Below are 140,771 nucleotides of genomic sequence, written 5' to 3' on the forward strand. Positions count from 1 at the left end.
TCTATATCTTCAGGGTACAAGGCCCCAACTCTCCCTACTCCCTTAAGACCTGCGTCAGGGTGATGGAGACAGTAGGAAGACGAGCCAATGGCTACCAAGTAGAATCTATGGATGGGCAAGTCAGTCTTCCGCTGCCAACTTTCATCAAGTGTAATGAGATCCTGAACAACCGATCTGAGATCCCAACTCCAGAGGCAGCACTCTACCATGCTCACCTGAAGCCCCTTACTCACCTCATCCCAGAACTCGAACCCAAGGCTCCCATCATGCTCCGATAATGTCCATAAGGTGCTCAAGCAAGTTAATGGGCCCAATGACTCATCATATGCCCAGAAGCTTGACCTCAGATGGGTCATAATAGGCAATGTCTGCCTGGGGAGCGTTCACAAGCCTCTCTCAGTGAGTACTTTTTACACAAACACTTTGGAGAAAGGACGCCCTACTCTCTTCGAGCCATGTCTCAACCTCTTCTTGGAGAAAGAAAGTTTCCAGAATGCCCAAGCTCCCGATCAACATGCATTGTGCTGCTACAAAAGTCTTCCTTGCGACAAAGAGGAAATTCACTTGGGCTGCAATGTGTTCCAGCAAATAAGAGGCAACAATAAAGTGGCCTTCTCTGTTGAAGACAGCTCTTTTCTGAAAATAATGAAGGAAGGACGACAGCAACAGCTAGGTGGCACCATCGAGAATGGTCATGCTGAAGTGACTCCGCCCATGAAAGAAGAAGAAGAAGGGTGGTACCTACCTACATTTGATGTCTATCACCCAAAGAAGCCTGGTCAAATCCGAGTGGTTTTTGACTCTAGTGTCAAATACGATGGAGTATCCCTCAGTGATGTTCTCATGACTGGGCCCGACCTCAACAACACACGCCTTGGGGTGCTTTCTCGTTTCAGTAAGTCAATCTGTCGCTGTGACAGCAGATATCCAACAACTGTTCCACTGTTTTCTGGTGAAGGAAGAAGACAGTAACTTCCTGAGATTCCTGTGGTTCCAGGACAACGACTTGTCCAAAGACATCATCGACTACCACATGAAGGTCCATGTCTTTGGCAACAGTCCCTCTCTAGCAGTGGCCATCTACAGCCTCAGACAGTCTGTTCAACAAGGACAAACAAACTACGATCCTGATGTCAGACAGTTTGTGGAACATGACTTCTCTGTCGACGATGGCTTAAAGTTATTTTCTGCAGTCCAAGATGCAGTCACCCTGCTCAAGAGAACACAAGAGATTATTGCTAACTCTAATCTGAGGTTACACAAGATTGCCTCGAACAAGTAGGAGGTAATGGAAGTATTTCCATCTCAAGATCATGCAAACGACCTCAAAGATCTCAACATAGGGTCAGACACTCTGCCTATGCAGCACAGCTTGGGTCTCAACTGGGACCTCAGGACTGACACTTTCAGCTTCAAAATAGCTGAAGATGAGAAGCCCTTCACATGCCGAGGAGTGCTATCAACTGTGAACAGTCTGTATGACCCACTGGGATTTGTGGCCCCTGTCACCATTCAAGGCAAGTCTATTCTCAGGGTGATCACAATGGCCAACGGAGAATGCAGAAATGGAGGAGCCATGGAGAGAGTCTTTGAAAGAGCTATGTAACCTCCATATCCCTAGGGCCTACACTAAGGTCTCACTAAGGACGAAGAGAACTATGCATATTCCCAGATGCATCCACAAAGGCAATAGCCGCAGTTGCCTACCTCAAAGTGATAGACATCAAAGGATTGAGTCACATGGGCTGAGTTATGGGTAAAGCAAAACTGACGCCATGCCCAGAACACACGATTCCAAGGTTCGAACTCTGCACAGCAGTCTTGGTAGTCAAGTTCGCCAAGCTCATCACCTCAGAAATAGACATCGAGCTTGATTATACAACCTTCCACACAGACAGCAAGGGGGTGTTAGACTACATATACAACGAGATCCGACGTTTCTACGTCTATGTCAGCAATCGAGTCCATCGGATAAGGAGATCTCCTCATCCAGAACAGTGGAGCTATGTACCTACAGATCAGAACCCTGCAGATCATGTGACGACATTCATCCCTGCTGCTTACCTCTCAGACACAATCTGGCTCTCTGGCCCAGAGTTTCTGACACGCCAGTCTCTCAGTCTTGAAAGGGATGCTTTTGAGCTCATCAACCCCTCCTCAGATGCTGACATTCGCCACCAAGTGTCCACACTGAAGACAACAACTTCACCCAAGCAGCTTGGATCCTTAAGCTTTTCAAGGTTCTCCACGTGGAAGTCGCTGACTTGTGCCATCACTCACCTCGTTCAGATTGCTCATCTCTTCAACAACACTACAGTGACAAAAAAACAGCAACTGTAAGGGCTGGCACTACTGTCAGACATGACGAGAAGAACCCCCTGATCATCCCAGGGAAGCATCACGTTGCAACTTTACTGGTGAGGCATTACCACAAATGGATCCAATACCAGGGATGCCTTTTCACAGAGGGAGCCATCCGTACAGCCGGTCTTTGGATAGTTGATGGTAAAAGGTGTGTGTACAGCATCATCCACCAGTGTGTCACCTGTCTGAGACTTTGCGGTCCTCCCCAGGCACAGAAGATGGCCAGCCTTCCTGCTGATCCTCTCTCCACCGAACCTCCATTCACCCCTGTTGGCCTGGATGTATTTGGTCCATGGACCGTCGCCTCTCACCGGACAAGAGGAGGCCTCACTCACAGTAAGCGGTGGGCCGTCATATTCCCCTGTATTTAAAAAAATAAAAAAATACTTCACCTTTATTTAACCAGGTAGGCAAGTTGAAAACAAGTTCTCATTTACAATTGCGACCTGGCCAAGATAAAGCAAAGCAGTTCGACACATACAACAACAGATTTACTCATGGAGTAAAACAAACATACAGTCAATAATACAATGGAAAAATAAGTCTATATACAATGTGAGCAAATGAGGTGAGATAAGGGAGGTAAAGGCAAAAAAAGGCCATGGTGGCGAAGTAAATACAATATAGCAAGTAAAACACTGGAATGGTAGATTTGAAGTGGAAGAATGTGCAAAATAGAAATAAAAATAATGGGGTGCAAAGGAGCAAAATAAATAAATAAATACAGTAGGGGATGAAGTAGTTGTTTGGGCTAAATTATAGATGGGCTATGTACAGGTGCAGTAATCTGTGAGCTGCTCTGACAGCTTGTGCTTAAAGCTAGTGAGGGAGATAAGTGTTTCCAGTTTCAGAGATTTTTGTAGTTCGTTCCAGTCATTGGCAGCAGAGAACTGGAAGGAGAGGCGGCCAAAGGAGGAATTGGTTTTGGGGGTGACCAGAGAGATATACCTGCTGGAGCGCATGCTACAGGTGGGTGCTGCTATGGTGACCAGCGAGCTGAGATAAGGGGGGACTTTACCTCGCAGGGTCTTGTAGATGACCTGTAGCCAGTGGGTTTGGCGACGAGTATGAAGCGAGGGCCAGCCAACGAGAGCGTACTATCTTCATCCATCCTTTATGTTGTATGACTTAGGAAGCTTTGTCATTTCATGCTGTTTCAAACAATGTGCATAAAAATCCTGGTAGTGCGGCCATTTCTGAGATACTGGATCCGTTGCGCCTGGAACTGATGATCATACCATGCACAAAGTTGCTTAGGTCACTCATTTGGCCATTCTAACTTTCAATCGAACAGTAGCCTAATGCCTCATTGCCTGTCTGCCTGCTTAATATAACAAGCATTGGCCATGTGCTTCACTGTCTGCATGAGCAATCCATTTTAGTGAAGTGGGTAATTTACCTAATACACTGGTCGGTGAATGTATATCCCAAATAATGTCCGTTTTTTGTTCTCTCAATCTGATTGGGTGGGCACGCGCCCACCCGTGCCTACATCCCTGTTGTAGAGCGTAGTTTTGCAGCTGTATATCTGACACTACATTGAGTCTCATATGGAGAGTACATTAATGTATCTACTACAATATCAGTAGTATGTAGATAGTGTAGTAACTCTAATGGTTTGTAAGCATGTCATACATGTACATCAGTTTAGGTGCATGTGTGCATATATTTTTCAGTTTTGTTTTCTCACTTTTTCCCAACAGATCTGGATATCAATCCTACATAATCAGTAGCAACGTAGGAAATGTAGTTACTCTTTGAATGTTATGTAACATGTCAGTTTGCATATTCGTTTAGATACATTTGGTCTTATTTTTTCATGTCTCACTTTTATTTTCAACGGATGCCCACATGGAAGTTCAGGGCTTTTTGAAGATGCATGGAGGAAGCTGGTCCTCGTTGGGGGAGGGGCAGTAGCTCTAACCCCCATCACATCTCTCTGTCTTTCTTTCTTTGTCTCTCTCTCTCTCTCTCTCTCTCACTCACTCACTCACTCACACACAGACAGAAACACACACACACAGCGGGGTTAGGTTGAATTGGTCACACCACACAGGATGTAGAATTTGAGTTTGAGTGACAGGAAGTAGAATTGAATTCAGTGCAATTCAAATAAATTCCACTCAGTCATAGAACATGAGAGTTTCACTGTGTCTGACAGTTCACACTTCCAGATACCAAAGAATATATCACTTTTCTCTGGAAACAATGTGCATATCCTCTTTTAACCTTAGTGCTTAGAATAGCCAATTGCTGTACTTTATATTCCCAATAACCACATAATTTCTTTGGCTTCTTTTTGAAGGACTAAGGGTCAATTTGAGGGTTAAGCTAATGCATTCTGGGAAAAGTAGTATTTTACCCATATTGAACAAAATGTAAGTGATTAACATTAAACAACATGATCATGCTGTTTAATCAGCTTCTTGATATGCCACACCTGTCAGGTGGATGGATTATCTTGGCAAAGGAGAAATGCTTACTAACATGGATGTAAGCAAATTTGTGCACAACATTGAAGATAAATAAGCTTTTTGTGCATATGGAACATTTCTGGGATGTTTTATTTCAGCTGATGAAAAATGAGACCAACACATTACATATTTTTGTTCAAGTTAATATAGAATAGAAGAGGCATTTGAATTTCATTGAATTTCACTGAATTCAATTCTATTTCTTTTCATTCCACTTCGATTTGCAATCCTGTATCCTGTTTGCTATTCCAATTCAAATTCCTGAATGTAATGAAAATGTATGAGGCATTCTCAATTCAATTCTAACTGAGACCAACCTTGACGCACACATGCCTGGAATCGGGGCACAATATGTAATCAACCAAACTTGATCTGTTGCTCCTCTCCAACAGAAGCCCCTTATCGCCCAACCAGATGCATTTCCCTGGAAGGTAGTTTTGTGAGAACAAGAAAGATTGCATGGATGCAGAACAGTGTTCTTTAGGGATAATCTTTCATTGGCAAATCTCTTTGGAAAATTTTGAAAAAAGGGACCATGGGGGAAGTGATCATCACTCAAAAGAGTAATATGTCCTCATGTTTATTTAATTATCTCCTCTGACTTTCCTAGCCTGAGGACTTGTCACAATACATTTACATTTTTTACATTTTAGTCATTCAGCACACAATCTTATCCAGAGCGACTTAAAGTTAGTGCATTCCTCTTAAGATATCTAAAAAAAAAAATAATTTCCATGTTGAAATTTCAGACTTGATTGTTATAACAAAAAAAGTATTGCCTATAAAAATGTCTATTAATTATAATCCACATAATAATTCACATTTCCTGTCATTGCAGGACTCTTTTCCTCCTGTAGCAAACTGGCTCAAATTAAGATCTACAGATTAACATCTGTACTTACTTTTTACTAATGAATCAGTGTTTATACACTGAATGTACAAAACATTAGGAACACCTTCATAGTATTGAGTAGCACTCCCTAATGCCCTCAGAACAGCCTCAATTTGCCAGGACAGGACTCTACAACGTGTTCCACAGGAATGCTGGCCCATGTTGACTCCAATGCTTCCCACTGTTGTGTCATATTGGCTGGATGTCCTTTGGGTGGTGGACCATACTTGATACACATAGGAAACTGTTGAGATCGGAAAACCTTGCAGCGTTTCAGTTCTTGACACACTCAAACCGGTGTGTCTGGCACCTACTACCATACCTCATTCGAAGACACTTAAATATTTTGTCTTGCCCATTCACCCTCTGAATGGCACACATACACAATACATGTCTCTATTGTCTCAATGTCTCAAGGCTTAAAAATCCTTATTTAATCTGTCCCTTCCCCTTCATCTACACTGATTGAAGTGGATTTAACAAGTGACATCAATATGGGATCGTAGCTTTCACCTGGATTCACCCGGTCAGTCTATGTCATGGAAAGAGCAGGTGTCACAAATATTTTTTACAGTGTTATAAAGTACTTTGAGATTGTTGGCTGTTTGTTGACCAGAAGCTATAACCCATGCACTAGCCGGTTGAACTATATACTGGCTGGCTTATCTGCTCATAACATTAGAAAAATATTGTATTAGGGAGTTCACACTATTACAGACACACACTGGCTTTATTTATTCAAAGATCATCTGGGTGATTGTGACCCAGATCTCTGTTCTGCTAGTATCAAAGTTAAAACTCTGAAGAAGTGAGTGTCATATTTCTCAGTTCACTTTAGTTTTTTAGACAACAACCATATCAAGAGTAAAATACTCTATCATTTAGTTCTAACATTATTCATTCTGAAATGGAAATGTCTAATTGCAAAATTATACTTTTGTTTCCTTATCCTTTAAGCAGTCTATGGACAGGATATGACAGCAGTCAATTCTTTATGAAGGTTCAATTAAAAAATGTAAAAAACATTTGGTGATATTTATCTGGCATTGTTTTCAAAAGATAATGTTTTAGCATTTGTGGCAAAAATCCCATTAAAGTCCTGGTACTGATATTAGCATTTTTCACGCATCATGTCCAAAAGGTATTTAAAATTGATTGTGAAGCTCAACAAAATCATTCTAGATTATTTTAACATGGATGCATGAAAAATAATAATATTGATAACAGGACTTGAATAGGATTTGTGCCATAAAATCCTAAAACTTTAACATTTGGAAAGTGACAGGGAAACTAAACCAAAGCATGGATTGATGTCATACCTTCTCCATAGCTTACGTGGCAAGGAAACCAATATGTTATTTTGTCATTTGGGTGAACTATCCATTTAAAGAGAGAGTTCACCCAAAATACAAAATTACATATTGGTTTCCTTACCCTGTAAGCAATCTATGGACAAGATGTGATTGACAGCAAGCCATGCATTGGTTTAGTTTCCTAGCACTGTTTTCAAATGCTATCGTCTTTATTCGTATTTTTCGCACATCGTGTCCAAACAATTACCTTTTTTGAATCTAAGAGTGAATAGAGCCGAATATATTCATAAAAGTCACCTTGTCTGAGAGAGTTTACATGGTCACGCCGGGGTAAAACTACACGAAACACAGCCCTTCTTTTAAGTGTTTCTAAAATTCCCTATGGGAAAAATGAATGGTGGAAAAACAATTAGAACCATTTCCCTGTTTGACCGCTAGGTTTTATGGGTATTATAACACATCCACTGTGGGGCTCTATACAGATCTCACACCTAGTGCAAAATGCAGATCCATCACTTTTGAATGCCAAGTAGAGAAGAAAGTCTTGCCCCATAACTGGTTGATCACCACTGCAAGAGCTGTAACCTGGACAACAATGGAAAACTCTGTGGGTGGTGGGTGGGAAAGGTCCTAGTAGAGTTCACTTTGACTTCACATTGAAGGGGAATACCTCAAAATTCTCCTTAACTCCATTTAGAATTGGCACTTTGTTGCCTCAGTTTCTTGTTAAAGGGAAATTCCACCCTTTTCAAAATCAAATTCATCTTTTCCAGCACTAACCCAACAGGTTTCTATGTTTTCTACTCAAGAAGATAGATGTAGAGAAGTGTTTCTGATGACATCATGCAGAGACACTGATGAGGTGCTTCTGCTGCTGATACAATCATCCAGCTTCCAGCTCAGCCTCCACTCTGAGGGGAAGCCCTTGTTGGTCATGAGAGTGGCCTTCCCCTGCTGCAGCTCCGAACTGTAGGGTGACAGGGCTGTCAAGGTGGGACATTATCTCACCTAAAATACAGGTGGGAAGTTAGAGCGAGGGGAGTTGACTGATAAGACAATAATGATGCAGCAGTTTTACATCTTAACTGTAAATGAAGGGTTTATTCCATCAGTAAGTTTCTGTTCCTCAAACAGTTTATCTTTGTTTCACCTGAAATCTTTCAGTTTTACCTCTCTTTGAGTAGTTACTGAAGCATAACGACATAATTCACCTTTAGATGACTGAACATACAGTGGTTTGCAAAAGTATTCACACACCCTGGCATTTTTCCTATTTTGTTGCCTTACAACCTAGAATTAAAAATGATTTTTGGGGGGTTTGTATAATTTGATTTACACAACATTTGAAGATCCAAATATTTTTTATTGTGAAACAAACAACAAATAAGACAAAAAAAAAAACTTGAGTGTGCACAACTATTCACCCCCCCAAAGTCAATACTTTGTAGAGCCACCTCTTGCAGCAATTACAGCTGCAAGTCTCTTGGGGTATGTCTCTATAAGCTTGGCGCATCTAGCCAATGGGATTTTTGCCCATTCTTCAAGGCAAAACTGCTCCAGATCCTTCAAGTTGGATGGGTTCCGCTGGTGTACAGCAATCTTTAAGTCATACCACAGATTCTCAATTGGATTGAGATCTGGGCTTTAACGAGGCCATTCCAAGACATTTAAATGTTTCCCGTTAAACCACTTGAGTGTTGCTTTAGCAGTATGCTTAGGGTCATTGTCCTGCTGGAAGGTGAACCTCTGTCCCAGTCTCAAACCTCTGGAAGACTGGTTTCCCTCAAGAATTGCCCTGTATTGAGCGCCATTCATCATTCCTTCAATTCTGACCAGTTTCCCAGCCCCTGCCGATGAAAAACATCTGTGATGGGGTGATGAGAGGTGTTGGGTTTGCGCCAGACATAGCATTTTCCTTGATGGCCGAAAAGCTCAATTTTAGTCTCATCTGACCAGAGTACCTTCTTCCATATGTTTGGGGAGTCTCCCACATGCATTTTGGCAAACACCAAACGTGCTTGCAATTTTTGTTTGCTTATTTTCTTCTTTAAGAAATGGCTTTTTTTCTGGCCACTCTTCCGTAAAGCCCAGCTCTGTGAAGTGTACTGCTTAAAGTGGTCCTATGGACAGATACAGATACACAGATCTTAGCTGTGGGGCTTTGCAGCTCCTTCAGGGTTATCTTTGGTCTCTTTGTTGCCTCTCTGATTAATCCTCACCTTGCATGGTCTGTGAGTTTTGGTTGGTGGCCCTCTCTTGGCAGGTTTGTTGTGGTGTCATATTCTTTTCATTTTTAAATAATGGATTTAATGGTGCTCCGTGGGACATTCAAAGTTTCTGATATTTTTTATAAACCTGATCTGTACTTCTCCACAACTTTTCCCTGACCTGTTTGGAGAGTTCCTTGGTCTTCATAGTGCTGCTTGCTTAGTGGTGCACCTTGCTTAGTGGTGTTGCAGAATCTGGGGCCTTTCAGAGCAGGTGTATATATACTGAGATCATGTGACAGATAATGTGACACTTCGATTGCACACAGGTGGACTTTATTCAACTAATTATGTGACTTCTGAAGGTAATTGGTTGCACCAGATCTAATTTAGGGGCTTCATAGCAAAGGGGGTGAATACATATGCACGCACCACTTTTCCGTTAAAATTTTTTTTTATGTAATGTTTTTCTTATCACTTCACCAATTTGGACTATTTTGTGTCCATTACATGACATCCAAATAGAAATACATTTACATTACAGGTTGTAATGAAATAGAATAGGAAAAACGCCAAGGGGGTGAATACTTTTGCAAGGCACTGTACATTCAACTGCCATCAAAACTGAATTACATTTTATTTCTCCCCTTTTGGAATGGGATTTAAATCAGAATTCAACTTTTAATTATTAGTTATATATAACTCAGCAAAAAAAGAAATGTCCTTTCACTGTTTAACTGCGTTTATTTTCAGCAAACTCAACATGTGTAGATATTGGTATGAACATAAAAAGATTAAACAACTGAGACATATACTGAACAAGTTCCACAGACATGTGACTAACAGAAATGGAATAATGCATCCCTGAACAGGGGGGGGGATCAAAATCAAAAGTAACAGTCAGTATCTGGTGTGGCCACTGCAGTGCATCTCCTCATCATGGACTGCACCAGATTTGCCAGTTCTTGCTGTGAGATGTTACCCCACTCTTCCATCAAGGCACCTGCAAGTTCCAAGACATTTCTGGGGGGAATGGCCCTAGCCCCCCCTCCGATCCAACAGGCCCCAGATGTGCTCAATGGGATTGAGATCCAGGCTCTTCGCTGACCATGGCAGAACTCTGACATTCCTGTCTTGCAGGAAATCACGCACAGAACGAGCTGTATGGCTGGTGGCATTGTCATGCTGGAGGGTCATGTCAGGATGAGCTTGCAGGAAGGGTACACGTGAGGGAGGAGGATGTCTTCCCTGTATCGCACAGCATAGAGATTGCCTGAAATGACAACAAGCTCAGTCTGATGATGCCGTGACACACCGCCCCAGACCATGACGGACCCTCCACCTCGGTGCAACGCTTATTCCTTCAAGGATAAATGCGAATCCGACCATCACCCCCGGTGAATCAAAACCACTACTCATCAGTGAAGACCACTTTTTGCCAGTTATGTCAGGTCCAGTGACGGTGGATTTGTGCCCATAGGCGATGTTGCTGCCGGTGATGTCTGGTGACATCAGGCCTGCAAGCCTTCAGTCCAGCCTCTCTCAGTCTATTGCGAACAGTAGGAGCGCTGATGGAGGGATTATGCATTCCTGGTGTAACTCTGGCAGTTGTTGTTGCCATCCTGTACCTGTCCCATAGGTGTGATGTTCGGATGTACCAATCCTGTGCAGGTGTTGTTACACGTGGTCTGCCACTGCGAGGACGATCAGCTGTCCATCCTGTCTCGCTGTAGCAATGTCTTAGTCGTCTCACAGTACGGGCATTGCAATTTATTGCCCTGGCCACATCTGCAGTCCTCATGCCTCCTTGCAGCATGCCTAAGGCACATTCATGCAGATGAGCAGGGACCCTGGGCATCTTTCTTTTGGTGTTTTTAGAAGTCAGTAGAAAGGCCTCTTTAGTGTCCTAAGGTTTCATAACTGTGACCTTAATTGCCTACTGTCTGTAAGCTGTTAGTGTCTTAAAGACCGTTCCACAGGTGCATGTTCATTCATTGTTCATGGTTCATTGAACAAGCATGGGAAACAGTGTTAGACCCTTTACAATGAAGATCTGTGAAGTTATTTAGATATTTACAAATTATCTGCAAGAGGGGCGTTTCTTTATTTGCTGAGTTATATATATATATATATACACACACACACACACACAGTTGAAGTCGGAAGTTTACATACACTTAGGTTGGAGTCATTAAAACTATTTTTTCAACCACTCAACAAATGTCTTGTAAACAAACTGTAGTTTTTACAAGTTGTTTAGTGCATCTACTTTGTGCTTCACACAAATCATTTTCCCAACAATTGTTATCAGACAGATTATTTCACTTATAATTCACTGTATCACAATTCCAGTGGGTCAGAAGTTTACATACACTAAGTTAACTGTGCCTTTAAACAGCTCGGAAAATTCCAGATAAAGATGTCATGGTTTTTGAAGCTTCTGATAGGTTAATTGATGTCATTTGAGTCAATTGGAGGTGTACCTGTGGATGTAATTCAAGGCCTACCTTCAAACTCAGTGCCTCTTTGCTTTTGACATCATGGAAAAAATATAAAGAAATTAGCCAATATTTCAGAAAAAAAATGTAGACCTCCACATATCTGGTTCATCTTTGGGAGCAGTTTACAAACGCCTGAAAGTACCACGTTCATCTGTACAAACAATAGTACGCAAGTATAAGCACCATGGGACCATGCAGCCATCATCCCGAGATGTGTTCTCTCTCCTAGAGATGAACGTACTTTGAAAAGTGCAAATCAATCCCGGAACAACAGCAAAGGACCTTGTGAAGATACTGGAGGAAACAGGTGTAAAGGTATCTATATCCACTGTAAATGAGACCTATATCGATATAACCTGAAAGGCATCTCAGCAAGGAAGAAGCCACTGCTCCAAATCTGCCATAAAAAAGCCAGACTACGGTTTGCAACTGCACATGGGAACAAAGATCGTACTTTTTGGAGAAATGTTCTCTGGTCTGAAGTTAAAGCTTTGGTCGCAAACGGGTCTTCCAAACGGACCCCAAGCATACTTCCAAAGTTGTGGCAACATGGCTTAAGGACAACAAAGTCAAGGTATTGGAGTGGCCATCACAAAGTCCTGCCCTCAATCCTGTAGAAAATTTGTGGGCAGAACTGAAAAAGCATTTGCGAGCAAGGGGGCCTACAAACCTGACTCAGTTACACCAGCTCTGTCAGGAGGAATGGGCCAAAATTCACCCAACTTATTATGGATGCTTTTGGAAGGCTCCCAGAAACGTTTGACCCAAATTAAACATTTTAAAAGCAATGCTACCAATTACTAATTGAGTGTATTGTAACTTCTAACCCACTGGGAATGTGATGAAAGAAATTAAAGCTGAAATCAATCATTCTCTCTACTATCATTCTGTCATTTCACATTCTTAAATCAAAGTGGTGATCCTAACTGAACTAAGACAGGGAATTTTTACAAGGATTAAATGTCAGGAATTGTGAAAAACTGAGTTTAAATGTATTTGGCTTAGGTGTATGTAAACTTCCGACTTCTACTGTATAAATATATATATACACAGTACCAGTCAAGAGTTTGGAAACACCTACTCATTCCAGAATTTTTATTTATTTGTAATGTGATCTACATTGTAGAATAATAAGGAAGACATCAAATATATGAAATATCACACATGAAATCATGTATAACCGAAAAACTGTAGAATGCATTTTCCCTTGTTTTGCGATATCATAGATTCATCTGCAAATGCAGAAAATCTTTCAATCAACAAGAAAATTAGAAAGTACACCTCCACATTCGATATTCCAAAAAGTTGAAAATATCAAAATGGTCAGAACAAATGATCTAATTAGAAATAAGATGTGGATGAACTTACTTCCAACATCCAGTCTAGTGCCTCCAAAAGTGAACCACAGTGATACAATCTCATTCAAAGGGTGCAAAACCCTCTAACACTACAGAGACACTGCTCTTGCACTTTGAAAAGCTACATTTTGCCAAACCAATCAGATCTCAACAATAGCAGCTCACCGAATGCTGCTTTATAACTGATGCCCTCTGCTGGTATGAAACTCCGGCAGACTGGCCACGTTCATGTTTGCTGTTGAACTTTCAACATTACGAAAGTGCTATGTTGATATCTGTAGCATGTTGTATTTTATAATGGAACAATATCAATTCAACGAATATCAGTTCCAACTCACTTGAGCAAATCAAATCATGAAAAGGAGCTTACATGTGATACTTCAAGGAGGTAATCCACATCCTTATGAAGTTCTCTGCATAAAGAGATACATCTTGTCTGTTTACATGTTTTTTTGTCATGATTTTTAGACAACACTTGAAAGATGGTGGTCAAAGATGTTGTCGTGGGTTTCTGTTGTCAGGAAGGACAGCTCTCAGTCATGAAGTGTTCAACTCACAAGGCTGTAAACACACCCATCTTCAAAATAGCTTTCAACACTCTACTCTGCAAACTAGATGCAGTCTATCATAGTGCCATCCATTTTGTTACCAAATCACCTTATACCACCCACCACTGCAACCTGTATGCTCTAGTCGGCTGGCTCTCGCAATATATTCGTCGCCAGACCCACTGGCTCCAGGTCATCTATAAGTCTATGCGAGGTAAAGCTCCGCCTTATCTCAGTTCACTGGTCACGATAACAACTCCCACCCGTAGCACACGTTCCAGCAGGTATATCTCACTGATCATCCCCAAAGCCAACACCTCATTTGGCCGCCTTTCCTTCCAGTTCTCTGCTGCCAGTGACTGGAACAAACTGCAAAAATCGCTGACGTTGGAGACTTTTATTTCCCTTACCAACTTTAAACATCAACTATCTGAGGAGCTAATCGATCGCTGCAGCTGTACATAGTCCATCTGTAAATAGCCCACCCAATCTACATACCTCATCCCCCATACTGTTTTTATTTTATTTACTTTTCTGCTCTTTTGCACACCAGTATCTCTACTTGCACATCATCATCTGCTCATTTATCACTCCAGTGTTAATCTGCTAAATTGTAACTATTCGCTCCTATGGCCTATTTATTGCCTACCTCCTCATGCCTTTTGCACACACTGTATATAGACTTTCTTTTTTGTACTGTGTCGTTGATTTGTTTATTGTGTTATTGGCTTGTTTATTGTTTACTCCATCTTTAACTCTGTGTTGTTGTCTGTGTCACACTGCTTTATCTTGGCCAGGTCAGAGTTGCAAATGAGAACGTGTTCTCAACTAGCCTACCCGGTTAAATAAAGGTGAAATATAAAATAAAAAAATAAAATAAGGAACGTGAACGTGTCCAATTTTCTGGAGTTCCAGAGTGTACCAGTAGGGGGCATCAGTTCCATGTCTCTCTTATCATTCCCCTCTGTGTCTGTCTGGAGGTTTTTGTACAGCCAGTCAATCAGACTCTATCACTGTGGTGGACTTTTGGTGGAGGGACCAAACTTTCGAAAGTCGAAATGTAGGCTCCATTTATTTTGGGAAAATTTGTATTGCCTTTATTTACCTTTGGAATAGTACACTTAAAAATAAAATGTATATTAAAGATGTAATATATCAAAAGGTGCTTATACAGTGCGTTCATTTCAATGGTTGTTGTTGAACTCAGAGTGGTTTGGCTAAATGAATCTTTTCAAAGAGCTAGATCTGTGTCTCTACAGTGTGAGGGGTTTTTGTATGGCCGCTGAATGACGTTGTATCACTGTGGTATACTTTTGGTGGAGGAATTAGGCTGGATCTTGGAAGTACAGTGCATTTGAATAGTATTTGGACCCCTTGACTTTTTCCACAATTTGTTGTGTTACAGCCTTATTCTAAAATGTATTAAATTGTTTTATTTTTCATCATCAATCTACGCACTATACCTCATAATGAAAAAGCAAAAACAGTTTTTGCAAATGTATAAAAAAATCTTTAAAAAACATCACATTTATGTAAGTATTCAGACACTTTACTCAGTACTTCGTTGAAGCACCTTTGGCAGCGATTACAGCCTAGAGTCTTCTTGGATAAGAAGCCACAAGCTTGGCACACCTGTATTTGGGGAGTTTCTCCCATTCTTCTCTGCAGATCCTCTCAAGCACTGTCAGGTTGGATGGGGAGCCTCGCTGCACAGCTATTTTCAGGTCTCTCCAGAGATGTCTGATCGGGTTCAAGTCGGGCTCTGTCAGGGCCACACAAGGACATTGAGACACTTGTCCCGAAGCCACTCCTGCATTTTCTTGGCTGTGTGCTAAGGGTTGTTGTCCTCTTGGAAGGTGAACCTTCGTCCCCAGTCTAAGGTCCTGAGTGGTCTGGAGCAAGTCTTTAAAATGGTGTAAAATACTTGTATGTTTGAGGAATTTTAATTATGACATTTCTGTTGTTTTGAATTTGGAGCCCTGCACTTTCACTGGCAGTTGTTGACGTGGGACGCTACCGTCCCGAATATCCCAGAGTGGTTCAATCTCTGCACCAAGACAGTATGGTCCACAGTGCCAAACGCCTTTGACAAGTGTATGAATACAAATACGCAATGCCGCTTCCTATCCAGGGCACAGTGAACATCATTCAAAACCTTCAAATTTGCTGTGACAGTGCTGTGGCCAGACCTGAATCCTGATTGCACACCACTCAAAACATTGTTTTCCTGGAGATAGGCCTTAAGCTGCTTATTGACTAGGGACTCCAATATCTTTGCCAGAATAGACAATTTAGATATGGGGCGATGGTTATTCAGTAAAGTGGGATCACATAATTTCAAAAGAAGTAGGACAAATGATGATTTCTCACAATCTGGAGATTTCATTACATTCTAGAGTGAGGTTCAAGATGCATTTTAAAAGAGGGTAGCAGCTAATTGTAGGGGGTCTAGATTATCAGGGCCAGGGGATTTTCTTTTTTTTCAATCAATTGCTTTCAGGGTTCTACGCATCTCTGAGACAGTGCTTGGGAGTGTCAGGTAATTTCACAGGGGGCTCATGTTGAGCTTTAACCCTATCAAATAATCAGCCTGCATCAAGAAAATGTTGATTAAAAGAGTTCAGAATAGAGGTTCTCTCAGTTACCACCTGTGAGTCAACCAGCAGTTGTTTAGAGAGCTATGCATTTTTTGGGGCACTCTAAACCTTTCACAACATGCCAAAATATTGAAGGATTATTCTGATTATCAGCAGTAGATTTGAGGTAGTCGTCTGCTTTCAGGTTATAGGCACACCCTGAATCTGAAGGCATTTAAAAGCCATACAATCAACTGAGTCAGACCTTCTTGCTTTAGCCTACATAGCAATCCTTATGATTTCAGCTAGTTCATCTGAGAACCAAGAGTTGTCTCTGCCCTTAATTCTGTATTGTTTGAAAGGGGCATGCTTGTTGCATACATCCTGGAAGGTTTTATGGAAGTAAAGAAAAGCTAATTCAACATCAGGGATGAATTCAACTTTATTCCAGGCAATATTAAAAATGTAATGTAACAAACCCTGTGCATCAAACTGTTTCCGTTTTCGTGGTGATGCATGGAGATAATGTAGTTTAGGAGTTTTACCATCCCTTCCACAGGCCACAGCGTAGTAATTAAAAAAATGGTTTATTTGATTTTTGACCTTTATTTAACTAGGCAAGTAATCACTTATATGATTTGCAAAAACACCAGAAGCATTAAAACGACGTGGAGTGTTCGTTAAAATAAGACCAATCAAAGAGGATTTTAGAGGACACTTTGCATTCAACCTTGTTACATTGTTTACAATCTGAGTAAGAGTGTATTAAGTTGATCAGAGTTGGTTGTCAACAAGTCTAGGTTCAGGTTACCCATAAGCACAAATTCAGATTTGACAATCTGTGATAATAATTAAAAAACACCATCCAGAGTGCCAGCAATAGCAGATGGGGGTCTATAATTACAGGATTCAAGGATGCACAGAGATTTATATTCAAAGCCAGATATTCAAATTGCTTGGGTTCGGTAACTGAAGCCAGAATGGTTGATAAAAACATGTATTTTATACATACAGCAACACCACCACCCTTAGATTTGCGATCTGACCGAAAAACATTGTAACCAATGTCTTTGTCAGTGATAGATTTTTTTGAGCTAGGTTTCAGAAAGCATAAATGCGTCCGGGGTCTGCGGTTGTTATCCAATCACTGGTCTTTCTCATGGTACTAATACTGAACCCATGTGCTCTAAACTCACTGTTCTTTATCATGGTATGAATAATGAAGCCATGTGCTCTAAACTCCCTCGTCTTTATCATGGTACTACTACTACTGAAGCCATGTGCTGTAAAATCATTGGTCATTGTGATGTTACCAGAGCCATGTATTTAGAGAGTTAGGACATTGAGGTTTCTGCTAACTCTCTAAATATATGTCTCTGGATGTTTCTAATACTGAAGACATGTGCTCGAAACTCAGTGGAACTCTCTGGGAACAGGTGAACATCTGGCCATGGTACTGCTGTATTCTGGGAGTGTTGTGGTCAACCTGCCCATGTAAATCTGAGTTTCAACCCAACCAGAGCTCACAATCACTCAGCCTCAAAACCTCTAGGACTGGGGCAGCTGTGTGTCTGACTAAAGAACTGAACATGGGCTGGGGAAGCAGACTTTACACTTATTTTTTTTTCTTCCAAAATGAATCTTCAACTGTCCCCATAGGATAACCTTTTTTGGTTCCATTTAGAACCCTCTGTGTATACAGTATACAGTATGTACACTACAATTATTTGTGATATATATGTAGAATAATGATATCAAAGTGGTACTTCTTGAATGGAATCGATATGACTGTATTCACTTTCAGAGTTGGGGGGTATAGAAGTAGGGCATGAATATTTTGGAAGATGTGTTTGGACAGGTTCAACATTCATTCTGTTGTGTGCTGAAACAGGTGCTCTTTATAATAAGAAAATACATATATTTAAAAAATATATATATACAAACCTTTTCTGAATTTTGTTCAACATGTCCTTTAAAAGAAAGCATTTTCTACAGTTCTGTATCATTACTGGTCCCAGTGTGTTTACAAAGATTTTTGCAGAATATATTGAGAGATATTGTATGGACAGTATCATAGTCTATAGGCAAGTCTCGCCAATAAGCTACATTATTGTATTGTAGAGTCATATTGTGAAGAATTGGTGTTTAGAATACCTTAGAATACGGGGGACTGTATATCTGCAGCTGTTGAGTCAGAGCAGTTCCTCTTTAGCTGAGGGAGGGTTTTGTACAACGCTCTAACACTGTGTGAATGGATAGCTGGCACCCTGCTGACAGTAGTAATCTCCTGAATCTTCAGCCTGGACTCCACTGATGGTCAGAGTGTAATGAGTTAATGAACTACCAGATCCACTGCCACTGAAACGACCTGGAATCCCAGACTGACGTTTGTACCAGAATAAACCAGGAATTTAGGAGCTTCTTCAGATTTCTGCAGGTACCACTGGAGATTATTACCAGTACTTGAACTGGCTGTACAGCTGATAGAGACAGTCTCTCCTGGACTAACAGACTGAGATTTAGGAGACTGTCATTATTATATCTGCTGATGAGTCTGAAAAATATAATATAAGTGAAGAAGGAATGATTAATAAGGTTATCACAACAAATAGACATTGCAAATATTCCACATTCTATCATGAAACATGATAAAACCAGATGATTAATTTAAACCAGATGAATTAAAACCAGATTATTTGTTTTTATTATTTTCTTCAATATTCACAAATTAAGTTTAATTCTGAAGCCAAATCAGCCAAATCATGAATCCAAGTTGGTCAAAGTGTCTCTCACCCTGAACAAGGATCCCCAGTGTCCCCAGCAGTAGAATCAGTGACATCATCATTGTGCTGCGTGTCAGTGGCTCTGAAAGAAGTGAACAGTCACTGATCAACACTGGGGTCTTAAAAGTATGTGGAGCAATGAGGCAGGACAGATATGCTATGTATTTTATGCAAATACACGCACCGCGCTGGCGCACACACACAGATAAATGAAGTCTGCGGTTTCCAAAGGTAGGTCTACTGTATATCACATTTGAGAATACAAAAATCATAAACCACATATTGTAACAGCTATATCTTAAATTATGCATAGTTTGACCCGCCTACATAGTGGTTTATGTCCCTCAACAGTGGTTGTCAGTCCCAGGAGAAGGTAAAGGAAGCTGAATAGTAGAATTGCTGCTTCTGCAGTGCTTTAACAAAGTATTCACACCCCTTGACTTTTTCCACATTTTGTTGTGTTACAAGTTGGGATTAAAATGGATTTCTAATTCTAACATGTGTTAAAAGAAATACATAAGTATTCAACCCTCTGAGTCAATACTTGTTAGAATCACCTTTGGCAGTGATTATAGATGTGAGTCTTTCTGGGTAAGTCTCTAAGAGCTTTGCACACCTGGATTGTACAATATTTGCACATTATAATGTTTTTAATTCTTCAAGCTCTGTTAAAATTATTATTGACCATTGCTAGACAGCCATTTTCAAGTCTTGCCATAGATTTTCAAGCCGATTTAAGTAGAATATTTAACTCGGACACACAGGAACATTGAATGTCGTCTTTATAAGAAACTCCAATGTATATTTGACCTTATATTTTAGGTTATTGTCCTGCTGAAAGGCGAATTTGCCTCCCAGAGTCTGGTGGAAAGCGGAGGACATGAACATTATGGGTTTTCCCTGGGTCAAACACTTTCTAACAATTAGCTTGTCATGTCTCTGTACTACAGAATGTATCAGATTGTTGGATTTATGGATTGTTACCAGACAGTGCTGAGACTATGCCATTACTAGCTATACCCCTCGGTTCTTATGAAATATTGCTGTGGACCAAAGCAGGAAGTCTTACAGACATGGAGTTTGATTGGATAGAGGACGAGGTGTTTTACATCAGAAGATTTGATTTGAATAATCCCACTTCTCTGCCCAAGCAAACCGTCACCCTGGCCTACGCTCCCTCAGGTTATTTGTGTAATATAGCAAATGGAACCGGTCTCCAGTTGCGGGAAAAGTCAATGTAAGTATAACCTTTCTGTCTACAATAACATAACCCTGCCTTTACTGTTGAGAAATGGAACATTCCACACTAACATGTCGTTGGGAATAGTTATCAACTCAAGAATCACAATGTGTATGCTTAACCTACTTCCTCGGGAAGTGGAACTACTTTAGAGCTACAACACCAGGCAAAAGTTTGCACACACCAACTCATTCAAGAGTTTTTCTTTATTTGTACTATTCTCTACATTGTAGAATAATAGTGAAGACATCAAAACTATGAAATAACACATAAGGAATAATGTAGTGACCAAAAAAAGTGTTAAACAAATCAAAATATATCTGATGCAGCACTCCATCACTCTCCTTGGTCAAATAGACCTTACACAGCCAGGAGGTGTGTTGGGTTATTGTCCTGTCGAAAAACAAATGATGGGATGCGCAAACCAGATGGGATGGCGTATCGCAGCATGTTGTTGTAGCCATGCTGGTTAAGTGTGCCTTGAATTCTAAATAAATCACAGTGTCACCAGCAAAGCACCCCCACACTATCACACCACCTCCTCCATGCTTCACGGTGGGGAACATACATGCCGAGATCATCCGTTCACCTACTCTGCATCTCACTATGGTACAGCGGTTGGAACCAATCATCTCAAATTTGGACTCATCAGACCAAAGGACAGACTTCCAACTGCTCGTCCATTGTTCGTGTTTCTTGGCCCAAGCAAGTCTCTTCTTATTATTGGTGTCCTTTAGTAGTGGTTTCTTTGCAGCAATTGGACCATGAAGGCCTGATTCACGCAGTCTCATCTGAACAGTTGATGTTGAGATGTATCTGTTGCTTGAACTCTGTGAAGCATTTATTTGGTCTGCAATTTCTGAGGCTGGTTACCCTAATGAACTTATCCTCTGCAGCAGAGGTAACTCTGGGTCTTCCTTTCCTGTGGCGGTCCTTATGATAGCCAGCTTCTTCATAGCACTTGATGGTTTTGGGGACTGCACTTGAAGAAACTTTCCATTTTCTTGAAAGTTTCTGGATTGACTGACCTTCATGTCTTAAAGTAATGATGGACTGTCATTTCTCTTAGCTTATTTGAGTTGTTCTTGCAGTAATATGGACTTGGTCTTTTACCAAAAATGGCTATCTTCTGTATTCCACCCCTACCTTGTAACAAAACATTTGATTGGCTCAAATGCATTAGGAAGGAAATTCCACAAATTAACTTTTAACAGGGCGCAACTATTAATTGAAATGCATTCCAGGTGACTACCTCATGAACCTTCCGGTTCCGGGTTGGAGCGAGCGGTCGCATCTACACTTCGGTCCGCAGGTAGTATAACTTTTCATTACATTTCCATTACATTTCATTATAGTACAACGGTTTGATTTGTCTAATCTTAGCAATTTCTTCTTAGCTAGCTACATAGCCGTCTTTGTATCAAAGATAACTGCGTAATTATCGTATTTCGTCGTCCTAACGTAGTCTACACTGCTCTCTGCCCAGCAGATAGCTAACGTCTACCGTCTACTAGCACTGTAGAAACTATTACACTCAACTGAACGACTCGATTAGTGTAGTGTTAGCTAGCTACATAGTTGTCTTTGCTGTCTTCGTATCCAAGATAATTGTGTAGTTTAGAGTGTGTAGACTTAGAGTGATTATCTTAATTTACCGAGGTTAGCTAGCCAGCTATTTGTCGTCCTTAACGTAAGAGATACTGCTAGCTAGCTAGCCAACAGCTAGCCAACGTCTACCGAATTAACTTCAACAACCCGGTCAACATTCCGCTTCGCTCCACAGGTAGTATCACATTTTCATTTCACTTCATTACAGTACAACGGTTTGATTTGTTTGATCGTAGCTAGCTAGCTACATAGCCGTCTTTGTATCTAAGACAATTGTGTAGTCTAGAGCGATTTTCTAGGTTAGCTAGCCAGCTATTGTCGTTCTTTTAACGTAACGTAACGTAATCAACACTGCTAGCTAGCCAGCTAGCCCCCGAATAGCAGCACTGTAGAAACTATTACACTCGACGGAATGACTTGATTAGTGTAGTGTCAACAACGCAGCCACTGCCAGCTAGCCTACTCCAGCAGTACTGTATCATTTCAATCATTTTAGTCAATAAGATTCTTGCTACGTAAGCTTAACTTTCTGAACATTCGAGACGTGTAGTCCACTTGTCATTCCAATCTCCTTTGCATTAGCGTAGCCTCTTCTGTAGCCTGTCAACTATGTGTCTATCTATCCCTGTTCTCTCCTCTCTGCACAGACCATACAAACGCTCCACACCGCGTGGCCGCGGCCACCCTAATCTGGTGGTCCCAGCGCGCACGACCCACGTGGAGTTCCAGGTCTCCGGTAGCCTCTGGAACTGCCGATCTGCGGCCAACAAGGCAGAGTTCATCTCAGCCTATGCCTCCCTCCAGTCCCTCGACTTCTTGGCACTGACGGAAACATGGATCACCACAGATAACACTGCTACTCCCACTGCTCTCTCTTCGTCCGCCCACGTGTTCTCGCACACCCCGAGAGCTTCTGGTCAGCGGGGTGGTGGCACCGGGATCCTCATCTCTCCCAAGTGGTCATTCTCTCTTTCTCCCCTTACCCATCTGTCTATCGCCTCCTTTGAATTCCATGCTGTCACAGTTACCAGCCCTTTCAAGCTTAACATCCTTATCATTTATCGCCCTCCAGGTTCCTCGGAGAGTTCATCAATGAGCTTGATGCCTTGATAAGCTCCTTTCCTGAGGACGGCTCACCTCTCACAGTCCTGGGCGACTTTAACCTCCCCACGTCTACCTTTGACTCATTCCTCTCTGCCTCCTTCTTTCCATTCCTCTCCTCTTTTGACCTCACCCTCTCACCTTCCCCCCTACTCACAAGGCAGGCAATACGCTCGACCTCATCTTTACTAGATGCTGTTCTTCCACTAACCTCATTGCAACTCCCCTCCAAGTCTCCGACCACTACCTTGTATCCTTTTCCCTCTCGCTCTCATCCAACACTTCCCACACTGCCCCTACTCGGATGGTATCGCGCCGTCCCAACCTTCGCTCTCTCTCCCCCGCTACTCTCTCCTCTTCCATCCTATCATCTCTTCCCTCTGCTCATACCTTCTCCAACCTATCTCCTGATTCTGCCTCCTCAACCCTCCTCTCTTGCCTTTCTGCATCCTTTGACTCTCTATGTCCCCTATCCTCCAGGCCGGCTCGGTCCTCCCCTCCCGCTCCGTGGCGCGACGACTCATTGCGAGCTCACAGAACAGTGCTCCGGGCAGCCGAGCGGAAATGGAGGAAAACTCGCCTCCCTGCGGACCTGGCATCCTTTCACTACCTCCTCTCTACATTTTCCTCCTCTGTCTCTGCTGCTAAAGCCACTTTCTACCACTCTAAATTCCAAGTATCTGCCTCTAACCCTAGGAAGCTCTTTGCCACCTTCTCCTCCCTCCTAAATCCTCCTCCCCCTCCCCCCCCTCCTCCCTCTCTGCAGATGACTTCGTCAACCATTTTGAAAAGAAGGTCGACGACATCCGATCCTCGTTTGCTAAGTCAAACGACACCGCTGGTTCTGCTCACACTGCCCTACCCTGTGCTCTGACCTCTTTCTCCCCTCTCTCTCCAGATGAAATCTCGCTTCTTGTGACGGCCGGCCGCCCAACAACCTGCCCGCTTGACCCTATCCCCTCCTCTCTTCTCCAGACCATTTCCGGAGACCTTCTCCCTTACCTCACCTCGCTCATCAACTCATCCCTGACCGCTGGCTACGTCCCTTCCGTCTTCAAGAGAGCGAGAGTTGCACCCCTTCTGAAAAAACCTACACTCGACCCCTCCGATGTCAACAACTACAGACCAGTATCCCTTCTTTCTTTTCTCTCCAAAACTCTTGAACGTGCCGTCCTTGGCCAGCTCTCCCGCTATCTCTCTCAGAATGACCTTCTTGATCCAAATCAGTCAGGTTTCAAGACTAGTCATTCAACTGAGACTGCTCTTCTCTGTATCACGGAGGCGCTCCGCACTGCTAAAGCTAACTCTCTCTCCTCTGCTCTCATCTTTCTAGACCTATCGGCTGCCTTCGATACTGTGAACCATCAGATCCTCCTCTCCACCCTCTCCGAGTTGGGCATCTCCGGCGCGGCCCACGCTTGGATTGCGTCCTACCTGACAGGTCGCTCCTACCAGGTGGCGTGGCGAGAATCTGTCTCCTCGCCACGCACTCTCACCACTGGTGTCCCCCAGGGCTCTGTTCTAGGCCCTCTCCTATTCTCGCTATACACCAAGTCACTTGGCTCTGTCATAACCTCACATGGTCTCTCCTATCATTGCTATGCAGACGACACACAATTAATCTTCTCCTTTCCCCCTTCTGATGACCAGGTGGTGAATCGCATCTCTGCATGTCTGGCAGACATATCAGTGTGGATGACGGATCACCACCTCAAGCTGAACCTCGGCAAGACGGAGCTGCTCTTCCTCCCGGGGAAGGACTGCCCGTTCCATGATCTCGCCATCACGGTTGACAACTCCATTTGGTCCTCCTCCCAGAGCGCTAAGAACCTTGGCGTGATCCTGGACAACACCCTGTCGTTCTCAACTAACATCATGGCAGTGGCCCGTTCCTGTAGGTTCATGCTCTACAACATCCGCAGAGTACGACCCTGCCTCACACAGGAAGCGGCGCAGGTCCTAATCCAGGCACTTGTCATCTCCCGTCTGGATTACTGCAACTCGCTGTTGGCTGGGCTCCCTGCCTGTGCCATTAAACCCCTACAACTCATCCAGAACGCCGCAGCCCGTCTGGTGTTCAACCTTCCCAAGTTCTCTCACGTCACCCCGCTCCTCCGCTCTCTCCACTGGCTTCCAGTTGAAGCTCGCATCCGCTACAAGACCATGGTGCTTGCCTACGGAGCTGTGAGGGGAACGGCACCGCAGTATCTCCAGGCTCTGATCAGGCCCTACACCCAAACAAGGGCACTGCGTTCATCCACCTCTGGCCTGCTCGCCTCCCTACCACTGAGGAAGTACAGTTCCCGCTCAGCCCAGTCAAAACTGTTCGCTGCTCTGGCCCCCCAATGGTGGAACAAACTCCCTCACGACGCCAGGACAGCGGAGTCAATCACCACCTTCCGGAGACACCTGAAACCCCACCTCTTCAAGGAATACCTAGGATAGGATAAAGTAATCCTTCTCACCCCCCTTAAATGATTTAGATGCACTATTGTAAAGTGGCTGTTCCACTGGATGTCAGAAGGTGAATTCACCAATTTGTAAGTCGCTCTGGATAAGAGCGTCTGCTAAATGACTTAAATGTAATGTAATGTAATGAACCTGGTTGAGAGAATACAAAGCTGTCATCAAGGCAGAGGGTGGCTACTTTGAAGAATCTCAAATATAAAATATATTTTGATTTGTTTAACACTTTTTTGGTTACTACATGATTCCGCACACTGCATACCATCTGGATAGATGGGTCTCGATCAGTGGCTGTCAGTGCCGTTTAAGACGAGGGAGGACAATTAGTTTTTCATAAGCATGGCGTTATTACCTCAAATTGGATGACTGTCAATGTAACAGCGATAGGTTTAGGATACGATATGATACTCAAATTGTCCCTATACCCATCATGAGGTTGCTACAACCTATCCTATGAATGACAGTTTACAACGTAGGTGCATACAGGTCGAGAGACAAATTTGAGGTGAGAGACAGTGACCTTCAATACCGCCTTGCACATTCTTGCCTGCATCTAGCTGATTGAGGGTGTAATCATTAGTCTAATGAGTTTCTATTGGACAAATTCAGGTAGGTTTACCCCTGTTTTGTCCCATTTGCTTCTGTTTTTAAGAAATGTTTTTCACCAGAATCGGTGGAAGGAATACATCCTGATCTCACGCCTAAACACAGTTCACTTTCATAGCAGCCATGTTGTATTCCTTCTCGCATCTATGTGCTCTCCTCCTCTCATCTCTTCCCTTCTCTTGTGGACTTCAATGCACAACACATCTGCTGTATGTGACCAGGAAAAAGAAAACGTTCTAATCCAAATCGCTACACACTGCCTACATAGTTGTCACCATATTAGCTAAAGTCACCCCATAGTCAGCATAGCTAATAGAACTAAGGCATTAGTAAACCCACTACAATCATGCAGTAATGTTAGTGTACAGTCAGTAAGCAGTTACAAATTAGTAAAACCAAAAGCTTACCTTGACTTGGTAGAGTTCCAGTGTTGTGTTGGAAAGTCATAGCCAGCTAGTTAACATAGCATCCCTCAGTTTGAGCAGGGTGTTTCAGTTGGATAAACTAGCTAACGTTCACTGCATTTGTTAGCTAAGTAAGTGACACTTACTTCTCTCTTCCTTCTCTTTCATTTTGGAAGAAATGATTTTGTTCAAAACTGTTCAACTACTGTCTTTCTCTCTCTTTGAGTCACTTACTCACCACAATTTATGCACTGCAGTGCTAGCTAGCTGTAGCTTATGCTTTCACTACTAGATTCATTCTCTGATACTTTGATTGCGTGGACAACATGTCAGTTCATGCTGCAAGAGTTCTGATAGGTTGGAGGACATCTTCTGGAAGTTGCCATAGTAGCTGTGTAAGTCTATTGAGGGGGGTGAGAACCATGAGCCTCCTATGTTTTGTAATGAAGTCAATATACCCAGAAGAGGATGGAAGATAGCTGTCCTCCGGCTACACCATGGTGCTACCCTACAGAGTGTTGTTGGGGCTACTGTAGACCTTCTTTACAAAATAGTGTGTTTTAATCAATTATTTGGTGAAGTATAGCTTTATCTTAAAAGTAACTATTTTTTTATGCTTTACAATTTTATTTTTAAGAAATTCACTGAGGTGTATGGTCCTCCCCTTCCTCCTCTGAGGAGGCTCCACTGGTCTCGATTGACCGTGACTAGTATTGACAGACCCACCCGCCCACATTGTGAATTCTGATTGGAAAGAACGGATTGGCTGTTTGAGATGGTGACAGTGACTGTAAAAGGTTAAGATTTTAACTGACAAAAGATAATACTTGGACAGTGAAACTAATTCAAACATGAAATAAAGGACAGACAAATAGAGGGATAGAAGAAGGAGAGGTCAATGAAGTGATGAAGGAGAATTCCGGTAGGCTACGTATGAGGACTCTCTAAGTGTATCTACAAATAAATGTGATTTCTACAAATTACCAGTTATTGTCAATAGCTTCCAAATGAAGATAACATCAGATAGCAGTTATCATGGTAGATTTATGCTGGAATCTGTGGCGGGGAGGAAATTAAACGTGCAAACATCCCACTGGGCACAAATGTCAAATCAACGTCTATTCCACGTTGGTTAAACATAATTTCATTGAAATTACATGTAAACAACGTTGATTCAACCAGTGAGTGCCAAGTGGCATGTTTGAAATGTTCTTCTACCCGTATCACCCTTATCTTACCACTAGATGGCAGCACCGTAGCATGTCCATACATTCACAGACATGGATTAAATGCATGAAGAATCCGTTACTCCTCCATTTATCCTTCAAAAGTTTGAATCAACTTTTTACACATAGTTAAAATCACTGAAAATTTTAGATTTTTCTATGGGGGTAAAAAGTAAAAAAATAAACTGAGAGGCTGGCCCCTAGAGACATCTGCAGTAGAAGTTTTGCCTATGTCAGTGTTTCCCAAATTCGGTCCTCGGGACCCAAAGGGTTGCACGTTTTGGTTTTTGCCCTAGCACTACACAGTTGATTCAAATAATCAACTAATCATCAAGCTTTCATAATTTGACTCAGCTGTTTAGTGTTAGTGCAAAAACTGAAACGTGCACCTCTTGGAGGGGTCTCAGTGTCGTGTGCTACATTTTGAAATATCTATTTGTGAGAATCGGGTTGGCCGTAGCCTGAATGACAAAATAGGACGCATCTAACTGTTTATGGTTAGATACCAAACAAATCTCTCCCCCTCTGTCACACACACACACACCTCATTGAAAGAAAGTTGACCAGAGGCAGTTAACACATATCATTCCTTATGGTAAGAGAAGAGAAGAAACTTGAGAGGATTTCAAGCAGTGCACAGACTGTTTTAACTGTATCTATTTTGGGGTGTCAAGCACCTTAGATGTCTAAAGTCTACTGTCTTCCAGATAGCCCTTAGATCTTTTCTCTTTTTATTTCACAGACCGTGGAGAACCATAACTCCTCTAATACTTCACTCTTGGACACCACCACCCCGGATTAGGGCCATCTGATTTTGAGCCTGGGGCTGTGCTGTGCACTGGTCCTCCCTGGTAACATAGTTGTCCTGGTTGTCATTCTGCTCTGCTCGTCCCGACGCGCCAACTTTACCGTGTGCCTCATGCCGAACCTGGTGTCCTCCGACATCCTGTGGCCTGGCCACGGTGCCCGTGTGGATCTATACTGAGTGTATAAAAAACATTAGGATCACTTTTCTAAAATTGAGTTGCACCCCCTTTTCCATCACAATCACCTCAATTCGTTGGAGCATGGACTCTACAAGGTGTTCGACAGCGTTCCACACGGATGCTGGCTCATGTTGACTCCAATACTTCACGGAGTTGTGTCAAGTCGGCTGTAATGGATCCCTAATCCGAATAGCTCGCTCCAACTCATCCCACAGAATCTCAACCTGATTGAGATCTGGTGACTGGGCAGGCCACTGCAGTAAGATGAATTCAGTGCCATGTTCATGGAGCCATTCCTGGACAATCGTAGCTTTGTGACATGGGGCATTATCCTGCTTAAAAAATAAATTTGCAGATGGATACACTTCTGCCATGAAGGGATGCACCTGAATGGCAATGATGTTCAGATATCGTGAGGCATTAAAACATTGCTCCACTTTTATCAAGGGGCCCAATGTGTGCCATGAAAACACACCCCACACCATCACACCACCACCAGCCTGTAATGTTGACAAGCGGCATGATGGATGCATGTATTCATGTGGTTTTATCCATATTCTAGTCCTCCCATCAGAGTGAAACAGCAGTTTTTCCACTTCTCCAGTGTTTTCATTCCTCAGCCCACTACTACTGCAGTTTCTTGCTATGAGCTGAAAGAAGTGGATCTCTGTAACGTCGTCGGCTGCCATACTCCATTCGTGTCATGGTACGACGAGTTGTGCCTTCTTTTATGGGTCTTTGGGCACCATTGTTGTACTGGACAGTCAGTTGAGTAGCCCGTCTGTTGCTCTGCACAATTCGTGTCAGCCTCCTTTGTCCTCTTTCATCAATTACCATATTTGACCACTGGCCTGCCGTTGGATGGATGTCCTTTGGGTGGTGGACCATTCTTGATACACACAGGAAACTGTTTAGCGTGAAAAACCCAGTACTTGACACAATCAATCTGGTGCGCCTGTTACCATACTATACCCTGTTCAAAGGCACTTAAATCTTTTGTTTTGCCCTTTCACCCTCTGAATGATACTAATATGCAATCCATGTCTCAATTGTCTCATGACTTAAAAATCCTTCTTTATCCTGTCTCCTCCCTGATTGAAGTGGATTTAACAGGTGATAAAGTATCATAGCACCTGGATTCACATGGTCAGTCTAAGTCAAAGAAAGAGCAGGTTTCTTAATGTTTTGTACACTCGGTATATACAGTGCCTTCGGAAAGTATTCAGACTCCTTGACTTTTTCCACATTTTGTTATGTTACATACTTATTCTAAAATGGATTACATATAATATTTTTCTCAGCAATCTACACATAATTAACATATATTTAATATTTGAGCATCTTCAAAGTAGCCACCCTTTGCATTGATGACAGCTTTGCACACTCTTGACATTCTCTCAAACAGCTTCATGAGGTAGTCACCTAGAATGCATTTCAATTAACAGGTGTGCCTTGTTAAAAGTTAATTTGTGGAATTTCCTTCCTTAATGTGTTTGAGCCAATCAGCTGTGTTGTGTCAAGGTAGTGGTGGTATACAGAAGATAGCCTTACTCGGTGAAAGACCATGTCCATATCATGGCAAAAACAGCTCAAATAAGCAAAGAGAAACGGCAGTCCATCATTACTTTAAGACATGAAGGTCAGTCAATGAGGAACATTTCAATAACTTTGAAAGTTTCTTCGAGTGCAGTCGCAAAAACCATCAAGCGGTATCATGAAACTGGCTCTCATGAGGACCGCCACAGGAAAGGAAGACCCAGAATTACCTCTGCTGCAGAGGATAAGTTCATTAGAAATTACAGCCCAAATAAATGCTTCACAGAGTTCAAGTAACACACATCTCAACATCAACTGTTCAGAGGAGACTGCGTGAATCAGGCCTTCATGGTCAAATTGCTGTGAAGAAACCACTACTGAAGGACACCAATAAGAAGAAGAGACTTCCTTGGGCCAAGAAACATGAGCAATGGGCATTAGACCGGTGGAAATCCTTCCTTTGGTCTGATGAGTCCAAATTTGAGATGTTTGGCTCCAACCGCCGTGTCTTTGTGAGACGCAGAGTAGGTGAACAGATGCTCTCCTCATGTGTGGTTCTCACCGTGAAGCATGGAGGAGGAGGTGTGATGGTGTGGGGGTGCTTTTCTGGTGACACTGTCTGTGATTTATTTAGAATTCAAGGCACACTTAACCAGCATGGCTACCACAGCATTCTGCAACAATACATCATCTCATCTGGTTTGCACTTAGTGGGACTATCATTTGTTTTTCAACAAGACAATAACCCAACACATCTCCTGGCTGTGTAAGGGCTATTTGACCAAGAAGGAGAGTGATGGAGTGCTGCATCAGATGACCTGGCCTCCACAATCACCCGACCTCAACCGAACTGTACAATCACCCGGCCTCAACACAACTGAAATGGTTTGCGATGAGTTGGATCGCAGAGTGAAAGAAAAGCAGCCAACAAGTGCTCAGCATATGTTGGAACTCCTTCAAGACTGTTGGAAAAGCATTCCTCATGAAGATGGTTGAGAGAATGCCATGAGTGTGCAAAGCTGTCATCAAGGCAAAGGGTGGCTACTTTGAAGAATCTCAACTATACAATATATTTTGATTTGTTTAACACTTTTTTGGTTATACATGAATTCATGTGTTATTTCATAGTTTTGATGTCTTCCTTATTATTCTACAATGTGGAAAATAGTAAAAGTAAAGAAAACCCCTTGAATGAGTAGATGTGTCCAAACCTTTGACTGGTACTGTATATAAATATGAACATAAAATAGGATTTCATTGGTACCAGACAGGATGACATTGATTCTGCCTTAAATATGTATAGTAGTAATTTTAAATATTATTTGAATTACCATCATATTTGTATTTTATTCAAACTATCGTCAAATTTAAATTAAATAAAAATATTGTAACAAAAAATGTAAGTATCATTGAATTGGAAATCAAATTACACGCATGGAAAAGCATATTTTTTACAACACATATTACATCCATAGAATGAAAGTATTAATGTATTTATCTCACAAAAACATATATCACATACACATACACAGACATCTTACAACTGTAAGTATTGTTTTTCTGGGAACTATACATAGTCATATAAATTGTACAATGAGCATATGATTCAATGAGTGGAATTATACATGTTTTCATTTGATATTCACACTATGCACATGTCTTCATTTAATTATTCCAGATGTATGTACAGTTGAAAGAAAAAAGTATGTAGGTGTAGGTTGGAATATGTATGTGAACCCCTAGGCTAATGACTTCTCCTAAAGCTAATTGAAGTCAGGAGTCAGCTAACCTGGAGTCCGATCAATGAGACGAGATTGGAGATTGTCACACCCTGAGCATAGTTTGCTTTGTATGTTTAAATGTTTTGTTTGGTCAGGGTGTGATCTGAGTGGGCATTCTATGTTGTTTATTTGTTTCTGTGTTTGGCCTGATATGGTTCTCAATCAGAGGCAGGTGTTAGTCATTGTCTCTGAATTGGAACCATATTTAGGTAACCTGTTTTGTCATTGTGGGTTATTGTCTATGTTATGTTGCTTGTTAGCACAGTTTCATTAGCGTCACGGTTGTCACGTTGTTGTTTTGTAGTGTTCAGTTTTTCCATTAAAATGACGAACACTTACCACGCCGCATCTTGGTCCAATCCTTACTCCTCTTCAGACGAAGAGGAGGAAATCTGCCGTGACAGAGATGTAGCCTTGCCCCAGTACCGGAGTGTGTCATGCCGATGTTGGCAGCAGACAGGCGGCTACTGTGTTGCACAGGGTGCCTGCTATTCAGCGAGTCCTCGTATTCATCCAGGATAGAAGACATTGCAAAATGTAAGGGTGGTCTAAAGCAGAGAAAACCTAACTAATTGTCTGATGTGAACCATGCCTCGAACAAAAGAGATCTCAGAAGACCTAAGTTTAAGAATTGTTGACTTGCATAAAGCTGGAAAGGGTTACAAAAGTATCTCTAAGAGCCCTGATGTTCATCAATTCACAGTAAGACCAATTGTCTATAAATGGAGAAAGTTCAGCACTGTCCTACTCTCCCTAGGAGTGGCCTTCCTGCAAAGATGACTGCAAGAGCACCATGCAGAATGCTCAATGAGGTTAAGAAGAATCCTAGTTTCAGCTAAAGACTTGCAGAAATCTCTGGAACATGCTAACATCTCTTTTGAGTCTACGATACGGAAAACACTAAACAAGAATGGTGTTCATGGGAGGACACCACAAAAGAAGCCACTGCTGTGCAAAAAAACCATATCTACATTAGATATGTTAGTCGATAATGAAACCACTTTCAATAGAACAGTCATGACACAGCTGGACTGATGAGTTCCTATACATGTGGAAACAAAAAAAAGACAACATTCCAACATTCCAATTAAATGACGTCATTAACTATGTAAAGTGAAAAGTATTGAATAAATTGCACAATCAACATGATTAACATATAGTGGAAACAAAGCTTGGTCCTTTCAAAATACATTTGGTTTAGTGTCTAAATATCAAACTAATGTTTGATACACAAATCATTGTCACCTGTTAGCCTATTCTTGCAGTCCAATACTTACTATTGGATGTTTTCAGTATGAGCATAATCAAACGTTGCAATAAAAATGTCCCTTGGTATAGCGCAGCTTGTGGATATGTTGGTGCATCGATGGTGTAGAGAATACAGCTAAGAATACAGCTAAGTTGCTGCATTATACATATTTTCATTTCCATTGAACGCACCTAGTAATGTAGACATACGTGTCAGCTTTTGTTTGAGGATCTCTTCTGTCTAACGCTTCTTGCTGACAGCAGATACTCTTGAATCAGTTCTCTATCAGGATTGCCTGACAACAGTCAATGTGCTGACAAGCTGATTTTATCCACACTTACACACTCTTACTGGTTTGTATGATATCTAATCATGAATTTCTATCCTTTCATTTTCTCAAGAACTCATCCTGTTCCTTGTTCAAGTTTTTCCTTGGTCATTGAAGATATCAGCAGAGCTTTTGCCTTCATTTCCTGAAGTTTCTTTACCCTGTAGATATTTTCTGTTTCTCTACGAATCAGACGATCAATGTATTCCTCTGCTGTCAATGGATTGGGTCTCAGTGCAATCTCCTCCAGTCTTGCCACACATTTGTATGAAGTCTCCAGCAGTTCGATTCCTTTGTCGTCTGCTTCTTTTATCTCAGACTGAATCTTCTCTTCCATATCCTCTGCTGTGATTTTTCCACCTAGTCCCTGTCCATACTTAAATTTGATATTATTGAATGTTTTCTTCACTACTTTGGGGGCCCTCTGGTACATCACCTTTTATTTGACATGATCTTTCCAGGAACATTTTACTGGGGAAATTTTACACTGGCGGTTTCTCATGGCTTCACAAAGAAATAACAGCTTCTGTGGTGCTAATGGACACCTTAGATGACAAGTCATTCCACAGTTGTTGCAATTAGTTGCCATCTTTTCAGATTCAACTCTTACAAATGTGATAGTGATGAATTTCTTTAAGTTCGATCTGTTTGTAAAGCGTTACCTTTAGCTGATCTTCCATCCCATCAATACAAGCCTCAAGATGTCTGCGTTCCTCTAGCACTTCTTGGGTCAGCTGCAAGCTTCTTCTTTCCAGCGTTGTTCTTCTTTCCAGCATTGTTAGTAGGTTGATGAACTTTGTCATGCTTTTCTCTCCCATTGCCCAATGTCTTTTATTATTTATTGTTATATGTGGATCAGCTGATCTGTTTGTGAATGATGTCATGTTGAATTTTAGTCTCTTTTGAACATGGAATCCCTGCTTCCTTAATGGCATTAAGAGCAGGGGGAGGATGATTGCCTCTGCTTGCAAATGTGATGAGTGCCAGGATGTTTTTTTTCAATGTCTTTTCCAAATATGGAAAGGATTGACTCAAATATGTAGTGTTGGGTGAGGGTGAGACAAACCTCATCCTCTCTAAAAACAAACACACGGCATCAATTTGGTGCACTCCATTTTTTGACTTAAACAATTCTTGAGGGTTTTTAGTAATGAGTTGATGGCAGTAGTTTGAGATGCAGTTTGACACTTTAAAAAAAATCTGGTATTAATTGGAATCTTTTGTTGTCCTCGAAATTGACCCCAAGGATGTAGTTGGCAATATAATTGATGAGAGTTGATTTTCCCACTCCAGTCGCTCCCATGAGTAACACTGTTTTGTTTGCCTTCAGATTATTTGTGCCTACTGTCCATCTTCTAACTGTTCCCTCCTCATTCAGGTCAACTTTGACATCTTCCAATGGATGAATTCCAATTGCCTGGTGTCTAGTTAACAAAGGGTCTACATTTGATCCAGTGCTACCGCTTGTGGCCCTGTAATGAGAATATACATACAGGACTATCAATCAGTAGAAAAGTATTGTCACCATGGAAACTCATACAACCATACCATGTGCCAACTTCCTAAGGATTTTGGGTCATTCCATGTGATAATTAAAGTAATATTCATGGGATATTAGATATTTTTCTGAAATACAGTGCAAAAACATTTCATTTAGAAGAAAGATCTTTGACTAATATTCAGACTTCTTGTTCTGTATCTAATTTGGTTATCGAGAAAAAGTGTATCAAAGTTTGTATAATCAACACAACACAAATTGTGAAGCAGAGTATAGTGAGTTTCAACGTAGCATATCAGGGTTGCAATCTAACACATATTTGAAGGATGGGTGTGGTTTTGTTTCGCAATTTAATGACAGTTTCTGTATAAATGTTTCTGCATAAGATGTGCAGCTGTGGAATTTTTTAATCCACGCCTATTAAACCTCAGACACGACATAAACATACCACAGCAGTTACACCTCTGACATAGCTCAATCATTCTATAAGTCATTGCTGTAGGATGTTGCTAATTTGCATTGGTTCATCTCTGTCTCATTTGAAGCTTGACATGTGACATTCAGGGCCTTTGCCAGAATTTTGGGGCCCCATGAAAAAAAAAAAATACCGGCCCCTAACATAGAAATCAGAATGCTTCTGATTAAAATAATGTACTCAACAATATGTGTCATTAAATGTACTAACTATACACTTCTGCTGCTCTATATTTATACTGTTTAACAGTATACATATCAAATAGAATGCATATTTAAGCGTGTCTAAGTCATCATGTGCCTAACTTTACAATTTAAAAATGGTCTAGTTATGCTGCTGCTGCTACAAAACGACTGCCTCACCTCCAAGGTCCGCTGTTTCAACTTCATGTTGTAGACACACGTTGTGATCTATGTCTACAGCAGTAGTAGTACTAACCCAATTTGTAAGTCGCTCTGGATAAGAGCGTCTGCTAAATGACTTAAATGTAAATGTAAACATCTACAGTATGGATAGGTAGGCTACGTGTTAGGTTTTACATTTAGGCTAGCTAGTTAACAAATATCACGCAAATACTGGGGAATACAGTTATTATAATATATAAATAATAGCTAATTAGCTAGCCATGGCTGGTAGTGGTAGCTCATTTAAATAAATACAAATATTTAACCAGGTAGGCCAGTTGAGAACAAGTTCTCAATTACGACTACACCTGGCCAAGATAAAGCAAAGCAGTGTGACAAATGCAACAACACAGAGTTACACATAAACAAACATACAGTCAATAACACAATAGAAAAAATATATGTACAGTGTGTGCAAAGGTAGAAGAGTCGGGAGGTAAGGCAATAAATAGGCAGTAGAGGCGAAATAATCACAAGTTAGCATTAGCACTTGAAATGTGCCGATGATGATGTGCAGTAGAGATACTGGGGTGCAAAAGATCAAGAGGGTAAGTAATAATATGGGGATGAGGTGGTTGTGTGTGCTATTTACAAATTGGCTGTGTACAGGTACAGTGATCGGTAAGCTGCTCTGAAAGGTGATGCATAAAGTTAGAGAGGGAGATATGACTCCAGCTTCAGTGATTTTTGCAATTCATCCCAGTCATTGGCAGCAGAGAACTGGAAGGAAAGGCGGCAAAGGTAAGTGTTGGCTTTGGGGATGACCAGTGAAATATACCTGCTGGAGCGCCTGCTACGGGTTGGTGTTGCTAAGGTGATCAGTGAGCTGAGATAAGGCGGGACTTTACCTAGCAAAGACTTATAGATGACCTGGAGCCAGTGGGTTTGGCGACGAATATGTAGTGATGGCCAGCCAATGAGAGCATACAGGTCGCAGTGGTGGATAGTATATGGGGCTATGGTGACTTAACGGATGGCACTGTGATAGAATACTTCCAGTTTGCTGAGTAGAGTGTTGGGGGCTATTTTGTAAATGACATTGCCGAAGTCAAGGATCGGTAGGATAGTCAGTTTTACGAGGGTATGTTTGGCAGCATGAGTAAAGGAGGCTTTGTTGCGAAATAGGATTCCAGATTTCATTTTGGATTGGAGATGCTTAATGTGAGTCTGGAAGGAGAGTTTACAGTCTAACCAGACACCTAGGTATATGTAGTTGTTCACATGTTCTAGGTCAGAACCGTCCAGAGTAGTGATGCTAGTCAGGCGGGAGGGTGCTGGCAGTAATCGGTTGAAGAGCATGCATTTAGTTTTACTAGCATTTAAAAGCAGTTGGAGGCCATGGAAGGAGTGTTGTATGGCGTTGAAGCTCGTCTGGAGGTTAGTTAACATAGTGTCCAAAAAAGGGCCAGAAGTATACAGAATGGTGTCATCTGCGTATAGGTGAATCAGAGAATCACCAGAAGCAAGAGAGACATCATTGATTTATACAGAGACGAATTTAACCCTGTGGCACCCCCATAGAGACTGCCAGAGGTCCGGACAAGAGGCCCTTCGATTTGACACACTGAACTCTATCTGAGAAGTAGTTGGTGAACCAGATGAGGCAGTCATTTGAGAAACCAAGGCTGTTGAGTCTGCCGAAAAGAATGTGGTGATTGACAGAGTCGAAAGCCTTTGCCAGCTCGATGAATATGGCTGTACAGTATTGTCTCTTATCGATGGCGTTTATGACATCGTTTAGGACCTTGAGCGTGGCTGAGGTGCACCCATGACCAGCTCTGAAACCAGATTGCAAAGCAGAGAAGTTACGGTGGGATTCAAAATGGCCATTAATCTATTTGTTAACTTGGCTTTTGAAGACCTTAGAAAGGCAGGGTAGGATAGATATAGGTCTGCCGCAGTTTAGGTCTAGAGTGTCTCCCCTTTGTAGATGGGGATGACAACGGCAGCTTTCCAATCTTTGGGAATCTCAGACGATACGAAAGAGAGGTTGAACAAGCTAGTAATAGGGGTTGCAACAATTTCTGCAGATAATTTTAGAAAGAGCAGGTCCAGATTGTCTAGCCCGCTGATTTTTAGGGGTCCAGATTTTGCAGCTCTTTCAGAACATCAGCTATCTGAATTTGGGTGAAGGAGAAGTGGGGGAGGCGTGGGCGAGTTGCTGTGTGGGGTGCAGGGCTGTTGACCTGGGTAGGGGTAAGCCAGGTGGAAAGCATGGCCAGCCGTAGAAAAATGCTTATTGAAATTCTCAATTATCGTGGATTTATTGATGGTGACAGTGTTTTTCAATTAGAAAGGCTTGCTCTTTGAAGTGTTTTAGGGAGTGCTTGATGGTGATGAGGGGTCGTTGTTTGACCGCAGACCCATTACGGATACAGGCAATGAGGCAGTGATCGCTGAGATCCTGGTTGAAGACAGCAGAGGTGTATTTGCAGGGCAAGTTGGTTAGGATGATATCTCTGAGGGTGCCCATGTTTATGGATTTGGTGTTGTACCTGGTAGGTTCATTGATCATTTGTGTGAGATTGAGGGCATCGAGTTTAGATTGTAGGATGGCCGGGGTGTTAAGCATGTCCCAGTTTAGGTCACCTAGCAGCACGAGCTAGGAATTGATTGATTGATGATGAGAGATGGTCATTAGTATTTAATTAACCCAGCTCGGTGTAGGTTTAGGATACTACATGATACTCAAATTCTCCCTATACCCATCGTGAGGTTACTACGACCAAGACTTCAAATTAAAGTTTATAATGTGCCACAGGTGAATGCCGGCCTCCGGCTCAGGGACAATATGTGGACTAGAGTTGTGGTGTTACCGACTCAGCTACACTGTATCTGTTTCCGAACACAAACACACTTAAAATAAACATTGGTTGTGGCTTTACAAACTCATGAAAAATCTATGTTAAAACACATTTTAAATAACCTCTATATATAAGGTTAAAGACTGACCGAATAGACCTATGCTAGAGAGGTAGCTCAAGGGCGAGGCAACTTTAAGTGGCCCGCTTCATAACTCTGTCTGGCCTTGCTTTGCTCAAATCAAGAAAGCTGCATATGCAACCACATGAGGGCATTAGAGTATGTGCATGAATGCATGTGCGCATTTGTGTAAAAGATGGGACATTTGCATAGCTGTCCTGCCTGCTCCACATACATTTAAAACCCCAGTGTTGATCGGTGACTGTTCACTCCTTTCAGAGCCACTGACACGCAGCGCAATGATGATGTCACTGATTCTACTGCTGGGAACACTGGGACTCCTTGTTCAGGGTGAGAGACACTTTGACCAACTTTTATTCATGTTTGGTTTAGCTTCATATTTAATCATTTGCTTTTGACTGATATGTTTCATGATGGCTTCGGAAGATTAGCAATGTCTGTTTCTTGTGATAACCTTACTAATTAACTTTCTTCACTTTTGTTTTATTTTTCAGAATCATCAGCAGATATCATTCTGATTCAGTCTCCTAAATCTCAGTCTGTTCGCCCAGGAGAGGTTGTCTCTATCAGCTGTACAGCCAGTTCAAGTACCAGCAATGTGCTTAGCTGGTACCTGCAGAAACCTGGAGAAGCTCCTAAACTCCTGGTTTATGATGCTACAACCCGCCAATCTGGGATTCCAGGTCGTTTCAGTGGGAGTGGATCTGGTAGTCCTCATACTCATTACACTCTGACCATCAGTGGAGTCCAGGCTGAAGATGCAGGAGATTACTACTGTCAGCAGGGTGTCAGCTATCCATTCTCACAGTGTTAGAGTGTCGTACAAAAACCTCCTTCAGCTAAAGAGGAACTGCTCTGACTCAACAGCTGCAGAGCTACTGAAACTTTATCAAAATATGACACATTATCAATCATACTATATAACTTGTTTAGCATCTAGACTATAAAGGATTCTCTTTCAAGATATTATGCAAAGAAATGGAAACCATTGCAATCAAGCTAAGTGTCCGTTTATTTTCATAGATTCAATAATTGTATAATTTGGTCAATTAATATGAATACTGCACATCTCATGAATTAAAAAAATTAGAATTTAAATTATAAAACGTAAATGAAGAGGAGTGTTGCATTTAATACTATTTGACCCCAACCCAGATAGGTCCAACACATTGAATCAATATTTGAATTTGAAAACAAAACAAGTAAGGCTTTTATGTTTTTGTATTCACAACTAAAGTCAGTTATGTGATACATTTGATCTCCTAATGTTAACACACGTCCTAACTGTGAGTCGTAAAGTAAAGTGTGTTTTTGTCTCTGTCTGTGTGTTTCAATCTCCTATTGAAGGTTGTATTCATGGCTGGGGCTCCTCTGATCTCTGGTCAGTCTGAGTAAGGGAGACTTCCAGTAGAATCCTGCTGGATTGCAACTCTAGTTTGGAACACTCTTCTCTCTGGAGCTTCATTCACAAACACACTGGGACCCGGAGGATACTGAGTTGTAGAGGATGCTTCTCTTTTGAAGAAGATGCTGAACAAAGTGTTAGAAGTAAAGATTGGGATAAGTTTTCTGTTATGTTCAGGACATCATGTACTGATTTACTGCTGTTCATGACTGATCTCTGAAAGTAGAACCTGTCTGACCCAACTCAACTATTCATCAGACTGTCCCAACCCAACTTCTACACCCCTTCAACCCTGAAAGAGTGAAGGAAGTCATATTGATTCCAATTTAAGAAGCACCCCTTTCATATGATTAAACAGTACCTACATAAATGCACATAGCTAACCATACAGTATTAAACCCATCAAAATAACCTTTGAGTAAAGTTCTCCATTTCAGCATTATACAAAGTCCAGTGTAAAGTCTGCTTCCACAGCCCATGTTCAGTTCTCTATTCAAATATATAGCTGCCCCAGTCGCAGAGGATTTGACTTCAGGGGATTGTGGTGGAGTGGAAACTCAAATTTGCATGGCCAAAGTGACTGCCACACTCCCAGAATAGAGCAGTACCGTGGCCCGATGTTCACCTGTCCCCAGAGAGTAATCAGTGAATTCTTCAGTGTAGGTATCAATCATGGCTTCTGTATTTGTAAAATCAGGAAGACTAGTGAGTTTAAAGCACATGGCTTCAGTTTTGGTATAATCATGACCATTGAGTGTAGAGCACATAGCTTTACTATCGCTGCAGATATCATTTTGAGGGGTACCAAATTTGGCCCAATAAGCCATGCATTCTTTGAGAGAGGTTCATACACTGAAATGTATTAGTAAAATAATTTACTATGGGTCATGAATATCTCCATGTGTAATGGTAAAACTCATTTGATAAGGATATCCAGGCAACGATATTAAAGATGGAAAAAGTATTTATTATCGCAACCAACAGAACCAACAGCATTACAGAAAAGCTATTTTAATTTTTTGTCTTTTTGTCCATTAAAATAACATCAAATTGATCAGAAATACAGTGTAGACATTGTTAATGTTGTATATGACTATTGTAGCTAGAAACTGGATATTTTTTTATGGAATATCTACATGGCCGTACAGAGGCTCATTATCAGCAACCATCACTCCTGTGTTCCAATGACACGTTGTGTTTGCTAATTCAAGTTCATAATGTTAATAAATCATTAGAAAAGCCTTTTGCAATTATGTTAAGACAGCTGAAAACTGTTGACCTGATTAAAGAAGCAATAAAACTGGCCTTCTTTAGACTAGTTGAGTATCTGGAGTATCAGCTTCCAGACTGAGGGGAAGCCAATGTTGGCCAGGCACATGAAAGTTGCCTTCTCCTGCTGCAGCTCCACGCTGGAGGGGGGCAGGACTATCAGGGTTGGACCAACGTCACCTAGGAGACAGGTAGTTAGGGAGAGTGGAGCTAACGATCAAATTACCAGATTGATACGACAATATTGCTGCAGCAGTTTCAAATCTTAGCTGTAAATTAAGGTTTTTCCATTCGTAGGCTTCTGTTCTTCAAACTGACAGTTCATTTATAATTCCTTATGTCACTCTTTCACTTCCCTTTGAGTAGCTACTGAAGCATATTATAACTACATGAGATGACTCAAAATACAATCAACTATCTTCAAAATTGAATTATTTCAAATGTGAAATATTTCAGCATACTTCTCACTTATTGTAATGCAGAGTAAGAAAATGCTAAATAAACTAAAGTTTAAAAAAATGAACACAATAAAATAACAATAAACGGGCTACAGTGCATTCGGAAAATATTCAGACCCATTGACTTTTTCCACATTTTGTTACGTTACAGCCTTGTTCTAAAATTGATTAAATTGTTTTGTTTCTTCATCTATCTACACACAATACCCCATAAAGAGAAAGCAAAAAAAGATTTTTAGAAATGTAAATATGACATTTACATAAGTACTCAAACCCTTTACTCAGTACTTTGTTGACGCAGCACTGGCAGCGATTACAACCTTGAGTCTTCTTGGGTATGACGCTACAAGCTTGGCCCATATTTATTTGGGGAGTTTCTCCCACTCTTCTCTGCAGATCCTCTCAGGCTATGTAAGGTTGGATGGGGAAGGTTACTGCACAGCTATTTTCAGGTCTCTCCAGAGATGTTCTATCGGGTTAAAGTCTGGGATCTGGCTGGGCCACCCAAGGACATTCAGAGACTTGTCCCGAATCCACTCCTATGTTGTTTTGGCTGTGTGCTTAATTAAGGTTGTTTACTGTTGGAAGATAAACCTTCACCCCAGTCTGAGGTCCTGAGTGCTCTGGAACAGATTTGCATCAAGGATCTCACTGTACTTTGCTCCAGTTATCTTTCCCTCGATCCTGACTAGTGTCCAAGTCCCTGCCGCTGAAAGACATCCCCGCAGCATGGTGTCGCCACTACCGTGCTTCACCGTGGAGATGGTGCAAGGTTTTGGGACCATTGGGTTCTTGGTCACCACCCTGACCAAGGCCCTGCTCCCACGATTGCTCAGTATTGTTATTGTGAAGTGGACAAGTCTAGGAGTAGCAACAGCTCATCCGCGAAGTGATAGGCCACACAAGCTCACCGAATGGAACCGCCGATTGCTGAAGCGCGTAAAAATAGTCTTTTCCTCGGTTGCAACACTGACTACCGAATTCCAAACCTCCTCTGGAAGCAATGCAAAATAACTGTTTGTTGGGAGATTGAAGAAATGGGTTTCCTTGGCTGAGCAGCCACACACAAGCATACGATCACCATGCTCAATTCCAAGCGTTCTCTGGTGTGATGACTCACACTTCACCATCTGGCAGTCCGACAGACGAATCTACAGCATACAATGACATCTAGACGATTCTGCGATTCCAACTTTGTGGCAAAACGTTGGGGAACGCCCTTTCCTGTTTCAGCATGACAATGCCCTTGTGCACAAAGTGAGGTCCATACAGAAATGGTTTGTTGAGATTGGTGTGGAAGAACTTGACTGGCCTGCACAGAGCCCTGACCTCAACCCCACCGAACACTTTTGGGATGAATTGGAAGGAATGGTCTGTTCCATATCTTCAATCAAATTAAACATGTACAACTGTGACATTACAATGTTTAATGGTATTTTTCATCAGTTGTTTTATATGAAATGTAATTTCCACACTCCACACTCACACCACACTCTGTCATTGCCACAATGCTAATTCATCACCATCACAGTACATATTTTTGAGGCAAAGGTGTATTAAAATACAATTGATATTGACTATTTTTCCCATATGTGTGTTCTTAAGATAACTCCTAAAATAATGTAAAATATTACGATTTTAATGTGGTAAATTCTGGTTTCTAAGTATTATTAAGGCACATATGGACATTTGACATGACAATGATGAACACATTTAATTAAGAAAACTTCCAAATGGTAAAAAAAATACATGAAAAAAATTCTAATTTGTGTGAAATGTTATACAAAATACCTTAGGCACAATTTCTGTAAATTCCCTTTCAGCTAAAATAGAAAATGTTATGACGTGGTGGTAATGACATTTCCCCTCTGGTATTTGGGGAAACTGATAAAAAGCTTTATATTCTTAAATAGTATGGTCTTAGCCACTAGTAGATCTTGTTTCCAGACAGAGTGACGAACATTTTCAGAAAGACAAAAAGCAGTTTCAAGAGGTTTAATTTTCAAAAACATTTAACATCCAAACGTGCCCGTATTCGTAAAATCAACCGGCTATGAAACGAAACAGCAGAAATACTTTGAAAAGAGCTACTGCAGTTTTTTTCTAACCCTAATATAGGGCGTGTCATGCCAAATAGTGTCCCCTTGCCAAATAGTGTCCCCCTCTACGTCTCAATTGGATTCGATGAGTTCTGGCTTCTGCTGCTCGGGCTGTTGCTTGAATTTGAAACATTCTGACCGGAATACGTAATGAATCAAAGCGTCCGTTGCTATGCTGGTTGCCTGGTTACCTCGTAGCGGTCGCGAAGGAAGGAGGACGCAGACAGTTCCAGTTCTATTTCACCTCAGAAGCGCTCGCTTCGTCCGCGCAGAAATGATTACCTCCGAATTGCTCTCCAAGGACGGTGTTTTTGACGGTGACAACCTGCTGACTACCTGCTGCTTCAGTGGATCGCAGAGACTGGAAAGAGAACACTATTTCTTTACCATATATTTGCTTTTATATAAATAAGTGCATATTGTTTAATAGGAATAAAGCTGTATTTGAAGGTGTTTTATATAGATTTTATAGTGACATTGCTAGCTACTTATTTACCTCAGCCAGACAGTTTTATTTAGCTAAAGTCTTTATCTAAATTAGCTAGCTCGCTGTTATTGTAGCTGCTTTCTGTTTGTCTAGCTAGCTAAATATGTTTTATTTTTCTAGCTAGCTAACTGTTATTGTAGCTGCTTTCGGTTTGTATGTAGCTTGTACTTTAATGGCATCCTCGAAAATATTGTATCTTTCCAACCAGGCAAAGTACTATGAAGGCACTGATCTCGACAAGAGGCGCATCATTCGTAGGGGGGCAGAGAAATTCACAATTCAGTGTAACGTTAAGCAGTTAATTTCTGTTACTGTTAGATAACTGGAAGTATTTATGAACAACCATTTAACAACAATTTATTTTTCATCTAGCTAACGTTAGTTGGTCATCTACATGTTGCTAGCTATACATTTAGTTATATGTCAGTCAGATTTAGGTATATAGCTATAAGTTAACCCTGATCAATCAAATGGATAGGTGTAAACAATTATGGTAACTCCAACTGCCCTTAACTAAATTTAGGTGTCTTTGTTTGACAGAGCGAGACCCATACAGAAAGTGAGAAAGAAAGTGACAGAGGGAGAGAGAGAGGTGGGAAGAGAGTGAAAAACAGAGAGAGAAATGAAGAGCGAGAGAAACAGAAAGAGAAAGACATCAGTGCAAACTTACTTAGACTTTAGTATTTCAACAACACTTCTCTTCCAATTTGTTAGGCAATCACATGTACCTACCGGGGAAGGATGGCCAGCCACATAGGAGAGTGATTTTCACCAAGGAGGAAATGGAGGCCGTGCTGACAGAGATGCATGCTGGACATTTCGGAGAGAATCGCATGATTGCCAAAATCAACGGTCAACCACTGAAATCCCTGACGCCTTACACTTCGGTGAAGCCCGTGAGACAAAGTATGTTAAGCCTTGGTTGACATTTGAGAAAGCAATAAATGGTTGTTATGCTGAGCTCATAAAAAAAGACAAGCCAGTGTATGAATCAAACGGATTTGCATATGAATAGAGTGGAAATTAACTTTAATGTGTCAAGCAGATTACACGTTTTCATTGCCATTTCCGAAACATAGCAACGTGTTTAAGACATGGATTTCATGTTGTAATGTTAACAAGGTACCAAAAAGTAGTTAGAATGAATGTTTTCATTTTATTGGCTAAACAAAACTTGTTTAAACAGTGAATAAATCAGCCTTGTTTGCATAGCGATGATGAAAAGAACGTCATTTAGGCTGTAATGATCTCCAAAATTTGAATCATTAGGTAATTACACCTTTGATATAGCAACGGACGCTAATAGTTTGTCAAATCCCATCGTGACGTAGAGGGGGACCCTATTTGGCTAGGGGACATTATTTGGCATGACAGGCCCAACAAATTAACCACCAGCCAATGTGACTGGTGAAATACACATTCTTGCGTTACTCTACCCACATTTGGCAGGTGGCTGGTGTTCATTTTATGCCCTACATAGGACACTGAGAAGATAGTTTCAAGCTATATATACACTGAACAAAAACATTAACGCAACATGCAACAATTTCAAATATTTTACTGAGTTACAGTTCATATAAGGAAATCAGTCAATTGAAATAAATAAATTAGACCCTAATCTAGGGATACAGATATGCATCTGTTGGTCACAGATACCTTTAAAAAAAGTAGGGGAGTGGATCAGAAAACCAGTCCGTTTGTGGTAAAAAATACAATTTGCCTCATCCAGCATGACACATCTACTTCACATAAAGTTGATCAGGCTGTAGATTGTGGCCTGTTGAATGTTGTCCCACTCCTCTTCGATGACTGTACAAAGTTGCTGGATATTGGTGGGAACACGCTGTCATACACGTCAATCCAGAGCATCCCAAACATGCTCAATAGGTGACCTGTTTGGTGAATGAGTATGCAGGCCATGGATGAACTGGAACATTTTCAGCTTCCAGAAAATGTGTATAGATCCTTGCATCATGGGGTCGTGCATTATCATGCTGAAACATGAGGTGATGTTGGCAGATGACTGGCAAGACAATGGGCCTCAGGATTTCATCACGATATCTCTCTGCATTCAAATGCCCATTGATAAAATGCAATTGTGTTCGTTGTCCGTAGCTTATGCCTTCCCACACCATAAACCCACTGCCACCATGGGGCACTGTTCACAAAGTTGACAGCAACAAACCGCTCGCCCACATGACACCATACACGTGGTCTGCAGTTGTGAGGCTGGTTGGAAGTACTGCCAAATTCTCTGAAACTACATTGGATGCAGCTTATGGTAGAGTCATGAACATTTAATTATCTGGTGGACATTCCTGCAGTCAGAATGCCAATTGCACGGTCCCCCAAACTTGAGACGTTTGGTTGTGTGACAAAACTGCACATTTTAGAGTGGCCTTTTATTTCCCCCAGCAATTGCTGCACCTGTGTAATGATCATTCTGTTTAATCAGCTTATTTATATGCCACACCTGTCAGGTGGATAGATTCTCTTGGTAAAGTAAAAATGCTCATTAACTAGGATGTAAACAAATTTGTGCACAACGTTTGAGAGAAATAAGCTTTTTGTGCTTATGGACAATTTCTGTAATCCTTTAATTCAGCTCATTAAACATGGGACCGGGACTTTGTGTGTTGCGTTTATATTTTTGTTCAATATACAGTATATGGGCAAAACGTCTACTGCAGATTGTGGATGTGTCTAGGGGCCAGCCTCTACGTTTTGTATATTTTACCACCATTATGAATTCATAATTTTCCTTTGACTTTAACAGTGTGTAAAAAGTTGATCTGAACTTTTGACAGATAAATGGATGAGTAATGAATTCTTCATGCATTTCATCCGCCTTTGTCAGTGAATGTATGGACATGCTTCAATGCTGCTATCTAGTGGTAAGGTAAGGGTGATAAGGGTAGAAGAACATTTCAAACATGCCACTTGTCACTCACTGGTTGAATCAACTATGTTTCCACGTCATTTCAATGACATTATGTTGAACCAATGTGGAACAGACATTGAATTGACATCTGTGCCCAGTATACAATATGGATGGGTGGGTCTGTCGTACTAGGCTAACAATGCAGAATACAGAAAAGAGAACATTTGCGTGTTCGAGGGGATCACTTTTGTGATTTCGGTTGACCATCCAAAGTCTGTTGTATTATGGGGATAAAAAAATCTGATTTCCTCCTACATGACAACTGTGTAAACTTTACAAAAAACATGTGATCAAAGGTTGTGAAGTTTTGACTGTAGTTGACTGCAAGTTTCTGGAGTTTCTCCTCACCAGTTGCAAATTGCAGCCATCGCCTGCGTTGTGGGAGGCTCTATTGTCAACCAATCATTAGGGTGTTGTTGTTTGACCCATATGAATGTGACCAAAGACATGACTGAAACAGCATTTCCACAATTCATGTGATATTTGAGTCTCTCACACCAATTGGTTGTACATGTTCAGGTTGTGACTGTGTGATATGTGGGTTAGAGACATTATGTTTATTTTGACATTATGAAGAAAAACTTTTGCAGATGCACCTCTCCCCAACTTCACTCCTTGGGCTTGTTCGACATTTAGGCGACTGCCAACTGACTGATCTACAAATCACCTTCCATCATAAATAATGTCTCATTATTATTTGTTGGTCAGTCAGTCACAATTTACCCATGATACATTACGGTTTTGATCCTCTCGAACAATCCCCTTGACTTTTGTTCACAGTTGGTTGCTTTCGCCTTACCGCTCAATATTAGGAAAGTGTCCTTAATGTTTTGTACACTCAGTGTATAGTGTCATAACCCAAGAATTAAAGCAATTCTAATGTCCAGCAACCTTGCCAGCAGGCATGCCAGCTAAAATAGTAAGATTAGCTGCTCTAACTTCATTGATAGCCTGAACTGGCTTGGTAGCTAATTATGAGGTTGGGAGATTAGGAACCCATGAAGCTGGCTTACTGAAGCTAACGTAATACAATTGATAGGTGGCTAGTATTACCAAGAAACAATACAACATTTTAGTTGTATTTATTAATCCATGAAGGCTACATTGATCGAATTCATTTACAAACATATATCCTGCGAGTCCTGCCCATCACAGGAGAGCTAAAATCGAATAAAATGATGATGATACTGTTTTCACACAGTAGAGAATCTAGGGTCCTGCCTAGCATATGTGTGCTCCGTGGTGCAGGAACAACTTACTAGGGACAGTGGTGGGGGGGAGGGACTATTTGGCTGTTGCAGTCAGAGTGCCACTTCCACAATACCGCTGACAGATCTTTTTTATAAATAACTATGTAAGAATTTGGGCTTGTGACATTTTCCACATTTTGTTGTGTAACAAGGTGGGACTCAGATGGATTTAATTGTCATTTTTTGTCAACAATCTAAGTGAATAATGGATTTAATTGTAATTTTAAGTCAAATCTGTAATTATATGTAGGCCACTCGGGAACATTCAATGTTGTCTTGGTAAGCAACTCCAGTGTATATTTGGCCTTGTGTTTTAAGTTATTGTCCTGCTGAAAGGGGAATTTGTCTCCCAGTGTCTATTGGAAAGCAGGCTGGACCAGGTTTTCCTCTAGGATTATGCTTGTGCTTAGCTCCATTCCATTTCATTTATCCCCACAAAAACTCCCTAGTCCTTACCGATGACAAGCATACCTATAACATGATGCAGCCACCACCATGCTTGAAATTATGAAGTGTGGTACTCAGTGATGTGTTTTGTTGGATTTTCCCCAAACATAGCGCTTTGTATTCAGGACAGAAAGTCATTCAAAAAACATTTGAAACACTATTATAACTTGTCATGTGACTTGTTAAGCACATTTTTACTGCCAAACTTATTTAGGCTTGTCATAACAAAGGGGTTGAATACTTATTGACTCATGCCATTTCAGCTTTTCATTTTTAAATAATTTGTAAAAAAATAAATAAAATAAAAATAATATTCAACTGTTAAACAACAAAATGTGGAAAAAGTCAAAGGGTGTGAATACATTCTGGAGGCACTGTGTATCAACATAGTCCAAAACAGTTTTCAAAATGTAGATAGTTCAATGGGGAACGTGAATGTGTCCAGTCTACTGGAGTTCCAGAGTGTACCAGTAGGGGGCATCAGTTCCATGTCTCTCTTATCATTCCTCTGTCTGTCTAGAGGTTTTTGTACAGCCAGTCAATCAGAATCTATCACTGTGGTGGACTTTCGGTGGAGGGACCAAACTGAGTGTTGGCAGTAAGTATTCAATTCTAGACCTTGACCTCTGAAATCAAGGTCTAATAAATTTTATTAACAGTATTACAACTCCCTTAAATAGAAAGCAGATATGTCTATTTATTTTTTCTGAATTTTTGTTGCATTTGTTTTCCTTAGATGTAAATATAGTTAAATTAAAAAGTCTATTCAAGATGTAATATATCAAACAAGGTTATACAGTGTGTATTCATTTGGGACAGAGATACTGTTGAAATCAGTGGTTTAGAAAAATGTAGCTTTACAAATAGCAAAAGCAGTGTCTCTATAGTGTCAGAGGTTTTTGTACGGCCGCTGAATGAGATTGTATCACTGTGGTTCACTTTTGGTGGAGGCACTAGACTGGACGTTGGAAGTAAGTTTACCTACCTCTAATATATAAAATGTTCTGACCTTGCATATAGATGCACTGATGATCTTGTGAGAAAGATTAACATTGAAAGAAATGCTATGCATGGTTATGTTTGAATTAAAGTAGTTATTCTCTTCATACGAGTCACCAAATACCTTTAGGTTAGACCTCATATATTAAGCTATTGTTTTTGGTTAAGTAACCCTTTCTCGTAAATAATATCACTATTCATTTTATTTGAATTTGTCTTTTCAATGTATTTGATTGTTGTAAGATGGTTTTACTCTACTTAAATTGACTCCTTCAGCATTCAGCTGCAAAGTATTGCTTAGCTTTCCTATCCATTGAAACGTTTTGCTATTTTGCGTAGTCCAGCTGTTCTGCTGTTCATATGAATGTACATTTATTTTCAACTTGTGGTTGAATATCATGTAAATGACACACAACTTCATTCACCTTCTTTCGATAAGTTAAAACTTAAATGTTTTAGTGTGTCTTTTAAATGAAATGTATATCATTGTTAGATGGTTGCAGTCAAGTAGGCATATTTTAAACTCATTTTAAATACATTCATAATTTAAGAATTGTTCTTTAAAATAATAATAGTAATTAATATTGAAATGCAGTTTGATTCTTAAGAGTTTATTCCATTACAATGAGTGAGAAGTATACTGAAATATTCCACATTTTAAATAGTTACATTTTGAAGATAGTTGAATGTATTTTCAATCATCTCACGTAGTTATAATATGCTTCAGTAGCTACTCAAAGGGAAGTGAAATAGTGACAGAAAGACTGATGAACTAACTGTCTGTATGAGGAACAGAAACCTACTGATGGAAAAAAAGTAATTTACAGCTAAGATGTTAAACTGCTGCATCAATATGGTCATATCAGTCTGATGATTGATTGATAGTTCCCCTCTCCATAACTTCCCACCTGTCTCCTAGGTGACGTTCGTCCCACCCTGACAGTCCTGCCCCCCTCCAGTGTGGAGCTGCAGCAGGGGAAGGCCACTCTCATGTGCCTGGCCAACAAGGGCTTCCCCTCAGACTGGAAGCTGAGCTGGAAGGTGGACGGCAGCAGCAGCAGCACCTGGGAGGTGACCGGGAGCCCCGGGGTCCTGGAGAAGGACGGCCACTACAGCTGGAGCAGCACCCTGACCCTCCCTGTTGATCAGTGGAAGAAGGTGGGCTCTGTGACCTGTGAGGCCACCCAGGGCTCCCAGTCTCCGCTCTCTGAGACACTGAGGAGAGACCAGTGTTCTGATTAATGAGCTCCCCCCTCTGACTCCACTTTTTTTACTCTGTTCTGCACTCAGCATCTCTCCTTCTTACTGATCCAGCACTACTACCACACTGGTCTGGTTCTGGGCTGGGCCTTATTCCAGAATAGCTGTCTGATTCTGATTTCAAAGTTCTGCTTGGCTTTCTTACATTTGTTATAATCTTTATTCCTGTAATGCTGTTGGTTCTGACATGCTGAGATAATAAATACTTTTCCCATCCTTAATATTGTTGCCTGGATATCCTTATAATGGTTTTACCATTATATATGTATATATTTATGTATAATGTATCTTATGTATAAAAAAAATCCTTATACATTTCAGTCAATGAACCTCTCATAGTGTGCATGGCTAATTGGGCCAAATTTGTTACCTGTCAAAGTGATACCTGCAGTGATACTGAAGTCATGTGCTCTAAACTCACTGGTCTTAATTATAATATAAATACTGAAGTCATGTGCTTTAAACTCGCTGGTCATCATGGTGATACTAATACTTAAAAACTCACTGAAACTCTCTGGGGACACGTGAACATCTGGCCACAGTACTGCTCTATTCTGGGAGTGTGGAAATCACTCTGGTCATGCAAATCTGAGTTCCACTCCACCACAGCTCACAATGTCCTGAAGTCAAATCCTCTAAGACTGGGGCAGCTGTGAACATGGGTGGGGGAAGCAGACTTTACATTGGACTTTGCATAACGTTCAAATGGGGAATTCTACTAAAGGGGATTTTTATGGGTTTTATACTGTGTGGTTAACTGTGTATTTATGACTACTAGTATGCACTGTTAAGTCAAATGAAAAGGGTGCTTCTTAAATTGGAATCAATATGACTTACTTCACTCTTTCAGGTTTGAAGGGGTATAGAAGTTGAATATGGACTGTGAGATGAGTAGTTGAATTTGGTCAGACAGGTTAAACGTTCAGAGGTCAATCATAAACAGAGGTGTAAAATCAGAACCTGATGTCCTGAACATAACAGGAAACACATCCCAATCTTTACTTATAACACTTTGTTCAGCATCTTCTTCAAAAGAGAAGCATCCTCTACAACTCAGTATCCTCCGTATATCAGTGTGTTTGTGAATGAAGCTCCAGATATGAAACAAAAGTGAAGAATGACTGATTAGGAAGGTTATCACAAAAAAATAGACATTGCCACTTTTCCAACGCCTACCATGAAACATATCAGGCAAAATCATGATTTATGTTTTTTATTCAGCAATATTCACAAACTAAGTTTAAATTGGAGGCTAAACCAAACATAAATCAAAGTTGGTCGAAGTGTCTCTCACCCTGAACAAGGAGCCCCAGTGTCCCCAGCATTAGAATCAGTGACATCATCATTGTGCTGTGTGTCAGTGGCTCTGAAAGGAGTGAACTGTCACTGATCAACACTGGGGTTTTAAAAGTATGTGGAGCAATGAGTCAAAACACATTTTTCATGCCCTACCTGGATGTTTGAGATAAAAAGTCACGTGGAGGGATATCTTATCTCTCCTGTAGGTAGATGGGTTGATGGTATGACAGTAAACACTAAAGTGTTTTCTCATTCTCTGCTTCTCACGTTATGCGGGTCAATATTTGACAGGATAGAACAAAGATGATAAGCAGGACTCACTAAAAAATCCTGGACCTGACCAGATTCAGAGTTTTTAATAGTCACATGTACAGGGTTGCAGGTGTGATTGTGGGGTACAGTAAAAAATATTAGGCTCTGAGCTTCAACATGCAGGACTAAGTGAAATTTAAAAAATGAAAATGGTAATAAAATATAAAATGCACTAAATACAGTCGTGGCCAAAAGTTTTGAGAATGACACAAATATTAATTTTCGCAAAGTCTGCTGCCTCAATTTGTATGATGGCAATTTGCATATACTCCAGAATGTTATGAAGAGTGATCAGATGAATTGCAATTCATTGCAAAGTCCCTCTGCCATGCAAATGAACTGAATCCCAAAAAAGCATTTCCACTGCATTTCTGCAGAAGGCTTGTTGGGGAATAATCAGAATTGGTTGCTAACATAGGTAAGATGTTTTATATTCATCATATGTCTGTAAGTTACTTCTCATCAGAATGGTATTTTTGTATAATACTGTGGCGAGGTTGCAGCTATCTGTTCTATGTCAAGACTAAGTTGTATAGACCGCAGAGAGAAGAGAGGTCAAGGGGTCATCATGTGTAAACATATCTTTTGCTCCACTGTGTCGGTGTGCCAGTCACTCCCTACTTTTCCCATCGGGGAAAGGAGGATGGCAGTGTCTGGAATCATTCTATGCTCTCCGTGAGTTTGTCCAGGATTGGTTGTATTTATAATTGGTTGTATCTAAATGACAATTTGATATATGCCTGTTGATATGGGGGGTTGGTTTATGGTTCTGAGTTTGAGAAAGGAGACAAAGCTGAACAATGAATTATGCCGATGCTGTCTTATCCTGTGGATCTTCACTATAAAGGATCCCATTTGCCATTATGTTGGGACTCTCAACTTTTCATTAGAGATACTGAACTGTTGAAAGTCAAAATGCTATTGCAATGTGGAAGGAACTCTCAGAGAATTCATTGATAGACACTGAATTGATCTGAGAGTCACAGGGTTTGCGATAGAGCTCATATAATTAAAGATGGACTTTGATAACTAACTCTGACTTGTGTGTGTGGTTTGCTCCCATGATTTGGTAAAAAGAGGAAATTTCCACGACAGGCTTCAGGGTGCCCAAGACCGTCTCATAAAGTTTATTCAGCTGCGGGATCAGGGCGACACCAGTACAGAGATTGCTCAGGAATGGCAGCAGGCAGGTGTAAGTGCATCTGCACGCACATTTTGGCGAAGACCTTTGGAGGATGGCTTGGTGTCAAGTAGGGCAGCAAAGAAGCCACTTCTCTCCAGGAAAAATATCAGGGACAGACTGATATTCTGCAAAAAGTACAGTGATTGGACTGCTGAGGAATGGTGTAAAGTCCTTTTTTCTGATGAATCCCCTTTCCGATTGGGGCATCCGGACAAAAGCTTGTTCGGAGATTACCCAGTGGCGAATTTGCCAATCTTGGTGTTCTCTGGCAAATGAAAAACGTCCTGCACGGTGTTGGGCTGTAAGCACAACCCCCACCTGTGGACGTCGGGCCCTCATACCACCCTCATGGAGTCTGTTTCTGACCGTTTGAGCAGACACATGTGGCCTGCTGGAGGTCATTTTGCAGGGCTCTGGCAGTGCTCCTCCTGCTCCTCCTTGCACAAAGGCGGAGGTAGAGGTTCTGCTGCTGGGTTGTTGCCCTCTTACGGCCTCCTCCACATCTCGTGATGTACTGGCCTGTCTCCTGGTAGCGCCTCCATGCTCTGGACACTACGCTGACAGCTCACATTGATGTGCCATCCTGGATGAGCTGCACTACCTGAGCCACTTGTGTGGGTTGTAGACTCTGTCTCATGCTACCACTGGAGTGAAAGCACCGCCAGCATTCAAAAGTGACCAAAACATCAGCCAGGAAGCATAGGAACTGAGAAGTGGTCTGTGGTCACCAATTGCAGAACCACTCCTTTATTGGGGGTGTCTTGCTAATTGCCTATTATTTCCACCTGTTGTCTATTCCATTTGCACAAAAGTATGTGAAATGTATTGTCCATCAGTGTTGCTTCCTAAGTGGACAGTTTGATTTCACAGAAGTGTGATTGACTTGGAGTTACATTGTGTTGTTTAAGTGTTCCCTTTATTTTTTTGAGCAGTGTATTTAGCAACGCTAGCCGGGCGCAACATTCACTGGGGACAGGGTCGACATGTCCCCCCCCCACATTCAGAAATGACATCATTGCATGTGATACAAAATGAGGCAATGGTCTGCTTTAGGACAGTCGGGTAGGCTGTTTGGAGTCTTACATTTTTTTACAAAAAAACTGTTGCGCCAGTGAATGCAAGTAATCATTAGTATTTTAATCAGCCCTTGCATTTGCAAAGATAATTAAGTCAGATGTTTTATGAATACTTTTTACAATGGCAGCCACAGTCACTGCCCGACGAGTCACTCAGCTTACCTTCCTGTCTTCACAAAACAGTTTTTTTGCTGGCTGCACACCTAATTAGGGTGAAACCTGTAAAATCTAGAATATGTTCTAAGAGAAAGAAACATTATGTGACTATATTCGGGTATATTAGGACTCCTGAGTGGCACAGTGGTCTAAGGCACTGCATCTCAGTGCTTGAGGCATCACTCCCGTGATTGGGAGTTCCATAGGGCAGTGCACAATTGGCCCAGTATCATCCAAGTTTGGCTGGTGTCGGCAGGCATTGTAAATAATAATTTATCCTTAACAGACTTACCTGGTTAAAGAACGGTATCAAGTCAGTATATTGACATATTCACATAAAGTACCAGTCAAAAGATTGGACACACATTCAAGGGTTTTTCTTTATTTTTTTACTATTTTCAAGATTGTAGAATAATAGTGAAGACATCAAAACTATGAAATAACACATATAGTATCATGTACAGTATTAACCAAAAACGTGTTAAACAAATATATTTTATATTTGAGATTCTTCAAAGTAGCCTTGATGACAGCTTTGCACACAATGTAGAAAATAGTACAAATAAGAAAAACCCTTGAATGAGTAGGTATGTCCAAACGTTTGATTGTTATAGCATGTCTTTTGAAAAAGTTACATTTTCATTCAAAGTAAAATGTTACCCCTCCCACAGTTGCACCTCTAACGCAGAAAACTTTCATACAGAAACTGTCATTGGATAATGAAACAAAACAACGAGACAAAAATACCACAGCTGCACCTCTCACACAGAAACGGTCATTGGATAATGAAACAAAACGATGCCCATCCTTACAAAACGTGTTTCCGACACTGATATGCCAAGTTGAAACAACAAAACTCACTATACTTTGCTCCACGATTTGTGTTGTAATGATTATACAAACTTTGATACACTTTTTCTCGATAACCATTTTAGATACAGAAGAAGAAGTCTGAATATTAATTAAAGATCTTTCATCTAAATTATATGTTTTTGTACTGTATTTCAGAAAAATATCAAATGTTCTGAAAATATATGTTTAATTATCACGTGGAATGACCCAAATTCCTTATGAAGTTGGCACATAGTATGGTTGTATGAGTTTCCATGGTGACAATACTTTTCTCCTGATTGATAGTCCTGTATGTATATTCTCATTACAGGGCCACAAGCGGTAGCACTGGATCAAATGTAGACCCTTTGCTAACTAGACACCAGGCGATTGAAATTCATCCATTGGATAATATCAATGTTGACCTGAATGAGGAGGGAACAGTTAGAAGATGGACAGTAGGCACAAATAATCTGAAGGCAAACAAAACAGTGTTACTCATGGGAGCGACTGGAGTGGGAAAATCAACTCTCATCAATTATATTGCCAACTACATCCTTGGGGTCAATTTCGAGGACAACAAAAGATTCCAATTAATCCCAGATGAAAAAAAGAGTCAAACTGCATCTAAAACTACTGCCATCACTGTGTATGACATCTTTGGCCATGAAGGGGACCGTGTTCCTTTTTCAGTTACAATCATCGACACTCCAGGATTTGGAGACACAAATGGGATTGAACAAGATCAACTCATTACTAAAAACCTTCAAGAATTGTTTGAGTCCAAAAATGGAGTGCACCAAATTGATGCTGTGTGTTTTGTTGTTAGAGAGGATGAGGTTCGTCTCACCCTCACCCAACGCTTCATCTTTGAGTCCATCCTTTCCATATTTGGAAAAGACATTGAAAACAATGTCCTTGCACTTATCACATTTGCAAGAGGAGGCAAGCATCCTCCCCCTGCTCTTAAAACCATTAAGGAAGCAGGGATTCCATGTTCAAAAGGGAAACTGAAATTCAACATTACATCTTTCACAAACAGATCAGCTGATCCACAAATTATAACAGATAACAAAAGAAGTTGGGCAATGGGAGAGAAAAGCATGACAAAGTTCATCAACCTACGAAAACGCTGGAAACAAGAAGCTTGCAGCTGACCCAAGAAGTGCTAGTGGAACGCAGACATCTTGAGGCTTGTATTGATGGGATAGAAGATCAGCTAAAGATAACCCTTGACAAACAGATCGAACTTAAAGAAATTCAAAATGTCTTGAAAGAAAACAAGGAAATGATAGATGCTCAAAGGGATTTTGAATTTCTGGTCACCACTAATGAGCTTGTAAGGGTTGATTCTGAAAAGATGGCAACCAACTGCAACAACTGTGAAATGACTTGTCATCTAAGGTGTCCATTAGCCTTACAGAAGCTGTTATTTCTTTGTGAAGCCATGAGAAACCGCCAGTGTAAAATTTGCCCTGGAAAATGTTCCTGGAAAGATCATGTCAAAGAAAAGGTGGTATACCAGACGACTCCAAAAGTTGTGAAGAAAACATACAATAATATAAAAGTTGAGTATGGACAGGGACGAGGTGGAAAAATCATAGCGGTGGATGTGGAGGAAAAGATTCAGTCTGAGAAACAATAATCAGAAGACAAAGGAAACAAACTGCTTGCAAGACTGCAGGAGATTTCACTAAGGCCCAATCCATTGACAGCAGAGGAATACATTGATCTTCTGATTCATAGAGAAACAGAAAATATCGACAGGGTAAAGAAACTTCAGGAAATGAAGGCAAAAGCTCTGCTGATATCTTCAATGACCAAGAAAAACTTGAACAAGGCACAGGATGGGTTCTTAAAAAAATGAAAGGATGTACATCGCATGATTAGCTATACAAACCAGTAAGATTGTGTAAGGATTGATGGAATCATCTGGCCCAGCACATTATCTGTTGTCAGGCCATCATGATAGAGAACCAATTCAAAAGTATTTTTTGACAGAAGAGGTCCTCAAACAAAAGCTGACATTGACACTGAGTGCACAAAACATTAGGAACATCTGCTCTTCACATGACATTACCTGACCAGGGGAATCCAGCTGTGATCCCTTATTGATGTCACCTGTTAAACCCACTTCAATCAGTGTAGATGAACGGGAGGAGACAGGTTAACCTCTTGAAACTCTAGGGGCGCAATTTCATTTTTGGATGAAAAACGTTCCCGTTTTAAACAAGATATTTTGTCACAAAAAGATGCTCGACTATGCATATAATTGATAGCTTTGGAAAGAAAACACTCTGAATTTTCCAGAACTGCAAAGATATTGTCTGTGGGTGCCCTAGAACGGGAGCTACAGGCAAAAACAAGATGAAACGGCAACCAGGAAACCAGCAGGATTTTTGAGGCTCCGTTTTCCATTGTCTCCTTATATGGCTGTGAATGCGAGAGGAATGAGCTTGCCCTTTCTGTCGTTTTCCCAAGGTGTCTGCAGCATTGTGACGTATTTGTAGGCATATCATTGGAAGATTGACCATAAGAGACTACATTTTCCAGGTGTCCGCCCGGTGTCCTCCGTCGAAATTGGTGCGTCTTTTTCAGCTGCTGGTATTTTTCCATGCGATTCTGAGGGGAAAGCAGGCTTCCATGAACTGCATATCAATGAAGAGATATGTGAAAAAACACCTTGAGGATTGATTCTAAACAACGTTTGCCATGTTTCGATCGATATTATGGAGTTAATTCGGAAAATGTTTGACGTTTTGGTGACTGAATTTTCGGTTCGTTTCGGTAGCCAAATGTGATGTACAAAACGGAGCGATTTCTCCTACACAAAGATTCTTTCTGGAAAAACTGAACATTTGCTATGTAACTGAGAGTCTCCTCATTGAAAACATCCGAAGCTCTTCAAAGGTAAATTATTTTATTTATTTGGTTATCTGGTTTTTGTGAAAATGTTGCGTGCTAAATGCTACTCAAAATGCTAAGCTAGCTTAGCATACTCTTACACAAATTAGTGATTTGCTATGGTTCAAAAGCATATTTTGAAAATCTGAGATGACAGTGTTGTTAAGAAAAGGCTAAGCTTGAGAGCAGGCGCATTATTTTCATTTTATTTGCGATTTTCAGAAATCGTTAACGTTGCATTATGCTAATGAGCCTGAGGCTTTATTCACGATCCCGGATCCGGGATGGGGAGTAGAAGGATTTTCCAGCCTTGAGACAATTGAGTGAATGGCAAGACAAAAAAAATGTAAGTGCTTTTGAACGGGGTATGGTAGTAGGTGCAAAGCGCACTGATTTTAGAGTGTCAAGAACTGCAACGCTGACACTGCAACGCTGACACTGCAACACTGCTGAGTTTTTCATGCTCAGCAGTGTGTATCAAGAATGGTCCACCACGCAAAGGACACCCATCCAACTTGACATAACTGTGGGAAGCATTGGAGTCAGCATGGGCCAGCATCCCTGTGGAGCACATTTGACACCTTGTAGAGTCCGTGCCCCGACGATTTGAAGCTGTTCTGAGGGCAAACGTGGGTGCAACTCAACATATTTACAAGATGCACTATGTCGAGGGACATCTTTACTGCAACGTGATTATGTGATTATGCTCATAATGAAAATATCCAATAGGAGCATATTGGACTGCAAAAATAGGTTAACAGTTGACAATGTTTTGTGTATCAAACATCATTAGTTAGTTAAATACTAAGTCACAAAATGTATCTTGAAACTATTAAGTTGGTTCCTATACTGTAGTAGTAATGTTGATTGTGCAATACCTTTTACTTTATATTTAACAGTCAAACAGAATATAGAGCAGTGGTGATGGGGAGACATTGCAGTGTAATGGTCATTGTATGTTTTGTTTCAGTAGGTGTTTTTTTACCAATTGTTTTCATTTCCATGTATTGAATCAATCACTCTTAAGAACATGCATAACAATTAAAGGCACTGTAATGGAACATAACAGGCTTTAGAATCGGCACTGTTATTGCACAAACAATTTTAGTAAACTTGTGATTTCAAATTAGATCACCAAGGCTGCGGTTACAAAGGCAGCACAATCTTTTTTTTCACTAATTGGTCTATTGAACAATCAGATCAGCTCTGAAAAATATCTGATGGAACGATCTGATGTGATTGGTCAAAAGACCAATTAGTGGAAAAAATATCAGAATTGGGCTGTCAGTGTAAATGCAGCCTAAGATCCGGGTGGATTACATCCACATCTATCCACATCATGGAATGTTGTCTTTTTTTGTTTTCACATGTATAGCAATGCATCAGTCCAGGTATGTCATGACCATGTTCTATTAAAAATGGTTTTATTTTCAACCAACATTATATCTAATTTAGATCATATATGCATATGAGCATCTTGCATATTGCAAGTGAAGTTTGACTGATAATGCCTCGCAAGTGTCTGCATCTAATCGCAGAGGACCACCTGTTTGGAAGGTCTAATGGACAGCCTAACAGTCCAGGAAAATTAAGAATATTTTTACACTACATTTTGCTGAGGTCTACAGCGATCGATCTGGATCCCTTTTTCTTAACGCGACGAAAGCACTTTTAGGTTGTCAAGCCCAGTGGTGATTGAAATAATTTTACTTTATATTACTTTAAAATTTGACTTTAGAATTTTAATTTATTTAAAAATTTACTTTCCCTTTAGAATTGCTTAAAACAATATAAGCACCGCAAGCACTTCTGAACCATTCCGATTTCAGATAGGGACTAAACAAGGCTGACCGCTCTCCCCACTCTTATTTTCCATGAGTCATCATGCTAGCACAGATAATTAGAAAAGATAAGGACATACCAGGGGTCACCATACACCAACAGGAATTTAAACTTTTTCTATTTGCATATTTAACAGCTTTGGTAGTGATTCTCGGAGGTTTCTTGAATATCAGATAGTACTGTTGTTTTACTCAAAATACTCAGGGTTTAATTTGTACTTTTAGAAAAAAGATTATACGAATCAAGATTAACGTAGAAGACGTCCCACAATCCCTAAATGTAGTTAAATTCTTAACAAAAGCATTAAATTTTTTAGGATGCAATACCAGGAAGAATAAAACACAGCTCTACCATAAGCGCAATATAGTGTGTTCTGTATTAAATATGTGTAGGCCTGCTACATACCATTTTTGCCCTGGTATTTCATGTTTAATTTATATTTTTATATATTTTTTTTACAGGCAATCAGCAAGCGCAATGAGTTCAGAATATAAACCCAGATCCAAGCTTCTGCATGCTGACATTATCAAAGATTGTAAACAAACCAGTCCAGGACCTCCAACAAAGTATCTGCTAATGACAGAGAAAGAGATTCTGCATGACAGTGAAAATATCAGGCGATGGACTTTTGGTAAAAAGGACCCGAGCAAAATGAACCGAACAATATTGATGATGGGAGAAACAGGAGCAGGAAAATCAACCCTCATCAATGTGATGGTGAACTACATCCTTGGCGTTGATTGGGAGGATAAATACAGATTTGAAATCATTGCTGATGAGAGTCAAAGTCAAACTAGTTCACAAACAACTGCCATCACTGTGTATGAGATCTTTGGTCATGAAGGTGATCACATTCCATTTTCTCTAACCATCATCGACACTCCAGGATTTGGTGACACAAGCGGAATAGAGCAAGACAAACTCATCACAAAAAATCTACAGGAGCTGTTTCAATCTCCAAAATGAGTCAACCACATTGATATGCAGTGTGCTTTGTTGTAAAAGCTGCACAAGTGCGCCTCACACCTACACAGCGGTACATTTTTGATTCTGACCTCTCAATTTTTGGAAAGGACATAAAAAATAACATTGTGGAACTCAGTACTTTTGCAGATAGTGGGGAGCCTTTAGTCCTTCAAGCACTGGTAATGGCAGAAGTTCCATGTGTCAGAAATGAACTTGGTACACCTGTTTACTTCAAATTCAACAATTTGTTTTCTGGTTTACAAATGGATGAAGATGATGAAGAACATAACGATGAAGAGGATGAAGAGGAGGAGGAAAATGATGAGGTGTGTCAATCATCTTGGAAAATGAGCATGAAAAACATGGCCATGTTTTTTGAATCACTATGTACAATGGAAACAAAAAGCTTGGTATTAACACGGCAAGTTTTAGAGAAACGCAAACAACTGGAAATGGAAATCCAGACATTAACAAAGCAGTTACAAGTTGCAATGCAGCGGGTAGAAGCACTGAGGAGGGTCAGCGAACAATTAGAACAACATGAAGAGGACATGGAAGCCAACAGAAACTTCTCCATTCTTTTAGATGTAAGTTTGAAGGAGAAATGTGCCGTAAACAAGAAGGCAAACAATTGTAATTCTTGCAGGGAAACTTGTCATCACCCTTGCACAGAATATTTTGGATGTACACGCATGCAGCAAGACAGATGTACCGTCTGCATAAAGAAATGCAGCTGGAACGATCATTGTAAAGAGAAGTTCATTTATGTCTTCAAAACTGAAGAAGTTGAATCAACGTACCTAGATCTAAAGAGAAAGTATGAAGAATTGGAAGGTCAATCTCTGACAGCAACGATGTTCCTCATCATCTTTTTGAATGAACTTCACCTGCAACTCATTGCCAGCTTAATCTTAAATCTTAAAATATACAGCATTGTTCAAATACTGGATCAGATCGCTCTGAGACCAAATCCAATGAGCGCAGCCAAATACCTTGACCTCCTGATTGAAAAAGCGCAAAGGAATCACAACCCCGAGAGAGTCAAGACACTGACAGATATGAAAGAGCAAGAAAAGCTGAAGAATAACTTTGCCAATCTGGTTCATGAATAAGTGAGTAAATATTGCATTTAATGTCTTCTCCAGTAATTTGCTGTTCTTAAAAAAAAATGGATTTGGGGAAAAATGTAGCTCATGCATCCATTTCTTGTATACATTTCCCCAGGCCAGTGTCTGTACCAAGGACACCCGTTCTGATTATTTTGCTCTGGTACGTGGGACACGCAAAGGTTGCCCACTGTCCCCTTTATTATTTGCCGTCGCCATTGAGCGCCTTTCAGTAGCTTTACGGACATCTTCCTCTTTCCAATGTGTAACACGGGAAGGAGTTGAACATAGGTTATCATTATATGCAGATGATTTGTTACTCTATGTAAGTAGCCCTGTAACGTAAAGTAGCCCTGTTTGCCTTCTATCCTTTCTATTCTGGAGAACTTTGTCTCCTTCTCCGGTTCCAACCGGTTCCAACCGGAATCTCCAGAAAAGTGAGTGCAATCCAGCAGCGCTGCAGCTCCAGCAGTTCAATTTGCTCTTTCAGGTTAGCCGCTCTGGTTTCAAATACCTTGGATTGAAATTCATTATATGCTCTTTTGTTCTGCAAACTTTCCTCCCCTTCTTGCGCAAATGAAAACTGATTTTCAGAGATGGGGTAGCTTACCACGATCACTTATAGGAAGGATTAAAATGCTGTAAAAATGAACAGTTTACCCAAATTCTATTTCAATCTATCCCATTGTTTTTACCAAACTGTTTTTTTAAAAGTCAATCAATCAGGCGGTTACCACATTTATCTGGGGAGGAAAGGTACCCAGAGTCAATAGATCTTTACTTCAGAGATTCAAGTTTAGTGGAGGGCTGGCACTACCCAGCGTTTTATACTATTACTGGGCAGCCAGCTTTCAGAAATTGCCATTCTGGTTACATGCTCCAGATACCTCATAGTGCCACCAAAAGGCACATTCTTGTATTTTTGCTTCTCTTCTTGCGTTACTCTGCTTTTCTCTACCAACATCCCCCTCTCTCAATACTCGCAAACCTGTAGTGCTTTCCACACTTAAGATTTGGTACCAGTTTCGACTGTATTTTAAATTCTCCTCTGCATCTACTATGGGTCCTATAGACAGGAATCACTCTAAATACTATTTGCCTCCATCTCACTTTTTCCGTTACCTTCAAATTAGGCATTGTGTCTCCTCCCAATTTTCTGGCTTCCCTGCTCCACCCCCTTGCTAACACTGGGATGGTATATTGACTCTATTACCTCGACAGAAAGCAGTCATTTCTCAGATCTATCTGTGTATTTTGTCATTGGACAAACACTCCACCAACAAAACTAAATCTGCTTGGCAATGGGAAATGGGTGTTGAATTTAAACAGGAGTGGTGGGACGAGGCTATTGATAGGGAACGCTCCATTGCATCTTGAGCTCATCTTGGTCTCATACAATGTAAGGTTTTACATAGAGTGCATTTTTCCAAATCCAGATTGTCTGAAATATATCCAAATGTAAATGATGAGTGTGATAGATGTCATGTCTCACCATATGACCTTAGTCACATGTTCATTCAATGCTTTAAATTACTGGAATTCTTTAAAAAAAACTTTATCTGAGGTGCTTGAAATGAACCTGCAGCACTGTACCTTGATAGCTCATTTTGGTATTCTAGGAGACTTGTTCTCCTTGGATCCCAAACATGGCGATGTTGTTGCTTTTTACATCCTTATTAGCTCACATTGGAATTCTTCTCCAGTGGAAGTCTGCTCAGTCCCGCACTACTTCTCAATGGCTCAACGATGTAATGTTCTTCCTAAAGCTTTAGAATGTATTCTCTTAGGGGATCCAATGATACATTGGAACCCCTAAGAGAAACTCACTGGTCTTCATGATGTTACTAATACTGAAGCTGTGTTCTAAACCCACTGGTCTTCATGATGTTACTAATACTGAAGCCATGTGCTATAAACCCACTGGTCTTCATGATGTTACTGATACTGAAGCCATGTGCTCTAAACCCACTGGTCTTCATGATGTTACTAATACTGAAGCCATGTGCTCTAAACCCACTGGTCTTCATGATGTTACTACTACTGAAGACATTATAAACCCATGGATCTTCATGATGTTTCTAATACTGAAGTCATGTGTTCTAAACTCACTGGAACTCTCTGGGGAAATGTGAACATCTGGCTTCTGTGCTGTAACCCTGCCCATGCAAATATTACGATACCACAGCTCACATTCTCCCAGCCTGAAACCCTATGGGACTGGGGCAGCTATGTGAGTCTGAATTGGGCTGACGAGGGCTGGGGAACCAGACTTCACGCTACTCTTTGCATAACGTTCAAGTTGGGGACTTCACTCTCAGGTCTTTATATAGCTATGAATTTAAATCAAAGCCACAGCTCTTGAATCTCCCCATCCCGGATCCGCGATCGTGACTAAAGCCTCAGGCTCATTAGCATAACGCAACGTTAACGATTTCTGAAAATCGCAAATAAAATGAAAATAATGCGCCTGATCTCAAGCTTAGCCTTTTCTTAACAACACTGTCATCTCAGATTTTCAAAATATGCTTTTGAACCATAGCAATTCACTAATTTGTGTAAGAATATGCTAAGCTAGATTAGCATTTTGAGTAGCATTTAGCACGCAACATTTTCACAAAAACCAGATAACCAAATAAATAAAATCATTTACCTTTGAAGAGCTTCAGATGTTTTCAATGAGGAGACTCTCAGTTACATACCAAATGCGCAGTTTTTCCTGAAAGCGTCTGTGTGTAGGAGAAATCGCTCCGTTTTGTACATCACATTTGGCTACCGAAACGAACCGAAAATTCAGTCACCTACAACGTCAAACTTTTTCCGAATTAACTCCATAATATCGACCGAAACATGGCAAACGTTGTTTGGAATCAATCCTCAAGGTGTTTTTTCACATATCTCTTCATTGATATATCGTTCGTGGAAGCCTGTATTCTTCTCTAAATTCCATGGAAAAATACTTGCACCTGACTTTTGCGCACCAATTTCGGCGCAGGACACCGGGCGGACACCTGGTAAATGTGGTCTCTTATGGTCAATCTTCCAACGATATGCCTACAAATACGTCACAATGCTGTAGACACCTTGGGGAAACGACAGAAAGGGCAGACTTACTCCTCTCGCATTCACAGCCATATAAGGAGACAATGCAAAACAGAGCCTCAAAAATCCTGCTCATTTCCTGGATGCCGTCTCATCTTGGTTTTGCCTGAAGCTCACGTTCTAGGGCACGCACGGAAAATATCTTTGCAGTTCTGGACACGTCAGAGTGTTTTCTTTCGAAAGCTATCAATTATATGCATAGTCGAGCATCTTTTTGTGACAAAATATCTTGTTTAAAACGGGAACGTTTTTCATCCAAAAATGAAATTGCGCCCCTAGAGTTTCAACAGGTTAAAAAAAAATTATTCTGAATTTTGTTCAACATGTCCTTCAAAATAAAGCATTTTCTACAGCTCTATACCCTTAGTGGTCCCAGTATGTTAACAATGATTTAACATTTTTGCAGAATATATTGAGAGATATGTACATTATCATAGTCCATAGACAGTCTAACCATATGTGTCATATTTCAAAGAATTTGTTATTAGAATATGGGAGCCTCCGAAGCTCTGCAGCTAATGAGACAGAGCAGTTCCTCTTTAGCTGAGGGAGGTTTTTGTACGACGCTCTAACACTGTGTGAACGGAGTGCTCAAACCCTGCTGACAGTAGTAATCTCCTGCATCTTCAGCCTGGACTTCACTGATGGTCAGAGTGTAATGAGTATGAGGAAAACCAGATCCACTCCCACTCCCCCTAAGGTGCGGACTCCCAGACGCACATCAAAACAATAGGGAGGGTCCGGGTGGGCGTCTGTCCATGGTGGTGGCTCCGGCTCCGGCGCGGGACGTGGAACCCACTCTATAAATGTCTTAGTCCCCCCTCCTCGCGTCCTAGGATAGTCCACCTTTGCCGCCGACCATGGCCTAGTAGTCCTTACCCAGAACCCCACTGGACTGAGGGTCAGCTCGGGACAGAGGGGCAGCTTGGGACAGAGGGGCAGCTCGGGACAGAGGGGCAGCTCGGGACTGAGGGGCAGCTCGGGACAGAGGGGCAGCTCGGGACAGAGGGGCAGCTCGGGACAGAGGGGCAGCTCGGGACAGGGGCAGCTCGGGACTGAGAGGAAGCCCAGCACTGAGAGGAAGCCCAGCACTGAGAGGAAGCTCAGCCAGGTAGTTGGATCCGGCAGATCCTGGCTGGTGACGGTTCTGGCAGATCCTGGCTGACTGGCAGATCTGGAAGAATCTGGTTGACTGGCGGATCTGGAAGAGTCTGGATGACTGGCAGATCTGGAAGAGTCTGGCTGACTGGCGGATCTGGAAGAGTCTGGCTGACTGGCGGATCTGGAAGAGTCTGGCTGACTGGCGGATCTGGAAGAGTCTGGCTGACTGGCAGATCTGGCTGCTCCATGCTGACTGGCGGCTCTGGCTGCTCCATGTAGACTGACAGCTCTGGCGGCTTCTTGCAGACTGGCAGCTCCATGCAGACTGACAGCTCCTTGCAGACTGACAGCTCCTTGCACACTGACAGCTCCGGCTGCTCCATGCAGACTGAGAGCTCTCGCTGTTCCATGAAGACTGACAGCTCTGGCTGCTCCATGTAGACTGACAGCTCTGGCGGCTTCTTGCAGACTGGCAGCTCCATGCAGACTGACAGCTCCTTGCAGACTGACAGCTCCTTGCAGACTGACAGCTCCTTGCAGACTGACATCTCCGGCTGCTCCATGCAGACTGACAGCTCTGGCTGTTCCATGAAGACTGACAGCTCTGGCTGCTCCATGTAGACGGACAGCTCTGGCTGCTCCATGTAGACTGACAGCTCTTTCTGCTCCATGCAGACTGGCAGCTCCATGCAGACTGACAGCTCCTTGCAGACTGACAGCTCCTTGCAGACTGGCATCTCCGGCTGCTCCATGCAGACTGACAGCTCGGGCTGCGCTAAACCGGCAGGAGACTCCAGCAGCGCAAGAGAGGAGGAAGGCTCTATCTGCGCTGAACAGGCGGGAGACTCCAGCAGCGCAGGAGAGGAGAAATGCTCTGGCTGCGCTAAACAGGCGGGAGACTCCAGCAGAGCAGGAGAGGAGAAAGGCTCTGGCTGTGCTGAACAGGCGGGAGGCTCCGACATCGCAGGAGAGGAGGAAGGCTCCGGTAGCGCTGGAGAGGCGAGGCGCACTGTAGGCCTGATGCGTGGTGCTGGCACTGGTGGTACTGGGCCGAGGACACGCACAGGAAGCCTGGTGCGGGGAGCTGCCACCGGAGGACTGGTGTGTGGAGGTGGCACTGGATAGACCGGACTGTGCAGGCGCACTGGAGCTCTTGAGCACCGAGCCTGCCCAACTTTACCTGGCTCGATGCCCACTCTAGCCCGGCCAATACGAGGAGCTGGTATATACCGCACCGGGCTATGCACCCGCACTGGAGACACCGTGCGCTCCACAGCATAACACGGTGCCTGCCCGGTCTCTTTAGCCCCCCGGTAAGCACAGGAAGTTTGCGCAGGTCTCCTAACTGGCGTAGCCATACTCCCTGTGAGCCCCCCCCAAGAAATTTTTGGGGCTGACTCTCGGGCTTCCTTCCGCGCCGCCGTGCTTGCTTCGCCATCTCCATTCTCCTATAACCTTCTTCGCACTGCTCCAGTGAATCATAGGCGGGCTCCAGCACTCTCCCTGGGTCGACCGCCCACCTGTCTATTTCCTCCCAAGTAGTGTAGTCCCGATATTGTTGCTCCTGCTGCTGCTGTTGCTTCTCCTCATACCAAAGCCTCTCAGCTCTGGCTGCCTCCAGTTCTTCTTTGGGGCGGCGATATTCTCCAGGCTGATCCCAGGGTCCTTCTCCAAACAATTCGTCCTCCCATGTCGATACCTCCTTTTGTTGCTCCTTGGGGCGGCTACACTCCCCTGGTTTAGCCCAGGGTCCTCTCCCGTCGAGGATTTCCTCCCAAGTCCAAAAGTCCTTTTTACGCTGCTCCAGCTGCTGCCTTTGCTGTTTCTCCTGTGGCTCCTGCCTGTTGATACGCTGCTTGGTCCATTTGTGGTGGGTGATTCTGTTTCGGTTTTCGTTACGTTCATTACGTTCTTTGTTTTGTAGTATTTGTATTGATTCGTGTTTACGTTTGTTGATTAAACATGGATCGCAATCTACACGCTGCATTTTGGTCCGACTCTCTTTCACCGCATGAAAACCGTCACAGTAATGTGTCTTTTAAGTGTATATAATTGTTGAAAGATGGTTATATTCAACTTACATTTTCTCCTTCAGCATTCAGCTGCAAAGTATTGCTTAGTTTCGCTATCTATTTCCTGTTTTGCTATCTTATTTGTTCTAATTTTCTATTTTATATGCTATGTTAAATGTTATTTGCTATCTGTTTAAGTCTTGCTGTCTTGCGAAGAAAGCCTGTTCTGCTGTTCATATCAATATACGTTTATTTTCAATTTGTGATAGAATGTCTTGTAAATTACACTATTAATTTTCTAAAACATTTTAGTGAGTCTTTTAAATTAAATGTATAATATTGTTAGATGTTTACAGTCAACTGGGATTTACTTCCTCAGCACAGACATTTTATCAACCGGTTTTAAATAAATGTATAATTTAATAATTTTTCATACGTTCTTCAAAACAATCATATGAATTAATAATGAAATGCAGTTTGATTCATATGATTTTATTCCATTATAATAAAGGATGTATGCTAACATATTTTAAATAGTAAAATTTTGAAGATAGTTTAACGTATTTTCAGTCATCTCATGTAGTTATAATAAGCTTCAGTAGCTAGTCAAAGGGAATTGAAAGAGTGACAGTGAAACTAACTTTGTTTGAGGAACAGAAACCTACTGATGGACAAGGCCTTCATTTACAGCTAAGATGTAAAACTGCATCATTATTGTCATATCAGTCTGGTGATTGATAGTTCCCTTGCCCGCACTTCCCACCTGTTTCCTAGGTGATGTTCTTCCCACCCTGACAGTCCTGCCCCCCTCCAGTGTGGAGCTGCAGCAGGGGAAAGCCACTCTCATGTGCCTGGCCATCAAGGGCTCCCCCTCAGACTGGAAGCTGGAAGCTGAGCTGGAAGTTGGAAGCTGAGCTGGAAGTTGGAAGTTAGCAGCAGTAACACCTGGGAGGTGACCGGGAGCCCCGGGGTCCTGGAGATGGACGGCCACTACAGCTGGAGCAGCACTCTGACCCTCCCTGTGAGGCCACCCAGAGCTCCCAGTCTCCGCTCTCTGAGGAGAGACCAGTGTTCTGAAGGAGTTCCCCACTCTGAACCTCGTCTTCTTACTGTTCCAGCAATACTAGCACACTTGTCTAATGCTGGGCTGGACCCTGTATGGGAAATCTTCCTCCACCTGGATCTTGTAGCATTATGGAACAAACAACAATGAGAGATCTGTTTGGCTTTCACTAGGCAAGTCAGTTAAGAACAAATTCTTATTTTCAATGACAGCCTAGGAACAGCGGGTTATCTGCGTTGTTCATGGGCAGAACAACATATTTTTACCTTGTCAGCTCAGGGATTTGATCTTGCAACCTTTCGGTTTAAAGTCCAATGCTCAACCCACTAGGCTACCTGCCACACATGTGTTCTGAACCTAATTACTGTAATGCTGTAATTGTAATGAAATGAGTGCTTCTAATAAGATGAATAATAAGATGAATCAAAGCGTGAAAAAAAATCTAAACCTATTCTGAATTTTGTTCAACGTCTTTCAAAAGAAAGCATTTTCTACAGCTCTGTATCCTTAGTGGTCCCAGTGTGTTAAAACCTCTTGAAACTCCCCATCCCGGATCCGGGATCGTGACTAAAGCCTCAGGCTCATTAGCATAACGCAACGTTAACGATTTCTGAAAATCGCAAATAAAATGAAAATAATGCGCCTACTCTCAAGCTTAGCCTTTTCTTAACCTCTTGGAACTCTAGGGGCGCAATTTCATTTTTGGAAGAAAAACGTTCCCGTTTTAAACAAGATATTTTGTCACAAAAAGATGCTCGACTATGCATATAATTGCTACTGTTCGAAAGAAAACACTCTGACGTGTCCAGAAATACAAATATCTTCTCTGTCCGTGCCCTTTAACGTGAGCTTCAGGCAAAACCAAGATGACTTGGCATCCAGGAAATGACAAGGATTTTTGAGGCTCTGTCTTTCATGATCTCCTTATATGGCTGTGAACGCAAGAGGAATGAGTCTGCCCTTTCTGTCGTTTCCCCAAGGTGTCTGCAGCATTGTGACGTATTTGTAGGCAGATCGTTGGAAGATTGACCATAAGAGACCACATTTACCACGTGTCCGCCCGGTGTCCTGCGCCGAAATTGGTGCGCAAAAGTCACCTGCCAGTATTTTTCCATGGGGCAGAGAGAGACGCAAGCTTCCAAGAACTGCATGTCAATGAAGAGATATGTGAAAAAACACCTTGAGGATTGATTCCAAACAACGTTTGCCATGTTTCGGTCGATATTATGTAGTTAATCCGGAAAAAGTTTCACGTTGTAGGTGACTGCATTTTCGGTTCGTTTCGGTAGCCAGGCGCAATGTAGAAAACGGAATGATTTCTCCTACACACAGACGCTTTCAGGAAACACTGCGCATTTGGTATGTGGCTGGGAGTCTCCTCATTGAAAACATCAGAAGCTCTTCAAAGGTAAATGATTTTATTTATTTGGTTATCTGGCTTTTGTGAAAATGTTGCGTGCTACATGCTACACAAAATGCTATGCTAGCTTTGCATACTCTTACACAAATTAGTCAATTTCTATGGTTCAAAAGCATATTTTGAAAATCTGAGATGACAGTGTTGTTAAGAAAAGGCTAAGCTTGAGAGTAGGCGCATTATTTTAATTTTATTTTTACGGAGCTGTGAGGGGAACGGCACCGCAGTACCTCCAGGCTCTGATCAGGCCCTACACCCAAGCAAGGGCACTGCGTTCATCCACCTCTGGCCTGCTCGCCTCCCTACCATTGAGGAAGTACAGTTCCCGCTCAGCCCAGTCAAAACTGTTCGCTGCTCTGGCCCCCCAATGGTGGAACAAACTCCCTCACGACGCCAGGACAGCGGAGTCAATCACCACCTTCCGGAGACACCTGAAACCCCACCTCTTCAAGGAATACCTAGGATAGGATAAGTAATCCTTCTTCTCCCCCCCCCCCTTAATGACTTAGATGCACTATTGTAAAGTGGCTGTTCCACTGGATGTCAGAAGGTGAATTCACCAATTTGTAAGTCGCTCTGGATAAGAGCGTCTGCTAAATGACTTAAATGTAAATGTAAATGTATTTGCGATTTTCAGAAATCGTTAACGTTGCGTTATGCTAATGAGCCTGAGGCTTAGTCACAATCCCGGATCCGGGATGGGGAGTTTCAAGAGGTTAACAACACTGTCATCTCAGATTTTCAAATATGCTTTTGAACCATAGCAATTGACTAATTTGTGTAAGAGTATGCTAAGCTAGCTTAGCATTTTGAGTAGCATTTAGCACGCAACATTTTCACAAAAACCAGATAACCAAATAAATAAATTCATTTACCTTTGAAGAGCTTCGGATGTTTTCAATGAGGAGACTCTCAGTTACATAGCAAATGTGCAGTTTTTCAAAAAAATATTATTTGTGTAGGACAAATCGCTCCGTTTTGTTCACGTTTGGCTATGAAAAAAGCCTGTATACAGTTATAGCCTGAAGCTCATTAGCATAATGTAACGTTAACGATTTCTGAAAATCGCAAATAAAATGAAAATAATGCGCCTACTCTCAAGCTTAGCCTTTTCTTAACAACACTGTCATCTCAGATTTTCAAAATATGCTTTTGAACCATAGCAATTCACTAATTTGTGTAAGAGTATGCTAAGCTAGCTTAGCATTTTGAGTAGCATTTAGCACGCAACATTTTCACAAAAACCAGATAACCAAATAAATAAAATAATTTACCTTTGAAGAGCTTCGGATGTTTTCAATGAGGAGACTCTCAGTTACATACCAAATGTGCAGTTTTTCCTGAAAGCGTCTTTGTGTAGGAGAAATCGCTCCGTTTTGTACATCACATTTGGCTACCGAAACGAAACGAAAATTCAGTCACCTACAACGTCAAACTTTTTCCGAATTAACTCCATAATATCGACCGAAACATGGCAAACGTTGTTTGGAATCAATCCTCAAGGTGTTTTTTCACATATCTCTTCATTGATATATCGTTCGTGGAAGCCTGCATTCTTCTCTGAATTCTGTGGAAAAACACTTGCAGCTGACTTTTGCGCACCAATTTCGGCGCAGGACACCGGGCGGACACCTGGTAAATGTGGTCTCTTATGGTCAATCTTCCAATGATATGCCTACAAATACGTCACAATGCTGCAGACACCTTGGGGAAACGACAGAAAGGGCTGACTCACTCCTCTCGCATTCACAGCCATATAAGGAGACAATGGAAAACTGAGCCTCAAAAATCCTGCTCATTTCCTGGATGCCGTTTCATCTTGGTTTGTCCTGTAGCTCACGTTCTAGGGCACGCACAGAAAATATCTTTGCAGTTCTGGAAACGTCAGAGTGTTTTCTTTCCAAAGCTACCAATTATATGCATATTCGAGCATCTTTTTGTGACAAAATATTGCGCTTAAAACGGGCACGTCTTTTTATCCAAAATGATATAGCGCCCCCAGAGTTTCAACAGGTTAAACAAAGATTTAACATTTTTGCAGAATATATTGAGAGATATGTACAGTATCATAATCCATAGACAAGCCTAAATAATTACATTATTGTAGTGTCATATTTTGAAGAATTGCTGTTTAGAATACTTTAGAATAAGGGAGACTCAGTTCCTCTTTAGCTGAGGGAGGTTTTTGTACGACGCTCTAACACTGTGTGAATGGAAAGCTCTGACCCTGCTGACAGTAGTAATCTCCTGCATCTTCAGCCTGGACTCCACTGATGGTCAGAGTGTATGAACTACCAGATCCACTCCCACTGAAACGACCTGGAATCCCAGACTGACGGGATGTAGCAAAATAAACCAGGAGTTTAGGAGCTTCTCCAGGTTTCTGCAGGTACCAGTGGAGATAATCACTAGTACTTGAACTGGCTGTGCAGCTGATAGAGACAGTCTCTCCTGGACTAACAGACTGAGATTTAGGAGACTGAGTCAGAATTATATCTGCTGATGATTCTGAAAGATAAACCAAAGTGAAGAAAGGTTGATTAATAAAGTTATCACAACAACAAGCATATCGTAAAGCATAGCCTTTTAAGCAAAATGTGAAATAAAAAGACAGTCAAATAAACTAATGAAGTGTAACTCTGAAGCCAAATCCATACTGAATCAAAGTTAGTCAAAGTGTCTCTCACCCTGAACAAGGAGTCCCAGTGTCCACAGCAGTAGAATCAGTGACATCATCATTGTGCTGCGTTTCAGTGACTCTGAAGGAGTGAACAGTCAATGATCAACACTGGGGTTTTAAAAGTATGTGGAGCAATGAGGCAGGACAACTATGCAAAGCTTTCATCATTTACACAAATACACGCTCCGTGCACGTGCACACACACAGATAAACGAAGTCAGCAATTTTCAAAAGCTAGGTCTACCGTGAGACTCATCCGGAAGCTGATAAGAAATCCTGCTATGCCCTCAGACGAACCATCAAACAGGCAAAGTGTCAATACAGGACTAAGATTGAATCCCACTACACCGGCTCTGATGCTTGTTGGATGTGGCAGGGCTCGAAAACTATTACAGACTCCAAAGGGAAACACAGCCGTGAGCTGCCCAGTGACGGGAGCGAACCAGACGAGCTAAATGCCTTTTATGCTCGCTCCGAGGCAAGCAACACTGAAGCTTGCATGAGAGCACCAGCTATTCTGGACGACTGTGTGATCACGCTCTCGGTAGCAGATGTGAGCAAGACCTTTAGACAGGTTAACATTCACAAAGCCGCGGGCTAGAGGGATTACCAGAACGTGTACTCAAAGCATGCGCGGACCATGTGTCTTCACTGACATTTTCAACCTCTCCCTGCCTGAATCTGTAATACCTACATGTTTCAAACAGACCCCCATAATCCCTGCGCCCAAGAAAGAGAAGTTAACCTGCCTGAATGATTCCCGCCCTGTAGCACTCAGGTCGGTAGCCATGAAGTGCTTTGAAAGGCTGGTCATGGCTCACATCAACACAATCATGCCAGAAACCCTAGACCCACTCCAGATGACACAATCTCAATCGCACTCCACACTGCCCTTTCCCACCTGGACAAAGGGAACACCTATGTGAGAATGCTGTTCATTGACTACAGCACAGCATTCAACACCACAAAGTGCCCACAAATCTCATCACCCTGGGAGTAAACACCTCCCTCTGCTACTGGATCCTGGACTTCCTGACTGGCCACCAACAGGTGGTAAGAGTAGGCAACAACACATCTGCCACACTGATCCTCAACACTGGGGCACCTAGGGGGTGTGTGCTTAGTCCCCTTCTATACTCCCTGTTCACCCACGACTACATGGCCGGGCAAAAGTTTGATGACGACACAACCGTGGTAGGCCTGATCACCGACAACGATGAAGCAGCCTATAGGGAGGATGTCAGAGACTTGGCAGTGTGGTGCCAGGACAACAACCTCTCTCTCAATGTGAGCAAGACACAGGAGCTGATCGTGGACTATAGGAAATGGAGAGCTCTGCCATGGAAAATAATGTTACTGAAACATTTCTGTTAATGAACTACTCTCCATGAAAGCTTAACTGATTGGGCCAAATATAATAACAGTCAAGATGATATCTACAGTGATACCAATACTGAAGCCATGTTCTCTAGATTCCCCAGTCTTTATGATGTTACTAATACTGAAGTCATGTTCTCTAAACTCATCAGTCTTTATGATGTTATGAATACTGAAGCAATGTTCTCTAGACTCCCCAGTCTTTATGATGTTACTATTACTGAAGTCATGTTCTCTAAACTCATTAGTCTTTATGATGTTACTAATACTGATGCCGTGTTCTCTAGACTCCCCAGTCTTTATGATGTTACTATTACTGAAGTCATGTTCTCTAAACTCATCAGTCTTTATGATGTTACTAATACTGAAGCCATGTTCTCTAGACTCCCCAGTCTTTATGATGTTACTAATACTGAAGCCATGTTCTCTAGACTCCCCAGTATTTATAATGTTACTAATACTGAAGTCATGTTCTCTAGACTCCCCAGTCTTTATGTTACCAGAGCCATGTATTAGAGAGGACTTTGAGGTTTCTGCATTATGATGTATTTACATGACACTTCAACATTCTGTGGCAGGCATAGTAGCTCCCCATTAACATTACATGGGGGATATTTAAACAATGCTATGTAACTGAATATTACAGTTACACAGCATTGTTATCTCAACTTCATCTCGGCCCTAACAACACTTGTGCCAAAATATCAAATTCTAAAAGTTGGCCTAAGTCTCTAAATATATGTCTCTGGATGTTACCATTGCAGAAGCCATGTGCTCCAAGCTCAGTGGAACTCTCTGGGAACAGGTGAACATCTGGCCATGGTACTGCTCTATTCTGGGAGTGTCACCCTGCTCATCCAAATCTGAGTTTCAACTCCACCTAAGCTCACATTCTCTCAGCCTCAAACCCTCTGGGACTAGGGTAGCTGTGTGTGTCTGACTAGGGCTGGGGAAACCAGACTTCACGCTGGACTTTGCATAACATGCAAATTGGGGACTTCAGTCTCAGGTCATTATATGGCTACGTGAACTAGAATTACTTGTGACAGATATACACTCTCATAATGTCAAAATAGTACTTCTTGAATGCAATCAATATGACTGTATTCACTCTCAGAGTTGGAGGGGTATAGAAGTTGAGTAGGCCATGAATAGTTGGGAAGTTGGGTTTGGGCAGGTTCAACATTCATGCTATTGTGTACTGAAATGGGCACAAAATATAAACCTATTCAAAATTGTGTTCAACATGTCTTAAAAAAAATATTTTTTACAGCTCTGTATCCTTAATCGTCCTGGTGTGTAAACAAAGATTGAAAATGTTTGCTTAATATATTGAGAGATACGTGCAGTATCATAATCCGTAGTCTAACCAATTACATTATTGTATCGTAGTTTCATATTTTGATTATTTGTAGTTTAGAATACTGTAGAATACAGGAGACTCTGTAGCTTTGCAGCTGTTGAGTCAGAGCTGTTCCTCTTTAGCTGAGGGAGGTTTTTGTACGACGTTCTAACACTGTGAATGGAAAGCTGTTACTCTGCTGACAGTAGTAATCCCCTGCATCTTCAGCCTGGACTCCAGTGATTGTCAGAGTGTAATGAGTATAAGGACGACCAGATCCACTCCCACTGAAACGACCTGGAATCCCAGACTGACGGTTTGTAGCATAATAAACCAGGAGTTTAGGAGCTTCTCCAGGTTTCTGCAGGTACCAGTGGAGATTATTACTAGTACTTGAACTGGCTGTACAGCTGATAGAGACAGTCTCTCCTGGACTAACAGACTGAGATTTAGGAGACTGAGTCAGAATTATATCTGCTGATGATTCTGAAAGATAAACCAAAGTGAAGAAAGGTTGATTAATAAAGTTATCACAACAGCAAACATATCGTAAAGCATAGCCTATCAAGCTAAATGTTAACATGTTTTTTTTTTATTCTGTCAGGTTAAACTAACGAATGAAGTGAAACTCTGAAGCCAAACACATTATGAATCAAAGTTAGTCAAAGTCACAACAACAATCACAACAACAAACATATCGTAAAGCATGGCCTTTTAAAACAAAACTGTCAAATTAACGAATGTGTAACTCTGAAGCCAACCCCATAATAAATCAAAGTTAGTCAAAGTGTATCTCACCCTGAACAAGGAGCCCCAGTGTCCCCAGCAGTAGAATCAGTGACATCATCATTATGCTGCGTGTCAGTGGCTCTGAAAGGAGTGAACTGTCACTGATCAACACGGGTTTTAAAAGTATGTGGTGCAATGAGGCAGGACAGATATGCAAAATCCCAATATTATACACAAATACACCACACATACAAAAGAAATCAACAGGCCTACTGTATATTACATTTGAGAATACGGAAATCATAAACCACACAATGTAACAACTATATCTTAAATGAGGCCTACTTTGACCCACTTACACAGTGGTTTATGTCCATCAACAGTGGTTGTCAGGCTCAGAAGGTCAATTAAGTTTAACCGTAGAATTACTGCCTCTGTATGTTTCAGACCTTCTCGAGATGGACAGTAGTGGTGCTCTGTACAAGCTCCCCCAGGTCCGTATGAAATGAAAGTTACACCCTCTATATACCCATTCAGTTGTTAGGAGCATATGTAGAGTTCAACTTTATTTATTTTTATCCAGTTTACTTTCCATTCGTCAGCACCTATTGAAACATTTTGGGGGTGTGCGTCAGATCATGCTTTTCACCATCCTGTCATAACCCCAAAAAACTGTTTATAGTTTCAAAATATGTTTTAAACTACAGTATCATGTCAATCTCATGGTGTGTCAATCCTTGCATCTACACTGTGGACTAAAGATAGGAGGGAGGACTGACAGTCATAGCAGTCATACCTCATGTCAGAGGTGTTGAGGGCTTCTCTTTCATATAGAAATATAGCCTATGGTGTTGAATACATGGTTTACAGTATCAATTTATGTTGATGATTCATCCTTTTCTCTCATTTTGAACCAAAAGACATGGTCCTTTGGGTGAGGATTACGCTGTCTGTCTGTGTACCAAATGTGTTACATCTGACATATCACAAGTTCTACCTTCATTTGGTCCAGAAACATTTTGTTTGGCCGTGTTGACAAGTTGTCTTACTTCTTGTTGTGGCTTCGAATGAAACGGACATAGATGAACTCATGTTGGGCATCAGAGCGGTACATGGTTTGAAATGCATCCTTTTATTTATCTGTTTAAGCAGAAATGTTGTTGCAAACATCTAATGTGTTTTTCCATTGTGCTCAATAGTAAAATACCTGTCAAGATTTTAAGGCAACTTTTGCACACCAGTATCTCTACCTGCACATGACCATCTGATCATTTATCGCTCCAGTTTTAATCTGCTAAAATTGTAATTATTCGCCTACCTCCTCATGCCTTTTGCACGCAATGTATATAGACTCCTTTTTTTATTTTTTCCTTTTTTTCTACTGTGTTATTGACTTGTTTATTGTTTACTCCACGTGTAACTCTGTGTTGCTGTGTGTTCACACTGCTATGCTTTATCTTGGCCAGGTCGCAGTTGTAAATGATAACTTGTTCTCAACTAGCCTACCTGGTTAAATAAAGGTGATTTTTTTTAATTTTTTTTATTAACAAGTGTGATAAAGTAATTGAACAAGTTGGAGCTCCTCTGAACAAAAGCAGAAGTAGCCTCTATGTAGCCTACTGCAAGAGAAATAAAACATATATTTATTAATTAAAACGAAATCAATTTATTCATGCTTGGGAAAGATGGATTTTACCAATGGTGGTCAAGCTTGAATGGGGGTTAGATCACCAAAGGAACAAATCTAGGCTACCCTATGGATACATAGAAAGTACAGGCTATACAGACAGCTTGCAGGGGGCCCAGAATCCAGCCAGGCAGGAGAGTATAGATCCACACATGTATCGTGGCCATGTACAAGATGTCGGAGGACGCCAGGTTCAGCATGAGACACGCGGTAAAGTTGGGGTGTTGGGACGAGTTGCGCAGTTTGACTACCAGAACAGCTATATTACCAGGGAGGCCCAGCACACAGCACAGCCCCAGGACGATGTTTGAAGTCAGGTGACCTGAATCCAGGGAGGTGGGGTCCATGCTGGAGGTGTTGGAGGAGTTCAGGTGCTCCGTGGTCGATGAAAGATAAGAGATCTAAGAGATATCTGGAAGACAGTAGACTTTAGACATTTAATTATTTGTTTCTAAAAAAATGAATACTGTTTAAACAGTCTCTATACTAGTAAACAGAGGGCATGAAATCCTCACAAGTTTTTATCTTCTCTTGATCTCATGTCATAGATTGATAGTAAGTGATAGGTGTGGGTTAACTGCCTCTGGTCAGATTCCTCCTGATGAGCTGTGTGTGTGTTTTTTTGTTGCAGATTTAACCCCTTTTCTCCCCAATTGGTAGTTACAGTCTTGTCTCATCACAGCAACTCCCCTATGGACTCAGGAGAGGCGAAGGTCGAGAGCCATGCGTCCTCCGAAACACAATCCTGGGAAGCTGCACTACTTCTTGACACACTGCTCACTGAACTCGGAAGCCAGCCACAGCTATGTGTTGGAGGAAACACTGTCCAGATGGCAACCGAGATCAGCTTGCAGGCGCTTTTTCCACCACAAGAAGTCGTTAGAGCTTGATGGGACAAGGAAATCCAGGCCGGCCAAACTTTTACCTAACCCGGAAGACGCTGGCCCAATTGTGCGATGCTTCATGGGTCTCCCGGTCATGGCCAGCTGTGACACAGCCTGGGATCAACCTCAGGTCTGTAATGACGCCTCAATCACTGCGAAGCAGTGCCTTAGACCGCTACGCCACGTTTCCACATAATTTCAATGAAATTATGTTGAACACATGTGGAACAGACATTGAAATGACATCTGCCCAGTGGGATGATTGCACTTCTAATTTCCTACCTGACACAGATTCTAGCATAAATCTAACATGACTGCTATCTTATGTTATCTTCATTTGGAAGCTATTGACAATATCTGGTCATTTGCATAAAGAGTGGGAAGCAACTATGAGTTCTCATATGTAGCCTACCGACATTCTCCCTTCATCACTTCATTGACTTTCCTTCTTCTATCCCTCTATTTATTCTCTCCTTTGTTTCTTGATTGAGGTAGTTTCACTGTCCAAGTATTATCTTTTATCAGTTGAAACCTCCAACTTTTACAGTAACTGTCAACATCTCAAACATTCTTTCCAACCATTACTCACAGTCCTTATAAAGTCTCACTGAGTCTTTGTAAACTTGATCGAGATCCACAGATGACTGACTATACAACGTGGATGGGTGGGTCTGTCAATACTATTCGCAGTCAATTTAGATTCTAGACTCATCTATTCGTTCTAAGTTAACAAGGCAGAAGACAGAGAAAATTAGCGTGTTCTATAAGATCACTTTTGTCAAGTCCATGACCATCACTGAACACGTCTTCCAAAGTGTGTGGCATTATGGGGGGGGGGGGATTCTGACTTGAGCCTACTTAACAACTGCATGAACTTTACAAAAACCATGTGATCAAAGGTCATGAAGTTTTGACTGTAGTTGACTGCAGGTTTCTGCAGTTTCTCCTCACCAGTTGCAATTTGCAGCCATCACCTGAAATGTGTGAGACTCTATTGTCTACCAATCATTAGGGTGTTTTTGTTTTACCCACGTGAAAGTGACCAAAGACAAGATTGAAACAGATCTGCCACAAATCATGTACACATGTACACATGGAGCAGGTACCACTTACTAGGGAGAATGTTCCAGACAGTGTGACTCTTCTGCAAAATGCCGCTGGCAGATATTTGTATTCATAATAATGTAAAAAATGTGGACTTCTGTGACTTTTCCCACATTTTGTTGTGTAACAAGATGGGATTCTAATGGATTTTATTGTCATATTTTTTGTCAACGATCTAAGTTCAAAACTGTAACTACTTAAAGGCAACTCAGATACATTAAATTCGTCTTGGTAAGGAACTCCAGTGTATATTTGGTCTTGTGTTTTAGGTTACTGTCCTGCTGAAAGATGAATTTGTCTAACAGTATCTGGTGGAAAGCAGACTGAACCAACTTTTCCTCTAAGATTGTGCCTGTGCTTAGCTCCATTCCATTTCATTTATCCCTCCAAAAAACTCCAGAGTCCTTGCCGATGACAAGCATACATTTACATTACATTTACATTTAAGTCATTTAGCAGACGCTCTTATCCAGAGCGACTTACAAATTGGTGAATTCACCTTCTGACATCCAGTGGAACAGCCACTTTACAATAGTGCATCTAAATCATTAAGGGGGGGGGGTGGTGAGAAGGATTACTTATCCTATCCTAGGTATTCCTTGAAGAGGTGGGGTTTCAGGTGTCTCCGGAAGGTGGTGATTGACTCCGCTGTCCTGGCGTCGTGAGGGAGTTTGTTCCACCATTGGGGGCCAGAGCAGCGAACAGTTTTGACTGGGCTGAGCGGGAACTGTACTTCCTCAATGGTAGGGAGGCGAGCAGGCCAGAGGTGGATGAACGCAGTGCCCTTGCTTGGGTGTAGGGCCTGATCAGAGCCTGGAGGTACTGCGGTGCCGTTCCCCTCACAGCTCCGTAGGCAAGCACCATGGTCTTGTAGCGGATGCGAGCTTCAACTGGAAGCCAGTGGAGAGAGCGGAGGAGCGGGGTGACGTGAGAGAACTTGGGAAGGTTGAACACCAGACGGGCTGCGGCGTTCTGGATGAGTTGTAGGGGTTTAATGGCACAGGCAGGGAGCCCAGCCAACAGCGAGTTGCAGTAATCCAGACGGGAGATGACAAGTGCCTGGATTAGGACCTGCGCCGCTTCCTGTGTGAGGCAGGGTCGTACTCTGCGGATGTTGTAGAGCATGAACCTACAGGAACGGGCCACCGCCATGATGTTGGTTGAGAACGACAGGGTGTTGTCCAGGATCACGCCAAGGTTCTTAGCGCTCTGGGAGGAGGACACAATGGAGTTGTCAACCGTGATGGCGAGATCATGGAACGGGCAGTCCTTCCCCGGGAGGAAGAGCAGCTCCGTCTTGCCGAGGTTCAGCTTGAGGTGGTGATCCGTCATCCACACTGATATGTCTGCCAGACATGCAGAGATGCGATTCGCCACCTGGTCATCAGAAGGGGGAAAGGAGAAGATTAATTGTGTGTCGTCTGCATAGCAATGATAGGAGAGACCATGTGAGGTTATGACAGAGCCAAGTGACTTGGTGTATAGCGAGAATAGGAGAGGGCCTAGAACAGAGCCCTGGGGGACACCAGTGGTGAGAGCGCGTGGCGAGGAGACAGATTCTCGCCACGCCACCTGGTAGGAGCGACCTGTCAGGTAGGACGCAATCCAAGCGTGGGCCGCGCCGGAGATGCCCAACTCGGAGAGGGTGGAGAGGAGGATCTGATGGTTCACAGTATCGAAGGCAGCCGATAGGTCTAGAAGGATGAGAGCAGAGGAGAGAGAGTTAGCTTTAGCAGTGCGGAGCGCCTCCGTGATGCAGAGAAGAGCAGTCTCAGTTGAATGACTAGTCTTGAAACCTGACTGATTTGGATCAAGAAGGTCATTCTGAGAGAGATAGCGGGAGAGCTGGCCAAGGACGGCACGTTCAAGAGTTTTGGAGAGAAAAGAAAGAAGGGATACTGGTCTGTAGTTGTTGACATCGGAGGGATCGAGTGTAGGTTTCTTCAGAAGGGGTGCAACTCTCGCTCTCTTGAAGACGGAAGGGACGTAGCCAGCGGTCAGGGATGAGTTGATGAGCGAGGTGAGGTAAGGGAGAAGGTCCCCGGAAATGGTCTGGAGGAGAGAGGAGGGGATAGGGTCGAGCGGGCAGGTTGTTGGGCGGCCGGCCGTCACAAGAAGCGAGATTTCATCTGGAGAGAGAGGGGAGAAAGAGGTCAGAGCACAGGGTAGGGCAGTGTGAGCAGAACCAGCGGTGTCGTTTGACTTAGCAAACGAGGATCGGATGTCGTCGACCTTCTTTTCAAAATGGTTGACGAAGTCATCTGCAGAGAGGGAGGAGGGGGGGAGGGGGGAGGATTCAGGAGGGAGGAGAAGGTGGCAAAGAGCTTCCTAGGGTTAGAGGCAGATGCTTGGAATTTAGAGTGGTAGAAAGTGGCTTTAGCAGCAGAGACAGAGGAGGAAAATGTAGAGAGGAGGGAGTGAAAGGATGCCAGGTCCGCAGGGAGGCGAGTTTTCCTCCATTTCCGCTCGGCTGCCCGGAGCTCTGTTCTGTGAGCTCGCAATGAGTCATCGAGCCACGGAGCGGGAGGGGAGGACCGAGCCGGCCTGGAGGATAGGGGACATAGAGAGTCAAAGGATGCAGAAAGGGAAGAGAGGAGGGTTGAGGAGGCAGAGTCAGGAGAAAGGTTGGAGAAGGTATGAGCAGAGGGAAGAGATGAAAGGATGGAAGAGGAAAGAGTAGCGGGGGAGAGAGAGCGAAGGTTGGGACGGCGCGATACCATCCGAGTAGGGGCAGTGTGGGAAGTGTTGGATGAGAGCGAGAGGGAAAAGGATACAAGGTAGTGGTCGGAGACTTGGAGGGGAGTTGCAGTGAGGTTAGTGGAAGAACAGCATCTAGTAAAGATGAGGTCGAGCGTATTGCCTGCCTTGTGGAGTAGGGGGAAGGTGAGAGGGTGAGGTCAAAAGAGGAGAGGAGTGGAAAGAAGGAGGCAGAGAGGAATGAGTCAAAGGTAGACGTGGGGAGGTTAAAGTCGCCCAGGACTGTGAGAGGTGAGCCGTCCTCAGGAAAGGAGCTTATCAAGGCATCAAGCTCATTGATGAACTCTCCGAGGGAACCTGGAGGGCGATAAATGATAAGAATGTTAAGCTTGAAAGGGCTGGTAACTGTGACAGCATGGAATTCAAAGGAGGCGATAGATAGATGGGTAAGGGGAGAGAGAGAGAATGACCACTTGGGAGAGATGAGGATCCCGGTGCCACCACCCCGCTGACCAGAAGCTCTCGGGGTGTGCGAGTTACACTCTGTAACTATCTTAAAAAGTCCCCATTCAATTCAGGCTGTTTGACAACAAAATGTGGAAAAATTCAAAGGGTGTGAATACTTTCTGAAGGAACTGCACATCAACACTGTCCACCAGCCATTTTCAAAATGTAGATAGTTCAATGGGGAATGTTAATGTGGCCAATCTACTAGAGTTCCAGAGTGTACCAGTAGGGGGCATCAGTTCCATGTCTCTGTTGTCATTCCCCTCTGTGTCTGTCTGGAGGTTTTTGTCCAGCCAGTCAATCAGACTCTATCACTGTGGTGGACTTTCGGTGGAGGGACCAAACTGAGTGTTGGCAGTAAGTATTCAGTTCTTGATCTTGACCTCTGATATCAAAATCCCAATTAGTTGTCTTAACAATATTACATCTCCCTTAAATAGAAAGTCGAAATGTATATTTATTTTTGGAGAATTTGTTTTGCATTTATTTTCCTTAAATTAAATTTAGTTAAATCAAAATGCCTATTCAAGATGTAACATATCAAGTAGGTTATACAGTGTGTATTCATTTGGAAGAGAGATACTGTTGAAATAAGAGTGGTTTAGATGAATGTAGCTTTAGAAAGAGCAAAAGCAGTGTCTCTATAGTGTCAGAGGTTTTTGTACGGCCGCTGAATGAGATTGTATCACTGTGGTACACTTTTGGTGGAGGCACTAGACTGGATTTTGGAAGTAAGTTTACCTACCTCTAATAAAGAAAATGTTCTGACCTTGCATATAGATGCACTGATGATCTTGTGAGAGAAGAAACTAAGATTAAAATGGAAATAAATGCTATGCATAGCTATGTTTTTGGTTAAAGAGTTATTCTCTTCATAAGAGTTCCCATTTGTGTGAAAATATCTTTTGGTTCAACTTCAAATATTAAGCTATTATTTTTGGTTAACAGACCTAGTCTCGTAAATAATATTACTATTCATTTTATTTAAATGTGTATTTTAAATGTATATAATTGTTTTAAGATGGCTATATTCAACTTAATTCACTCCTTCAGCATTCAGCTACAAGGTATTGCTTAGCTTTGCTATCTATTTGCTATTTACTATTTTGTAATCTTATTTGATCCGATTTGTTGTTTTATTTGCTATCTATTGAAAATACTTGCTGTCTTGTGAAGTCCAGCTTTTCTGCTGTTCATATGAATATATGTTTATTTTCAATTTGATACAATTTCTTGTAAATTACACGTAACTTTATTCATTTTCTTTTTGAAAAATTAAAACTTAAATGTTTTAGTGTGTCTTTTACATTAAATGTATTTCATTGTTAGGTGTTTACAGTCAACTGGAATGTATTTCTTCAGCACAGGCATATTATCAACCAATTGTAATTTAATTAATAATTTAATAATTGTTCATACATTCTGTGAAATGTTCTTTAAAAGAATCATCATAATAATTAATAATGAAATGCATTTTGATTGATAGGAGTTTATTCCATTACAATAAGGGAGGAATATTCCACATTTTAAACAGTGCAATTTTGAAGATAGTTGATTCTATTTTCAGTCATCTCATGTAGTTATAATATGCTTCAGTAGCTACTCAAAGGGAAGTGTGATAAACTGACTGTCTGTATGAGGAACAGAAACCTACTGATGGAACAAAACGTAATTTACAGCTAAGATGTTAAACTGCTGCATCATTATTGTCATATGAGTCTGATGATTGATTGATAGTTCCCCTCTCCATAACTTCCCACCTGTCTTTTAGGTGATGTTCGTCCCACCCTGACAGTCCTGCCCCCCTCCAGTGTGGAGCTGCAGCAGGGGAAGGCCACTCTCATGTGCCTGGCCAACAAGGGCTTCCCCTCAGACTGGAAGCTGAGCTGGAAGGTGGACGGCAGCAGCAGCAGCACCTGGGAGGTGATCGGGAGCCCCGGGGTCCTGGAGAAGGACGGCCACTACAGCTGGAGCAGCACCCTGACCCTCCCTGTTGATCAGTGGAAGAAGGTGGGCTCTGTGACCTGTGAGGCCACCCAGGGCTCCCAGTCTCCTCTCTCTGAGACACTGAGGAGAGACCAGTGTTCTGATTAATGAGCTCCCCCCTCTGACTCCACTGTATTTACTCTGCACCTCTCCTTCTTACTGTTCCAGCAATACCAGCACACTGATCTAATGCTGGGCTGGATCCTGTGTGGGAATCCTTCCTCCAGCAGGAGCTTTTAGCATAGTAGAACAAACAACAGAATACATGTCTAATGCTGACGTCAAGTAGATCTGTTTGGCTTTCATATCACATGTGTTCTGAACCTAATTACTGTAATGCTGTTGGTTCTGTCATGTTGAGATAATAAAGACGTTCAATATTTTAAACTGTTTGCCTGGATATCATTATTTAATGAGTTTTACCATTAGACATTGAGATACTGTTGATTTATTGCATTTTCATAAAGAATGATGAGCTCTCTGCCCTGGAAAGAGATTTTACTAATACATGTTAATCAATGAACCTCTCTCAATGAGTGTTTGGCTGATTGGGCCAAATATAATACCAGTCAAAAGGATATCTACAGTGATACTAATACTGAAGCCATGTTTTCTAGACTCCCCAGTCTGTATGATGTTACCAGAGCCATGTATTAGAGAGGACATTGAGGTTTCTGCATTATGATGTATTTACGTGACACTTCAACATTCTGTGGCAAGCATAGTAGCTCCCCATTAACATTACAACGATGCTGTGTAACTGAATGTCTAGAATTAGAACAATATTACAAACTCTAAAAGTTGGCCTAAGTCTCTGAATATATGACTCTGGATGTTACCATTACTGAAGCCATGTGCTCCAAGCTCAATGGAACTCTCTGGGAACAGGTGAACATCTGGCCATGGTACTGCTGTATTCTGGGAGTGTTGTGGTCACCCTGCCCATGTAAATCTGAGTTTCAACCCAACCAGAGCTCACAATCACTCAGCCTCAAATCCTCTGGGACTTGGGCAGCTGTGTGTCTGACTAAAGAACTGAACATGGGCTGGGGAAGCAGACTTTACACTGGACTTTGCATAACGTTCAAATCGGGGAATTTGCAGTCCTTTTATGGCTTTTTATACAGTATGTGACATGTTAATAATCTTAATGTAGTACTTCTTGAATGGAATCGATATGACTATTCACTCCTTCAAGGTTGGAGGGGTATAGAAGTTGAATAGGGCATGAATAGTTGGGTTCGGACAGGATCAACATTCATGCCATTGCGTAATGAAATGAGTGCTTTTTACAATATCAAGATAAATCAAAGCCTGAAAAAAAACATCTAAAACTATTCTGAATTTTGTTCAACATGTCCTTCAAAATACAGCATTTTCTACAGCTCTGTGTCCTTAGTGGTCCCAGTGTGATTACAAAGATTTAATATTTTTGCAGAATATATTGAGAGATATGTACAGTATCATAGTCCATAGAAACGTCTAACCAATTACATTATTGTAGTGTCATATTGTGATGAATTGGTGTTTAGATGACTTTTAGAATACGGGAGACTCTGTAGCTCTGCAGCTGTTGAGTCAGAGCAGTTCCTCTTTAGCTGAAGGAGGTTTTTGTACGACTCTCTAACACTGTGTGAATGGATAGCTGGCACCCTGCTGACAGTAGTAATCTCCTGCATCTTCAGCCTGGACTCCACTGATGGTCAGAGTGTATGAACTACCAGATCCACTCCCACTGAAACGACCTGGAATCCCAGACTGACGGGTTGTAGCATAATAAACCAGGAGTTTAGGAGCTTCTCCAGGTTTCTGCAGGTACCAGTGGAGATTATTACTAGTACTTGAACTGGCTGTACAACTGATAGAGACAGTCTCTCCTGGACTAACAGACTGATATTTAGGAGACTGAGTCAGAATGATATCTGCTGATGATTCTGAAAAATAAACAAAAGTGAAGAAAGGTTGATTAGTAAAGTTATCACAACAACAAACATATCGTAAAGCATAGCCTATCAAGCATAGCGTGTCAGGTTAAAATAACGAATGAAGTGTAACTCTGAAGCCAAACACATTATGAATCAAAGTTAGTCAAAGTGTCTCTCACCCTGAACAAGGAGCCCCAGTGTCCCCAGCAGTAAAATCAGTGACATCATCATTGTGCTGCGTGTCAGTGGCTCTACTAGGAGTGATCAACACTGGGGTTTTAAAAGTATGTGGAGCAATGAGGCAGGACAGATATGCAAATGTCTTTTACGCAAATGCGTGCATTTGCACGCACACACACACAGATAAAATTTGTTACCAGTTTCCAGAAGTATGCTTACTGTATATCAAATCGGAGAATACTAAAATCATAGACAAACCACACATTGTAACAACTATTTCTAAATGGGGCCTAGTTTGACTCGCCCACACAATGTTTGATGTCCCAGGAGAAGGTAAATGAAGCTTAACAGTAGAATTGGGGCGGCAGGTAGTCTAGTGGTTTGAGCGTTGGGCCAGTAGCCGAAATATTGCTGGATTGAATCCCTGAGCTGACAAGGTAAGAATATTTAGTTCTGCCCCTGAACAAGACTGTTAACCCACTGTTCCCCGGTAGGTTGTCATTGTAAATAAGAATTTGTTCTTAACTGACTTTCCTAGTTAAACAAAGGTAAATAATAATAATAATTGCTGCCTTTACGTCCTTCAAACCTTCTCATGAGGGACAGTAGTGGAGCTCTGTCTCCCTACTCTGACCACAGTGTGTAATGGCAGTTTGTGTGATGAGTAGAGTGGGTGTTTTAATTTAAGTTAAAGGTCCCCCAGAACCGTATAAAAAGAAAGTCTATATAACCATTCAATTGTTGGGACCTATTCAAGCATTACTGGGATGTGCTTTAGCTCATGGTTTTTATCACCCTATCATAATCCCCCAAAACTGTTTATAGTTTTAAAAAATGTTTTAAACTACAGTATCATGTCGATCTCATGTTTTGTCATCCTTTAATCTACACTGGGGACTAAAGACAGGAGGGAGAGGGAGGAGGGAGGAGGGAGGTCTGACACAATCATGGGGTGGTAGGGTAGCCTCGTGCGTTGGACTAGTAACTGAAAGGTTGCAAGTTCAAATCCCTGAGCTGACAAGGTACAAATATGTCATTCTGTCCCTGAACTGGCAGTTAACCCACTGTTCCTAGTTCATTATTGAAAATAAGAATATGTCCTTAACTGACTAGTTAAATAATTGTAAAAAAAAATCAGTTATGTCAGAGGTGTTGAGGGCTTCTTATTCATTTAGAAATATAGTTGAATAACGGTTTACAGTGTACATATTGAGGATTTAGCCTTTTTCTCATTTGAACCGAAAGACATTGTACTTTGGGTGAGGATAAAGTTGTCCGTGTACCAAAAGTGTAACAACTGACATACAGTATATGGGCAATGTCTACCTTAATTTGGTCCAGAAACATTTTGTTTGGCAGTGTTTGCAAGTTGTCTCACTTCTTGAAATGGACATGGTTGAACCCATGTTTGGCATCAGAGTAGTGTACGGTTTGAAATGCATGCTTTTATTGATCTATTTAGGCAGAAATGTTGTTGCATAAATCTAATATGTTTTTTACATTGTGCTCAATGCTGTCTAGATTTTGACATAGAATGAGGCAACTTACAACTTTCCAAAAAGTGTTAGCTCGTCTGAACGAAAACAAGAGGAAAAAAAAAATAATGAAAACAAAATCAATGTATTCATGAATGGGAAATATGAGAAGCAATAGAATTTAGGATTTGACCAATGGAGGTCAAGCTTGAATGTGGGTTGGATGACCAAAGGAACAAATCTAGGCTACCCTATGGATACATAGAAAGTACAGGCTATACAGACAGCTTGCAGGTGGCCCAGTATCCAGCCAGGCAGGAGAGTATAGATCCACACAGGTATCGTGGCCATACAGAAGATGTCGGAGGACGCCAGGTTCAGCATGAGACACATGGTAAAGTTGGGGCGTCGGGACAAGCTGCGCAGTTTGACCACCAGAACCGCTATGTTACCAGGGAGGCCCAGCACACAGCACAGCCCCAGGACGATGTTCGAAATCAGGCGGCCTGAATCCAGGGAGGTGGGGTCCATGCTGGAGGTGTTGGAGGAGTTCAGATGCTCCGTGGTCGATGAAAGATAAGAGATATAAGAGCTATCTGGAAGATAGAAGACTTTAGACATCTAAATCTTTGTTTCTCAAGGAAAATCTATACTGTTTAAACAGTCTCTGCACTAGTACAGTATAGTACAGTATTTTTTGCCTTCTCGTGATCTCATGTCATAGAGTGATAATAAGTGAAAGGTGTGGTTTTACTACCTCTGGTCAGATTCCTCCTGATGAGCTGTCTGTCTGTCTGTGTGTGTTTTACCCCCCCCACACACACACACACACACACTCCAAGGGCCCTCACCACACTCCAAGGGCCCTCACCCCCTCCCTGTAGGCAGTCTCATTGTTGTTGGTAATCAGGCCCCAGTGTTGTAGTGTCATCTGCAAACTTAATGATTGAGTTGGAGGCGTGCATGGCCACGCAGTCATGGGTGAACAGGGAGTACAGGAGAGGGCTGAGAACGCACCCTTGTGGGGCCCCAGTGTTGAGGATCAGCGGGGTAGTTGTTTCCTACCCTCACCACGGGGGCGGCCCGTCAGAAAGTCCAGGCCCAGTTGCACAGGGCGGGGTTGAGACCAAGGGTCTAGAGCTTAATGAGTTTGGAGGGTAGTATAGTGTTAAATGCAGAGCTGTAGTTAATAAACAGCATTCTTACATAAGGTATTCCTCTTATCCAGATGGGATAGGGCAGTGTGCAGTGTGATTGCGATTGCATCGTCAGTGGACCTATTGAGGCGGTAATGAAATTGGAGTGGGTCTAAGGTATCTCTGATGTCTCTCTGGAAGGCAACTCGTGTCCTAATTTCATCCACCTTGTTGTCTAGAGATTGGACATTGTAATATGCTCGGAAGCGGTGGATGGTGTGCTCGCCTTCTGAGTCTGACCAGTCGACCGCTCCGTCTTCCTCTCCTGTCGCAAACGCGTTTTTTGGGTCGGCCGCTGGGATAAGATCGCATGTCCAGGGTGGAGGTCCGAATAAAGGATCCGCTTCAGAAAAGACTAATCCCTGGTCGTAATGATGGTAAATTAACATCGCTTTTATATCCAATAGTTCTTCCCAGATGTATGTAATAACAATGTAAGAAACCATATATTTAAAAAAAAAAATAGTAACTGCATAGTTTTCTAAGGATCTGAAGCGAGGCGACCATCTCTGTCACGTCCATCTTGGTCCTGAACATAACAGAAAACTTATCCCAATCTTTACTACTTGTTCAGCATCTTCTTCAAAAGAGAAGCATCCTCTACAGCTCAGTATCCTCCATGTCCCAGTGTGTTTGTGAATGAAGCTCCAGAGAGAAGAGTGTTCCAAACTAGAGTTGCAATCCAGCAGGACTCCAGTGGAAGTCTCCCTTACTCAGACTGACCAGAGGATCCCAGCCATGAATACAACCTCCAATAGGAGATAGAAACACACAGACAGAGACAAAAACACACTTTACGACTCACAGTTAGGATGTGTGTTAGCATTTGTAGATAAAATGTATCACATAATTGACTTTAGTTGTGAATACAAAAACATAAAAGCCTTACTTGTTTTGTTTTCAGATTCAAATATTGATTCAATGTTTTGCACCTATCAGGGTTGCGGTCAAATGAATTTTTATGATTCATTTTATCGCTATTTCTGACTTTCGTGACTCCTCGACTTGGCATGAAAATGTTTGTATGCTTTTGTAAGCGGGGCGCTGTCCTCAGATAATCACATGGTATGCTTTCGCCGTATAGCCTTTTTGAAATCTGACACAGATGCTGGATTAACAGGAAGTTCATCTTTAAACCGATGTATAACACTTGTATCTTCTATGAATGATTATTATGAGTATTTCTGTATTTTGCCAAAACACCTTAAAAAGTTCTTTATTTTTGTGAGTACCCTAATATTTTATGATTAGGGTTAAGGGTTTTGGTTGAGTAGGGTGATGGTTAGAGTTGTGGGCTGAGGTAGAGTCGGAAGGTGGCTAGCTTGCAGGTGACACAGTCCAGCAGTGCAGGAGAGTATAGATCCACACGGTTATCGTGGCTATGTACAAGATGTTGGAGTACGCCAGGTTCAGCATGAGGCACAGGGTAAAGTTGGGGCGTTGGGGCGGGCGGCGCAGTATGACCACCAGGACAGTTATGTTACCAGGGAAGCCCAGTGCACAGCACAGCCCCAGGACAATGCTCTAAATCTTGGAGGTGGGGTCCAAGCTGGAGATGTTAGAGGAGTTGAGGTTCTCCATGGTCAGTGAAATAATAAGAGAAGAGATGTAAGAGCTTTCCGGAAAACAGAAGTAGATGTCTAAAGTCTACTATGTTTCTCTTTTTTTACAGGTGCTGGACACCCCAGAAAAGGCAGGGTTATAACACTTGAAATCCTCACAAGTTTGTTCTCCTCACTTGATCTGTGAAAGTTATATGGGTTAACTGCCTCCGATCAACTTCTTTCTCGTGTGTGTGTGTGTGTGTGTGTGTGAGACAGAAGGATATTTTTGGTCATCCAGCATACACGGTGAGACACCTCCTGAGTGTTCGTCCACGGGGCAGGTGTTTCCAGTACCTGGTGGACTGGGAGGGTTACAGCCCGGAGAAGAGGTGCTGTGTCCCCGCTAGAGACGTCCTGAATCCAGCCCTCATCGTCGACTTCCATCGCCGGCACTCCGGTCAACCAGCTACGCGCCCCTGTAAGAAGCCAGGTGGCGCCCCTAAAGGGGGAGTACTGTCACACCCTGATCTGTTTCACCTGTTTTTGTGATTGTCTCCACCCCCCTCCAGGTGTCGCCCATCTTCCCCATTATCACCTGTGTATTTATAACTGTGTTTTCTGTCTGTCTGTGCCAGTTCATCTTGTTTGTCAAGTCAACCAGCATTTTCTCTCAGCTCCTGCTTTTCCCCAGTCTCTCTTTTTCTTGCCCTCCTGGTTGACCCTTGCCTGTCCTGTCTCTGAGCCCGCCTGCCTGACCCTGCCTGATATCCTGTACGTTTCCCCCACTACTCTGGACTATTGACCCCTGCCTTCCTTGACCTGTCTATTGCCTGCCCCTGTGGGAATATTAAACTATTGTTTATTCGATGTTGTCACATCTGGGCCTTACTTGCATATCTGATAATATTACTGTTCCAGTAGCAACTGGAGGTGAGCAGCAGCACAGACTGAATTTTACTCGTGACTAATCTAAGCATTCCTTTTTACCTGTTCAATTGTCATTTTAATGAATGATGACCATTTGTCAAACACCCGTTTCCTGTAATTTAGAGCCATAATCGTTCAGCCTAATTCTATCTATCTATATATATCTATATATATATATATATTAGTTAAATTATCATTTTAATTAATGATGACCATTGACTAAGAAATTGTATGATTTAGGAGTTTAGTACAACTGCAACACTGTACAAAACATTAAGGACACCTGCTCTTTCCATGACAGACTGACCAGATGAATCCAGGTAAAATGTATGATCCCTTATTGATGTCACTTGTTTAATCCACTTCAATCAGTGTAGACACAGTTTAATAAGGATTGTTAAGCCTTGAGACTACTGAGAAATTGATTGTATATATGTGCCATTCAGAGGGTGAATGGACAAGACAAAAGATAAGTGTACTTGAACGGGGTGTCGAGCACCGCTGTCAAAAACTGCAACGCTGCTGGGTTTTTCACACTCAGTTTCCCATGTGTATCAAGAATGGTCCCACCACCCAAAGTACATCCAGCCAACTTGATACAACTCAATATTAAAAAAGTGTCCTTAATGTTTGTACCAGTGGAGGCTGGTGGAAGGAGCTATAGGAGGACGGGCTCACTGTAATGGCAGGATTGGAATAAATAATACACAGAACATTATCAAGTACATCAAACATATGTAAACAACATGTTTGACACCGTTCCATCGATACCATTCCAGCCATTACGATGAGCCCGTCTTCCTATAGCTCCTCCCACCATCCTCCACTGGTTTGTACCCTCAGTGTATAGGATTATAACCAGAGAATTAAAGTATATTTGTCTAGCAACCTTGCCAACAAGCAAGACAGCTAATATAGTTAGGCAAACTGCTCTCTTAAATTGGCTTGGTAGCTAATTGTGAAGTTGGAAGATTGGAAAAATATCTAGCCGACTCGCTAAAGCCAACTTAATAACATTGCTAGGTGGCTAGTATAACAAAGAAACATCACATGTTTATTTATTCATCAAGAAGGAATCAATAGGCTACAGAGCTTGATCAAATTAATTTACAAACATACCTCCTGCAAGTCCTGTCTATCACCAGTTAGTTATGTATTGACAGAGTAACTATAATGTTGTTGATCCATCCTCAGTATTCTACTATCACAGCTATCAAACTCTGTAACTGTTTTAAAGTCACTATTGACCTCATGATGAAATCCCTGAGTGGTTTCCTTCCTCTCCGGCAACTGAGTTAGAAAGGTCCAGACGCCTGTATCTTTGTAGTGACTCAGTGTATTGATATACCATCCAAAGTGTAATTTATAACTTCACCATACTCAAAGGGATATTCAATGTCTGCTTGTTTTTATTTAAAATCAAATGTTATTGGTCGCATACACATATTTAGCAGATGTTATTGCGGGTGCAGCGAAATGCTTGTGTTCCTAGCTCCAACAGTGCACTAGTATCTAACAATTCACAACAATACACAAATATAAAATTAAAAGAATGGATTTAAGAAATATATAATATTAGGATGAGCAATGTCGGAGTGGCATTCGTTAAAATACAGTAGAATAGAAAACAGTAAATACATATGAGATGAGTAAAGCAGTATGTAAACATTATTAAAGTGACTAGTGTTCCATTATTAAAGTGGCCAGTTATTCCATGTCTATGTATAAAGAGCAGCAGCCTCTAAGGTGCAGGGTTGAGCAGGGTTGAGCAACCGGGTGGTAGCCGGCTAGTGATGGCTATTTAACAGTCTGATGGCCTTGAGATTGAAAAACAGCTTCTATGTCTTGGTCCCAGCTTTGACTCACCTGTACTGACCTTGCCTTCTGGATGATAGTGGAGTGAACAGGCCGTGGCTCGGGTGGTTGATGTCCTTGATGATCTTTTAGGCTTTCCTGTGACATCGGGTGCTGTAGGTGTCCTGGAGGGCAGGCAGTGTGCCCCCGGTGATGCGTTGTGCAGACCGCACCACCTTCTGGAGAGCCCTGCGGTTGTAGGAGGTACAGTTGCCGTATCAGGTGGTGATACAGCCCGACAGGACGCTCTCAACTGTGACTCACCACCTGGATTCAGTCTTATATAGCAACATTTGAATTTCTGTTATTTACATTTGATAAAAGTAGAGACTCAGAGCTACAAAACGGTATATCATACACTGCATTTGAGGAACAATGGGATAGTTATTCTGCTTTGAAAGTTGATAAGCTTGTAAACTCACTTTTGAGAAATTATCATTTTAGTGTTTAGGTGAGAGACCTCTTCTTTGTCTTCACTCTTCACCTCTTAAGCTTTAGCCCCACCCATCTCGTTTCGTTCTCGGAGCATTCAGAGAGCACACTTGATGCTCTGGCCGATGATTTGTTTACCTCTGGATAACATGAAAACAGCCTAACCAGCTCTGCTGGCAACAATTTCATTCTGCTTTTTTGATCATGTTAGCTACTGAGCCAGCTACCTAAAATTAGCTAGTTAAACAACAATGAACAGTGCCAATTCATGTCATTACTACCCTGCATGAATCTGCTGGGTTCAATGTAAGCTAGCTAACATTAGGCTCTAACTAGCAAAGGTAACGGATCTGGGATAAAAATAATAACGCCATACATGCAACGTTAGTTAATGAGGCAGACACCAAACGTTAGCTAGGGAGCCAGACCGGCTAACACTAGCTAACAGTACACGTTAGCTTAAGACAAGTAGCTAGCTAGCTAGGCAAACAATGTGTAATATCACAAGCCAGCCAGCTAATGTTAGCTAGTTAAACAACAATGACTAATAACTTCATACACGTAGCATTAGCTAGGGAGCCAGCCAGCTAACGTTAGCTTGCTAACGGTACACTTTAGCTTGAAATTAAACCAGTTTCTGTCAAAATTAGAAACGTGTAATATCTGAAAATGTAGCTAGCTAGACTATCTTACCCATATACATCATCATGCATGATGGATGCATCGCCCTGTCGTTGATCCATGCCACAAATGCCCTTAGTTTGAAGACATAATCCGGACAGGTGTTTTTGCCATCTCTTTAGCTGTCATACTCTAATTCCACTGATTTCAAAACACGATCCTCCAGAAAGTGGAGAGCAACACATATGCAGTTACATTTTTTTAAAGCCACGTTTGACAAGATTACCAACACAGACTGAGCTCAAATAGACACAAGCCTCCTATTTGGCAGACCAATCCAAACCCCTCTCTCGGCATGTCCAGCGCACTCATTATCTCAGCCAATCATGGCTAGTGGGAGGTTGCTGTCTTTTCTGTGGTTTACCAAAAGGAATCATAATTTAGCTATTTTAATTCGTATTTACAGATGGCAAAGATGTTTTTTATTAAGTGACATGAAAGGAGCTGATCGTGGACTTCAGGAAACAGCATAGGGAGCACACCCCTAACAACATCGACGGGACTGCAGTGGTGAAGGTGGAAAGCTTCAAGTTCCTCAGCGTACACATCACTGACAATCTGAATCTGACAATTTTTCTAGCACCACTCTGCCAGGGGCCTCACCTCCTCCCTGTAGGCTGTCTCGTCATTGTTGGTAATCAGGCCTACTACTGTTGTGTCGCCTGCAAACGTGGTGATTGAGTTGCCACGCAGTCATGGGTGAACAGGGAGTAAAGGAAGGGGTTGAGCACGCACCCTTTTGGGGCCCCTGTGTAGAGGATCAGCAAAGTGGAAGTGTTGTTTCCTACCTTCACCACTTGGGGAAGGCCCGTCAGGGAGTCCAGGAGTCAGTTGCACAAGTTGGTGTTCAGACCCAGGGCCCCGAGATCGGAGGGTACTATGGGGTTGATGGCTGAGATGTAGTCAATGAACAGCATTCTGACGTAGGTATTCCTCTTGTCCAGATGGGATAGGGCAGTGTACAGTGCGATGGCAATTGCATCGTCTGTGGACCTATTGGGACAGTAAGCAAATTGAAGTGGGTCTAGGGTGTCAGGTAGGGTAGAGGTGATATGATCCTTAACTAGCCTCTCAAAGCACTTCATGATGACAGAAGTGAGTGCAACGGGGAACTGTATTATCCTCAAAGCGGGCGAAGAAGGTGTTAGCTTGTCCGGGAGCAAGACGTCGGTGTCCGCGACGTGGCTGGTTTTCCCTTTATGGTCCATGATTGTCTGTAGACCCTGCCACTTATTTCTCTTTTTACCCATCTACCAATAGATGCCCGTCTTTGTGAGGCATTGGAAAACCTCCCAGGTCTTTGTGGTTAAATCTGTGTATGTAATTTACTGCTCGACTGAGGGACCTTACAGACAATTATATGTGTGGAGTACAGAGATGAGGTAGTCATTCAAAAATCCTTTTCAACACTATTATTGCACACAGAGTCAGTGTATGCAACTTATTATGTGACTTGTTAAGCACATTTTTACTCCTGAACTTATTTAGACTTGCCATAGAAAAGGGGGTTGAATACTTATTGGCTCAAGCAATTTCAACTTTTCATTTTTAATTCATTTGTGAAAATGTCTATAAACATAATTCCACTTTGACAATATGGGGTATTTTCTACAAAATCTGAATGTAATGAATTTTAAATATAGGCTGTGAAAAAACAAAATATGGAAAAAGTCAAATGGTGTGAATACTTATGTAACAGATGTGAAACGGCTAGCTTAGTTAGCGGTGGTAACGATGCTGAGGGTGACTGTTGTTGATGTGTGCAGAGGGTCCCTGGTTCGCGCCCGGGTATGGGCGAGGGGACGGTCTAAAGTTATACTGTTACATTGATGCTGTTGACGGAGGTCAAAAGGGGGGTGAGTGTAATGGATGTGAAACGGCTAGCTTAGTTAGCGGTGGTACGCGCTAAATAGTGATTCAATCGGTGACGTCACTTGCTCTGAGACCTTGAAGTAGTAGTTCCCCTTGCTCTGCAAGGGCCGTGACTTTTGTGGAGCGATGGGTAACGATGCTTCGTGGGTGTCAGTTGTTGATGTGTGCAGAGGGTCCCTGGTTTGCGCCCGGGTATGGGCGACGGGACGGTCTAAAATTATACTGTTACACTTACAGCAAGCCCAGTGTGTGAATGCTTAGCTGATTGTGCCAAATTTGGTTCCAGTCAAAAGGATATCTACAGCATGACTCATACTGAAGCCATGTGCTCTAAACTCACTGGTCTTCATGATGTTACTAATACTGAAACCATGTGCTCTAAACCCACTGGTCTTCATGATGTTACTTATACTGAAACCATGTGTTCAAAACCCACTGGTCTTCATGATGTTACTTATACTGCAGCCATGTGCTCTAAACTCACTGGAACTATCTGGGGACAGGCGAACATCTGGCTACTGTGCTGCTCTATTCTGGGAGTGTTGCAGTAACCCTGCCCATGCAAATATCACTTCCAGCCTCACCACAGAACACAATCTCCCAGCCTCAAGCCCTCTGGGACTGGGGCAGCTGTGTGTGTCTGACTAGGGCTGAGGAACCAGACTTATCGTTAGACTTTGCATGATGTTCAAGTTGGGGACTTCACTCACAGGTCTTTTATGGCTACGTAAACTACATTTATTTGTGACAGGAATACATCCAACTAATATCTATCTGACAAACTGAAGTCAAAGTGTTCGTCAGGAGGACACTGTCAGACTTTCTCTACTATAACATTGGGTTCCCACAAGGGTCAATATTAGGCCCCCTTCTGTTTACCATCTATATAAATAATCTCCCACTTGCTTGCCCACAAGTTAACTTGCAGATGTATGCAGACGATACATTCATGTATGTACACTCACAAAATGGTTGACAAGTTAACTGAAGCTATGTTATATGTTTCTAAATGGATGACTGATTTAAATATCAACAAGACTGTTTTTCTGTACTCCTCTAAGAAATCAATTGATTCTTCGCAACAAGCTGTTCTTGTTAATGGGGAGAATCTGAAAGTTGCGTCTAACTTCAGGTATCTCGGCGTCATTTTGGACTCCAACTTGACATTTAAGAAACATGAAGAAGGTTGGTTAATACGGTCAAGTTTGGATTATCCAACACTAGGTTTATAAAACCTTAACTTCTTCTGGAGGTCGCCAAACTATATATGCTAGGATCTTTTCACATCTGAGATATTGCCTCACAAGCAGGAGCTACTATTCTGATACCAATTGAATTACTCTGCAAACAAACACTTGATATTTTTGATAACAAACCAAGCAGTTACCACCATTATCACATCATTCACAAACATGATTATTTCAGTCTGGATAAGTTTACGCAGTATGTAGATGCAAGCCTTGTTTTTAAGATCCTGCATGGTCTTGCCCCTCCACCCCTATGCTGGCATTTCATGCTCAAGGAAGGCACCTCCAAGATAACAAGGGCAGTAACTAGAGGGGATTGCATTTGTCCCTTTTTCACACAGTATATTTGCTCAATCTGCCTTTTCTGTTAGAGATACAATATACTGGAATTGAATGCCCATGGACTTGAGAAGCTGCACTGATTATTGTACTTTGAAATTTAAATTGAAAACATGGCTCAAATCTTTCCAAACCTTTACAAGAGTTATCTGTAGTTCCTTATATGTAAGACGACAGTTGATGAAAGTGTTTTTATTACGAATTATTTGTTGTTGTTAGAATGATATATTATTGGATGTAATGTATTTGTACTTTGTATAGTTTAATTAAGTATTTGTATTGTGTCTGTGTGATTGCCCTTACCTGCCCTGGGAGTACAGTTGCTAAATAGCTTTTGGCTAACCCCGGCACATTTACCTGGATGTTGCATTATTGTAAGATTGATGTTGATTTATGTGCATTGTCCCCTATGAAAATATATACTGTATCATGATGATATCAACCTAGTACTTCTTGAATGCAACCGATATGACTGTATTCACTCTGTTAAGGTTGGAGCGGTATAGAAGTTGAGTAGGGCATGAATAGTTGGGTTCGGACAGGGTCAACATTCTTGCTATTGCGTACTGACATTGGTGCTTCTTACAATTTGAATAGAAATCAAAGCGTTAAAAAAATCTAAACCTATACATTTTGCTTAACATGTCCTTCAAAACAAAGCATTTTCTACAGCACTGTATCCTTAGTGGTCCTAGTGTGTTTACAAAGATTTAAAATTTTTGCAGAATATATTGAGAGATATGTACAGTATGTGTCATATTTAGAAGAATTGGTGTTTAGAATACTTTAGAATACGGGAGCTCTGCAGCAGTTGAGTCAGAGCAGTTCCTCTTTAGCTGAAGGAGGTTTTTGTACGACGCTCTAACACTGTGTGAATGGATAGCTGGCACCCTGCTGACAGTAGTAATCTCCTGCATCTTCAGCCTGGACTCCACTGATGGTCAGAGTGTATGAACTACCAGATCCACTCCCACTGAAACGACCTGGAATCCCAGACTGACGGTTTGTAGCATAATAAACCAGGAGTTTAGGAGCTTCTCCAGGTTTCTGCAGGTACCAGCTAAGCACATTGCTGGTACTTGAACTGGCTGTACAGCTGATAGAGACAACCTCTCCTGGGCGAACAGACTGAGATTTAGGAGATTGAGTCAGAATGATATCCGCTGCTGATTCTGAAAAATAAAACAAAATTAATGAATGATTGATTAGTATGTAAGGTAATCACAACAAATAGACATGGCTAATCATCCAAACGCCTATCAACTTCAGGCAAGACCAGATGATTTGTTTTTATCCTTATTTTCAATATTAACAAATTAAGTTTAAGTCTGAAGCCAAACACATTATGAATCAAAGTTAGTCAAAGTGTCTCTCACCCTGAACAAGGAGCCCCAGTGTTCCCAGCAGAAGAATCAGTGACATCATCATTGTGCTGCGTGTCAGTGGCTCTGAAAGGAGTGAACAGTCACTGATCAACACTGGGGTTTTAAAAGTATGAGGAACAATGAGGCAGGACAGTTATGCAAAGCTTTCCTCTTTTATGCAAATACACACACCGTGCACGTGCACACACACAGATAAATGAAGTCAGCCGTTTCCAAAGGTATGCCTACTATTTATCAAATTGGAGAATACAAAAAAAACGACAGATTTGAACAACTATGCCTTAAATGAGGTCTAGTTTGACCCGATGACACAGTGGTTTATGACCCCCAACAGTGGTTGTCAGTCTCAGAAGACGGTAAATAACATTTAAAACGGCAATCACAAAGTATTTTCAACGCCCCTGTTTCAGTAAAAAAGCTGTGGGATGTGGCTGGAGAAATGTAACCACTCTCAAATTCATCGACAGGGTTATGGATGTAAGGACTGACCTTCCATGATACCAAAAATATAATACAATTAGATTTTTTAGGTTATATGGTGTTTGTTGACATTTTATTTCCAACAAGCTTATATTTTCCATTTTGATGGGGTACGACAGTTACTAAGTTCATGAGGCATTTATAAGTTACAGTATGTTCTTAAAGAGTCAATGGGAACATTTCATTAGTTTGAGTACAAAATAGATGTAGCAACTGCTGATTGCCCTTTTAAAAGTAGAATAGCTGCTTCTGTATCCTTCAAACCTTCTGATGGTGGACAGTACTGGTGTTCTGTCGCCCTGCTCTGACCACAGTGTGTAATGGCAGTCTGTATGATGAGTAGAGTGGTGTTTTACTTAAAGGGGAACTTCACTCAAAAACTATATTTGGTATTTATTTCATTAGTCCACTGTTGACACAGTCCCAAAATGTTTTGTATGTCAGTAGTCAAATTGCCAAAATCATGGACTTCAAGAAGAAACGTGTCTCCAGCATCATCATCATGATGCTTGGCAGTGTTGGTAACTTCTTGTTGTGGCTTAGACTGAAACTGACATGGTTGAACACATGTTGGACATCAGACTCGTGCAAGGTTTGAAATGCATTATTTTATTGATCTATTTAGGCACAAATTATGTTGCATAGATCTTGAGTGTGTTTTTCCATTGTGCACACTGCTCAAATGGCTGTCAAGATTTTGACATAGAGTGAGGCAACTTCACAAGATGAAGTGATGAAATAGTCCAACACCTTATGGGATGTTGTGGCTCCTCTGAACCATTGCAGAAGTAGATGTACTATAAGAGAAACAACAAATCAATGTATTCATGAAAACAAAATCTATTTATTTATGCATTTGAAAGCTGACAGACGTAATAGAATTTAGGATTTGACCAATGGAGGCCATACTTGAAGGGAGGTAGACCACCAAAGGAACTAATCTCGGCTATCCTATGATTATAGGCTATACAGACACAGAGACAGCAACCCAAAAAAGTGGGGTTTGTTGAGGACAAAATATCTCAATTGGCTGCTCAAACCAAAACACCTTAAGTTTTTTTTGTAATTTTGTGAGTACCTTAAAACTTCTTATGGCTGGGGGCAGTATTGAGTAGCATGCCTGCTACTCAGTCCCAGTTGCTAATATATGCATAGTATTAGTATATGTGGATAGAAAATACTCTGACATTTCTAAAACTGTTTGAATGATGTCTGTGAGTATAACAGAACATATGGCAGGCAAAAACCTGAGAAAATATCCACCAGGAAGTGGAAAATCTGTGGTTGGCCGTTTTTCAACTCATTCCCTATTGAAGATACAGTGGGATATTGGTTATGTTGCACTTCATAAGGCTTCCACTAGATGTCAACCGTCTTTAGAAACTTGTTTGAGGCTTCTACTGTAAAGGAGGGCCTCATAAGGGCTCTTTGAGTCAGTGGTCTGGCAGAGTGCCACAAGCTCGTGACGCTCGTTCACGTGAGTGGTAGCTCGCGTCCCATTGCATTTCTGAAGACTAAGGAATTCTCCGGTTGGAACATTATTGAAGATTTATGTTAAAAACATCCTAAAGATTGATTCTATACATCGTTTGACATGTTTCTACGGACTGTAACGGAACTTTTTGACATTTCGTCTGGACCTAGTGCTCGCGCCTCATGAAGATGGATTACTGGGGTGAACGCGCTAACAACAAGGAGGAATTTGGACATAAATGATTCACTTTATCGAACAAATCAAACATTTATTGTGGAACGGGGATTCCTGGAAGTGCATTCTGATGACGATCATCAAAGGTAAGTGAATATTTATAATGATATTTCTGACTTCTGTTGACACCACAATATGGCGGATATCTTTTTGGGTGGTTTGGTCTCTGAGCGCTGTACTCAGATTATTGCATGGTGTGCTTTTTTCGTCAAGTTTTTTTAATCGTACACAGCGGTTGCATTAAGGAGAAGTCTATCTTTAATTCTGTGAATAACACTTGGATCTTTTATCAATGTTTATTTTGAGGATTTCTGGAAATTCATGTGGCTCTCTGCAAAATCACCGGATGTTTTTGGAACTACTGAACATAACGCACCAATGTATACTGAGATTTTTTTTAGATAAATATGAACTTTATCGAACAAAACATACATGTAATTGTGTAACATGAAGTCCTTTGAGTGTCATCTGATGAAGATCATCAAAGGTTAGTGATTCATTTTATCTCTATTTCTGATTTTTGTGACTCTTCTCTTTGGCTGGAAAATGGCTGTGTTTTTCTGTGACTTGGCTCTGACCTAACACAATTGTTTGTGGTGCTTTCGCTTTAAAGCCTATTTGAAATCGGACACTGTGGTGGGATTAACAAGAAGTGTATCTTTAAAATGGTGTGAAATACTTCTATGTTTGAGGAATTTTAATTATGGGATTTCTGTTGTTTTGAATTTGGTGCCATGCACTTTCACTGGCTGCTGCCATAACAATTTTGTTAGCCGGATCTTAACCCTAAGAAGTTAATTTGTTACAGTTAGGAATAAGGGGTTTGGTTATGGGTAGGGTGAGGGTTAGAGTTATGGGTTGGCATGCCCGCCACATCCCTTTAGTCAAAGCTGCAGAGACTGACTTCAGACAGACACAGCAATACTCCGGCGATGTCCACCATGCTGATGAATCACAGGGATCCAGAGGATGAAGAATGCAACCACTACACTTGTGATCTGCTGCGTCAACTTGGTTCACCAGCCCGTGGAGGCAGCAGTAACACATGACCAGCACAGAGAACGGGTTCATGAACCCCAGCCCGTGTCTTGGTGGCACTCATCGCCCACTTCGCGAGTGGTCACAGCAGGGGCAGTCAGGCTGCATGCAAGACCCCACAGGGCCAGGTGCAGTGCCACCTCCCCCTTGTGCACCAGCTGGTTCCAGATCTGCGGGGAGAGCCCCTGGAGTGACAAATAGCATGTTAGCATACAGGCTGAGGTAGAGCAGCATGGTGGCGAGCTTGCAGAGTCCAGTCGTCCAGGAGAGTATAGATCCACACAGGTATCGTGAAAAATAATGCTACTGGTACATTTCAGTTAATGAACCTCTCTGAATGAATGCTTAGCTGATTGGGCCAAGTTTGGTACCAGTCAAAAGGATATCTACAGTGATACTAATGCTGAAGCCATGTGATATACTGTATCAAATTGATGTCAAAGTAGTATTTCTTGAATGCAAATGATATGACTGTATTCACTCTTTCAAGGTTGGAGGGGTATGGAAGTTGAGTAGGGCATGAATAGTTTGGTTCAGACAGGGTCAACACTCATGCTGCTGTGTACTGAAATGGATTGTGAAGAAAGGATGATTAGTAAGGTTATCACAACAAACAGATATTTATAATCTTCCACATTCTATCATGAAACATATCAGGCAAAATCAGATTTGTTTTTATTAATATCTTCAATATTCACAAATGAAATTTAATTCTGAAATCAAATCCATCATGAATCAAAGTTAGTCAAAGTGTCTCTCACCCTGAACAAGGAGCCCCAGTGTTCCCAGCAGTAGAATTAGTGACATCATCATTATGCTGCGTGTCAGTGGCTCTGAAAGGAGTGAACTGTCACTGATCAACACTGGGGTTTTAAAAGTATGTGGAGCAATGAGGCAGGACAGATATGCAAAACCCCAATATTTTACACAAATACACCACACATACAAAAGAAGTCAACAGGCCAACTGTATATTACATTTGAGAATACTGAAATCATAAACCACATAACAACTATATCATAAATGAGGCCTACTTTGACCCACTTACACAGTGGTTTATGTCCATCAACAGTGGTTGTCAGGCTCAGAAGGTCAATTAAGTTTAACAGTAGAATTACTGCCTGTGTATGTTTCAGACCTTCTCAAGATGGACAGTAGTGGTGCTCTGTACAAGCTCCCCCAGGTCCGTATGAAATGAAAGTTACACACTCTATATACCCATTCAGTTGTTAGGAGCATATGTAGAGTTCAACTTTATTTACTTTTATCCAGTTTACTTTCCATTCGTCAGCACCTATTGAAACATTTTGGGGGTGTGCGTCAGATCATGCTTTTCACCATCCTATCATAACCCCAAAAAACTGTTTATAGTTTCAAAATATGTTTTAAACTACAGTATCATGTCAATCTTATGGTGTGTCAATCCTTGCATCTACACTGTGGACTAAAGATAAGAGGGAGGACTGACAGTCATAGCAGTCATACCTCATGTCAGAGGTGTTGAGGGTTTCTCTTTCATATAGAAATATAGCCTATGGTGTTGAATACATGGTTTACAGTATCAATTTATGTTGATGATTCAGCCTTTTCTCTCATTTTGAACCAAAAGACATGGTCCTTTGGGTGAGGATAACGCTGTCTGTCTTTGTACCAAATGTGTTACATCTGACATATCACAAGTTCTACCTTCATTTGGTCCAGAAACATTTTGTTTGGCCGTGTTGACAAGTTGTCTTACTTCTTGTTGTGGCTTCGAATGAAACGGACATAGATGAACCCATGTTGGGCATCAGAGCGGTGCAAGGTTTGAAATGCATCCTTTTATTTATCTGTTTAAGCAGAAATGTTGTTGCAAACATCTAATGTGTTTTTCCATTGTGCTCAATAGTAAAATACCTGTCAAGATTTTAAGGCAACTTTTGCACACCAGTATCTCTACCTGCACATGACCATCTGATCATTTATCACTCCAGTTTTAATCTGCTAAAATTGTAATTATTCGCCTACCTCCTCATGCCTTTTGCACGCAATGTATATAGACTCCTTTTTTTCTTTTTTCCTTTTTTTCTACTGTGTTATTGACTTGTTTATTGTTTACTCCACGTGTAACTCTGTGTTGCTGTGTGTTCAAACTGCTATGCTTTATCTTGGCCAGGTCGCAGTTGTAAATGATAACTTGTTCTCAACTAGCCTACCTGGTTAAATAAAGGTGATTATTTTTATTTTTTTTATTAACAAGTGTGATAAAGTAATTGAACAAGTTGGAGCTCCTCTGAACAAAAGCAGAAGTAGCCTCTATGTAGCCTACTGCAAGAGAAATAAAACATATATTTATTAATTAAAACGAAATCAATTTATTCATGCTTGGGAAAGATGGATTTTACCAATGGTGGTCAAGCTTGAATGGGGGTTAGATCACCAAAGGAACAAATCTAGGCTACCCTATGGATACATAGAAAGTACAGGCTATACAGACAGCTTGCAGGGGGCCCAGAATCCAGCCAGGCAGGAGAGTATAGATCCACACAGGTATCGTGGCCATGTACAAAATGTCGGGGGACGCCAGGTTCAGCATGAGACACGCGGCAAAGTTGGGGTGTTGGGACGAGTTGCGCAGTTTGACCACCAGAACAGCTATATTACCAGGGAGGCCCAGCACACAGCACAGCCCCAGGACGATGTTTGAAGTCAGGTGACCTGAATCCAGGGAGGTGGGGTCCATGCTGGAGGTGTTGGAGGAGTTCAGGTGCTCCGTGGTCGATGAAAGATAAGAGATCTAAGAGATATCTGGAAGACAGTAGACTTTAGACATTTAATTATTTGTTTCTAAAAAAATGAATACTGTTTAAACAGTCTCTATACTAGTAAACAGAGGGCATGAAATCCTCACAAGTTTTTATCTTCTCTTGATCTCATGTCATAGATTGATAGTAAGTGATAGGTGTGGGTTAACTGCCTCTGGTCAGATTCCTCCTGATGAGCTGTGTGTGTGTTTTTTTGTTGCAGATTTAACCCCTTTTCTCCCCAATTGGTAGTTACAGTCTTGTCTCATCACAGCAACTCCCCTATGGACTCAGGAGAGGCGAAGGTCGAGAGCCATGCGTCCTCCGAAACACAATCCTGGAAAGCCGCACTACTTCTTGACACACTGCTCACTGAACTCGGAAGCCAGCCACAGCAATGTGTTGGAGGAAACACTGTCCAGATGGCAACCGAGATCAGCTTGCAGGCGCTTTTTCCACCACAAGAAGTCGTTAGAGCTTGATGGGACAAGGAAATCCAGGCCGGCCAAACTTTTACCTAACCCGGAAGACGCTGGCCCAATTGTGCGATGCTTCATGGGTCTCCCGGTCATGGCCAGCTGTGACACAGCCTGGGATCAACCTCAGGTCTGTAATGACGCCTCAATCACTGCGAAGCAGTGCCTTAGACCGCTACGCCACGTTTCCACATAATTTCAATGAAATTATGTTGAACACATGTGGAACAGACATTGAAATGACATCTGCCCAGTGGGATGATTGCACTTCTAATTTCCTACCTGACACAGATTCTAGCATAAATCTAACATGACTGCTATCTTATGTTATCTTCATTTGGAAGCTATTGACAATATCTGGTCATTTGCATAAAGAGTGGGAAGCAACTATGAGTTCTCATATGTAGCCTACCGACAATCTCCCTTCATCTCTTCATTGACTTTCCTTCTTCTATCCCTCTATTTATTCTCTCCTTTGTTTCTTGATTGAGGTAGTTTCACTGTCCAAGTATTATCTTTTATCAGTTGAAACCTCCAACTTTTACAGTAACTGTCAACATCTCAAACATTCTTTCCAACCATTACTCACAGTCCTTATAAAGTCTCACTGAGTCTTTGTAAACTTGATCGAGATCCACAGATGACTGACTATACAACGTGGATGGGTGGGTCTGTCAATACTATTCGCAGTCAATTTAGATTCTAGACTCATCTATTCGTTCTAAGTTAACAAGGCAGAAGACAGAGAAAATTAGCGTGTTCTAAAAGATCATTTTTGTCAAGTCCATGACCATCACTGAACACGTCTTCCAAAGTGTGTGGCATTATGGGGGGGAGGGGATTCTGACTTGAGCCTACTTAACAACTGCATGAACTTTACAAAAACCATGTGATCAAAGGTCATGAAGTTTTGACTGTAGTTGACTGCAGGTTTCTGCAGTTTCTCCTCACCAGTTGCAACTTGCAGCCATCACCTGAAATGCGTGAGACTCTATTGTCTACCAATCATTAGGGTGTTTTTGTTTTACCCACGTGAAAGTGACCAAAGACAAGATTGAAACAGATCTGCCACAAATCATGTACACATGTACACATGGAGCAGGTACCACTTACTAGGGAGAATGTTCCAGACAGTGTGACTCTTCTGCAAAATGCCGCTGGCAGATATTTGTATTCATAATAATGTAAAAAATGTGGACTTCTGTGACTTTTCCCACATTTTGTTGTGTAACAAGATGGGATTCTAATGGATTTTATTGTCATATTTTTTGTCAACGATCTAAGTTCAAAACTGTAACTACTTAAAGGCAACTCAGAAACATTAAATTCGTCTTGGTAAGGAACTCCAGTGTATATTTGGTCTTGTGTTTTAAGTTACTGTCCTGCTGAAAGATGAATTTGTCTCACAGTATCTGGTGGAAAGCAGACTGAACCAACTTTTCCTCTAAGATTGTGCCTGTGCTTAGCTCCATTCCATTTCATTTATCCCTCCAAAAAACTCCAGAGTCCTTGCCGATGACAAGCATACCATCACACTCTGTAACTATCTTAAAAAGTCCCCATTCAATTCAGGCTGTTTGACAACAAAATGTGGAAAAATTCAAAGGGTGTGAATACTTTCTGAAGGAACTGCACATCAACACTGTCCACCAGCCATTTTCAAAATGTAGATAGTTCAATGGGGAATGTGAATGTGGCCAATCTACTAGAGTTCCAGAGTGTACCAGTAGGGGGCGTCAGTTCCATGTCTCTCTTATCATTCCCCTCTGTGTCTGTCCGGAGGTTTTTGTCCAGCCAGTCAATCAGAATCTATCACTGTGGTGGACTTTCGGTGGAGGGACCAAACTGAGTGTTGGCAGTAAGTATTCAGTTCTTGATCTTGACCTCTGATATCAAAATCCCAATTAGTTGTCTTAACAATATTACATCTCCCTTAAATAGAAAGTCGAAATGTATTTTTTTTTTTGAGAATTTGTTTTGAATTTATTTTCCTTAAATTAAATTTAGTTAAATCAAAATGCCTATTCAAGATGTAATATATCAAACAAGGTTATACAGTGTGTATTCATTTGGAAGAGAGATACTGTTGAAATAAGAGTGGTTGAGATGAATGTAGCTTTACAAAGAGCAAAAGCAGTGTCTCTATAGTGTCAGAGGTTTTTGTACGGCCGCTGAATGAGATTGTATCACTGTGGTTAACTTTTGGTGGAGGCACTAGACTGGATGTTGGAAGTAAGTTTACCTACCTCTAATAAAGAAAATGTTCTGACCTTGGATATAGATGCACTGATGATCTTGTGAGAGAAGAAACTAAGATTAAAAGTGAAATAAATGCTATGCATAGTTATGTTTTTGGTTAAAGAGTTATTCTCTTCATAAGAGTTCCCATTTGTGTGAAAATATCTTTTGGTGAAACCTCAATTTTGAAGCTATTATTTTTGGTCAACAGACCAATTCTCGTAAATAATATCACTTCAATTTATTTAAATGTGTCTTTTAAATGGATATAATTGTTGTAAGATGGTTATATTCAACTTAAATTCACTCCTTCAGCATTCAGCTGCAAGGTATTGTTTCGCTTTGCTATCTATTTGCTATTTACTATTTTGTTATCTTATTTGATCCCATTTGCTGTTTTATTTGCAATCTATTGAAAAGACTTGCTATCTTGTGAAGTCCAGCTTTTCTGCTGTTCATATGAATATAGGTTTATTTTTATTTTCAATCTTGTAAATTACACTTTATTCATTTTCTTCCGATAAATTAAAACCTAAATGTTTTAGTGTGTCTTTTACATTAAATGTATTTCATTGTTAGGTGTTTACAGTCAACTGGAATGTATTTCTTCAGCACAGGCATATTATCAACCAATTGTAATTTAATTAATAATTTAATAATTGTTCATACATTCTGTGAAATGTTCTTTAAAAGAATCATCATAATAATTAATAATGAAATGCATTTTGATTGATAGGAGTTTATTCCATTACAATAAGGGAGGAATATTCCACATTTTAAACAGTACAATTTTGAAGATAGTTGATTGTATTTTCAGTCATCTCATGTAGTTATAATATGCTTCAGTAGCTACTCAAAGGGAAGTGTGATAAACTGACTGTCTGTATGAGGAACAGAAACCTACTGATGGAACAAAACGTAATTTACAGCTAAGATGTTAAACTGCTGCATCATTATTGTCATATCAGTCTGATGATTGATTGATAGTTCCCCTCTCCATAACTTCCCACCTGTCTTTTAGGTGATGTTCGTCCCACCCTGACAGTCCTGCCCCCCTCCAGTGTGGAGCTGCAGCAGGGGAAGGCCACTCTCATGTGCCTGGCCAACAAGGGTTTCCCCTCAGACTGGAAGCTGAGCTGGAAAGTGGATGGCAGCAGCAGCAGCACCTGGGAGGTGATCGGGAGCCCCGGGGTCCTGGAGAAGGACGGCCACTACAGCTGGAGCAGCACCCTGACCCTCCCTGTTGATCAGTGGAAGAAGGTGGGCTCTGTGACCTGTGAGGCCACCCAGGGCTCCCAGTCTCCTCTCTCTGAGACACTGAGGAGAGACCAGTGTTCTGATTAATGAGCTCCCCCCTCTGACTCCACTGTTTTTACTCTGCACCTCTCCTTCTTACTGTTCCAGCAATACCAGCACACTGATCTAATGTTGGGCTGGATCCTGTGTGGGAATCCTTCCTCCAGCAGGAGCTTTTAACATAGTAGAACAAACAACAGAATACATGTCTAATGCTGATGTCAAGTAGATCTGCTTGGCTTTCATATCACATGTGTTCTGAACCTAATTACTGTAATGCTGTTGGTTCTGACATGTTGAGATAATAAAGATGTTCAATATTTTAAACTGTTTGCCTGGATATCATTATTTAATGAGTTTTACCATTAGACATTGAGATACTGTTGATTTATTGCATTTTCATAAAGAATGATGAGCTCTCTGCCCTGGAAAGAGATTTTACTAATACATGTTAATCAATGAACCTCTCTCAATGAGTGTTTGGCTGATTGGGCCAAATATAATACCAGTCAAAAGGATATCTACAGTGATACTAATACTGAAGCCATGTTCTCTAGACTCCCCAGTCTTTATGATGTTACCAGAGCCATGTATTAGAGAGGACATTGAGGTTTCTGCATTATGATGTATTTACATGACACTTCAACATTCTGTGGCAGGCATAGTAGCTCCCCATTAACATTACAACGATGCTGTGTAACTGAATGTCTAGAATTAGAACAATATTACAAACTCTAAAAGTTGGCCTAAGTCTCTAAATATATGACTCTGGATGTTACCATTACTGAAGCCATGTGCTCCAAGCTCAATGGAACTCTCTGGGAACAGGTGAACATCTGGCCATGTTACTGCTGTATTCTTGGAGTGTTGTGGTCACCCTGCCCATGTAAATCTGAGTTTCAACCCAACCAGAGCTCACAATCACTCAGCCTCAAATCCTCTGGGACTGGGGCAGCTGTGTGTCTGACTAAAGAACTGAACATGGGCTGGGGAAGCAGACTTTACACTGGACTTTGCATAACGTTCAAATCGGGGAATTTGCAGTCTTTTTATGGCTTTGTATACAGTATGTGACATGTTAATAATCTTAAAGTAGTACTTCTTGAATGGATATGACTATTCACTCCTTCAAGGTTGGAGGGGTATAGAAGTTGAGTAGGGCATGAATAGTTGGGTTCGGACAGGATCAACATTCATGCTATTGCGTAATGAAATGAGTGCTTTTTACAATATCAAGATAAATCAAAGCGTGAAAAAAAACATCTAAAACTATTCTGAATTTTGTTCAACATGTCCTTCAAAATAAAGCATTTTCTACAGCTCTGTATCCTTAGTGGTCCCAGTGTGTTTACAAAGATTTAATATTTTTGCAGAATATATTGAGAGATATGTACAGTATCATAGTCCATAGAAACGTCTAACCAATTACATTATTGTAGTGTCATATTGTGATGAATTGGTGTTTATATGACTTTTAGAATACGGGAGACTCTGTAGCTCTGCAGCTGTTGAGTCAGAGCAGTTCCTCTTTAGCTGAGGGAGGTTTTTGTACGACGCTCTAACACTGTGTGAATGGAAAGCTGGCACCCTGCTGACAGTAGTAATCTCCTGCATCTTCAGCCTGGACTCCACTGATGGTCAGAGTGTAATGAGTATAAGAACTACCAGATCCACTCCCACTGAAACGACCTGGAATCCCAGACTGACGGGTTGTAGCATAATAAACCAGGAGTTTAGGAGCTTCTCCAGGTTTCTGCAGGTACCAGTGGAGATAATTACTAGTACTTGAACTGGCTGCACAGCTGATAGAGACAGTCTCTCCTGGACTAACAGACTGAGATTTAGGAGACTGAGTCAGAATTATATCTGCTGATGATTCTGAAAAATAAACAAAAGTGAAGAAAGGTTGATTAGTAAAGTTATCACAACAACAAACATATCATAAAGCATAGCCTATCAAGCATAGCGTGTCAGGTTAAAATAACGAATGAAGTGTAACTCTGAAGCCAAACACATTATGAATCAAAGTTAGTCAAAGTGTATCTCACCCTGAACAAGGAGCCCCAGTGTCCCCAGCAGTAGAATCAGTGACATCATCATTGTGCTGCGTGTCAGTGGCTCTACAAGGAGTGATCAACACTGGGGTTTTAAAAGTATGTGGAGCAATGAGGCAGGACAGATATGCAAATGTCTTTTACGCAAATGCGTGCATTTGCATGCACACACACAGATAAAATTAGTCACCAGTTTCCAGAAGTATGCTTACTGTATATCAAATTGGAGAATACTAAAATCATAGACAAACCACACATTGTAACAACTATTTCTAAATCGGGCCTAGTTTGACTCGCCCACACAATGTTTGATGTCCCAGGAGAAGGTAAATGAAGCTTAACAGTAGAATTGTGGCGGCAGGTAGTCTAGTGGTTTGAGCGTTGGGCCAGTAGCCGAAATATTGCTGGATTGAATCCCTGAGCTGACAAGGTAAGAATATTTAGTTCTGCCCCTGAACAAGACTGTTAACCCACTGTTCCCCGGTAGGTTGTCATTGTAAATAAGAATTTGTTCTTAACTGACTTTCCTAGTTAAACAAAGGTAAATAATAATAATAATTGCTGCCTTTACGTCCTTCAAACCTTCTCATGAGGGACAGTAGTGGAGCTCTGTCTCCCTACTCTGACCACAGTGTGTAATGGCAGTTTGTGTGATGAGTAGAGTGGGTGTTGTAATTTAAGTTAAAGGTCCCCCAGAACCGTATAAAAAGAAAGTCTATATAACCATTCAATTATTGGGACCTATTCAAGCATTACTGGGATGTGCTTTAGCTCATGGTTTTTATCACCCTATCATAATCCCCCAAAACTGTTTATAGTTTTAAAAAATGTTTTAAACTACAGTATCATGTCGATCTCATGTTTTGTCATCCTTTAATCTACACTGGGGACTAAAGACAGGAGGGAGAGGGAGGAGGGAGGACTGACACAATCATGGGGTGGCAGGGTAGCCTCGTGCGTTGGACTAGGAACTGAAAGGTTGCAAGTTCAAATCCCTGAGCTGACAAGGTACAAATATGTCATTCTGCCCCTGAACAGGCAGTTAACCCACTGTTCCTAGTTCATTATTGAAAATAAGAATATGCCCTTAACTGACTAGTTAAATAATTGTAAAAAAAAATCAGTTATGTCAGAGGTGTTGAGGGCTTCTCATTCATTTAGAAATATAGCCTATTGTGTTGAATACACAGTTTACAGTGTACATATTGAGGATTTAGCCATTTTCTCATTTGAACCGAAAGACATTGTAATTTGGGTGAGGATAAAGTTGTCCGTGTACCAAAAGTGTAACAACTGACATACAGTATATGGGCAATGTCTACCTTAATTTGGTCCAGAAACATTTTGTTTGGCAGTGTTTGCAAGTTGTCTCACTTCTTGAAATGGACATGGTTGAACCCATGTTTGGCATCAGAGTAGTGTACGGTTTGAAATGCATGCTTTTATTGATCTATTTAGGCAGAAATGTTGTTGCATAAATCTAATATGTTTTTTACATTGTGCTCAATGCTAAAAAAAATACCTGTCTAGATTTTGACATAGAATGATGCAACTTACAACTTTCCAAAAAGTGTTAGCTCGTCTGAACGAAAACAGAAGTACCCTCTACGTAGCATACTGTAAAAGGGAGAAAAAAAATAATGAAAACAAAATCAATGTATTCATGAATGGGCAATATGAGAAGCAATAGAATTTAGGATTTGACCAAAGGAGGTCAAGCTTGAATGTGGGTTGGATGACCAAAGGAACAAATCTAGGCTACCCTATGGATACATAGAAAGTACATGCTATACAGACAGCTTGCAGGTGGCCCAGAATCCAGCCAGGCAGGAGAGTATAGATCCACACAGTTATCGTGGCCATACAGAAGATGTCGGAGGACGCCAGGTTCAGCATGAGACACATGGTAAAGTTGGGGCGTCGGGACAAGCTGCGCAGTTTGACCACCAGAACAGCTATGTTACCAGGGAGGCCCAGCACACAGCCCAGGACGATGTTCGAAATCAGGCGGCCTGAATCCAGGGAGGTGGGATCCATGCTGAATGTGCTGGAGGAGTTCAGGTGCTCCGTGGTCGATGAAAGATAAGAGATCTAAGAGCTATCTGGAAGATAGAAGACTTTAGACATCTAAATCTTTGTTTCTCAAGGAAAATCTATACTGTTAAAACAGTCTCTGCACTAGTACAGTATAGTACAGTATTTTTTGCCTTCTCGTGATCTCATGTCATAGAGTGATAATAAGTGAAAGGTGTGGGTTTACTACCTCTGGTCAGATTCCTCCTGATGAGCTGTCTGTCTGTCTGTGTGTGTTTTATCCCCCCCCCCCCACACACACACACACACACACTCCAAGGGCCCTCACCACACTCCAAGGGCCCTCACCCCCTCCCTGTAGGCAGTCTCATTGTTGTTGGTAATCAGGCCCCAGTGTTGTAGTGTCATCTGCAAACTTGATGATTGAGTTGGAGGCGTGCATGGCCACGCAGTCATGGGTGAACAGGGAGTTCAGGAGAGGGCTGAGAACGCACCCTTGTGGGGCCCCAGTGTTGAGGATCAGCGGGGTAGAGATGTTGTTTCCTACCCTCACCACGGGGGCGGCCCGTCAGAAAGTCCAGGCCCAGTTGCACAGGGCGGGGTTGAGACCAAGGGTCTAGAGCTTAATGAGTTTGGAGGGTAGTATAGTGTTAAATGCAGAGCTGTAGTTAATGAACAGCATTCTTACATAGGTATTCCTCTTATCCAGATGGGATAGGGCAGTGTGCAGTGTGATTGCGATTGCATCGTCAGTGGACCTATTGAGGCGGTAATCAAATTGGAGTGGGTCTAGGGTATCTCTGATGTCTCTCTGGAAGGCAACTCGTACCCTAATTTCATCCACCTTGTTGTCTAGAGATTGGACATTGTAATAGGCTCGGAAGCGGTGGATGGTGTGCTCGCCTTCTGAGTCTTACCAGTAGATCGTTCCGTCTTCCTCTCCTGCTTCGAACGCGTTTTTTGGGTCGGCCGCTGGGATAAGATCGCATGTCCAGGGTGGAGGTCCGAACAAAGGATCCGCTTCAGAAAAGACTAATCCCTGGTCATAATGATGGTAAATTAACATCGCTTTTATATCCAATAGTTCTTCCCAGATGTATGTAATAACAATGTAAGAAACCATATATTTAAAAAAATAATAATAACTGCATAGTTTTCTAAGGATCTGAAGCGAGGCGACCATCTCCGTCAGGTCCATCTTGGTCCTGAACTTAACAGAAAACTTATCCCAATCTTTACTACTTGTTCAGCATCTTCTTCAAAAGAGAAGCATCCTCTACAGCTCAGTATCCTCCGTGTCCCAGTGTGTTTGTGAATGAAGCTCCAGAGAGAAGAGTGTTCCAAACTAGAGTTGCAATCCAGCAGGACTCCAGTGGAAGTCTCCCTTACTCAGACTGACCAGAGGATCCCAGCCATGAATACAACCTCCAATAGGAGATAGAAACACACAGACAGAGACAAAAACACACTTTACGACTCACAGTTAGGATGTGTGTTAGCATTTGGAGATAAAATGTATCACATAATTGACTTTAGTTGTGAATACAAAAACATAAAAGCCTTACTTGTTTTGTTTTCAGATTCAAATATTGATTCAATGTTTTGCACCTATCAGGGTTGCGGTCAAATGAATTTTTATGATTCATTTTATCGCTATTTCTGACTTTCGTGACTCCTCTACTTGGCATGAAAATGTTTGTATGCTTTTGTAAGCGGGGCGCTGTCCTCAGATAATCACATGGTATGCTTTCGCCGTATAGCCTTTTTGAAATCTGACACAGATGCTGGATTAACAGGAAGTTCATCTTTAAACCGATGTATAACACTTGTATCTTCTATGAATGATTATTATGAGTATTTCTGTATTTTGCCAAAACACCTTAAAAAGTTCTTTATTTTTGTGAGTACCCTAATTTTTTATGATTAGGGTTAAGGGTTTTGGTTGAGTAGGGTGATGGTTAGAGTTATGGGCTGAGGTAGAGTCGGAAGGTGGCTAGCTTGCAGGTGACACAGTCCAGCAGTGCAGGAGAGTATAGATCCACACAGGTATCGTGGCCATGTACAAGATGTTGGAGTACGCCAGGTTCAGCATGAGGCACAGGGTAAAGTTGGGGCGTTGGGGCGGGCGGCGCATTATGACCACCAGGACAGTTATGTTACCAGGGAAGCCCAGTGCACAGCACAGCCCCAGGACAATGCTCTAAATCTTGGAGGTGGGGTCCAAGCTGGAGATGTTAGAGGAGTTGAGGTTCTCCATGGTCAGTGAAATAATAAGAGAAGAGATGTAAGAGCTATCCGGAAAACAGAAGTAGATGTCTAAAGTCTACTATGTTTCTCTTTTTTTACAGGTGCTGGACACCCCAGAAAAGGCAGGGTTATAACACTTGAAATCCTCACAAGTTTGTTCTCCTCACTTGATCTGTGAAAGTTATATGGGTTAACTACCTCCGATCAGCTTCTTTCTACTGTGTGTGTGTGTGAGACAGAAGGATATTTTTGGTCATCCAGCATACACGGTGAGACACCTCCTGAGTGTTCGTCCACGGGGCAGGTGTTTCCAGTACCTGGTGGACTGGGAGGGTTACAGCCCGGAGAAGAGGTGCTGTGTCCCCGCTAGAGACGTCCTGGATCCAGACCTCATCGTCGACTTCCATCGCCGGCACTCCGGTCAACCAGCTACGCGCCCCTGTAAGAAGCCAGGTGGCGCCCCTAAAGGGGGAGTACTGTCACACCCTGATCTGTTTCACCTGTTTTTGTGATTGTCTCCACCCCCCTCCAGGTGTCGCCCATCTTCCCCATTATCCCCTGTGTATTTATAACTGTGTTTTCTGTCTGTCTGTGCCAGTTCATCTTGTTTGTCAAGTCAACCTGTCATGTCTTGTTATGTCTGTTCCTGTCCTTTCTCTTCACTCTGTCTCTCTCTGCTGGTCTTTTTAGGTTACCTTCTCTGTCTCTCATTCTTCAGCTGTTCTACATCTCCCCTAAATAGCTCATTCACTCCTTCCCACCTGTTCTCTCTTCCCCCTCTGATTAGGTCTCTATTTCTCTCTCTGTTCCTGCTACTTTCAGTGTCTGATTCTTGTTTGTGTTTTTGATGCCAGAAGCAAGCTGTCGTCTCGTTTGCTTCCACCTTGTCCTATCCTGTCGGAGTCTGCCTGGCAGGTGCATCCTGCATTATACTACGTTCTTTTGTTCCATTGACTACGTTGGAAGAGGATTTATGCCATTCCTGTTTTTCATTAAAGAACTCTGTTTTCTGTTAAAACCGCTTTTGGGTCTTCACTCAAGTACATAACAGAAGAATCAGACCAAGAATGGACCCAGCGGCTCCGGACCCTTTTCACTCCGCCGTCGAGATCCAGGGAGCGATGCTAGGCAGACACGAGGAGGAATTGTCTGCTGCTCGACATGCCGTTGAGACCCTGGCCGTCCAAGTCTCCGACCTCACAAGACAGGTTCACCAACTCCACCTCGATTCACCGCCCACTTCCAGGGTTTCCGAGTCTCCGGAGCCCAGGATCAACAACCCGCCGTGTTACTCTGGGGAGCCCACTGAGTGCCGCTCATTCCTCACTCAGTGTGATGTGGTGTTCTCTCTCCAGCCCAACACTTACTCCAGGAGCGCAGCCCGCATCGCCTACGTCATTTCTCTCCTTACCGGACGGGCGCGTGAGTGGGGCACGGCAATCTGGGAGGCGAGGGCTGAGTGTATTAACCAGTATCAGGACTTTAAGGAGGAGATGATACGGGTTTTTGACCGTTCTGTTTTTGGGGAGGAGGCTTCCAGGGCCCTGTCTTCCCTATGTCAGGGGAATCGATCCATAACGGATTATTCTATTGAGTTTCGCACTCTCGCTGCCTCTAGTGACTGGAACGAGCCGGCTTTGCTCGCTCGTTTTCTGGAGGGTCTCCTCGTCGAGGTTAAGGATGAGATCCTCTCCCGGGAGGTTCCATCCAGTCTGGACTCCTTAATAGCTCTCGCTATTCGCATAGAGCGACGGTTTGATCTTCGTCGCCGAGCTCGTGGAAAGGAGCTCGCGTTCTCCGTTGCTCCCCTCTCCACATCACTGCCACCTGCCGCATCACTGCCACCCTCCTCCGCCGGCTCGGATGCTGAGCCTATGCAGCTGGGGGGTATCCGCATCTCGGCCAAGGAGAAGGAACGGAGAATCACCAATCGCCTCTGTCTCTACTGCGGCTCCGCTGGTCATTTTGTCACCTCATGTCCAGTAAAAGCCAGAGCTCATCAGTAAGAGGAGGGCTACTGGTGAGCGCAACTACTCAGGCCTCTCCTTCTGGATCACGCACTACCTTTCCGGTCCATCTCCGCTGGCCCGGTTCATCTGCTTCCTGCAGTGCCTTGATAGACTCTGGGGCGGAGGGCTGTTTTATGGACGAGACCTGGGCTCGGGAACATGACATTCCTCTCAGACAGTTAGGGAGCCCACGGCCTTGTTCGCTTTAGATGGTAGTTCTCTCCCCAAGATTCAGCGTGAGACGCTGCCTTTAACCCTCACTGTCTCTGGTAATCATAGCGAAACCATTTCTTTTCTAATTTTTCGTTCACCTTTTACACCTGTTGTTTTGGGTCATCCCTGGCTAGTGCGCCATAACCCTTCTATTAATTGGTCTAGTAATACTATCCTATCCTGGAATGTTTCTTGTCATGTGACCTGTTTAATGTCTGCTATCCCTCCTGTTTCCTCTGTCTCTTCTTCACAGGAGGAGCCTGGCGATTTGACAGGGGTGCCGGAGGAGTATCACGATCTGCGCGCGGTGTTCAGTCGTTCCAAGGCCACTTCTCTCCCTCCACACCGGTCGTATGACTGTAGTATTGATCTCCTTCCGGGAACTACTCCCCCCCGGGGTAGATTATACTCTCTGTCGGCTCCCGAACGTAAGGCTCTCGAGGATTATTTGTCGGTTTCGCTCGACGCCGGTACCATAGTCTCCTCCTCCTCTCCCGCCGGAGCGGGGTTTTTTTTTGTTCAGAAGAAGGACGGGTCCCTGCGCCCATGCGTGGATTATCGAGGGCTGAATGACATAACAGTTAAGAATCGTTATCCGCTTCCTCTTATGTCTTCAGCCTTCGAGATCCTGCAGGGAGCCAGGTTTTTCACCAAATTGGACCTTCGTAACGCCTACCATCTCGTGCGCATCAGGGAGGGGGACGAGTGGAAGACGGCGTTTAACACTCCGTTAGGGCACTTTGAATACCGGGTTCTTCCTTTCGGCCTCGTTAACGCTCCAGCTGTCTTTCAGGCACTAGTTAACGACGTCCTGAGAGACATGCTGAACATTTTTGTTTTCGTTTACATGGACGATATCCTGATTTTTTCACCGTCTCTCTCGATTCATGTTCAGCACGTGCGACGCGTCCTCCAGCGCCTTTTGGAGAACTGTCTTTATGTGAAGGCTGAGAAGTGCACTTTTCATGCCGCCTCTGTCCCTTTTCTCGGTTCCGTTATTTCCGCTGAGGGCATTAAGATGGATCCCGCTAAGGTCCAGGCTGTCATTGATTGGCCCGTTCCTAAGTCACGCGTCGAGCTGCAGCGCTTTCTGGGCTTCGCTAATTTCTATCGTCGTTTCATCCGTAATTTCGGTCAGGTGGCAGCTCCCCTCACAGCCCTTACTTCTGTTAAGACGTGCTTTAAGTGGTCCGTTTCCGCCCAGGGAGCTTTTGATCTTCTTAAGAATCGTTTTACATCCGCACCTATTCTTGTTACACCTGACATCTCTAGTCAGTTTGTTGTTGAGGTTGACGCGTCAGAGGTGGGCGTGGGAGCCATTCTTTCTCAGCGCTCTCTCTGACGGCAAGGTCCATCCTTGCGCGTTTTTCTCTCATCGCTTATCGCCGTCAGAACGTAACTATGATGTTGGTAATCGCGAACTGCTCGCCATCCGCTTAGCCCTAGGCGAATGGCGACAGTGGTTGGAGGGGGCGACCGTTCCTTTTGTCGTTTGGACTGACCATAGGAACCTTGAGTACATCCGTTCAGCCAAACGACTTAATGCGCGTCAGGCTCGTTGGGCTCTGTTTTTCGCTCGTTTCGAGTTTGTTATTTCTTATCGTCCGGGCTCAAAAAACACCAAGCCTGATGCTTTATCTCGTCTCTTCAGTTCTTCTGAGGTCTCCACCGACCCCGAGGGGATTCTCCCTGACGGGCGTGTTGTCGGGTTGACTGTCTGGGGAATTGAGAGGCAGGTAAAGCAAGCACTCGCTCACACTCCGTCGCCGCGAGCTTGTCCTAGGAACCTTCTGTTCGTTCCCGTTCCTACTCGTCCGGCCGTTCTTCAGTGGGCCCACTCTGCCAAGTTAGCCGGCCACCCCGGCGTTCGGGGTACGCTCGCTTCCATTCGCCAGCGTTTCTGGTGGCCCACTCGGGAACGTGACGCGCGTCGATTTGTCGCCGCTTGTTCGGTCTGCGCGCAGACTAAATCTGGGAACTCTCCTCCTGCCGGCCGTCTCAGACCGCTTCCCATTCCCTCTCGACCGTGGTCTCACATCGCTTTAGATTTTATCACCGGACTGCCTTCATCAGCGGGGAAGACAGTTATTCTTACGGTTGTCGATAGATTCTCTAAGGCGGCTCATTTCATTCCTCTCGCTAAGCTCCCTTCTGCTAAGGAGACGGCTCAGATCATTATCGAGAATGTTTTCCGAATTCATGGCCTTCCGTCTGACGTCGTTTCCGACAGAGGCCCGCAGTTCACGTCTCAATTTTGGAGGGAGTTTTGCCGTTTGATTGGGGCTTCCGTCAGTCTCTCGTCCGGCTTTCATCCCCAGTCTAACGGTCAAGCCGAACGGGCCAATCAGACTGTTGGTCGCATTTTACGCAGTCTTTCTTTTCGTAACCCTGCGTCTTGGTCAGAACAGCTCCCCTGGGCAGAGTACGCCCACAACTCGCTTCCCTCGTCTGCTACCGGTCTATCTCCTTTTCAGTGTAGCCTCGGGTACCAGCCTCCGCTGTTCTCATCTCAGCTCGCCGAGTCCTGCGTCCCCTCCGCTCAGGCTTTTGTCCAGCGTTGCGAGCGCACCTGGAAGGGGGTCAGGTCGGCACTTTGCCGTAATAGGGCGCAGACTGTGAGGGCCGCTAATAAGCGTAGGACCAAGAGTCCTAGATATTGTTGCGGTCAGAGAGTATGGCTCTCCACTCAGAACCTTCCCCTTAAGACAGCTTCTCGCAAGTTGGCCCCGCGGTTCATTGGTCCGTTCCGTATTTCTCAGGTCATTAATCCTGTCGCAGTGCGACTTCTTCTCCCGCGCTATCTTCGTCGCGTTCACCCGGTCTTCAATGTCTCCTGTGTTAAGCCCGTTCTTCGCGCCCCGCTCGTCCCTCCCCCCCCATCCTTGTCGAGGGCGCACCCATCTACAGGGTTCGTAAGATTTTGGACATGCGCCCTCGGGGCCGTGGTCATCAGTACCTAGTGGATTGGGAGGGGTACGGTCCTGAGGAGAGGAGTTGGGTTCCCTCTCGGGACGTGCTGGACCGTTCGCTGATCGATGATTTCCTCCGTTGCCGCCAGGTTTCCTCCTCGAGTGCGCCAGGAGGCGCTCGGTGAGTGGGGGGGGGGGTACTGTCATGTCTTGTTATGTCTGTTCCTGTCCTTTCTCTTCACTCTGTCTCTCTCTGCTGGTCTTTTTAGGTTACCTTCTCTGTCTCTCATTCTTCAGCTGTTCTACATCTCCCCTAACTAGCTCATTCACTCCTTCCCACCTGTTCTCTCTTCCCCCTCTGATTAGGTCTCTATTTCTCTCTCTGTTCCTGCTACTTTCAGTGTCTGATTCTTGTTTGTGTTTTTGATGCCAGAAGCAAGCTGTCGTCTCGTTTGCTTCCACCTTGTCCTATCCTGTCGGAGTCTGCCTGGCAGGTGCATCCTGCATTATACTACGTTCTTTTGTTCCATTGACTACGTTGGAAGAGGATTTATGCCATTCCTGTTTTTCATTAAAGAACTCTGTTTTCTGTTAAAACCGCTTTTGGGTCTTCACTCAAGTACATAACACAACCACCATTTTCTCTCAGCTCCTGCTTTTCCCCAGTCTCTCTTTTTCTTGCCCTCCTGGTTGACCCTTGCCTGTCCTGTCTCTGAGCCCGCCTGCCTGACCCTGCCTGATATCCTGTACGTTTCCCCCACTACTCTGGACTATTGACCCCTGCCTTCCTTGACCTGTCTATTGCCTGCCCCTGTGGGAATATTAAACTATTGTTTATTCGATGTTGTCACATCTGGGCCTTACCTTCATTACTGATAATATTACTGTTCCAGTAGCAACTGGAGGTGAGCAGCAGCACAGACTGAATTTTACTCGTGACTAATCTAAGCATTCCTTTTTACCTGTTCAATTGTCATTTTAATGAATGATGACCATTTTTCAAACACCCGTTTCCTGTAATTTAGAGCCATAATCGTTCAGCCTAATTCTATCTATCTATCTATCTATTGGTTAAATTATCATTTTAATTAATGATGACCATTGACTAAGAAATTGTATGACTTAGGAGTTTAGTACAACTGCAACACTGTACAAAACATTAAGGACACCTGCTCTTTCCATGACAGACTGACCAGCTGAATCCAGGTAAAATGTATGATCCCTTATTGATGTCACTTGTTTAATCCACTTCAATCAGTGTAGACACAGTTTAATAAGGATTGTTAAGCCTTGAGACTACTGAGAAATTGATTGTATATATGTGCCATTCAGAGGGTGAATGGACAAGACAAAAGATAAGTGTACTTGAACGGGGTGTCGAGCACCGCTGTCAAAAACTGCAACGCTGCTGGGTTTTTCACGCTCAGTTTCCCATGTGTATCAAGAATGGTCCCACCACCCAAAGTACATCCAGCCAACTTGATACAACTCAATATTAAAAAAGTGTCCTTAATGTTTGTACCAGTGGAGGCTGGTGGAAGGAGCTATAGGAGGACGGGCTCATTGTAATGGCAGGATTGGAATAAATAATACACAGAACATTATCAAGTACATCAAACATATGTAAACAACATGTTTGACACCGTTCCATCGATACCATTCCAGCCATTACGATGAGCCGTCTTCCTATAGCTCCTCCCACCATCCTCCACTGGTTTGTACCCTCAGTGTATAGGATTATAACCCGAGAATTAAAGTATTTTTTGTCTAGCAACCTTGCCAACAGGCAAGACAGCTAATATAGTTAGGCAAACTGCTCTCTTAAATTGGCTTGGTAGCTAATTGTGAAGTTGGAAGATTGGAAAAATATCTAGCTGACTCGCTAAAGCCAACTTAATAACATTGCTAGGTGGCTAGTATAACAAAGAAACAACACATGTTTATTTATTCATCAAGAAGGAATCAATAGGCTACAGAGCTTGATCAAATTAATTTACAAACATACCTCCTGCAAGTCCTGTCTATCACCGGTAGCTAAAATCAAATCAAAAGCTGTGTTTGTCACTCAACACTCTCCATCTCCTCCACTGATATTTACTGTTTGAACGAACTAGAGTGGCCTTTCTAGCTTCCTGAAGGAACCACTTACTAGGGAGAATGGGGGGGGGGCTCTTTGTATGGTCCAGTCAGCATGCCTCCTGAGCAAAAAACAGCTGATCTTTTTATAAATAATTATGACAAAATGTGTAATTGTGTCACTTTTTCCAGAGACTGTTGTGCTACAAAATGTGATTAAATAAGGAATAATTAACGAGGGGCTATGCGTTCTATTGAAAATAATGAACGACGTGGAAGGTGTGTTCCTGACCTAGAAGGTGTGAACTGACATTCCACTGAGTTGCATTATTTTCCAGAGAACACATAGAGCCCTGAATTGATTATCCCCTTTCATACCATGGCTATAATTTAACACCTTTGCTGCTAGAAATGTATTGATTTGCAAGTAGAAATGTGTTCAACATCCACTGAAGTAGCTAGCAAGATTACTTGACAGCTAAAGTAGTTGCCTTGGTAAACAAAAAAACAGACTTGCTAGTTTAACCAACGAAACCATCAGTCCTAGCTTGCTATCAAGAAAATCAAATTCAACAATGCCAATAATGTTTTCAATTCTATGTTTGCTTTCAAAGCAGCTCAAACATAAAACCTGCACAAATTAACTAGCCATTGAATTCTACTGTGCTGATATACCTTGCATTATAGGGATATAATGTACGCTCTAAAAATGTTGTTCACACCAATCAGAGAGTATTCAACAATGACATGTTAAAAAACAGATAGAATTGTGTTTTATGTGTTTTATGTTTTACTTTAGTACCTTATTGCAAACAGGATGCCTATTCTGGAATATTTTAACTCTGTACAGGCTTCCTTCTTTTCACTCTGTCCTTTAGGTTAGTTATGTATTGACAGAGTAACTATAATGTTGTTGATCCATCCTCAGTATTCTACTATCACAGCCATCAAACTCTGTAACTGTTTTAAAGTCACCATTGACCTCATGGTGAAATCCGTGAGTGGTTTCCTTCCTCTCCGGCAACTGAGTTAGAAAGGTCCAGACGCCTGTATCTTTGTAGTGACTCAGTGTATTGATATACCATCCAAAGTGTAATTTATAACTTCACCATACTCAAAGGGATATTCAATGTCTGCTTGTTTTTATTTAAAATCAAATGTTATTGGTCGCATACACATATTTAGCAGATGTTATTGCGGGTGCAGCGAAATGCTTGTGTTCCTAGCTCCAACAGTGCACTAGTATCTAACAATTCACAACAATACACAACTATAAAATTAAAAGAATGGATTTAAGAAATATATAATATTAGGATGAGCAATGTCGGAGTGGCATTCGTTAAAATACAGTAGAATAGAATACAGTAAATACATATGAGATGAGTAAAGCAGGATGTAAACATTATTAAAGTGACTAGTGTTCCATTATTAAAGTGGCCAGTGATTCCATGTCTATGTAAAAAGAGCAGCAGCCTCTAAGGTGCAGGGTTGAGCAACCGGGTGGTAGCCGGCTAGTGATGGCTATTTAACAGTCTGATGGCCTTGAGATAGAAGCTGTTTTTCAATGTCTTGGTCCCACGTTTGACGCACCTGTACTGACCTCGCCTTCTGGATGATAGTGGAGTGAACAGGCCGTGGCTCGGGTTGTTGATGTCCTTGATGATCTTTTAGGCTTTCCTGTGACATCGGGTGCTGTAGGTGTCCTGGAGGGCAGGCAGTGTGCCCCCGGTGATGCGTTGTGCAGACCACACCACCTTCTGGAGAGCCCTGCGGTTGTAGGAGGTACAGTTGCCGTATCAGGTGGTGATACAGCCCGACAGGACGCTCTTAACTGTGACTCACCACCTGGATTCGGTCTTATATAGCAACATTTGAATTTCTGTTATTTACATTTGATAAAAGTAGAGACTCAGAGCTACAAAACGGTATATCATACACTGCATTTGAGGAACAATGGGATAGTTATTCTGCTTTGAAAGTTGATAAGCTTGTAAACACACTTTTGAGAAATTAGCATTTTAGTGTTTAGGTGAGAGACCTCTTCTTTGTCTTCACTCTTCACCTCTTAAGCTTTAGCCCCACCCATCTCGTTTCGTTCTCGGAGTGTTCAGAGAGCACACTTGATGCTCTGGCCGATGATTTGTTTACCTCTGGATAACATGAAAACAGCCTAACCAGCTCTGCTGGCAACAATTTCATTCTGCTTTTTTGCCAACGTTTACTGACACCGGCCATATTCAACGGTGTTGTACGCTTTAGCTTAAGACATGTAGCTATCTACCTACGTAGGTAAACAACATGTGAAATCACACACGTCAGATCACGTTAGCTAATGAGCCAGCCACCTAAAATTAGCTAGTTAAACAACAATGAACAGTGCCAATTCATGTCATTACTACCCTGCATGAATCTGCTGGGTTCAATGTAAGCTAGCTAACATTAGGCTCTAACTAGCAAAGGTAACGGATCTGGGATACAAATAATAACGCCATACATGCAACGTTAGTTAATGAGGCAGACACCAAACGTTAGCTAGGGAGCCAGCCAGCTAACACTAGCTAACAGTACACGTTAGCTTAAGACAAGTAGCTAGCTAGCTAGGCAAACAATGTGTAATATCACAAGCCAGCCAGCTAATGTTAGCTAGTTAAACCTCTTGAAACTCTAGGGGCGCAATTTCATTTTTTAAACAAGATATTTTGTCACAAAAAGATGCTAGACTATGCATATAATTGATAGCTTTGGAAAGAAAACACTCTGAATTTTCCAGAACTGCAAAGATATTGTCTGTGGGTGCCCTAGAACGGGAGCTACAGGCAAAACCAAGATGAAACGGCAACCAGGAAACCAGCAGGATTTTTGAGGCTTCGTTTTCCATTGTCTCCTTATATGGCTGTGAATGCGAGAGGAATGAGCCTGCCCTTTCTGTCGTTTCCCCAAGGTGTCTGCAGCATTGTGACGTATTTGTAGGCATATCATTGGAAGATTGACCATAAGAGACTACATTTTCCAGGTGTCCGCCCGGTGTCCTCCGTCGAAATTGGTGCGTCTTTTTCAGCTGCTGGTATTTTTCCATGCGATTCTGAGGGGAAAGCAGGCTTCCACGAACTGCATATCAATGAAGAGATATGTGAAAAAACACCTTGAGGATTGATTCCAAACAACGTTTGCCATGTTTCGGTCGATATTATGGAGTTAATTCGGAAAAAGTTTGACGTTTTGGTGACTGAATTTTCGGTTCGTTTCGGTAGCCAAATGTGATGTACAAAACGGAGCGATTTCTCCTACACAAAGATTCTTTCAGGAAAAACTGAACATTTGCTATGTAACTGAGAGTCTCCTCATTGAAAACATCCGAAGCTCTTCAAAGGTAAATGATTTTATTTATTTGGTTATCTGGTTTTTGTGAAAATGTTGCGTGCTAAATGCTACTCAAAATGTTAAGCTAGCTTAGCATACTCTTACACAAATTAGTGATTTGCTATGTGTGTGAATGCTTAGCTGATTGGGCCAAATTTGGTTCCAGTCAAAAGGATATCTACAGCATGACTCATACTGAAGCCATGTGCTCTAAACTCACTGGTCTTCATGATGTTACTAATACTGAAACCATGTGCTCTAAACCCACTGGTCTTCATGATGTTACTTATACTGAAACCATGTGCTCTAAACACACTGGTCTTCATGATGTTACTAATACTGAAACCATGTGCTCTAAACCCACTGGTCTTCATGATGTTACTCATACTGAAACCATGTGCTCTAAACTCACTGGAACTATCTGGGGACAGGCGAACATCTGGCTACTGTGCTGCTCTATTCTGGGAGTGTTGCAGTAACCCTGCCCATGCAAATATCACTTCCAGCCTCACCACAGAACACAATCTCCCAGCCTCAAACCCTCTGGGACTGGGGCAGCTGTGTGTGTCTGACTAGCGCTGAGGAACCAGACTTATCGTTAGACTTTGCATGACGTTCAAGTTGGGGACTTCACTCACAGGTCTTTTATGGCTACGTAAACTACATTTATTTGTGACAGGAATACATCGAACTAATATCTATCTGACAGACTGAAGTCAAAGTGTTCGTCAGGGGGACACTGTCAGACTTTCTTTACTATAACATTGGGTTCCCACAAGGGTCAATATTAGGCCCCCTTCTGATTATTACTGATTATCGACAAGACTGTTTTTATGTACTCCTCTAAGAAATCAATTGATTCTTCACAACAAGCTGTTCTTGTTAATGGGGAGAATCTGAAAGTTGCGTCTAACTTCAGGTATCTCGGCGTCATTTTGGACTCCAACTTGACATTTAAGAAACACGAAGAAGGTTGGTTAATACGGTCAAGTTTGGATTATCCAACACTAGGTTTATAAAACCTTAACTTCTTCTGGAGGTCGCCAAACTATATATGCTTGCTAGGATCTTCTCACATCTGAGATATTGCCTCACAAGCAGGAGCTACTATTCTGATACCAATTGAATCACTCTGCAAACAAACACTTAAGATGTTTGATACAAACCTAAACAGTTACCACCATTATCACATCATTCACAAACATGATTATTTCAGTCTGGATAAGTTTAAGCAGTATGTAGATGCAAGCCTTGTCTTTAAGATCCTGCATGGTGTTGCCCCTCCACCCCTATGCTGGCATTTCATGCTCAAGGAAGGCACCTCCAAGATAACAAGGGCAGTAACTAGAGGGGATTGCATTTGTCCCTTTTTCACACAGTATATTTGCTCAATCTGCCTTTTCTGTTAGAGATACAATATACTGGAATTGAATGCCCATGGACTTGAGAAGCTGCACTGATTATTGTACTTTGAAATTTAAATTGAAAACATGGCTCAAATCTTTCCAAACCTTTACAAGAGTTATCTGTAGTTCCTTATATGTAAGACGACAGTTGATGAAAGTGTTTTTATTACGAATTATTTGTTGTTGTTAGAATGATATATTATTGGATGTAATGTATTTGTACTTTGTATAGTTTAATTAAGTATTTGTATTGTGGCTGTGTGATTGCCCTTACCTGCCCTGGGAGTACAGTTGCTAAATAGCTTTTGGCTAACCCCGGCACATTTACCTGGATGTTGCATTATTGTAAGATTGATGTTGATTTATGTGCATTGTCCCCTATGAAAAAAATATATATATTAGAAAAAATATATATACTGTATCATGATGATATCAACCTAGTACTTCTTGAATGCAACCGATATGACTGTATTCACTCTGTTAAGGTTGGAGCGGTATAGAAGTTGAGTAGGGCATGAATAGTTGGGTTCGGACAGGGTCAACATTCTTGCTATTGCGTACTGACATTGGTGCTTCTTACAATTTGAATAGAAATCAAAGCGTTAAAAAAATCTAAACCTATACATTTTGCTTAACATGTCCTTCAAAACAAAGCATTTTCTACAGCACTGTATCCTTAGTGGTCCTAGTGTGTTTACAAAGATTTAACATTTTTGCAGAATATATTGAGAGATATGTACAGTATGTGTCATATTTAGAAGAATTGGTGTTTAGAATACTTTAGAATACGGGAGCTCTGCAGCAGTTGAGTCAGAGCAGTTCCTCTTTAGCTGAAGGAGGTTTTTGTACGACGCTCTAACACTGTGTGAATGGATAGCTGGCACCCTGCTGATAGTAGTAATCTCCTGCATCTTCAGCCTGGACTCCACTGATAGTCAGAGTGTAATGAGTATGAGAACTACCGGATCCACTCCCACTGAAACGACCTGGAATCCCAGACTGACGGTTTGTAGCATAATAAACCAGGAGTTTAGGAGCTTCTCCAGGTTTCTGCAGGTACCAGTGGAGATAATCACCAGTACTTGAACTGGCTGTACAGCTGATAGAGACAGTCTCTCCTGGACTAACAGACTGAGATTTAGGAGACTGAGTCAGAATTATATCTGCTGATGATTCTGAAAGATAAACAAAAGTGAAGAAAGGTTGATTAGTAAAGTTATCACAACAACAAACATATCGTAAAGCATGGCCTTTTAAGCAAAACTGTCAAATTAACGAATGTGTAACTCTGAAGCCAACCCCATAATAAATCAAAGTTAGTCAAAGTGTATCTCACCCTGAACAAGGAGCCCCAGTGTTCCCAGCAGTAGAATCAGTGACATCATCATTGTGCTGCGTGTCAGTGGCTCTGAAGGAGTGAACAGTCACTGATCAACACTGGGGTTTTAAAAGTATGTGGAGCAATGAGGCAGGACAGCTATGCAAATATCTCATATTTTATGCAAATGTGTGTGTGTGCGCGCACGCGTACATTATAGAGAGAGAGAGAGAGAGAGATGAAATTTGTCAAGTTTCCAATAGTAGGCCTAAATCAAATCAAAATCAAATCATTTTTTTTGGTCACATACACGTGATTGTGCTCCTACACCTGCATTGCTTGCTGTCTGGGGTTTTAGGCTGGGTTTCTGTACAGCACTTTGAGATATCAGCTGATGTACGAAGGGCTATATAAATAAATTGGATTTTGATTTGGTTTGATTAGCTGATGTTATTGCAGTTGTAGTGAAATGCGTGTGCTTCTCGCTCCGACAGTGCAGTAATCTCTAACAAGTAATTTCTAACAAATTACACAACATATACCCAATACACACACATCTAAGTCGGAATTAATTAAGACTATATACATACAGCAATGTCAGAGCGGAACGGACTAAGATACAGTAGAATAGTATAAAATACAGTATATACATATGAGATGAGTAATGCAGGATATGTAAACATTTTTAAGTGAATGAGATACCGTAGTATAGTATAGAAAACAGTATATACAGATGAGATGAGTAATGCCGCTTATGTAAACATTAAGTGACTAAAATAACGTAGAATAATATTGAATACAGTTTATACATATGCAATGAGTAATGCCAGATATGTAAACATTATTAAAGTGACTAGCGTTCCATTCCTTAAAGTGGCCAGTGATTTCTGGTCTATGCCTATAGGCAGCAGCTTCTAATGTGTAAGTGATGGCTGTTTAACAGTCTGATGGCCTTGAGATAGAAGTTGTTTTTCAGTCTCTCGGTCCCAGCTTTGATGCACCTGTACTGACCTTGCCTTCTGGATGATAGCGGGGTGAACAAGCAGTGGCTCCGGTTGATCTTCTTGATGATCTTTTTGGCCTTCCTGTGACATCGGGTGGAACTTAAAACTTACTACCCTCTCCACTACTGTTCCATCGATGTGGATAGGGGGGTGTTCACTCTGCTGTTTCCTGAAGTCCACAATCATCTCCTTAGTTTTGTTGACGTTGAGTGTGAGGTTATTTTCCTGACACCACACTCTGAGGGCCCTCACCTCCTCCCTGTAGGCCGTCTCGTCGTTGTTGGTAATCAAGCCTACCACTGTTGTGTCGTCCACAAACTTGATGATTGAGTTGGAGGCGTGTGTGGCCATGCAGTCGTGGGTGAACAGGGAGTACAGGAGAGGGCTCAGAACGCACCCTTGTGGGGCCCCAGTGTTGAGGATCAGCAGGGTGGAGATGTTGTTGCCTACCCTCACCACCTGGGGGCGGCCAGTACCCAGTTGCACAGGGCGGGGTTGAGACCCAGGGTCTCAAGCTTGATGACAAGCTTGGAGGGTACTATGGAGTTAAATGCCGAGCTGTAGTCGATGAACAGCATTTTCACATAGGTATTCCTCTTGTCCAGATGGGTTAGGGCAGTGTGCAGTGTGGTTGAGATTGCATCGTCTGTGGACCTATTTGGGCGGTAAGCAAATTGGAGTGGGTCTAGGGTGTCAGGTAGGGTGGAGGTGATATGGTCCTTGACTAGTCTTTCAAAGCACTTTATGATGACGGAAGTGAGTGCTACGGGGCGGTAGTCGTTTAGCTCAGTTACCTTAGCTTTCTTGGGAACAGGAACAATGGTGGCCCTCTTGAAGCATGTGGGAACAGCAGACTGGGATAGGGATTGATTGAATATGTCCGTAAACACACCAGCCAGCTGGTCTGCGCATGCTCTGAGGGCGCGGCTGGGGATGCCGTCTGGGCCTGCAGCCTTGCGAGGGTTAACACGTTTAAATGTTTTACTCACCTCAGCTGCAGTGAAGGAGAGTCCGCATGTTTTCGTTGCAGGCCGTGTCAGTGACACTGTATTGTCCTCAAAGCGGGCAAAAAAATTGAAGTGGGTCTAGAGTGTCAGGTAAGGTAGAGGTGATGTGATCCTTGACTAGTCTCTCAAAGCACTTCATGAGAGTTGAGAGGTGAGTGCTACGGGGCAATAGCCATTAAGTTCAGTTACCTTTGCCTTCTTGGTTACAGGAACAGTGGTGGCCATCTTGAAGCATGTGGGGACAGCAGACTGGGATAGGTAGAGATTGAACATGCCTGTAAACACACCAGCCAGCTGGTCTGCACATTCTCTGAGGACGTGGCTAGGGATGCCGTCTGGGCTGGCAGCCTTGTGAGGGTTAACACATTTAAATGTTTTACTCAAATCGTCCACGGAGAAGGAGAGCCCACAGTCCTTGATAGCAGGCTGCGTCGGTGGCACTATGTTATCCTCAAAGCGTGCAAAGAATGTGTTTAGCCTGTCCGGAAGGAAGACGTTGGTCTCGGTGACGCGGCTGGTTTTCCTTTTGTAGTCTGTGATTGTCTGTTGTCACTGCCACATACGTCTCATGTCTGAGCCATTGAATTGCGACTCCACTTTAACTCTATACTAGAGGTCAACCGATTATGATTTTTCAACGCCGATACCGATACCGATTTTTAGAGGGCAAACAAAGCCGATACCGATTAATTGGCCGATTTAAAAAAAGATATATTTGTAATAATGACAATTACAACAATACTGAATGAACACTTATTTTAACTTAACATAATACAATATAATACAATCAAATAAATAATGAAACATGTTCAATTTGGTTTAAATAATGGAAAAACAAAGTGTTGGAGAAGAAAGTAAAAGTGCAATATGTGCCATGCAAGAAAGCTAACGTTTAAGTTCCTTGCTCAGTACATGAGAACATATGAAAACTGGTGGTTCCTTTTAACATGAGTCTTCAATATTCCCAGGTAAGAAGTTTTAGGTTCTAGTTATTATAGGAAGTATAGGACTATTTCCCTCTATACCATTTGTATTACATTAACCTTTGACTATTGGATGTTCTTATAGGCACTTTAGTAAAGCCAGTGTAACAGTATAGCTTCCGACCCAGCCTCATCTTGGGAGTTGACATGCTTGAAGTCATTAACAGCACAATGCTTGACGCACAACGAAGAGCTGCTGGCAAAACGCATGAAAGTGCTGTTTGAATGAATGCTTACGAGCCTGCTGCTGCCGACCACCGCTCAGTCAGATACTTAGATACTTGTATGCTTGTATGCTCAGTCAGATTATATGTAACACAGGACACGCTAGATAAACTAGTAATATTATCAACCATGTGTAGTTAACTAGTGATTATGATTGATTGATTTATTGTTTTTTATAAGATAAGTTTAATGCTAGCTAGCAACTTACCTTGGCTTACTGCATTCTCGTAACAGGCAGTCTCCTTGTGAAGTGCAACGAGAGGCAGGTGGTTATAGCGTTGGACTAGTTAACTGTATGGTTGCAAGATTGGATCCCCCGAGCTGACAAGGTGAAAATCTGTCATTCTGCCCCTTGATGAGACAGTTAACCCACCGTTCCTAGGCCATCGTTGAAAATAAGAATGTGTTCTTAACTGACTTGCCTAGTTAAACAAAGATTAAATAAAGGTGTAAAAAATTTTTTTTTAACAATTTTATTTTTAAATAGGCCAAATCGGTGTCCAAAAATAACGATTTCCGATTGTTATGAAAACTTGAAATCGGCCCTAATTAATCGGCCATTCCGATTAATCGGGTCGACCTCTACTCTATACAGACGTTTAGCTTGTTTGATTGCCTTGCGGAGTGAATAATTGCACTCTTTATATTCTGCCATATTACCATTCACCTTACCATTGTTAAATGCGGTGGTTCGTGCTTTCAGTTTCGCACAAATTCTACCATTTATCCACGGTTTCTGGTTAGGGTAGGTTTTAATAGTCACAGTGGGTACTACATCTCCTATACACTTCCTTATAAACTCAGTCACCGCATCCGTGTATGCGTATAGATTATTTTCGCAAGCTACCTGGAACATATCCCAGTCCACGTGTTACAAACAATCCTGAAGAGTGGATTCCGATTGGTCAGACCAGCATTGAATAGTTCGAAGCACGGATACTTCTTGTTTGTCTCTCTACCTATAGGACGGGAGGAGCAAGAAGGAGTCGTGGTCAGATTTGCCGAAAGGAGGGCGGGGGATGGCCTTGTAAGCATTCCGGAGGTTTGAATAGCAATGGTTGAGAGTCTTAGCAGTGGAAGTAGTACAGTCGATATGTTGATAGAACTTCGGCAGCCTAGTCCTCGGATGTGCTTTGTTAAAATCCCCAGCTACAATAAATGCAGCCACAGGATATATGGTTTCCGATTTGGGCAAAGTCCAGTGAAGTTCTTTGAGGGCCGTCGAGGTATCGGCTTAAGGTGGGATGTAAATGGCCGTGGCAATGACAGAGGAGAATTCTCTTGGGAGATAATATGGTCGGCATATAATTGTAAGGTATTCTTGGTCGGGTGAACAAAAAGGACTTGAGTTCCTGTACGTTCCTAGAATTACACCATGAGCCTTTAATCATGAAACACACCCCTCCGCCCTTCTACTTTCCGGAGAGATATTTATTCCTGTCTGCGCGATGTAGTGAGAATCCTGCAGGCTTTACTGACTCCGACAGAGTATCCCGAGAGAGCCATGTTTCTGTGAAACAAAGTATGTTACAGGCCCCGATGTCCCTCTGGAAAGAAACCTTTGCTCTAAGCTCATCAACTTTGTTTTCCAAAGACTGAACATTAGCAAGTCATATACTCGAAAGTGGTGGGTGGTGTGCGCCCTCCTAAATTGAATCAGCAGGCCGCCTCGAGTGCCTCTCCTCCGCCGATCAAAGGATCTGCTCCAGGGAAGTCGTATTCCTAGTTGTAATGCTGGTACTTCTGGTAAGGTACTGTCGCTCTAATATCCAATAGTTCTTCCCGGCTATATGTAATGACACAAAACATTTCCTAAGCAAATAATAGTACATAAAAAACTAAATACTGCAAAGAGCTTGTCGCGATGCTGCCATCTCCATTGTTCAGATGGCATGTTTGAGATGCTCTGGATCGCCGTGTATGACGGCGTGTTCCAGTTGTACTCAGTCAGTTAAAAATGTGCTTAGAGTTTTGAAACATGAGCCATATTGATGATCTGTTTAAATGTTTGTGCTTAGAGGTGTGAAAATGTACCACATACGTGTGAAAATTGAATCTGTGGCACAAGACTGGCATAAAAGGGACCTTTTATTGTCCCCAGCACAAGGTGCACCTTTCAGGTGGATGGATTATCTTGGAAAATGATAAATGTGCACTAAGAGGTATGTAAGCAGATTTGTGCTTAAATTTGAGAGAAATAAGCTTTGTGCATTTTCTGAGATATTTTATTTCAGCTCATGAAACATGGGACCAACACTTTACAATATATTCCACTCATTATCTGAATATCATTGATACACTGTAAACTGAGGAATTTCAAGCAGAGACAGGCGATACTGTATCAGTAGAAAAGGTGTTCTTGTACAATGTTGCATGGGTCAGAAATGGCACACAACACTGTGCTAGTTTTACATCAACCAACTGCTTTACAGAACTCCTTTTCTGATGATATGTACTGGATTAGGATAATACTGGCATTTCTCAACATGCTCACATCCTGCCATTGGATACAAATGATTTAAACATTGTGCATGTCAAGTTATAGTCAAATATTGTGTGGAAAATACTATATCTACTATTCTTTCTATTCAGCATTTCAAAAAGAACAGTTTAGAAATGTGCATATTGTATTGTTTTGCTATTGGATTAAATCGTAGCTAAATTATTAAATGTTGAGCCTCCTTATCTGATGTATTTGTGACTCAACTAAATGTTCTCATGTTATGTCACGGAAAACTTTGATTTTGCATGAATGACTCAGGTTAAATGTGTGAAACCCCAATGACTGCATAATCAAACGTTCTGAACATAGGATATGGGGCATTACAAGTGTTATCAGTTTTGAGTTTTGTATTGAGTTTTGAAAATATACCACTTAACATCTGAAGGAATGTGCCAAAATGATTTTCTTTTTTAAAAATACGCTCAAGTTCCCCCAGATCCGTATGAAATGAAAGTTACACACTCTATATACACATTCAGGTGTTAGGAGCATATGTAGTGTACAACTTTATTTATTTTTATCCAGTTTACTTTCCATTAGTCAGCACCTATTGAAAAATTTTGGGGGTGTGCGTCAGATCATGATTTTTCACCATCCTATCATAACCTCAAAAAACAGTTTATAGTTTCAAAATGTTTTAAACTACAGTATCATGTCGATCTCATGGACTGTCAATCCTTGCATCTGCACTGGGGACTAAAGATAGGCGGGAGAGGGTGGATAAAGTTGTCTGCCCGTGTACCAAATGTGTTGCTACATCTGACATATCACAAGTTCTACCAAGTTCTCCAAACAATTCACAAGTTGTGTCACTTCTTGTTGTGGCTTAGACTGAAACTGACATGGTTAGACCCATGTTGGAAATCAGAGTGGTGCAAGGTTTGAAGTGCATGCTCTTATTGATCTATTTAGGCAGAAATGTTGTTCATTAGAACTAGTGTTTCTGTACTGCTCAAATGAGTCAACTTCACAAGTATGACAAAATATTCTGACACTTTATGCCCTCAAAAAAATGTATCATTGGATGAAAGTAATTTAATCATTCTACCTATATTACATCTAAACAAATCAATTGAAATCAATTTGTCTTGATTGTGTTATTTGAACACCACACAGATTTGTGGGTGAAATGTCATGTTAATATTTACATTCAACTAATTTGCCTTTGGATTTTTTTCTTTTTTTACTTAGTCTCGTCAAATTAATTTCAGTTTAGTTTACATTGGTCAAACACGTCAGTACAACAACATTCAGCCTTGTTGTATGAACTAGAATAGGTTGTCTGTTATACTAATGTCAATCTTATGTTTCAATTAGTGTTGTTTTCATTGCTAGTAAGCATTCAGTGTAATTAAATTACTAAAGATCCACTAACATACATAAAAAGGACAACATGCAAAAACATTTGATTTAAGATTTGGCTTTAACATACAGCTGCCAAGATCCCTATTCTTCCCGGCTTTCTCCCCTTTAACCATCTCATGCTAAACTTCACTTTAGTTATATTAGCAGGCCTCAATTTACCTCCATGCCACCTGAGAACACAAATCAACAGTCCTAATTGCAACCACACTGTTCTGAAGGATGGTTGACCCAAACTTCAAAGCTAAGAGACCAAGAGGATTAAAGGAGTTGAGTAAATAACAGGTACATTTCAGAACCGTTCCACCCACAGCAATGCATGTAGGAGACGAAATCACTTCCAGGGCAATGTTCACTCAGTCGAGAAGGATTACGCAACTCGAGACACTCTGACCTCCTGTGGACCTAACATTACACCAGATCTTTACCATCATTATCTCTACAGTCTTTTTTTTATACACATCTCCACAATATGTCAGTTACTACTGGCATATGGTCATTTTTAACTTCATTACTGACTAAAACAGTAAGTGACTAAGTTCCTTCCGGCACTCAATGAAACACACCAATTAAACCAATTTTCATCAAGACTCATTTTGTTTGTGTCAAATATTAACCATATATTTATGCAATTGGGAATGCTGTATTCACTTCCAAATCCTACGCGTAGTGGCGTCAAGAAAACAGAGTTTAAAAACAGTCTTGCAAAATGTGTGCACTTTTGTAATTTAAGGTTAAAGTTCAACAATTTTTTCCAACTTTTGTAACAAATTCATGTAGAATATTTAGCCAACAAAATAGTCGAGACTCATTAAGAAAACAGTCTTAAAACAATGTTTCAGGATTTGAGCATGACTGTCATTTCAAGTTTTAAAGTTCTAAGTGCAACAATTAAACTTCTTAAAACACATTTATAAAAATGCAATATATTATACATTGGAACCTACAAAATATACTTGGCCTAAATAAAAACAAAGTACCCAGAAAGATGTGAGCACGACTGCAACAATATGCATTTTAACACCGTTTTAAAACAAATTCAATCAGAGGTAGTGAAGAATTACTGTAATGTTGCGTGTGCAATTGTGTTTGCCATGTTGATAAAATGCTTTTTTTTTTAAATCATTGTATATACAAATACTACATTTTAAGGAGGCTATAACCATTAATGATGTATTCGTACTATTTAACATGTGTTCAAGAGCACTGCTCTGTGTCTGCTCCACCCACACACAAACAAACGTAGGAGACGTTTCAACCTATGAGACAACAATCTTAGTCTCATTCCTTTGAGCAAACTAAATGAAGTAGTCCTTTTGAACATTTTTATGAGCTCAAATTTTAAACATTCAAAGTTAAACATAAAAAAAAAATCTGCATTGCAGAGATATGGACAAATACCAGACTTCTATCAGTCTTCTTCAAGCTTCTGGAGTGAGCTTGTTTTTTTGTTTTTTTTAGGAATTGTGACAACAACCTCTGCACGTCCAGATAAAAAACAATATTCTGCAGCTTAGGTCCAAACAGTATTCTGTCCAAACAACAGAGCACAAGCCATCACAATGTTCCCCAAACCACCAAGGGCCTCCACACAGATGTCCTCTGGGTCATCTCCAGGCTCCACACCCTCCTTCTGTATGACATACACTCCCATTTCAGTTCGCTCCATGGAAGTGTTGGACTCAAGGTCTGTGGAGTAAAATCTGACAAATACATTTTCCGAGTCTATACAAAGCGTGGCAAGGCAATGCAAGGCAAGGCAAATTTAAATATGCTGATTGCTGAGCATAAAATTGTCAATTGTAAAACAAATGTAATTTTCTTCATAAAATTGTCAACAAATTAAGTCGTACAGTTGGAAATGCACAGAAGTAATACAGATACATTATTTATTTTTTTAAATAGTACAACATGAAATATAAGGTTGGACATCCCAGTGAGCACTGAAAACATTCATTGGAGAACTAGGGAAGGATGTAACATCTAGTGTATGTAGTAACTCACCAGATATTCCGTCACGAGTTTCTCATGGTCTTCGTTCAGGAAGGTGCTCAAGGACTTGATGACACATGCTCGTCTTGTATGTAATTGTGTCATACTGAGGGGGGACAAGGGAACCCATTCTGACAATATTCAGCATTTT

The 140,771-nt window shown here is 41.9% G+C and overlaps 1 protein-coding gene, 1 pseudogene and 3 gene segments (V, D, J or C); 4 read left to right on the top strand and 1 right to left on the bottom strand.

The window, feature by feature from the left end:
• Positions 1-16,689: 16,689 nt before the first annotated feature.
• Positions 16,690-33,911, bottom strand: LOC135552132 (immunoglobulin kappa variable 3-15-like; annotated as a pseudogene).
• A 5,196-nt stretch (positions 33,912-39,107) lies between these two features.
• On the top strand, positions 39,108-51,703 carry LOC135552130 (Ig kappa chain V region Mem5-like). The segment is given in 4 exon segments: positions 39,108-39,197; positions 39,362-39,665; positions 50,157-50,194; positions 51,142-51,703. Coding segments are annotated over 4 exon segments (717 nt in total).
• A 9,547-nt stretch (positions 51,704-61,250) lies between these two features.
• On the top strand, positions 61,251-63,192 carry LOC135552129 (uncharacterized). Its single transcript, XM_064983551.1, is given in 2 exon segments — positions 61,251-62,066; positions 62,069-63,192. Coding segments are annotated over 2 exon segments (1,692 nt in total). The 5' UTR covers positions 61,251-61,469; the 3' UTR covers positions 63,164-63,192.
• Positions 63,193-75,687: 12,495 nt separating this feature from the next.
• Positions 75,688-87,229, top strand: LOC135553320 (Ig kappa-b4 chain C region-like). The segment is given in 3 exon segments: positions 75,688-75,816; positions 85,060-85,213; positions 86,628-87,229. Coding segments are annotated over 3 exon segments (606 nt in total).
• Positions 87,230-109,469: 22,240 nt separating this feature from the next.
• LOC135553321 (Ig kappa-b4 chain C region-like) lies at positions 109,470-112,245 on the top strand. The segment is given in 3 exon segments: positions 109,470-109,486; positions 110,094-110,242; positions 111,644-112,245. Coding segments are annotated over 3 exon segments (489 nt in total).
• The last annotated feature ends 28,526 nt before the right edge of the window (positions 112,246-140,771 follow it).

The sequence above is a fragment of the Oncorhynchus masou genome, chromosome 13 (assembly GCF_036934945.1).
Source record: "Oncorhynchus masou masou isolate Uvic2021 chromosome 13, UVic_Omas_1.1, whole genome shotgun sequence".
Taxonomy (NCBI): Eukaryota; Metazoa; Chordata; class Actinopteri; order Salmoniformes; family Salmonidae; genus Oncorhynchus; species Oncorhynchus masou.